Genomic DNA, 107,757 nt, shown 5'->3' on the forward strand with positions numbered 1-107,757 from the left:
CCTGCTTTGATGCAAATAAAGCTTGATTAATGTATAATGAAGACTTCTGCAGCTTTCTAATATACTTTTATTTTATTACCTACCTATTTTTAAGAACTCTGATGCCAGTGATTGTGGGGGTTATTTAGCATTTCATCTTGGTTCCCAAAAATCTACGTAGTCAATGTAAAGGTACCAGCTTGTTGTAAAATGTAGCTTTATTAATTGTACTATAACTGCCATAATGATTTCTGTCTCGCCCAATAGACCCACTTTGCTTAATGGAGAGCTATTTAGCTCATAAAGCCACCCTCCTTTGTGTGATATGGATCTTGAATAAGGGTGGGGATGAGATGGGAAACGTGGTCCGTGCGTACAGTGGCAACACACAAATTCTATGTTGTATCATATTAAATCAGCAGAAATAGAAAAGTGCAGAATTGTGCAGATATGTTGCTAGCATTATAAAAGATCCAGGTGCAGTGCACATGCACTTAATTGTAAGTAGTGGACCCCTACATATACCCTAACACAAATGTGTTTGCACCAAAAATTGTACTGATCATATACAGCTGCAAAAATCGCAGGAAAGATCCATACTAAGGCTTATTCACACAACCATAATGGGGGAAAGGGTGATCTAATTGCACAATTTGCTGTCAGATCACGGCCCCCATTGAGGCCTATGGCAGGTCTATGGTCTATGTCAGTGGTGGCGAACCTATGGCGTGGGTGCCAGAGGTGGCACTCGGAGCACTCACTGTGGGCACCCAGACCATCACCCCAGCACAGAGTTTGCAAGGTCTCAAAACCTCCTCCTGCAGTCTCTGGCCACCCAGGATGTCCTGTGATCAGGGCTATTTTGAAGCTACACATCCTTAGCTGCCTGGGACTACAGGAGGATCAAGGAGGTGCAGACAAGGCTGCGTTATTATTGGAGCTCCTGCTCTGGGCCCTACAATTCTTCCTGTGCAGGGGCCCCTGGAAGGAAGCCACAATGATAATCAGAATTTTTCCTATTTCGTTCAACTGTATTGGTGTCCTTAGGACACAGATACAATTAAAAGCTGTCATATTGGCACTTTTCATTTAAATAAGTGGGTTTGGTTGTAATTTGGGCACTCGGTCTCTAAAAGGTTCATCATCACTGGTCTATGTTATGCGACTGGTAACCAGCACCCACTGTTTCACATTTAAACTATGCAAAACAATGGGTTCTCATTACCCATCACATTCATTTCTTTGTGAACGCATATTCAATTTTATTTCAAAATGCAATTAATCCGAGGGACCACCTTGATCACAAATACCTCCTAAACACTGTAGTTGTGCTCAAGAAAAAGGCCTGGATGTTGCCCAGGACGATAACTAGGATCAAATCAATTGATTTTTCTATCCTTGCTATTGCAATAAAATACATTTATTATATGTTTCAAACATTGTTCATCAATATAGTCATAAAAAGTAATTTCATTAACTTTTATAAAATCAATTAATTAGAAATGTACAATTTGAAACCATGAACTAAGCCAGCTGTATGTGCAATGTCGTGTACTTCATATGAGACTCGTTTAGCTAAAATACATATACAAAATGCCACATTACTTGCTCTGTTATAAAGTGTGAATATGGCTATATAGAACTACTTACATCACCCACAGACACTGCTGACTTGTTACAAACAAGCCTAAAGGTTAGCTAGGGAGGAATTAAAATGCAAATCAAATGAGTGTACCACACAACTCTTGTTGAATACAGTAATTGGAAGTGAAGTATATAGACAATATATACACTCACCGGCCACTTTATTAGGTACACCATGCTAGTAACGGGTTGGACCCCCTTTTGCCTTCAGAACTGCCTCAATTCTTCGTGGCATAGATTCAACAAGGTGCTGGAAGCATTCCTCAGAGATTTTGGTCCATATTGACATGATGGCATCACACAGTTGCCGCAGATTTGTCGGCTGCACATCCATGATGCGAATCTCCCGTTCCACCACATCCCAAAGATGCTCTATTGGATTGAGATCTGCTGACTGTGGAGGCCATTTGAGTACAGGGAACTCATTGTCATGTTCAAGAAACCAGTCTGAGATGATTCCAGCTTTATGACATGGCGCATTATCCTGCTGAAAGTAGCCATCAGATGTTGGGTACATTGTGGTCATAAAGGGATGGACATGGTCAGCAACAATACTCAGGTAGGCTGTGGCTTTGCAACGATGCTCAATTGGTACCAAGGGACCCAAAGAGTGCCAAGAAAATATTCCCCACACCATGACACCACCACCAGCCTGAACCGTTGATACAAGGCAGGATGGATCCATGCTTTCATGTTGTTGACGACAAATTCTGACCCTACCATCCGAATGTCGCAGCAGAAATCGAGACTCATCAGACCAGGCAACGTTTTTCCAATCTTCTACTGTCCTATTTCGATGAGCTTGTGCAAATTGTAGCCTCAGTTTCCTGTTCTTAGCTGAAAGGAGGACCCGGTGTGGTCTTCTGCTGCTGTAGCCCATCTGCCTCAAAGTTCGATGTACTTCTGCCTACCTTGGTTGTAACGGGTGGCGATTTGAGTCACTGTTGCCTTTCTATCAGCTCGAACCAGTCTGCCCATTCTCCTCTGACCTCTGGCATCAACAAGGCATTTCCGCCCACAGAACTGCCGCTCACTGGATGTTTTTTCTTTTTCGGACCATTCTCTGTAAACCCTAGAGATGGTTGTGCGTGAAAATCCCAGTAGATCAGCAGTTTCTGAAATACTCAGACCAGCCCTTCTGGCACCAACAACCATGCCACGTTCAAAGGCACTCAAATCACCTTTCTTCCCCATACTGATGCTCGGTTTGAACTGCAGGAGATTGTCTTGACCATGTCTACATGCCTAAATGCACTGAGTTGCCAGTGTCCATAAGTGTATGCACTTGCTATAATGTATTTAAACTGATAGAAATTGATTTTTTTTACATGTAATCATGGGCCCTTTGTAAATTTACAATTACCATGTATTTGTATACTATGATATGTATGTTTTTCTTTTTCTCTATGCTTTTACATGTATCCTGTAAGTTGCATCCAACGGCCGCCACAATACTATATTATGCATTCATGGTTTCTTGATCAGCAGAGTTGCATCCAACGGCCGCCACAATACTATATTATGCATTCATGGTTTCTTGATCAGCAGAGAAATAGGAGTACACAATATATATTGCTTTGTAATTACTTAACCCCTTATGGACCAGGCCCTTTTTCCTATTTGTGTTTTCATTTTTCACTCCTCACTTTCAAAAATCCATATAGTTTTTATATTTCCTCGTAAAGAGCTGTATAAAGGCTTGTTTTCTGCGTAACAAATTGCACTTTTTAGTGACCGTATTTAATATTCCATGTCATGTACTGGGAAGCTGGAAAAAGGGAATGAAGGGAAATTGGGAAAAAATGCACTTGTGCTTTTTTTGTTGTGGGCTTGAATTCTACAGCTTTCACTGTGCACCCTAAATGACATGCCCAATTTATATAGGTTTTATAATGTTTTCATACATTTACAAAAATTAAAACCTCCTGTACAAAATAAAAATTCTCAATTTTGCCATCTTATGGCGCTAATAACTTTTTCATACTTAAGTGTATGGAGCTGTGTGTGATGTCATTTTTTGCGACTTTTGATGACATTTTAAATGCTATCATTTTGAGGACTGTACAGCCTTTTGATCACTTTTTATAGATTTTTTTTATATTTTTGGGACATGGTGATACTGAACATGTTTATGATTCTTACTGTTTATTTACTTTTATATGTGATCTAGGGAAAGGAGGGTGAACTTTTACTTTTTTTGACAATTTTTTAAATATTTTTTTTTTAATTAAAAAAACTATTGTTTTATTTCAGACGTTCTGGGGTACTTTAACCCTGCAGAGTCTGATCACTAATACTACATACTGCAATACTACTGTATTGCAGTATATAGCAATATTACTGATGATCGGACAATGTGGTTAGATTATCAGGGTACAGGGTTTATATACAATTTCATCTGGCTTCTGAACATTTTAATAGTATTTGACACATAGAAAGAGACATTAGACAGATCAGAGATGATGAGATCCATATAACATTCTTAGCTATGCTACATCTCCGCTATATACACACGGTTAGATCTGATGTGCATCCCTCTTCCTTCCCCCAGATAAGGAACTTATCTGCCTATAGATTGTAGCTCTACTCATGATGTGATGTGTAGTTTGCGGGCAGGAAGTCAATTCCAGGGTGAGCTCGTCCTGGAATACAGGTGGGAAGGAGGTAGAGGCAGAGAGCAGCTCAGCTCCACAGCATCAGACAAAAAGCAAGATGGCTGCCGACACAACAAGGCAGGGGCGTTGCTAGGGTTGTAAAAGATCCGGGGCACAGGCCCCAAAGCATATGTAGCGCTCTTTTAGTAATGCCCCCTCCTGTACATAACCCCTCACATAACAACTTTACTGACAGTGTATACAGCTACAGAAACACCAGAGAAATCCCTACTTTTTCCCTCCAGTGACTGCAGGTGACGTCTCCTCCATCTTCTCCATTAGACATCACCACATCTTATGTTCCCCATTGTCCCTACATCATGTTCCCTGGCAGTGTGATCCTGCTGCCGCCCCTAACAATCTCCCCCAAATACTGTAAGGCTGCGCTCACACATTTGTCTTGCATTTAAACAAAACCAGGTGCGTGTTACCCATCACGCCCCAACAGTAAGTAATGTGCCTCACACAGCCCCCCACTAAGTAATGTGCCTCACACAGCCCCCCACTAAGTAATGTGCCTCACACAGCCCCCCACTAAGTAATGTGCCTCACACAGCCCCCCACTAAGTAATGTGCCTCACACAGCCCCCCAGTAAGTAATGTGCCTCACACAGCCCCCCAGTAAGTAATGTGCCTCACACACAGCCCCCCAGTAAGTAATGTGCCCCACACACCCCAACAGTAAGTAATGTGCCACACACAGCCCCCCACTAAGTAATGTGCCTCACACACCCCAACAGTAAGTAATGTGCCCCACACAGCCCCCCACTAAGTAATGTGCCTCACACAGCCCCCCAGTAAGTAATGTGCCTCACACAGCCCTCCACTAAGTAATGTGCCTCACACAGCCCCCCACTAAGTAATGTGCCTCACACAGCCCCCCACTAAGTAATGTGCCTCACACAGCCCCCCACTAAGTAATGTGCCTCACACAGCCCCCCACTAAGTAATGTGCCTCACACAGCCCCCCACTAAGTAATGTGCCTCACACAGCCCCCCACTAAGTAATGTGCCTCACACAGCCCCCCAGTAAGTAATGTGCCTCACACAGCCCTCCACTAAGTAATGTGCCTCACACAGCCCCCCACTAAGTAATGTGCCTCACACAGCCCTCCACTAAGTAATGTGCCTCACACAGCCCCCCACTAAGTAATGTGCCTCACACAGCCCCCACTAAGTAATGTGCCTCACACAGCCCTCCACTAAGTAATGTGCCTCACACAGCCCCCCACTAAGTAATATGCCTCACACAGCCCCCCACTAAGTAATGTGCCTCACACAGCCCCCCACTAAGTAATGTGCCTCACACACAGCCCCCCACTAAGTAATGTGCCTCACACAGCCCCCCACTAAGTAATGTGCCTCACACACAGCCCCCCCCCAGTAAGTAATGTGCCTCACACAGCCCCCCAGTAAGTAATGTGCCTCACACAGCCCCCCAGTAAGTAATGTGCCCACACAGCCCCACAGTAAGTTATGTCCTCACACAGCCCCCCACTAAGTAATGTGCCTCACACAGCCCCCCAGTAAGTAATGTGCTCACACAGTCCCCCCAGTAAATAATGTGCCTCACACAGCCCCCCACTAAGTAATGTGCCTCACACAGCCCCCCACTAAGTAATGTGCCTCACACAGCCCCCCACTAAGTAATGTGCCTCACACAGCCCCCCACTAAGTAATGTGCCTCACACAGCCCCCCAGTAAGTAATGTGCCTCACACAGCCCCCCAGTAAGTAATGTGCCCACACAGCCCCACAGTAAGTTATGTCCTCACACAGCCCCCCACTAAGTAATGTGCTCACACAGTCCCCCCAGTAAATAATGTGCCTCACACAGCCCCCCACTAAGTAATGTGCCTCACACACAGCCCCCCACTAAGTAATGTGCCTCACACAGCCCCCCACTAAGTAATGTGCCTCACACACAGCCCCCCCCAGTAAGTAATGTGCCTCACACAGCCCCCCAGTAAGTAATGTGCCTCACACAGCCCCCCAGTAAGTAATGTGCCTCACACAGCCCCCCAGTAAGTAATGTGCCCACACAGCCCCACAGTAAGTTATGTCCTCACACAGCCCCCCACTAAGTAATGTGCCTCACACAGCCCCCCAGTAAGTAATGTGCTCACACAGTCCCCCCAGTAAATAATGTGCCTCACACAGCCCCCCACTAAGTAATGTGCCTCACACAGCCCCCCACTAAGTAATGTGCCTCACACAGCCCCCCACTAAGTAATGTGCCTCACACAGCCCCCCACTAAGTAATGTGCCTCACACAGCCCCCCAGTAAGTAATGTGCCTCACACAGCCCCCCAGTAAGTAATGTGCCCACACAGCCCCACAGTAAGTTATGTCCTCACACAGCCCCCCACTAAGTAATGTGCCTCACACAGCCCCCCAGTAAGTAATGTGCTCACACAGTCCCCCCAGTAAATAATGTGCCTCACACAGCCCCCCACTAAGTAATGTGCCTCACACAGCCCCCCACTAAGTAATGTGCCTCACACAGCCCCCCACTAAGTAATGTGCCTCACACAGCCCCCCACTAAGTAATGTGCCTCACACAGCCCCCCAGTAAGTAATGTGCCTCACACAGCCCCCCAGTAAGTAATGTGCCCACACAGCCCCACAGTAAGTTATGTCCTCACACAGCCCCCCACTAAGTAATGTGCCTCACACAGCCCCCCAGTAAGTAATGTGCTCACACAGTCCCCCCAGTAAATAATGTGCCTCACACAGCCCCCCACTAAGTAATGTGCCTCACACACAGCCCCCCACTAAGTAATGTGCCTCACACAGCCCCCCACTAAGTAATGTGCCTCACACACAGCCCCCCCCAGTAAGTAATGTGCCTCACACAGCCCCCCAGTAAGTAATGTGCCTCACACAGCCCCCCAGTAAGTAATGTGCCTCACACAGCCCCCCAGTAAGTAATGTGCCCACACAGCCCCACAGTAAGTTATGTCCTCACACAGCCCCCCACTAAGTAATGTGCCTCACACAGCCCCCCAGTAAGTAATGTGCTCACACAGTCCCCCCAGTAAATAATGTGCCTCACACAGCCCCCCACTAAGTAATGTGCCTCACACAGCCCCCCACTAAGTAATGTGCCTCACACAGCCCCCCACTAAGTAATGTGCCTCACACAGCCCCCCACTAAGTAATGTGCCTCACACAGCCCCCCAGTAAGTAATGTGCCTCACACAGCCCCCCAGTAAGTAATGTGCCCACACAGCCCCACAGTAAGTTATGTCCTCACACAGCCCCCCACTAAGTAATGTGCCTCACACAGCCCCCCACTAAGTAATGTGCTCACACAGTCCCCCCAGTAAATAATGTGCCTCACACAGCCCCCCACTAAGTAATGTGCCTCACACAGCCCCCCACTAAGTAATGTGCCTCACACAGCCCCCCACTAAGTAATGTGCCTCACACAGCCCCCCACTAAGTAATGTGCCTCACACAGCCCCCCAGTAAATAATGTGCCTCACACAGTCCCCCCAGTAAGTAATGTGCCTCACACAGCCCCCCACTAAGTAATGTGCCTCACACAGTCCCCCTAGTAATTAATGTGCCTCACACAGCCCCCCACTAAGTAATGTGCCTCACACAGCCCCCCACTAAGTAATGTGCCTCAAACAGCCCCCCACTGAGTAATGTGCCTCACACAGCCCCCCACTAAGTAATGTGCCTCACACACAGCCCCCCACTAAGTAATGTGCCTCACACAGCCCCCCACTAAGTAATGTGCCTCACACACAGCCCCCCCAGTAAGTAATGTGCCTCACACAGCCCCCCAGTAAGTAATGTGCCTCACACAGCCCCACAGTAAGTTATGTCCTCACACAGTCCCCCTAGTAAGTAATGTGCCTCACACAGCCCCCCACTAAGTAATGTGCCTCACACAGCCCCCCACTAAGTAATGTGCCTCACACAGCCCCCCACTAAGTAATGTGCCCCACACACAGCCCCCCACTAAGTAATGTGCCTCACAGCCCCCTACTAAGTAATGTGCCTCACACAGCCCCCCCACTAAATAATGTGCCTCACACACAGCCCCCCAGTAAGTAATGTGCCTCACACAGCCCCCCAGTAAGTAATGTGCCTCACACAGCCCCCCAGTAAGTAATGTGCCTCACACAGCCCCCCAGTAAGTAATGTGCCTCACACAGTCCCCCTACTAAGTAATGTGCCTCACACACAGCCCCCCACTAAGTAATGTGCCTCACACACAGCCCCCTACTAAGTAATGTGCCTCACACACAGCCCCCCACTAAGTAATGTGCCTCACACACAGCCCCCTACTAAGTAATGTGCCTCACACAGCCCCCCAGTAAGTAATGTGCTCACACAGCCCCCCAGTAAGTAATGTGCTCACACAGCCCCCCTTATTCTCCCCCTTCCCTATCATGTCTCCCCCCTTACCTCACAGATGCAGCTCTCTCTCTCTTTCTCTGTGTGTGCACTGCTTTCCCCGGCAGGTCATGTGACCATGGCATCATCACAGGTCCTTCAGACTCTGTGACTATTATTCACCGGAGGCTGAGCTGCTGGGGAAAGCAGTGACAGCAAACGTTCTCATCACGATCCGTGCAGGACACGGATCGTGTTGAGAGAGGGTAGGATGCCTGGGGAGATCCGGGGCACAGGCCAAAAGATCCGGGGCACGAGCCCCGGATCTTTTGACCTAGCGACGCCCCTGCAACAAGGTATAATCATTTATATATTTGTATAGATCGGATACCAACGCCTTGACAATACTATTCTTTGATGTAGTATTTAAACAGTTGCCCGTTACAACAGTGTTTCATAGCAGATGGGATTGGCTGCATTGAGAGAAGTGACCTAATTCAACAGTGTGCCAAGATGCTTCAAGTTTAGCTACAATCCTGGAATATACAGCAGTTGAAATAAGTATTGAACACATCTCCGATAGTCTAAGTAAATATGTTTCTATAGATTCTTTTGAGAATAAATCTGCATAAGATGGCAATAACAACCCATCCAATTTACACTGGCAAAGAATTAAAAACCACAGATGTCCGTACATTTACTTTGTATAATAAAACTACTTGTGTAACAATGATAAATTACACTGTGAGAAAAGTATTGAACACTTAGAAATCAATCTTAAAACTTATTGAAAAATAATATCAGCTGCCTCAACTAATGACAGATAAAAAGGTGTTTTCTTTTCCAAGGTGCCACACCAGTAATCGCAAGATGGGTAAAACAAGCATGCTGTCTCAACACCTTATATTTGCAAAATATAGCATTTGTTACAGAAGAATTTTTAAGCTACTGAACGTTTCAGTGAGAAACGTGAAAGCCATATACCAAAAGTGGATAGAGCATAATTTTGTGATAAACCCGCTTCTCCCCACAAGATTTCAATCAAAAGAGTAAAAAGAATTGAAGGAAGAGTTGTCCAAGAGCCAAAGGCCAGGATTCATTAGGTTTCAAAGAAAGCAATAAGTAATACACTCAACCTCCATGGGCTATATGCACACTCAACATGCAAGTCTCAATAACATTTCGACAAACTTTGAACCCAAAGCACTATACCAACAGTGAAGTTTAAAACATCATAGTGGGGGTCTATTTTTCAGCATAAGGCACAGGTAAACTTAATAACTGAAGTTAGGATAGATGGACAAATGTACCAAAATTTGAAGCTGACATCAACAACAAAGTCATTGGGGGTCATTTACTAAGGGCCCGATTCGCAGTTTCCCGACCTGTTACCCAAATATTTCCGATTTGCGCCAATTTTCCCTGAATTGCCCCCGGTGTCGGCATGCACGCAACGGAAATCGGGGGGGGGGGGGGAGGGGTGCATGGCCGAACGAAAACCCGACAGATTCGGAGAAACTGCCGCATTTAAAAAAAAAAATGTCTCTGGACAAGCGCTTACCTTCACCAAGTATAAGATCGTGAACTCCGGCGGGCCTCGGCGGACTTCAGCGCAGCAGCGACACCTGGTGAATGTCGGAGGAACTACCTCCATGAACGCGCCACTGGATCGCGAATGGACCGGTTAAGTAAATCTTGCAATTTTCTCTTGCTTCCTGCTGAAGTCTGCAGCAACTTCTTTTGATGTCAGTGCAGTTTCTTATGCTCCTGCCCTATAAAAAACATTGCAATATTTTCTCCATTTGCCTTGGACTATACAGGTTATATATGAAAACTACCAAAACAAAATATGGAATTAACTTCTAATGTTCATTTTGAGTTAGTTTTAAATGTAACAGCTGGTAGCTGTGTTTGTCCTGCCTTCCTTCTCCCCTGGCCACATCTGCGCAGAAGGACTCTGCTGGTCAGTTCACATCTCTGACTGCAGATTCCTCCGCTGCCTCACACTGAAGGATGTCAGCTGACAGGGTGCAGCCAATCAGAAGTGAGAGGGGGGCAGAATGAGCTGTGTAGCCGTTTGCAGGCTGTTATCTGCACTACATGTCTCAGTGCTAACACCAGACTTCTCCAGTGCAAACAGGGGCACATTATGGGTAAATATATCCATGAATGAAGAGGGTCTCTCCAGAGCACAGTCTACCCCTGTAGTTCTATCACATTGCAGTGTAGCAGTCCTTCCCTACCCCATGTATCCAAAACAAGTAAAGGAGCTGAGCTCTGACCTCTCCTCATCTCACACATGTCCTGCAGGCCTCCTCCTGTAACTACTGAGTATCCCTCTCTACTACCCTGCTGACCTACAGCCCTCCTCCTATAACTACTGAGTATCCCTCTCTACTACCATGCTGACCTACAGCCCTCCTCCTGTAACTACAGAGTATCCCTTTCTACTACCCTGCTGACCTACAGCCCTCCTCCTATAACTACAGAGTATCCCTCTCTACTACCCTGCTGACCTGCAATGGGCCCCTGTCTCTGACTACCAGGAAACCATTGATAGAGATATTTATCTAGGGCTTAAACCGCCCTTATCAGTTGTAAAGGTGACTTTCAGGTTAACTCTTTCATGGCTGCCCGGTACCGGGAGGAGAGAACAAACCCAAGACACAGACACCGTAGTCGTGTATATAAAAACAGAAAAAGCTTGCAGAGGACGTGAAAAAGGATATAAGGTGCTTAGATGCTATAGGCTTAATTTAAATGCACTACAACCTCCCCTCTACAACATTCTAACAAAAGGTTAATAAATTGTGCTCGGCTCTCAGGGACCTTGTTCACAGTTAACAGTATTGTTTATATTATCCCATCTACAAAATGTACAGAATATGGCTCCAAACGCTAACCAAAACAAGATAAAAGAAAGCATACAACTATTTCTATTAAAATGTCAAGGAGAAATTAGTAGGCAAGCAACAGGTTACATAAAAATGAAGTTTGAATCATGACATAAAATGTCCGCTTTATTTTCAAAATGGCTTCTGTTTGGTTCTCTTAACACCATTCAGAGGTCATCAACATGTGAGTGTTCATCTAGCTATCTATTATCTAGTCATATCTAATCTATCTAACTATCTATCTATCTACTGTCAACTATTTTATATTTACTCATTATCTGACTCCTATATTATTATCTCATATCTATCTATTACCTACATATTTTTTCCATTATCTATCTTATTTCTAACATCTATCTATATTTATCATGTCATTATCAAGTAAGCAGCACCCCAAAGCAATTGTGGTAAAGAATTATGGCCCTCTTTTTTTCCAAAATAAGTGACTGTGTAAAGATCGACCAAAAAATCCTGCATAATAACCCAGGGCAATTTACGTATAGATCCAGGCACCGTGCATCAGAGTATTTGTTTTCCATATGGAAGGGGTGGGGATTGTAGTGTAACAATTTCCTCCGGTGATAACCCTTTAGGACTGCCAAGGCAACATATACCGAATTTTCAAAACTGTCCTAAGACAGAAAAAAAGCCTTATTGGTCAGGCCTAAAACTTAACTTTTATTAAATTATGAAATAATCACACTGAACTGTTTTAAAAATGTCACATGTTGGGCTGCTATTTTTCGTATGTAAGTATCACAGGCTTAGTAGCTACTCAATCCTAGTGGCTGGAATAGTGGATCTCTGCAGCGACCCTACTCATTAACAGCCACAACTGTGATTCTCTAAAACCAAACACAAGCCCCACCGACATGTTTCGCCGGAGCACCGGCGTCATCAGGGGATCGGGGCTACTGTTTTGTGGGAGGAGCTAAGATAAGTATTTATAACCTCTGGGTGGGACTAACCCTGTCCATCCATTGCGAGCACCAATAATCTGAGACTTCTCTTATTGTTGCCTAGCACCCATATATTGACCTGTATAATGTCCAATGGGTGTACGGAACAAGCATCCCAGGTTATTCTGGGAATTCAGGAAATGACCTCATAAAATGGTGACCATATTCCGAATGGTCCAAACTTCTTATTGACCTGTATGATGTCCAATGGGTGTATGGAACAAACATTCTAGGTTATTCTGGGAATTCAGGAAATGACCTCATAAGGTGGTGACCATGTTCCGATTGGTCCAAACTTTTTATTGTTGCCTAGCACCCGTAAATTGACCTGTATGATGTCCAATGGGTGTACGGAACAGACATCCCAGGTTATTCTGGGAACTCAGGAAATGACCTCATGAGGTGATGACCATGTTCCGATTGGTCCAAACTTCTTATTGTTGGCTAGCACTGGTATATTGACCTGTGTGGTGTCCAATGGGTGTACGGAACAGACATCCCAGGTTATTCTGGGAATTCAGGAAATGACCTCATAAGGTGGTGACCATGTTCTGATTGGTCCAAACTTCTTATTGTTGCCTAGCAATCGTATATTGACCTGTGTGGTGTCCAATGGGTGTACGGAACAGACATCCCAGGTTATTCTGGGAATCCAGGAAATGACCTCATAAGGTGGTGATCCAAACTTCTTATTGACCTGTATAATGTCCAATGGGTGTATGGAACAAACATTCTATGTTATTCTGGGAATACAGGAAATGACCTCATAAGGTGGCGACCATATTCCGATTGATCCAAACTTCTTATTGACCTGTATGATGTCTAATAGGTGTATGGAACAAACATTCTATGTTATTCTGGGAATACAGGAAATGACTTCATAAGGTGGTGACCATGTTCCGATTGGTCCAAACTTCTTATTGTTGCCTAGCAATCGAATATTGACCTATGTGGTGTCCAATGGGTGTACGGAACAGACATCCCAGGTTATTCTGGGAATTCAGGAAATGACCTCATAAGGTGGTGACCATATTCCGATTAATCCAAACTTCTTATTGACCTGTATGATGTCCAATGGGTTTATGGAACAAACATTCTATGTTATTCTGGGATGCAGGAAATGACCTCATAAGGTGGTGACCATGATCCGATTGGTCCAAACTTCGTATTGTTGCCTAGCACTCGTATATTGACCTATATGATGTCCAATGGGTGCACGGGATAAACATTTTAGGTTATTCTGGGAATTCAGGAAATGACCTCATTAGGTGGTGACCATGTTCCGATTGGTCCAGACTTCTTATTAACCCATTTATCTTCCATTGTTTATCTTACCCAATTAATTCAATACACAGTTATGCTACTAACCTTTGTGTATCCTTAATGATGTCCCCACTCGGGATCAGGATGTTGTTGGTCCCGAGTGTCCAATCATCCGCGGGATTGTAGTGTAACAACCTATGAATCTGCGGCACGGAGGAGCCATGGTAACACCCCATAGAACTCTTCTGGCTCATTAACAATATTTTAAAAGTTGATTTTAGAAGGAAGGAAGCAATGGATAGCAAGAAGATTACTATAGTCCGGGGCCTGGATCTATGAGTAACTGCCCCTGGTTTATCAGGATGGATTTAGATGGTAGATTTCCTATAAAAGATTGTTGCTTTAGTTCCAGCTTGCAATGCCGGCTTGTCCGCACATGCGGTTGCTGACTTGTTTACACATGCACATAATTATCCACACAGGGCTAGTGTTCCAGATGTGAGAACTGAGATTCCCTTAGACACCCCTGTTGGAATCTCCTATCTTCTATTATTACCTATTCTGATTTCCTATTCACGCACGTTCGTTATCATTATACCAATGCTGGCACTCTCTACCTTCAAAATCCATATTTTTTTTTCTTTTTTCCGTGTACAGAGCTTTGTGAGAGCTTACTTTCTGCTGTACAAATTTTACTTCTCAGTGATGTTATTTATTATTCCATGCCATGGACTGCAAAGCTGGAAAAAATTCCAAATGCGGTGAAATTGGCCAAAAAAAGTGTCACTTTCTTGAGGGCTCAGTTTTTATGACTTTCACAGAGCGCTCCATATAACACCTCTCCTTTAATGTTTGTATCGTTACGATCACTGTTATTTATATAGGTTTAATTGCATTTTCAAAATTAAACAAATGTGTATGATTAACATTATTCCTAGATGGTCTGATCGTTCCTACCATACACTGCAATACTACTGTATTGCAGTATATGGTATTTTTACACAGTATTCCTTACAATGAGCCAGAAAAGCAGACAGCCTTGGGTCTCGCAAGGACACAAGGCTGTCATGATACCTGATCGCTGCCCCCCGATGATGTTTGGGGGAGCCACGATCGAACCAAGATGGTGGCACCCACACGCTGCCGTCTCTTAAATGCCACCAGCAACTAACCCCACCTCTGTATGAAGAGGGCTCAGCAATATTTATAGTTCCAGGTAACCATTATGAATAGGTTTTTGAAATATTTTAACCTCTTTGGGAGCTTTTTGAAGTAATTAGTTTTGTGGCATAACTGCTTTAAAAGGGTTTTCCCATGAAGACAAGTTTCCTATTTGTACTCAGGATAACAAGATAACACATTCTCTAATACAATGTTATTAACAAAAATACAGCACTTCACAGATATAATTCCAACCTGTCGCTATCAGTCCTGGTGTGCACAATTTTGGTTGCCCTATACCCAACCCTGTATCTGCTGACTTTAGGGTCGGGACGCCATCTTGCCTGACGCTGGAAAGATTCTTCTGCCTCTAGGAGGCCCTCCCCTTGCATTTTAGGACATGCTCTCATACACTGACAGATACTGACTTCCTGCCAGCAGCGTGAGGAGAGTAAAGCTCTCAATAGCGGCTCCGATCCGGGCCGCACCCTGCAAAAAGATAGAGCATGCTCTATCTTTCGGCATGTGTGTGGCCGTGCACCGCTATTCTCTATGGAGGGAGGAGGGGTGAATGGACCCTATGTTCTTTATACATGGCAGAGGGAAGGAGGTATATCGTAGAGCTGACAGTATGTTTGTGTAGCTGAGATGTAGAAGTGCTGAGAATGTTATATGCAGTCATGGATCTCATAATTTCATCTCTGATCTGTCTCATCTCTCTTTCTATGTTTCAGATACTAGTGAATGTTCAGAACCTAAATGAAAGTGTATATAAACCTGGATCCTGATAATCTAAGCACATTGTCAGCACACAGAACTACATGGATCATAATGTGTCTACTTAGAGAGTCCCCGCCTCCACACACTGGAATCTCACAATGATCAACACTGAGTGATGGAAGCTAGAACAGAAATAAAACTGAGTAAAAGTAAGGAGTTAAAAATGATCTGTATTGAGTGAACATCAATAGGGGATTGAAATTTGAGAATTTTCTTTCTTGGGCAAACCAATTTTAAGCCTTTTCATGTCATTAAGGGGTTAATACAAAGTATTCCCGATAACTTAATTTATAGACATCTTTAGTTTTAGTTTATAATTCTGGTTAATTTTGGTTTGATTTCTTTGTCAGTGTGGATTTGATGTGTTGTTAATGACATCTGGTGAAAACTTCATGACAATAGAACCTATAAAAAGATATTAACTTCGAAAATTGGTGACTTCATGAATACTTGTTTCACATTTTTAACAGCCCTGCTGCTACTAAGAGCACACACAAAGGTATGGTTACTTAGATCCCCAAGGCTACTACATAACACCGTCTACAGCTGTTTATGGTCATAATTGCTGAAAGATTAATTTGAAGTCGTAAACATAAAAAATCCAATAACCTGAAGATGTGGGCACGTTTATATGGCATAGTGTATATTTTATGAGCACAAACCAAAGTGTTTGGGCTTGGAACTCAGAACTTATCAGATATAGATGCTATAGGGTACTTCATTTATCTAGACAAATTTAATCTAAATAGTAAAAATATGTATATTTATGGGCAGGGTTAGGTGCTTGACCACCCCTCCTTGATCATCTCTCCTCTGTGATATTTTGTATGTATATAAAAGTTACACTCTATAAAAATACATTGGGACTACTACTAAGGGTCCGTGGATCGCATTTCCGTTGGGTTTTCCGACGTTTTCGGTGATCACGCCTCTTGGACAGGTATTTACAAGGTGATTGTGTCGCACACGATCGGATTTTGGTGCAATTGTGCTGGCTGTCATGCAACTAAAAATGGGGGGCGGGCCATCGAACGATCCGATGGATTCGGACGAACCACTGGATTTCATTTAAAAATTCTGTCGCAAGACATACACTTGCATACACCAGGAGGAAGATGGTGAACTCTGGCGGACCTGAGCGGGGATGCGGCACATGCAGGAAATCCGGCGCACAATCTATGGGAATCACGTCAGAAAGATTTATTGTCAGACAACGCACAGTGGGGATCATGACAGGAACAGGTAAGTAAATGTGCCCCATTGACTTTCATCAAGCATTTATTTGCCAAACCATAATGGTACAAAAATATTTGCTTTTACATGTGTATAGATAAATGTGTCAAATGTGTAAACTCAGGTTCAGCAAAGAAAAAACTTCTACATGTCTGCCGTCTGCTTTTACCTGGACTCGGAAGGTTTTCTGCTTTTATTTATTTTTTAAAAAACCATAAGTGACAGAATGGGGCGACACATAATGAACAATTGACCACCGAGGCTGTAATTTTGCTCAGCAGTCATGTGAACAATAAATGTGGCAGTTCCACATATGTCTGGAGTCGGCACTGGAAATTATTTTCCAAATCTGCCACAAAGGGTTTCTTATTCAATGGCAGAAAGATAATTTAACCCTTTTCAACAAATAATATTATCATAATTTAGTTTAAAACCTCTTAGGACAAAGACCGATTTTTCAAATCTGCCACATGGGACGCTTTATCTTATTAAGTTTATGTTCAGATTTTACATTAATGCTAAATTATAGTTGACATTTTTTGCACTTATTTATGAATTTGGTCACCCATTTAGGTTTCTAACTACCATTAACCATATGTTTGCTTAATGTTGACATAACTTTTAACATGTTATTTTATAAGGACTTTAGGAAGCTTACAGTTTGAACAGCATTTTCCCAAATTTTTAAGTAAATTTCAGATTCAATTATTTTAGAGGACAATCCATTTTTATAAGAGTTTAATAAGTTCTATTTATTAGAAACTGCCCACAAATCGCCCTATTTTAAAACTGCAACCCTCAAACTATTCAATACATCCTTTGTTAAGCATGTTAATCCATTAAATATCTCAAAAGAATTTAAACAAAATGGAGGTTCTATTTGGAACTTCTAAATTTTCACAAAAAAAATTATTATTTAGCCCTAAATGTACATGTTCATGCAGGATAAAATGAGAAAACACACCCAAGATTTTGTTGTGCAGTTTCTTATGAGTAGAGCAATACCCCACATGTGAATGAATGTAAACTACTTTAGTGGCGCACAGCAGAGCACAGAACGGAAGGAGCACCATTGAGCTATTGTAGAGCAGATTTTCATCTGTTTTTTTCAGGTGCCATTCTGCATTTGAAAAGTTACCAGACCAGTGAATTTCCCCCACAAAGGATCCTATTTTGGAAACTACACCACTCAGAGAATTTATCAATAGTTATATTGAGCTTTTTGCCACCACAGATGTTTTATAGAAAGTATTAATATTGGCTTGTATAATTTTGGCCCCCTAAATTTTTTTTTTGGAAGAGGTTAAAGAAGTAAAAGCACCCCATAGTTTATTACCCAGTTTCTGTAGAATATAGCAATATCCCACACATGGTCACAAAGTGCTGTATGGGCTCACTGGGGATCGGAGCGTCTATTGGCTTTTGGAGGGAAGATTTTGCTAGAACAGATTCAGGTGCTGTGTCCCAATCCCTGGATTTTTGCATTGCCGTCTACTAAGTGGCATAATGTTTTTTTATTATTTTATTTGATTGAGCTGTTTTAGGGCTTATTTTTTTTGCAGGACAAGTGGTACTTTTTATTGGTATCATGCAAAAGAATTGTGACTTTTTGATCACTTTTCATTGTGTTTTTTGTTTGGTTGGATGCGCAAAAACTTAACTTTTTGCAGTTTTTTTTAAGGCTTTCACCATACTTGTTCAGTAATAATTTTATTATATTGTACGTGTCATGGGTGCCCCTGTGACCCATATCCCGGGTAGCAGGTGCAACCGTGTGCCTTTCTGTGCCCGTGGAACCTGTCTGCACATTGACTCACCTCTCCCGGCTCCAGCGGCGGTCTCCTTGCTCCCCGCGGTCTGGCGTGCGCGGTCCCTTACAAAGACGTGCGCGTCTTTGTAAGATATAAAGGGCCAGTAAGCCGATAATTGGCGCTGGCTGGCTGCCTGCCAAGATAAATTCCTGCCCCTTCCTGTTGTCCCCTACCGGATCTTTGTGCTTTTATGCCTAAGAGAAAGCTTTGTTTCTTGCCCTTTGCAATTATCCAGATTTCCCGCTGTGACCTTGATTCCATTCCTGACTCCGATTCCATGCTGCCTGTCCTGACCTACCGCTACTTCCCCAATTCTGATCCTGTGCTGCCTGTCTCGACCTCCTGCCTGTCCCTGACCACAAGTTTGTCTGACAATTCTGTACTACACCTTGGCCGCCACCACTGACAAACTGCTAAGGAAATCAGCGCCCCTGTACCTGGCGCGAGGGTGGTGATCACCAGATGGAGAGATGGGTAAGCCCTTCAGTTGCTTTGGTCATCTTTGCTCACGGCGCCTAGAGGGTTAAAGAGTTGTTCATGCAGAGACTCGGCTGTCACATACAGCTGACCTCCTGCACTGATCAAACGGGCTCTGCTTCTGAGCGCTTCTGATCTCCATGTCATAGTGAATACAAACTCTATCCCAATATCCTGTTTGGGTCCGGTTCAGGTCAGCTCAACACTAATTCTGTCTTTGCGGTTTGGGTCTTCTCAACACCACTTATGATTCTGCTGAGACTGTATGCAAATTAAATAGAGGCCACCCCCAAGAAAAGAGGGATTATCTTTTTTTAAACAATTATTTCTAGTTTACTCCAACCTTCTAGGAGTTTTTAAAAGAACCCTTTGCATTTGACACATACTTTAGAAATATAAAACACTGACATAGCCATGCGTAGAAATAAATACATAAAGCAGTTTTGAGTGATGTTAGATACACAGAATTAATACCACCACTTGAAGGACCGTAAATCCTTACAAACAACTTGTGAGATGTTTTGGTTGGACTTTACATTTAATCATACAAATAATATTAGGAGGAGCTATAATAAAAACATAATGTAGGTCAGTGCCAAAGGGTCCAGACAATGAATAATTCTTTCATGAACAATAATTTTCATAAACAGGAAAGTGTTTGTACAGTTCTTACAGTTAAGAAACAATAGGTGAGCTGTATGATTGTAACCCAATAAAACACTAGCACATGTAACACAACAGATATTCTAGATAGAAGATTAGTGTGTATAAAAGGAATTGTTATTCCTGTAGAAAATTGTGCTATATTGAAGTGGTACAGTATGTATGGCTTTTAACACTATGTACAAATTCATTTGATTTGTTTTTGAAACTTTCAGTTGCATTATAGTAAAAGTGACATGAACAGCGCCCATCTGAATTCTGCATAAAAAAAATGTTCAGCACAAAGCAACTGGTGCTGTGGGTTTTAGGCTAAATGCACACAGTCAGGACTACGCTTTTTGTGTGAAATTTATGCAAAGTTTCCTTAGCATAGTAATGTACAGTTAAAGTCTATGGGGCTTATTTACTAAGGGTCCCGCTGCTGCATTTCCGTCAGATTTTCCCTCATTTTCAGGGATTGCGCCGCTGGGACAGGTATTTAGTAGGTGACTGTGTCGCAAACGATCGGATTTAGTCACAATCGCGCCAGCTTACATGCAACACAAATTGGGGACAGGCCCTCGGATGATCCGGATTCGGACACACCGCGGGATTTGACTTAAAAACTGTGTTGCAAGCCATGCACTTACATGCACCGGGAGGAAGATGGTAAACTCAGGCGGACTTGAGCGGGTAAGCACCACATGCAGGATATCGGGTGCACATTCTTCTTGAATTGCGGCACAGTGCATTGTAGTCAGACAATGCACTTTCGGGATCTCTTCCGGACCGAGTAAGTAAATGTAGACATATTTTAAAATCTGCTGCATGTTCATTTTCTATTCAGGTAAATTGAAGTTGAGCAGAGCTCAATAAAAACTTGGTCAAAGTATGTAAACAAATGTGTTAGGGCTTACTCAGATTGGCGTTGCATGGATGGCATAACTATCGACGCTATTCGCATATATGTTTTTTTTAATGGACCCAAATAGGGGATATTTATTATTCACTTTGCACCAGTGTCTTGATGATTGCATCTTTCAGTTGTTACGCCTTGTGTGCCATATTTATTATATAAAATCCAAATGGTTCTTTAATGATTATCCATTAAAAAAACCACAATTTGTGTGCATGGACGGTGCCGGTACAACACCTACACGTTTCAGCTTAATGCAAAGCCTTAGTCATGGTATGTAAGAAAATGAATTTAAAACAAACGAATAGATGTGAACAATTACGATCAAGAGACATTTTTTTTATTAACGATCAAGAGGAGATTCTATCTTCTCCATCTCTTCCAGTGCAAGTGATACAGAATGAATTTACTGATCTCATGTTTTATGAACAGAATGCATTGCTGGATATGCATGAGCTCAGTGAATTTAAAAGTATGCCAATAATTGATACATCTAATGTAAAGTCTACCATGACTAATAGTGATTTCTACCCTCTAAAACCATGGTACCGAGACTTGATGCTTTTCAGACATTAGTGAAAAAGAGCTACATATACTTAATAATGCAATTAATATAACTAAAAAAACGCAACCTCAGTGATGCACAATTTAAAGCTATGCGTAGGCTCAAAGACAATACTCACCTTATTGTTCGAAAGTCGGATAAGGGAGGGTCAGTTGTTGTAATGGACTCCGGTTTATATGTGCGGCGTGCATGCGATATTCTCTATGATCCGAGTACTTATCTCAAATTAACATCCCATCCTACATCCTCTGCAAGATACACATTGAACCAACCTATTAATGATCGGTTATCATTGGGGTGCTTGATGAAAAAAATTGCTAGGTATCTGGTCATAGATAACCCGAGTATGCCCATATTTCATGGACTTCCCAAAACCCACAAAGACACCTTTCCTCCTCCCCTCCGTCCTATCATCTCTGGCATTAGGTCCCACAATGAGCAACTCAGTGCCTGGCTTGATTAACACCTACAACCTTTGGTTCTTAGAAGACCAGGTTTTCTTAGAGGGTTTTCTTAGAGACGGTTCAGATGTTCTCAGGGGGCTTGACAAGTTCAAGTGGGACAAATCTTTGTCACATTTTATGTCATAAATCTATATTCTTGTATACCCCATGACACAGCCATTAATGCCATCCAATATCATTTAGACAGATACAGTTGTTTTGATTTGGTTCTAAAGATTTTTCTAATATCAGCTACTGAATATCTATTGAAAAACAATTTTTGATGTTCAATGGTGAATATTTTTAAAGCTTTGTGGTGCCCCAATGGGCTCAAAAATTTTCCCAACACTTCTGTTTGTAGCTTGGTGGGAAGAGAATTAAATATTTTCTATCCACAATCCCTTTTTGCATAATATTGTTTTTTATGGTAGACATGTGGATGACATTTGATGGTGTGGCAGGGGGAGTTAAAGGATATAACAAATTACATAACATATATCAATGACAACAGGATTAATCTCAAATTTACATCTGAGAGACCCTTATCCAGCACACAGTTTCTTGATATAAAATTTGCAGCTTCACCTGATAAAGAGAATTTAACTACGGTACTACTATGTTTTCCAAACCTCTGGCAGGCAACTCCATCCTAGCGGCGTCCAGTTATCATTCCTCTCATACTGTTTGCGCAATTCCGTACGGGGAGTTTTTGCCAGACGCATTTGTTCTAATGATAATGAGTTCTATGAGCAGTCACACAAAATAGAGAACAAACTGAGAAAACTAAGTTATTCTCATTATTCATTAATAAGTGTGAAAGAAAAAGCAAAAACAATAGACAGAAAAAAGCCTTTTAAAAAGAAAAGATATGTCAACGCCCGAAACATTAACCAATAATATACCAACTTTCAGTACCCCATACAGTTCTCAATTTAATGCCATTAAAAATATTGTCCACAAGTATATTCCCATTTTAAATCAGGACGAGATCATGAAGGGTGGTCATAGATGTGTAGCAAAACGTGGTAGAACTTTAGGCAATATCCTATCTCCAAGTACCTTGAGCACTAAAACCAACACTGGAACATGGCTATCAGTAAAAGGTTTTTTCAAATGTGGAGGACAAAGATGCAATGTGTGTGTATTTGCCGCTAATAGAACGGAGTTTAACAATGATACTAAGACCAGAACATTTAAAACTTTTATAAATTGCGACACACAGTATGTCGTATGCATTATTTATTGTACTTGTTGTCTCACTATTTATGTTGGATGCACAATACAGAAGCTAAAAACAAGAATTGCCCAACACATAACCAGTATAAGAAATGGTGACTCCAATGCATCAGGAGCAGCCAAACACTTTGTGGATATACACAATAAGGACCTTTCTTGTTTAAAGTTCTTTAACAGGTTTGCGCTCACCTGACTGGATGTGATGTATCTGAAGGCTAATTGATCAGGTGGACAATCGGTGCTTTGTTTTTAATTCATTTCCTGGCATACCATGACTAAGGCTTTGCATTAAGCTGAAACGCGTAGGTCTTGTACCTGCACTGTCCATGCCCACAAATTGTGCATCATTTTTAATGGATAATCAATAAAGAACCATCTGGATTTAATTTGGATGTGTCCGGCTCGTTTTCGTTTTCCTTCATGGTTGCTCTACATGCCAGACACCGTGGAAACTCTCACATGGAAGGCTCCACCACACCGACAAGCCAGGGTACGTGAGTTTTATTTCGTTCTACTTTTTGCATATTAATTATATGTTTGCGCCATTTAGCTTCTTTTCTGACGCTCACAACATTTTTTGTCACTTAATTAGGGCGCATTATTAGACCAACAAAATGTAAGTTTACAAACGTCTGAATCCCTTCATGAAGGTGGATTGACAAAGCGCCAAAAATTAAATGCCCCCTCGGCCTGCTGGAATATTACAACATGCACAATTTTTTTTCTAATTGAAGAACCATGGAGTTCCATAGCAGCTGCAAAAGAATTACATCTGTCTGCAGTCCACTTCTTTCTATATGGTTTTGCTATCTGCTTTTTTTTTTAGGGGGGGTAAAGGATCAACGGATGCCATACAGGTATGTAATACAACTGCTGTGGAATAGAATTATATTTCATACAACAAAGATGGTGCAGATTTGGTTATGGATTTTGATTTAGAAAATCCTGACTGTGTGAATTTGCCCTTAATCTGTAACCTGTCAGTTAACACAAATGAATTGATAGTGGATTTCAAGATTGAAGGGGTGCAGAGAATTTCCAAACCATTTCCAGCAGTCTTTACTGCAAGTATTCTGCAGTTTTTACTTTTTATGTATGGCTGACCTTATATATATATATATATACTTCCAATAACATATCAACTCTCACATTTGAGTAGAATCTAGAGTAATATCCACATGGCTTCTCTAGTCTTGCTGGAAAAAACCCTACTATAAAGGATTGTAAATTGAGCAGTAAAAGGTTAAGTATATCATCATATATTACATGAGAAGGTATACTTTTAATTGGAAGATGAGTTGTATTGTCAGTATATATATATATATACTTAATAATAAAGCAATTGTTATTATTATCTTCTATTAATAACTTTATAGTGGTCTCCCCAAATCTAGAAGAACATGACTCTTAACTTCTATGTTATCATCCCCATTTCATGATTTCTCAAATATTCTGTGATATCTAAAATGTTTGTCTTGTTAGATTTTAGCGCAATTTAAGGCAACTTGTACAGCATTCAGAAATTTTGGTGCTGTATTAATGGAATTTTACTGTACATTGGCATAAACTCTTATAGCACAGTTTTCTCACATTGACCACAAGTTATACAGACAATTTTCACATAATTTCTCAGTGTTATTCCAAGCTTTCCGTATGTTGAAAATATTTTTTCACAATATTTCCTTTGTTTGCCATATGAAAGTACATCTTGAAACACAAACAGAGCATTACATTTTCCATTGCGTTCTCACTTCCTGAGCAGTTTCTAGCAGAGGAAAGTGTTTCCCGAGGTGCTAGAGCGAGTATTAAACAATGAGAGAGTGTTCCTGTGAATGCTTTAAGAATGTTTTATACATTGTTTTTAGTATCCTGTTGAATACAAAAAAATCCAATCATTTCAATGTTTTGTACAAATTAGAAAGGCAACTGAACTACATCACTACTAGAATTATTTTGTAAGAAGTCACTTCCAATATAAAAGAAACATTTGTTGTAAATTTTCAAGACTTCTTTACTGAAATAATTTTCATGCTTATTGGGCAGTGATATGCTGCAGCTTTCTATGCTGTCACTTCAAACATGCTGTTATATTTACATTTTTATCTCATCCTTGTAATGTAATCATTCTTTGAACCTCTGGTTCTGAAGCTTCCTATAGAAAGGCTCCTCTACTTCTTCACTTCCCTGCCTCTCAACTTCTTGGGGTTTTCTCCTTAGACTAGCTTCCCGACTTGCAGAAATGCCGATAGTCTCAGCCACTAGAGGAGTTGGAACACCTCCAGCAACATTGACAGTTGGTCCGGAACGTGGTTCTGAATCAGGCTCCAGGTCACTTATTGAGGAACCCGGTGAGACACCTGCACCTTTTGGTGTTCTGTACCCACGATAGTCCTTATTCATGTCATAGGTGGCAATTTCCTGGGTCTCAGCAGGCTTTTGTGCAGCTTTCCACTCCCATGGACCATTTCCTGAGGAGAGATGAACTACTGGATGGTGAGGTGCATGGGCATCAATTGTGACAATACTTGAACTATCCCTCTCAGAGGGTGAGCGGTATTGTGATGAATCAGAGCTACTTGTGGTAGAAGATGAAGAGGTTTCAGAATGTTTAGGTGTGCTAGACACCAATGATGTTCCCTGTTGTTGTTGCTGTTTTGACATTGCTATCACTTGCATGAGCCTTGGAGCATTTGTAGAAGCTCGAGGTGCTCCTCCTTTTTCTGCCATCATCATCCACTTAGCCCTTATAGCAGAACTGCTCTTAGGTGAACCAGCTTGATTTTCTTCAGGTATGTGTAGGAGTGGGGGAGCTGCTGGTCTTGGTTGAATAAGAACCCGTGGCCCTGCTGTCCTAGCTTGCACTGTGGGATAAAGTGATGGTGGTGCTCTATCAGGATCTGGCTCATCAAGAACAATACCAGAAGTTTCAGATGCTGCCCGTCGATGAGCCTGTGCTAATGCCACTTCCTCTCCAAGTGTTAGTGCACGTCCCTCTAAAGGCTTTGGTTTCCACTCAGTTCCCGGTGCTCGTGGAGGACGGGACCCTTCAGCAGGCACATGTATGGTCATGTGTCGGCGAGCAGTGTCCTCCATAGATGGAGTGCTTACTCTTGGTAAAGTGTTACTAAAGGTGACCATATTTTCTTTTCCCATTGGACTTCTGGGGGCCAGTAAGTCAACGTCGACACTAGCGCGTTTGAGGCTACCAAGAGAATTCTTCTCACGCTGAACCTGCCAAGGACATAAAAAATATTGTGTAAGTGCATACAATAAAAGTTTCAAAAATATATTTAGTGCGTCGGTTACTTAAAGTGGCTTCCCAATATGAAATATCAACATATTTTGTCAATTCTGCCTGACAGATTTGTAAAGTACTGCAGTATATGATGCTATATAAATAAAAATCCAGCTATCAATAAAATTTGGTGGTTGCTGCAGATGTGCGGAGCTCTCTCCATTATAGTAAATATAGTCATTATACTCATTGTATAAAGTATGCAATAAATCCCACAAACGTAGCATTTAGATTTACATTCATCCTACAGCCAGATGACTAGCGCTAGTCACCAGCGGGTGGTTTTGTTATCCAGAGAAGTCTATTGTGGGAACTGTATCTATAAAACTTTCATTTCATCCTTTTGGAGACTGGACACATGGGATAGAATCAATTCAGCTAACACATCCAATTCATGTGTCCCTGGCCTTAATAGGCCAGTCTAGCACAACTAAGCCTGAGAAGCTATTTTTTTTAATTGCAAAAGTGGATTGTGCAGTTAACAGTAGTAAACATTGCAATATACATAATTCAGGAAAAAGTATTGTCCCCTTCTATAGAACAGTGAAAATTCCAGTCCGTACTGAAGCTTACAGTTCTTTGGGACCCTATAGCACTCGTTCTGGGCTTACCACCTGGTGGACTAGTTAAGCAAAGAGCTCAGGTAGAAGGTTTTAGCCTCCACCATAAAAAAGGTGGATGAGGGTCTTAGCTGCAGAGATTAAAGGGGTTGTACAGATAAACAGCCTTGGGGAGGGGATAGGGGGGGGGATGTAAAAACCAAAATAAATTTATGCTTACCTCCTACGTTTCCCCATTGTTTAAAGAGGCAGGGGCTCTCCTGTCCAACATTAAATTCAGTGTTGTACCAAGCTCTTGGGACTGGATGGGTGGGTGTGCCCTGCCTCTGTAAACAAACCGGGGCACTACACTGACTGGTGGTGGCGCAGGACAGCAGGAGCAACGGAGGAGGTAAGCATAATTTTTTTATTTATTCAGCCCTGCCCCCAGGCCGTTTATCTAGATCTTGCTAAGCCTGGACAACCACTTTGATCTATTCAGCTCTGACCCTCATCTACCTTTTTTGGCAAAGGATAGCACCACGTCATGCTCACAACCTTTTCTCTTATATAAAGGACATGGGGAGTATGAAATATATGTTGGCCACCTTACATGGACGTGTAACTTACGTGTAACATACAAGATAGGGTCTGTAGGTTTGTTCTTAAGTTGAATTTGTATGTAAGTCGGAAATGTATATTTTATCATTGTAATCCCAGCCAGAACTTTTTTGGTCTCTGTGACAACTGGATTTTAAAAATGTTGGGTTGTCATAAGAATCAGGATTAACAATAAATCTTCATTGCAGACGCCTCTGATAACTGTTACAGCTGATTATTGTAGCCTAAGGCTTAAGTACAGTAAGTTACCAATATCCAGTGGTCCGTTTGTAACTAGGGGTCGTATGTAAGTCAAGTGTTCTTAAGTAGGGGACCGCCTGTAGTTTACTGCACTCCCTTTAGATTACCTGTGTCTGGTCCTGTACACTCATGGGACATCCTTCTCCCCATTCCTTGATCTGTAAAGTGCTACGGAATATGATGGTGCCATATAAATAAAGGTTATTATTATTACTCCTTCTCCCTCTTAAAAGTGTTTATTTGGTGGTTTTAGGACGTATGAGCAGATGTTATGAAGATAAATCTTCATTTATTTCTCAGGCCATCATATATTGTCGACTCCCCATCTTAGACTATCGGCGCTTGGATCTGTTTGTATTTGTTGAACTCATATATGATCTTACATACTTTGAGTTGCAGCCTGCATGGCACTCTACTACCAAGTGGGGTGTTTCCCCCGTATTTACTGTTTGTGCTACTATATTGAATCCTGCACTGAAGAAAAAAATGTATCAGCATCTTATCTATGAGCTGTCAGTTTGAGCATGACAGGAAAAACTAATTTAGACACATTGTTGAATGCAAAAAAAGGGAGGAAAAAAAAACAAATTAATGATATTATTATTATCATTAGACTTGTCTCTGTGTCACTGGAATTGAAGTTAACCTGTCACTATATTTCACCCCACTCACTTCTCACTTCTTTACCAATAAAACAATCTCCTCCAAAGTCATGTGAAAATAAGCAGAGAAGAGTCATATTTGCCTGAGATGAGTCAAGTTTAGAGGCCGTAGGGTTAGTTTCGCTTTACTGTCATAGTAAAGATAAGAATCCCATCTTTAATATCGCATGATTATGGTTCTAGTAGCTACAGAACCAGACATACTTACAGTTAAAAAACAGGCATGTACTGCAGCATGTTTATATGTACTAAAGGACTAATGATAGGGGTATCTGAGTGACATTACACCTGCAGCCTCTAAATTTGATGCATCTGAGGGGAAATATGACTCTTCACTATTCATAGAGGAGATTTCACATAAAAGAGGAAATTCTTGAAAACACATTTTATACCCTAACTGAGGTGGCAAGTAATTTGATGGGGTGCAATCTGGTGACGCGTTCTCTTTAAAAGTAATGATTTCAAGTTTCAGCATTGTAGTTGGGAGTCAAACAAATCTCATCCACATGAAGGTTTACTTCTTTGCCACTCTGGGTCCACTGAGGAATAACTGTAATCCCAGGTCTTCCCAGTTACACCTCCTGTGCTCGCAATCTAAAGAAGAATTACAGCCAAATTTCAGATATTTTTTCTGTCAATATACAGGTAGTCCCCGGGTTACATACAAGATAGTGTCCATAAGTTTGTTCTTAAGTTGAATTTGTATGTAAGTTGAAACTGTATTCCCATCTGGGCATTTACATTTACTTTAATTCATTTTCCATATGTAAACATTTCTTCAATTGGAAGTTATTAAAAAAAAATGTTCCTGTGTGAAGATAATTTCTCATAAATGTAGTCATGTTGTCCCTTAGAAACGAGATAGCTTCCTCGAATACGACCACCTCACAATTTCACAGCAGTGGCCAGAAATGCGCTATTGAGTCCTGCCTGAACTCCTGGATTCAGAAATCAGTACCACAAGATGGCTGTAAGATCTGTAACTCCCAGACATTTCATATACAAAAACCTTTTGTGTCTTTGTGCAATGCCTCCAGCAGAGGTGGCCGTATCCAAGGAGTCAGTCTTGTTTCTAATGTATGATTACATTTATGAGAAATTATATTCACACAAGTAAATTTTTTTAATAACATCTAATTGAAGAAATGTTTATATATGGCAGATTAATGAAACGAAATGTGAATGCCCAGATAAGAATACCCCTTTAAGTAGGGGATCGCCTGTAAGGGAAAACATATATTTCACGCTTATTTACATTGTCCTCTGTTACAAGTGTTTAACTAACCTGACGCTGAGTAGCTTGGGTCCGAGGACGAGGAGTGAGTTCATCGGTGCTTGAAGATTTAGTTTGATGATACACAGACTCGTGTCCTCGATGAGCTAACGCACGGAGAGGATCTTTATTAGAAGCTTTTGGAGAAGTGTCATCTGAGGATGCCTGAAAATTGCCAACAGCATGATAAGCCTGTAAAATACATAATATAGTATGCATTAGAAGAATCAAATAAATATAATTGTTTTTTATACCCAGGTTACTACCCCCACATTCAATGAACTTTTCCTTTTGTTGATAACATATGTAATAGAGCAACACAAAGTATTTATGAAGTGTAAAGATAATGATACATACATTTGCAAATTAAAAAAGGATCTGTGCATATGTATGCAAATCCCTGTACTCTAGGACCCTTAAAGGGGTTTTCCCACGAAAGAAAATTCTCACAACTCAATCCCCTATTGTTATTGTTACACAATAAATATAATTTTAACCCCTTACTTTACAATTTTACTCCGTGTTATTGCTGTTTTAGCTCCTATGGTGCTCAGTGTAAAATCCCAGGGTGTGGACGGAGCCTTTCTAAGCAGACACATTACTGTATTATCCATCTAGTTTTGTGGGGTGACAATGTGGTTACATTATCAGGGTACATGTGTATGTACACTTTCATCTGGCTTCTGAAATTGTACTAACACACTGACACATAGACAGAGAGATGAGACAGATCAGAGATGCATGAGATCCATTAGCTGCCTATAACAGAGTCAGCTCTACTACATCTCTGTTCTCAGTCTCACGGACATGTGCCTGCATTCCCCTTCCCCCAGATCACTTATCTCCTTGTAGTTTGCAGCTTGTCTCTGCCAGGATGTGAATCAGTGTATGTGTCTATGAGCTCCGTTCTAGGACTGCTGGGGGTGTGACTACAGGCACAAGACACCGAAATATCATCTGCACAATCTCACACAAAAATCAAGATTGTGTCCAACCCTAAGTCTGAAGTTACAGAGTCGGATCTAGGGGAAAATGAAATTGTGTACACCAGGACTTTTAGAGACAGGTTGGACTTATATCTGTGAAATGCTGCATTTTTGTTAATAACAGTGAATTATAGAATGTGTTATTTTGATGTGCTGAGTACATATAAGAAACTTACCTTTGTGGGAATACTACTAAAATTCAGTGTGAGGGAATGGGCAGAACGAGATCCAAGATGCAGATGTGTTGCTACAGCTCTGTGTCAAGGCCTCCTAAAGCGGTACCCAAAGCAACACCCAAACCTCTTGCTACCTGAAAAACCCATCCCTGCACCCCAGGATGCTTACTAGAAGAAAGGCTGCAATCTTTTACTGCATAGGACAGTAAAAGATAAAAGGGTTCCTGCCGGGATGGAAGCTACGGAGCCACACCACATCTGCCAGCTTGTGCGGATCATCTCCCTCCAGCAGTAAAGGGGTCCCTCCTCCATCCCCCTCTAGGCTCACCTGCAAGCCACAGGTACACAGCCCTCTCCAATGCTCCCTAGAACCTATTCGCAGGCTCGGTCGAAAGGTGGGGATGGAGCCTCTGCGGACTCTCCCAGGCACACCAGATTCAAGATGGCGCCGGCCATGTGTGATCCCACACTCTCTTCAGCTTCTCCCTCTGCCGGCTCAGCAAAGCAGAGGCCCTGTCTATCATCCACAGCAGTAGCAATTTCAGAACTACCCTCACTCTAGATCACAGAAGATCCCCGTTCTGCAATTCCAACCACTAAGCAGGCAGCCTTAGAAGATTTCATCAAGGAAATGATAGTGACCTTGCCTATAAGAAATTGGGTAACAATGTGGAAGAACTTGGGGCAGAGTGGATCAGCTGGAGCACAAAATGGGTGAGCTGACTGTGTCACATAATGACTTAATTGATGCACATTACTCCTTAGCCAATGATGTCACAGCTATTAAAGAGATATTAGCTGACATAAGAGACAGAAGCTGCAGGAAATATGTCAAATTCAAGGGCATCTATAAATCTATTGCTCCAGCTGACTTACAAGAATACCTTACATCTCTAATTAAAGGCTTGCTTCTGTATATTCCAGACTCAGAAATAGTAATAGATATAGCTCATAGGCTCCCAAGACCAAAACCTCTTCCTGACAATGTCCCCAGAGACACTATTTCTAGAATACATTTCTTCCATGTAAAAGAGGCCCTGATGTACAGGGCACGTAAGGAGAAAACTCTTTGAGCTCCATATGGAGATATCCAACTCCATACACACCTATCTCAAGTCACCCTTCAAGCCAGAAGGGACTTTGCGCCTCTCACGGCTCTTCTAAGAAATTCAGGAATCTCGTACAGACCTCTATAAGGATGCAAAGACTCTTGCACTCAGACGATGATTGCACTTTCCCCCACCAGGATCACACCTCAACAAACTCTTTAAGCCAAAATGCACACAAATTTTTCACAGAAAAATTTCGCAGCATCTGCACTGCAAATACCACAAAAAATGCAGGTTTTTGCATAGCCATCAAAGATTCCCTATCCATTAAATAAATAGAGGTCCACCTAAACCCCAAAGGGAGATATATTATTCTGTTTTGCGAAATAGATAATGTTTTGCTGACATTGGTAAACTTATACGCTTACAGCTCATCAGACTCTTACGGAAACTATTGAGAAAAATATGAAAGGTCCAAAACGGCTATTTCGTTATATGTGCAGACTTTAACATTCTTCCAGATAACATGATTGACTCCACTTCAGGCAGGAAAAGATTACCTCCCCCTCTAGGTAACTGATTACATAAAATACATCTATTTGACATTTTCAGGTACCTCAACGCATCCTCAACAGAATACACCTATTACTCACCCAGACATAGATCCTTCTCTAGTATTGACCTACACTCACCGGCCACTTTATTAGGTACACCTGTCCAACTGCTCGTTAACACTTAATTTCTAATCAGCCAGTCACATGGCATGTAAACATGGTCAAGACAATCTCCTGCAGTTCAAACCGAGCATCAGTATGGGGAAGAAAGGTGATTTGAGTGCCTTTGAACATGGCATGGTTGTTGGTGCCAGAAGGGCTGGTCTGAGTATTTCAGAAACTGCTGATCTACTGGGATTTTCACGCACAACCATCTCTAGGGTTTACAGAGAATGGTCCGAAAAAGAAAAAAACATCCAGTGAGCGGCAGTTCTGAGGGCGGAAATGCCTTGTTGATGCCAGAGGTCAGAGAAGAATGGGCAGACTGGTTCGAACTGATAGAAAGGCAACAGTGACTCAAATTGCCACCCGTTACAACCAAGGTAGGCAGAAGAGCATCTCTGAATGCACAATACGTTGAACTTTGAGGCAGATGGGCTACAGCAGCAGAAGACCACACCGGGTGCCACTACTTTCAGCTAAGAACAGGAAACTGCGGCTACAATTTGCACAAGCTCATCGAAATTGGACAGTAGAAGATTGGAAAAATGTTGCCTGGTCTGATGAGTCTCGATTTCTGCTGCGACATTCGGATGGTAGGGTCAGAATTTGGCGTCAACAACATGAAAGCATGGATCCATCTTGCCTTGTATCAACGGTTCAGGCTGGTGGTGGCGGTGTCATGGTGTGGGGAATATTTTCTTGGCACTCTTTGGGCCCCTTGGTACCAATTGAGCATCGTTGCAACGCCACAGCCTACCTGAGTATTGTTGCTGACCATGTCCATCCCTTTATGGCCACAATGTACCCAACATCTGATGGCTACTTTCAGCAGGATAATGCGCCATGTCATAAAGCTGGAATCAGCTCAGACTGGTTTCTTGAACATGACAATGAGTTCACTGTACTCAAATGGCCTCCACAGTCACCAGATCTCAATCCAATAGAGCATCTTTGGGATGTGGTGGAACAGGAGAGTGGCATCATGGATGTGCAGCCGACAAATCTGCGGCAACTGTGTGATGCCATCATGTCAATATGGACCAAAATCTCTGCGCAATGCTTCCAGCACCTTGTTGAATCTATGCCACGAAGAATTGAGGCAGTTCTGAAGGCAAAAGGGGGTCCAACCCGTTAGCATGGTGTACCTAATAAAGTGGTCGGAGAGTGTATTTCTGGTCAAGAGAGCAACACTACCAATTACAATCTCTGCCACAATAGGAAATACATAATGGTCAGACCATGCCCTGATATTTCTTGATCTTCGCTTATACCCTCGCTCCTCTACTCTACTCCCGTGGGGAAACACATTTTTAATGAACCTCCCTTCTAAACAAAAATGATTGAATCTGCTTTATTAGAGGGATTTACACTAAATAACACACCTGATATAGACCCCTTTAGACTCTGGTCTGACATTAAAATTTTCATTAGAGGCCACTTAATCCGTTACAGATCCGTTACAACAAACAAAAATATACAAAATCAAAATGCACTCTTTCATCCATTGCCACAACTGAGGGACTTTTACAGAATGCCCCTAACCCCTACAACAAACATAGCCAATTAATGTCCAGAAAGGTTAAAAAGCAGCATGGTAAATCCTGTATACCTTAAACAACCTCCCCAGATAAGCCAAATATCAAAACCACTGACCTTAATGAAATTGCAAATTGTTTTAGTAATTTCTTTTCTAAACCTTACAACTTGAAAGAAGACCCCAATACCCCAAAACCTCCACGGAAGCAATAAACCAATTCATAGAAAGGATACATCTTCCTTCCCCCAACAGAATCACAAATCAACTGTCTCAATTCTCTATTTACCGACAAAGAGTTCCTACAACTTATTTGTTTAACCAAAGAACAAAAACCCTGGACCTAACAGGTTTTCCAATGAATACTGCTAAATCTTTCACAAATCCTTAATTCCTCAATTTTTCCATAAAAAAATTAAAGATAATCCACCACTAGCAGGTAGACATATTATTATACAAATACTTACCTATGCTCGTCTTGATGTTGATCCTGGCAGTGTCCTTCTCCTAGAAAAGAAACTTACAATTAGCAGCCCGGAGCATGGGGACAAGATGTCTGGCACACCAGGCTGCTAATTATGCACCTCATAAATATCTAGCAGTTGGTTCTATCTAGCAGTTGGATCAGCCACTATTATCACTATTATCACTGGTATACTGGTTGTGTGTGAATCACAGAAAAGAAATCAATTCCCTCATTCCCCCCTCCCTCGTGTTCTAGACACAGCTGTGGAAAAGACTTATAAATATGCAAGACTCAGCACTGAGGATATGGGTGCACTTAGGTTCCAGACTAAGAACTCCTCCCAAACTTTAGCCACGCATTTGTCAAAGCATAACTAAGGACAAATTAAAGCCCCTCAACCAATGACCTACAGTAGCAGGCCTGAAGATGGGATTGCAATCAATCCCAGCCACACGCTTCACATAAAACCTGCAAATTGGATGGTGTTGTGGAAAGTAAATATGCGGCGTATGAATTTAAGCTGCAGAATTACTTGCAAATTTCATAATTCGGAATGCTTGTCCTCATTGTAACTATGCAAAATGCTTTTCATAATAATATAATAAAAAAAACATTAAATGTGTCAAACAGCATAAATTGAAAATATGAGCCTGCATTGCAGTACACATTTGGGCACAAGAGAACTGTATGTTATACATAAATATAATCTATGTAATTACAATGTACCATATTCTCTAAACTGTAGTTGGCAGAGCAGATATTCTATCCCAAGATACACTGTGCCAGACCTGGGTTAGGGTTGATATTCTAAGCTGCAATTTTGGACATAAATTCAAAAACTGCTATCCAGAAGAGGTTAACTCTATTATGTTCCTATAGGAACCTGTTTCTCCACATCCTCTCCAGCACATTAGGGAGTAGGAAGGAATAATTTTTGCTAGCTAAATAGGAGAGAAGTACCATTGGAGAGGTATTTTATATGCCGTCTCCCAGTGAGCAGCACTGTATGAGACCCTTTTAGTGCTAGAAACCGATCTTTAAGCAAGATGGTGGTGTGTAAATCTATTTCCCATTTTAATAAGTAAGCAGGTTTAACGTCACTAGATGAGAGAGACGTGGAGGAGTAGATCTGCCTGGTACATGATTTAAAACACTGAAAAAATTACTCCCACCTTACCATTGCAGAATTATGCAATAATGTACAACTCACTGTAACTCTGGAAAAAATCCATTTCTCCAAAAATATTAGGCTCCCTAAACTCCTGAAAATCTGGTCAAAAAGGCTCAAGCTCTTCCCTCCTGGCCCTACTTGATCTACTCTTATTTTGAATGTCTCAAACCTTTCCTAGACATCACAGATCTAAGCACAAGAAATACTAGACATAATCTATTGTATTCTAAAGTTACATATTTTAAAGGGAACCTGTCACCAGGAGAGCCATTTTTAGCACTCCCCCAGTCCCCACAGAGCATAGTACATACACTGCCAAAGTGTTTTTGTATAAAAAAAATTGGTTTTACAGAAAAAAAGATATGTTATATTGTACCTTTCATTAGCATCTGCTGTGTGACTAGGCAGTTGCCTTTTGGGAGGGGCTGGAAAGGAGCAGTTCCCCCCCCCACCCTTGGGAAACATGTGACCTTTTCAAATATATGTTACCAAAAGATAAGACAGATCAGCGTGGGCCACTTCGCTGTCTGTCAAGTGCATAACACCAAAATATTTGAACAAAGCACACAAACGGTATGTGGCTATCAAAAATTATCAACTTTATTTAAATATAACATGTAGAGTAATGGATAAAATACAGTGATTCGACAGTACAGATTAAATATAGACAATACAATGTGTGAGCCACACAGAGGAATACTACATTAAAAACGTGTGGGTACCCAGGTAACGCCACTGAAGGCTAAGGGTAGGTTGCAACAGTCACAAGTACAAACAGTAGCTATGCAGCAGGGTGCTGTTTAAACCAAATGAGGGGTACAAAGACCAGGAGACAGATACCATACCAAAGGATTGGGACCACACACGTGAGACCCCGACACGTGTTTCGCCGTCGCGCTTCTTCTAGAAATATATGAATAACTCCCCTCACTCGGGATTGGCTGTAGAGGAGCAGGGGGCGTCGCCAAGCCCAGTGATGGGTGTTTTCATATATTTGAAAAGGTCACATGGAAAAGCTGAATCCCAAGGGTGGGGGGGAATTGCTCCTTCCCACCTCCTCCCAAATGTCAACCGCCTAGTCACACAGCAGATGCTAATGAAAGGTACAATATAACATATCTTTTTTTCTGTAAAACCAATTTTTAATACAAAAACACTTTGGCAGTGTATGTACTATGCTCTGTGGGGACTGGGGGAGTGCTAAAAATGGGTCTCCTGGTGACAGGTTCCCTTTAAAGTCCTGATAATCTGTTATTTTCTTCACTGGTTACCAAATAAACTGTTGTTCCATTATTTCTACATAAAGGGGCAGATTTACTTACCCGGTCCTGTTGCGATCCTGTGGTGCGTTGTCCGTCGAGGATTCGGGTTTGCCACAATTCACTAAGATCGTGCGCCCGAGTTCCTGCATTTGTTGCTTCTGCCCTGAGGTCCGCCGGAGTTCACCTGCTTATTCCTGGTGCATGTGAGTGCTTGATCTTGCGACACATTTCCTTTTTTAAATTCCGTGGTTTGTCTAAATCCGTTGTGTTGTTAGACGGCCAGGCCCCCCGATTTCTGTTGCATGCAAGCCGGCGCCGATGCGCCACAATCCGATTGTGTGCGCCAAAAACGGAATTAATCGTGAAACCCGACTAAAGTGCGGCATTCGGACCCTTAGTAAATGAACCCCAATGTTACATGTTAGGTTGTACTAAGTCAAACAGCTTGTAGGTTCACACCTTTGCTATTAAAACTTCATAAAACTGCTAAACGTGCGGCCACTACACTGTAAAATGACAATGTCTGACTACTATTTTTGTATTTTCCTTTCTTTGTTAAAATGAAAAAAAATTTATAAAAAGTCTCTTATATAAGAAAAAATATTCTCTCAAACTGTGTTTGACTATATCTGACTATATCTGATATCTATATATCAGTATAAATAATAATAGCAACACGTACCAGATAGGCTGCTATTCCTGCTCCGATGAGAAATCCTGCATATACATCCACTGGGTGACTACGATATTGGGTGATTTGGGTTAAGCCACATACTCCAGCAGCAATGGAAAAGGAGAAAACCAGCAGTGGTTTCAGAAGCTTTGTACTGTCGGATATGATGGAGTTAAAGTACATCTAAAAGAAAATAATACAGAATGAATTATATCTTTCATCTTTTTATGAAAGATAAAACCAGGAATAACCAGGAATACTACAATTCTCTTACATAGGTTTTGGCCCATATCGGCGAACAGATACTTACAGAGACATAGACAGCCGCAAAGGCTGAAAGAGTGGCATGTTGTGATGGAAACGTCTTCCTGGGAACAGATAGATTAAGGATATTAATATCTAAATCCTGTCAGCAGGATCATCAGTTATAACCTCATATATAGCACTGTAGCCACTGCATTGGGTCTTATTTTGCTTATCCATTGTGCCATACACAAACATCTAACATATTTAGTACCGTAATGTCACCAGACTATGTTTAGTACAGTCCTTTGTGAAACAGCCAGAATAAAGAATGGGACTTCTCTAAGAGGTAGCAGACTTGTGCCTGTGTTGCAGCAGATCCCTTAACATGGGTAAATTCCTATGGTACACTTAGAAAATGTTTTTTGGTTTAGCCCACAGCCAAACCAGTCAGATTGCATAGTGGAACCATAAGATGCTGCTCATTGTACCTGCCTGGTTACAGATCTACTGAACTCACAGAACCACTGATATTCAGTTCAGGTCAGTAGACCAGTAGTTGTACTGAGACAGTTCTCTTTATTACAGGCACAAACATATTCCCACATATTTCCACAAAAGACATTTATGGCATATTCACAGGGTCCTACCAGGGACCCACCCATGACATAGATTTGCCAGGGGGTGTGGGGGAACCTTTTTAAAATATTTTTTTTCCATCAAGAAAAAAATTAATCTTGAACCCCATATTTAATTAAACCCTAAGTCTGGGTCTACACTGGATATACTAGCTGAGGATAGGTGACGACTATTACACTTCCTGCACATGAAAGTGCCAATTCTCAGCCATGAGATCTTTTCTTCAATTTTTCATTTGCATCAGGTTTGCATCCATTTTTAATGGTTCCTCACAAACTATCAGGGGCATAACTACCAGGGTAGCAGCCATAGCAGCTGTAACGGGGCCTGCAGTGTCAGGGTGCCTGGGCACCAAACCAGCTCTACTAAAGAATTGAGATTGTACAACATTATATACATATTTTGCTGCACAATGCACAGCATAATGTAATATATGAAGCGTATATAAGTGTATATGTGTGTATGTCAGCAAAAGGAATCGGCATCACCGCACTTGCAATTACCAAAGTTTGCACTGCCGCTCTCTGGGACTCAGAGAATGTCATAGACTAGTTTTTGAGCCAAAATCCCCCCCCCCCTCCCGCGCCGTGATTGGTTGCTATTTTGCCACAGGTCATTAATATGAGCTCTGAGCCTTGATTGGTTACTATAGGCAATGAGTATCATCAGCTTGTGTGAGCTAATATGGATAGGGTTACAATGATAAGGGGAGAATTATCAGAAATGTTTTAGTTAAAACTGTTCCAGTTGCCCATGGAAACAAATCAGAGATCAGCTGTAATTTTATAAACAGCTGTGGGAAAATGAAACTTGAGCTCTTGTCATGGGCACTTCTGATAAATCTCCCCATAGACAAAGTGACATAGACATAAGATAAATATATCATATAGATATATCAGTGCAATAGTACGTGCATATGAGTGTAGCACTGCATGTGTGTGTATATAAGTATGTCCCAAACGAACAAAAAGATCCACCTCTCTTGCTTCTAAAGTTATTGGTCTTTATTCATATTTAATCCAGGACATCACATGAGTTACACCTATATAAGTATATAAATGTGTGTGATTGTATAAACATGTGCAAGTATGTATATATGTACAGATATGTACATGTTTTTGTAAGGGTAAAGAGAACCCCATTGAAAAGTCTGCTATGAGGATCAGTCTCTCCTACTTACGCCCCTGCAATTTATAGTCTGTGAGTGATCCATGGAAAACGGTTCTAACTAGGAGATGCTCTACTTTTAAAAGGATCAGTAGTGCAGTCCATAAAAATAAGAGCCAGGGATACTGATACATTGAAAAGTATTGCATTTAGTGTGCCCATGTTTTTGAACAGACAACAAATAGTCATGTTTCACTCTAACCATCTGCTGCAATTCACAAAAGTGGTGAAATGGATAAGATTGAATAAACCTGATGAAAATTGGACAAATTTCATCACACGCTTAAATAAAACTGCAGCACAAAGTTACCTCAAGGTTTTCAAGCTTCAGCATGTTAAGCTGTCACCCATATTGTACTCAAATCCATTTTAGGTTAACCTAAAACTTACTGATACATATAAGGGCTGTATAACTGGATATATTTCCCACTTTTACCCACTAGTGTGAAATGTAATTTTCTGTTGCTAAGCTGGTTGCTAACGTAGTGCACGTAAAAGTATTTACTCTTGGATGCAATATAAATATTATTTTGCAAACTAATAGTAATTTATATATACATATATATACCGTATATACTCAAGTATTAGCCAACCCGAGTATAAGCCGAGACCCCTAATTTTGACACAAAAAACTGGAAAAAAACCTATTGACTCCAGTATAAGCCGAGGGTGGGAAATGCATTGGTCACGCCCCCCTCCCAGTATATAACCTGCCAGCCCCCTGGAGTATATAGCCAGCCAGCCCCCTTGAATATATAGCCAGCCCCTGTAGTATATAGCCAGCCAGCCCCATCAAGTATATAGCCTGCCTGCCCCTTAAGTATATAGCCTGCCAGCCCCCTCAAGTATATAGCCTGCCAGCCCCCTGGAGTATATAGGCTGCCTGTCTTCCCCCTCAAGTATATAGCCTGCCAGCGTGCCCCTTCGAGTATATAGCCTGCCTCCCTGCCCCATCAAGTATATAGCCTGCCTGTCTGCCCCCTCGAGTATATAGCCTGCCAGCCCCTCCCGGTCCGTCCGACGTAAGCCGCAAGCTGACATCATAGTGTGTGCCAATGCGGCTGACGTCACGAAGACTGTGAGTCCCAATGTCGGAGCCGTGACGGATGCTGGGGAGCTGAGTTCACTTTTTGTTTTTTCCTTGACTCGAGTATAAGCCAAGTTAGGGTTTTTCAGCACATTTTTTTGTGCTGAAAAACTAGGCTTATACTTAGTATACTCGAGTATATATGCAATAACATACAAACATCTCTGCTTGTTTTGCTAAATTTCACATTTCTCACCTGGCAGACAAAATTGCATGAAGGTCATTACCAGTGCAGATGTCCTGTGTGATATAAGGATTTGTAGCACAAGAAGTACCAAGGCGTGTGTAGTTAGGTTTACAGACAGTGAGGAAGAAAGGAGCATGGTAACCTGTTGCTAGCTGAATGACATCAGTGACCAGTGCCGTGGCGCACAGTCCAAAGACATGAACACCTATGTAGAAGCATAAATCTCATTAAAGTATACACAAAACTAACTAGATAAATGCAGCACCAGTGAAAAGCTTGGTATAACCCTCTTATTCCACCGTTTTTCTTTTTTTTTTTAAATTATATTGTAATTGAAGACATCACATATGGAATTAGCCAGTAAACGGACAATAAAATAGATTAAATTTTAGATTCTGTATTGATGATCATTCCCTTTTGGCACTCTGAAACCCTCATGATATAGTCACCTTGTCAGGCACAGAGGTAGTGGATCCTCTTAACCACCGCGGATGATGACACAAGCCACTATCTGGGACTGGAGTCTAAGTTTTCACCAGAGCCCACCGCAAAGTGGGTTGGACTTGCTGAGGCGTGGTGCCATCAGGTCGTCGGGGACTTAGCAATTGGTCAGGGCAGGTGACAGAGGAGCGTGGTCAGGAACGGAACCGGGGTCACAACGGGAAATGTCAATAACAGCGCAGGGCATCAGACACAGCTTTCTCTAAGGCACGAGGCACGAAGAACCGGTGGGGAATGCTGGGAGAGGCTTGCTTAAATCAGTTTCCTGGAAATGACCAGCACCAATTATTGGTGCGCTGGGCCTTTAAATCCTAGAGTGCCGGCCCGCATAAGCCCTAGGAAGGGAGGACGCACGTCGCCGCCTGCAGGAACATGGGCAAGTAATGTATTGATGGGAGATGGTGGCCACGGAGAGGCACGGGTGTGCCTGCGGCCCGGGATGTCAGTCGAATTTTGAGTAGTTCAACAATAAGGGCCTGCTTACGTGAGGAACAATGAAAGTAGTACACAATACCCAGTCTTGTTCTTTTGGCCACAATTTAGGTCTATCAAGACAAACAAATAACCTTATAGCCTGGGTTTATGAGGGATTGGTCCTGTCAGACTAATTTGATCAGGTTCTATAAGGTGGTAAATTCCAGACTGGACATGGGGGAGGCTGTGGATGTTGTGGCTTACTTATGAAAATCAGAGGGTTGCCATTATTGGCACATTCTCAGATTGAGTTGAAGTTTCCAGTGAGGTGTCACAGGAGTGCTAAATTAAATTTTTTCCTAATTTTGGGAAATGTTTTTTTGGCCTTCTTCTGGGACAACACTCTATGACCAATAGGTTTAACTTGATGGACTTGAAATGTATAATGCAATAAAAAAAAAGTACAAATATTCTTTAGACTAAATAGCACAAGTTCTAACACAATAAAACCGCTTAAGGAATGGATGGGCTATTTAACTGTTATAGCTGTGATAATCCACATACCTTTGTCTCTATCGGGACAGATTTACTTACCCGGTCCATTCGCGATCCAGTGGCTCGTTCTCTGCGCTGGATTCTGGTCTGGCCGGGATTCATTAAGGTAGTTCCTCCGCCGTCCACCAGGTGGCGCTGCTGTGCTGAAAAGCATCGGAACGCACTGGAGTTCACCGAGCCGGGCTGAGTGAAGGTAAGTGCAAGCTCCGCAACAGATTTTTTGTTTTAAATGCGGCGTTTTTTCCGAATCCGTCGGGTTTTCGTTCGGCCACTCCACCGATTTCCGTCGCGTGCATGTCAGCGCCGGTCCATTCGCGATCCAGTGGCTCGTTCTCTGCGCTGGATTCTGGTCTGGCCGGGATTCATTAAGGTAGTTCCTCCGCCGTCCACCAGGTGGCGCTGCTGTGCTGAAAAGCATCGGAACGCACTGGAGTTCACCGAGCCGGGCTGAGTGAAGGTAAGTGCAAGCTCCGCAACAGATTTTTTGTTTTAAATGCGGCCTTTTTTTCCGAATCCGTCGGGTTTTCGTTCGGCCACTCCCCCCGATTTCCGTCGCGTGCATGTCAGCGCCGATGCACCACAATCCGATCGCGTGCGCCAAAATCCCGGGGCAATTCAGGGGAAATCGGCGCAAATCGGAAATATTTGGGTAACATGTCGGGAAAACGCGAATCGGGCCCTTAGTAAATGACCCCCATCGTGTGTGTTTGTATATAATTTGTTTGTGTATTGTAGGTATACATATTGATACATTTGTTTATTGACTTTTACTTACCCACAAAGCGCACTGTCCTCCGTAGGAAGGAGTTGAAGTTGCAACCACCTGCATTAATGCTGCCTTCAGAGCTTCCTTGCCCCTTCAATTTTGACTGTATACAATACAGGACTCCCTCTCCAACCATAATCTGATGTAGGACATAAAAGAACCTTATGTTACCAAGGGTTAAATAAGTTGGTAAATCTTTTCCATTTACAAAGTGCATTTACTTACGGAGGCTGCAGGGGCAGCAAATGCAAGACTTAGCAACATAAGAAGTGGAATGAGTTCTTCATTGGTTTCAACATAGGGCATGGAAAGTGACCGGTCATGACACTGGAATCCACCCTGCGCTGGCCGGAATATGTCTGTCAGCTCCAGGAAATACAAAGAAACTATGGAGGAGGCCACAATGGGAAGCTAAAGGATATAAAAAAGTGTGAATTAGAATTGGTCGGTTTAATGGGTCATTTGCAGTGTTAAGGCATTCTGCATTGACAATCCATTGAAATAGTTGGCTCAGTCTTAACAAGTACCCACTGTATATGGCTATAGTGTATATGGTGTACGAGTCCAGGGGTTGTCAGCACAGGCAGAGGAAGGAGTTGCTTCAGCACTGAGATAATCTGGGGGGTGTAGCAAAGGAACTGGTGGATATAGGTAACAAAGATAAAAGGCAAGGTTGTTCTATGTCGCAAGAGCTATTGATTTGCAGAAAAAAAACTTTACAGTTGTTTGTAAACAAAATAGTTTGCTTTCCCCCAGAAAGCCCAGAGGTAGAATGAGAGCTGAAAAGGTTTTTCCAGGAAAGCTGAAAGATACACTAGGGAATTAAAGGAAACCTACCAGTTAGAATGGTAGGGGTAAGCTGTAAATCTCGAGCAACAGTTCAGGGTGAGCTGGTGCCGGTGCTTACGTTCGTTAGTGTTAATAACCGCTGTATCGCGGTTTTAACACTTACAGCAAAAGAGGCTTTGGCGCATGGTCGTGTGCATGCCGCGCCGAAGCAGCTTCGGCTATAAACTTTAAAAAGTGTTTAAACCGCAATACAGTGGTTAATAACACTAACAAACGTAAGTACCGGCACCAGCTCACCCTGAGCTGGTGCTCGGTATTTACAGCTTACCCCTACCATTCTAACTGGTAGGTTTCCTTTAAGGAATGGGTAACAAAAAATGTGTACTTACCTTTCTCCGGTTCCTGGAATGGCTATAGAATTTACGGAACATTTTCTTTGCAGCGTTTGTATGGAATTTGAATATTCGAATTTAAATATTACATTACACTGTTACTGATACTATTAAAGTTACTGTTACACTGTTACTGCATTTTGCAGTGGATTTTCCACATGCAAAATGTGTGCATAATGTGGATTATGTGTGTGACCTTCAATTTTTGCTTGCTACCGCAAACCTAAGGGATTTTTGTAGCATTCGAGGAAAACACTTCTAAAGCCACTTTTAAAAAAAAATTGAAAGTAGAGGCATAGCAAATACATTTATAATAGGTGGAAGGCTCTCCCTGTTTGTCAGCCACTGCAGGCAGGCAGTGTAGAATTGTAGACTATGTAACGCAAAATATTATATGGTCACAGCCATGGCTGCCCAGGTCCAGTGCAATTTTTAATGATTTTGTCTGGGTTATGTGGGGGGTCCAATGCAGCTACCTTCTAAGGCAGTGGTTCTCAACCTTTCTAATGCTGTGACCCCGCAATATAGTTGCTCATGTTGTGGTGACCCCAAACCATGCGATTTGCAGTAAAAACGCTATAAAATTGCAGCTCTGATGGCTTTAGGTGACCCCCGTTTTTGGTTGTTTGACCCCCGCTGGGGTCGCGACAGGTTGAGAACCACTGTTCTAAGGGGTCTTCTTCTCTTCTGTTTGTTCCAGTAAGTACATTAGTCATTACTAGAGATGAGCGAACACTAAAATGCTCGGGTACTCGTTATTCGAGACGAACTTTTCCCGATGCTCGAGTGCTCGTCTCGAATAACGAACCCCATTGAAGTCAATGGGAGACTCGAGCATTTTTCAAGGGGACCAAGGCTCTGCACAGGGAAGCTTGGCCAAACACCTGGGAACCTCAGAAAAGGATGGAAACACCACGGAAATGGACAGGAAACAGCAGGGGCAGCATGCATGGATGCCTCTGAGGCTGCTTAATCGCACCATTATGCCGAAATTATGGGCAACAGCATGGCCATGACAGAGTGACAGAATGAAGCTAGATAGCATGTAAAACATCCAATAATTGACCCTGACACTATAGGGGACGGCATGCAGAGGCAGAGGCAGCGGCAGCAGGCTAGAGAGTGGCATGGCGACATACCCTAATTGGACTCAGGCTTCAAACCAATGGGTGTCAGAGAGGAACCAAAGGAGGTGAGCAAGAAGCGCTCAAATAATATCGGTACATGATAAAAGTTTGCCAGTATATTTTGTGGATTACACAGCAGGGTGGCGACAAAGTTAACATGGAAGCCATGAAAACAACCCAAAATTCTGCCTGACACAGCTCGTTTGATAAGGGGACCATGTATGCTTACAGTTCATGCCAGTCGCTGCACTGGCTGCCAGTCTCCTTTCGAATACAGTTTAAAATAATAATAACCCTCATCCATAAAGCTCTGTATAATGCTGCACCCCCCTACCTCTCCTCTCTTATCTCAGTCTATCGCCCAACCCGTGCTCTTAGATCCGCCAGTGATCTTAGATTAACCTCTACCCTAGTGCGGACCTCCCACTCGCGTCTCCAAGACTTCTCTAGAGCTGCACCAATTCTATGGAATGCTCTGCCCTGGACTATCAGACTAATACCTAACCTCCAAAGTTTCAAACGTGCTCTTAAAACCCATTTCTTTAGGCAAGCCTATAACACTCATTAACTGCATGAAGTTTTAACTCTTCTACTAACCCGTCCTGTGTCGTCCTCCCATCTGTTATCCAGCAACCAACAGGCACCAGACTTCTCTGCAGTCCCATTCACCCTGGACCTGGTATATAAGATGACGGCTGAGTGGTTCAAGCGACAGCAATTCCATTTATTATATTTTGTTCTATTCCCTAAGAAGAATGGCTTGACCGTTAAATATTCTTTTACCTCGTGTTACCCCATCATCTTCATAAACCGTAAGCTCTGGCGAGCAGGGACCTCACTCCTGTTGTTCCATACAAATGTTGTGCTCTGTTACAATACATTTGTATTTGTTTCCTATGATTTGTAAAGCGCTACGGAATATGATGGCGCTATATAAATAAAGATTATTATTATTATTATTATGGAGGCAGTGAACTAGTAGTAGATTAAAGGTGCTGCAACTATGTTAGTTGGATCTAGGGATGGAGCTGGCGCTCTGCAGCCAGGCGAGCTTTTGCCAATCCAAGCCCCTGTCTCTAGGCTACTCCCCAAACAGCACTTCTAAGAACCTTTTGTATAAGATCAAGTGTAGTAGCGTTCTTATAAGTTTAGGATATGGCGGGTGAGGGGAATGTAAACAGATGCGCAAGAAGCGCTGAAATAATATCCCTAAATGGTAAAAGTTTGCAAGTATATTTTGTGGATTACACAGCAGGGTGGCGACAAAGTTAACAACTTTGATGTGGAATGCCCTGTAATAGCTCTTGGGCGGTGTGCCTTTTATCGCCTAGGCTCAGCAGTTTCAGCACCGCCTGCTGTCGCTTAGCGACGGCACTGCTGCTGTGCCTAGAGCTACCGACTGATGGCGCCATGCCCACGGATGGTAATTCGGAGGAGGAGGAGGTGGAGGAGGGGTGGGAGGAGGTATAGTAGGCCTTTGAGACCTGGACCGAGGTAGGCCCCGCAATTCTCTGCGTCGGCAGTATATGACCAGCCCCAGGGTCAGACTCGGTCCCAGCCTGCACCAAGTTAAGTGTAGTAGCGTTCTTATAAGTTTGGGATATGGCGGGTGAGGGGAATGTAAACAGATGCGCAAGAAGCGCATGATGCGCATGGAGCTGGCGCTCCGCTGCCAGGCGAGCTTTCGCCAATTCAAGCCCCTGTCTCTAGGCTACTCCCCAAACAGCACTTCTAAGAACCTTTTGTATAAGATCAAGTGTAGTAGCGTTCTTATAAGTTTAGGATATGCCGGGTGAGGGGAATGTAAACAGATGCGCAAGAAGCGCTGAAATAATATCCCTAAATGGTAAAAGTTTGCCAGTATATTTTGTGGATAACACAGCAGGGTGGCGACAAAGTTAACAACTTTGATGTGGAATCCATGAAAACAACCCAAATTTCTGCCTGACACACCTCGTTTGATAAAGGGACGATGTATGGAGGCAGCTATATGGACGACTTTTGGAGGTAGCAATGGAGACAACGTGTGGAGGCTGCTATGGAGACAATTTAATTTGGATAGTGCCTGTATGTGGCAGTCCCAAACATTTTTCAAACCAGAGGAGCAGGTAGGTGGCCCTCCAGTAAAATGGAATAGATTGAGTGCCTGTATGTGGCAGTCCCAAAAATGTTTCAAACCAGAGGAGCAGGTAGGTGGCCCTGCAGTAAAATGGAATAGATTGAGTGCCTGTATGTGGCAGTCCCAAAAATTTTTCAAACCAGAGGAGCAGGTAGGTGGCCCTCCAGTAAAATGGAATAGATTGAGTGCCTGTATGTGGCAGTCCCAAAAATGTTTCAAACCAGAGGAGCAGGTAGGTGGCCCTGCAGTAAAATGGAATAGATTGAGTGCCTGTATGTGGCAGTCCCAAAAATTTTTCAAACCAGAGGAGCAGGTAGGTGGCCCTCCAGTAAAATGGAATAGATTGAGTGCCTGTATGTGGCAGTCCCAAAAATGTTTCAAACCAGAGGAGCAGGTAGGTGGCCCTGCAGTAAAATGGAATAGATTGAGTGCCTGTATGTGGCACTCACAAAAATTGTTTCAAACAGAGGACCGGGTAGGTGGCCCTCCAGAAAAATTAAATGCATGAAGTACTATAGCAAGAGCCAGTGGGCCCTGTCAAAAAATAGCCATTTTCCTCTGCTTTACTGTACAAAGAGGAGGAGAAGGAGGAAAATGAGGAGGAGGAGGAGTGGATCAATTATTCAGGTTGAGCTTCCTTCACCTGGTGGAGATTGGAAATTCTGAGAAATCCAGCCTTTATTCATTTTAATAAGCGTCAGCCTGTCAGCGCTGTCAGTCGACAGGCGTGTACGCTTATCGGTGATGATGCCACCAGCTGCACTGAAAACCCGCTCGGACAAGACGCTAGCGGCAGGGCAGGCAAGAACCTCCAAGGCGTACAGCGCCAGTTCGTGCCACATGTCCAGCTTTGAAACCCAGTAGTTGTAGGGAGCTGTGTGATCATTTAGGACGATGGTATGGTCAGCTACGTACTCCCTCACCATCTTTCTGTAAAGATCAGCCCTACTCTGCCGAGACTGGGGACAGGTGACAGTGTCTTGCTGGGGTGACATAAAGCTGGCAAAAGCCTTGTAAAGCGTACCCTTGCCAGTGCTGGACAAGCTGCCTGCTCGCCTACTCTCCCTCGCTACTTGTCCCGCAGAACTACGCACTCTGCCGCTAGCGCTGTCAGAAGGGAAATACTGTTTCAGCTTGTGCACCAGGGCCTGCTGGTATTCATGCATTCTCACACTCCTTTCCTCTGCAGGGATGAGAGTGGAAAGATTTTGCTTGTACCGTGGGTCCAGGAGAGTGAACACCCAGTAATCGGTGCTGGAATAAATTCTTTGAACGCGAGGGTCACGGGATAGGCAGCCTAGCATGAAATCTGCCATATGCGCCAGAGTACCAACGCGTAAGAATTCACTCCCCTCACTGGCCTGACTGTCCATTTCCTCCTCCTCCAACTCCTCCAACTCCTCTTCTTCTGCCCATACACGCTGAACAGTAAAGGACTCAACAATGGTCCCCTCTTGTGTCTCACCAACATTCTCCTCCTCTTCCTCCTCATCCTCCTCCACCTCCACCTCCTCCGATATGCGCTGAGAAACAGACCTGAGGGTGCTTTGGCTATCAACAAGGGAATATTCTTCCCCTGTCTCTTGTGACGAGCGCAAAGCTTCCGACTTCATGCTGACCAGAGAGTTTTTCAACAGGCCAAGCAGCGGGATGGTGAGGCTGATGATGGCGGCATCGCCACTGACCATCTGTGTTGACTCCTCAAAGTTACTCAGCACCTGACAGATATCAGACATCCACGTCCACTCCTCATTGTAGACTTGAGGAAGCTGACTGACCTGACTACCAGTTCTGGTGGAAGTTGACATCTGGCAGTCTACAATCGCTCTGCGCTGCTGGTAAACTCTGGATAACATGGTCAGTGTTGAATTCCACCTCGTGGGCACGTCGCACAACAGTCGGTGAGCGGGCAGTTGGAGGCGGCGCTGCGCTGCCCTGAGAGTGGCAGCATCTGGGCTGGACTTCCTGAAATGCGCACAGATGCGGCGCACCTTCGTGAGCAAATCAGACAGATTGGGGTATGTCTTGAGGAAACGCTGAACTATCAGATTTAACACATGGGCCAGGCATGGCACATGTGTCAGTCTGCCGAGTTGCAGAGCCGCCACCAGGTTACGGCCGTTGTCACACACAACCATTCCCGGCTTGAGGTTCAGCGGTGCCAGCCACAGATCAGTCTGCGCCGTGATGCCCTGTAATAGCTCTTGGGCGGTGTGCCTTTTGTCGCCTAGGCTCAGCAGTTTGAGCACCGCCTGCTGTCGCTTAGCGACGGCACTGCTGCTGTGCCTAGAGCTACCGACTGATGGCGCCGTGCCCACGGATGGTAGTTCGGAGGAGGAGGTGGAGGAGGGGTGGGAGGAGGAGGAGGCATAGTAGGCCTGAAACACCTGGACCGAGGTAGGCCCCGCAATCCTCGGCGTCGGCAGTATATGAGCAGCCCCAGTGTCAGACTCGGTCCCAGCCTCCACCAAGTTAACCCAATGTGCCGTCAGCGATATATAGTGGCCCTGCCCGGCAGCACTCGTCCACGTGTCCGTGGTCAGGTGGACCTTGTCAGAAACGGCGTTGGTCAGGGCACGGATGATGTTGTCTGACACGTGCTGGTGCAGGGCTGGGACGGCACATCGGGAAAAGTAGTGGCGGCTGGGGACCGAATACCGAGGGGCGGCCGCCGCCATGAGGTTGCGAAAGGCCTCGGTCTCTACTAGCCTATAGGGCAGCATCTCCAGGCTAAGCAATCTGGAGATGTGCACATTAAGGGCTTGGGCGTGCGGGTGGGTTGCACTATATTTGCGTTTCCGCTCCAGCGTCTGGGGTATGGAGAGCTGAACGCTGGTGGATGCTGTGGAGGATCGTGGAGGCGACGATGGGGTTTTTGTGGCAGGGTCCTGGGCAGGGGGCTGACTAGCAGCTGACACAGGGGAAGGAGCAGTGGTGTGCACGGCCGGAGGTGAACGGGCTTGTTGCCACTGAGTGGGGTGTTTAGCATTCATATGCCTGCGCATACTGGTGGTAGTTAAGCTAGTAGTGGTGGAACCCCTGCTGAGCCTGGTTTGGCAAATGTTGCACACCACAGTCCGTCGGTCATCCGGTGTTTCCTTAAAGAACCTCCAGACTTCTGAAGATCTAGCCCTCGCCGCAGGAGCCCTCGCCACGGGAGCTTCACTAGTTGACACATTTGGCGCTGATGCACCAGCTCTGGCCCTGCCTCTCCGTCTGGCCCCACCACTGCCTCTTCCAACCTGTTCTGGTCGAGGACTCTCCTCCGTCTCAGAAGCACTGTGTTCACCCGGCCTCTCAACCCAGCTTGGGTCTGTCACCTCATCATCCTCCGATCCCTCAGTCTGCTCCCCCCTCGGACTTCCTGCCCTGACAACAACTTCCCCACTGTCTGACAACCGTGTCTCCTCATCGTCGGACACCTCTTTACACACTTCCACTACGTCAAGAAGGTCATCATCACCCACAGACTGTGACTGTTGGAAAACCTGGGCATCGGAAAATTGCTCAGCAGCAACCGGACAAGTGGTTTGTGACTGTGGGAAGGGTCCAGAAAACAGTTCCTCAGAGTATGCCGGTTCAAATGCCAAATTTTCCTGGGAGGGGGCAGACTGGGGGGGAGGAGGCTGAGGTGCAGGAGCTGGAGGAGTGGCGATTTCGGTGACATGGGTGGACTGCGTGGAAGACTGACTGGTGGTGGACAAATTGCTCGAAGCATTGTCAGCAATCCACGACATCACCTGTTCGCACTGTTCTGGCCTCAACAGTGCTCTACCACGAGTCCCAGTAACTTCAGACATGAACCTAGGGAGTGTAGCTCTGCGGCGTTCCCCTGCTCCCTCATCAGCAGGTGGTGTCTCACCCCGCCCAGGACCACGGCCTCTGACCCCTGCAGTAGTTGGACGCCCACGTCCCCGCCCTCGTCCTCTACCCCTAGCCCTCGGGTTAAACATTTTTAAAATGAGAGTTATAACTTTATTTTTTTTTTTACTTTTTTTTGTTTTTTTTTGTGTTTTTTTTTTTTTTTTGTGTTTTTTGTTTTTTTTTGAGTTTTTAAAACCAAACAATGCTATCCTATTGCTATGGCTATTTTCTAGCCAAGTATCAAAGCACACTACTATGCCAGATGAGATGACACTGAGTTAGTGCCTAATTGAAATCCAACCCCTACTAAATTTTCCCACTTCGGTCTTTGCTATGGATATGTGCGTCACTAAGCGCAGAACACAGCGGTCGCAAGTCTCACTACAAATTGCTCAGAATTGGCTAGTACATGCACTGCAGAAAGTACAGCCACCAGCAGATCAACCAGAAATCAAATATATAGAACGCTACTGTATGCGTAAGTAAGCTCTTTGTATTCTCCTATGGCTATTTTCTAGCCAAGTATCAAAGCACACTACTATGCCAGATGAGATGACACTGAGTTAGTGCCTAATTGAAATCCAACCCCTACTAAATTTTCCCACTTCGGTCTTTGCTATGGATATGTGCGTCACTAAGCGCAGAACACAGCGGTCGCAAGTCTCACTACAAATTGCTCAGAATTGGCTAGTACATGCACTGCAGAAAGTACAGCCACCAGCAGATCAACCAGAAATCAAATATATAGAACGCTACTGTATGCGTAAGTAAGCTCTTTGTATTCTCCTATGGCTATTTTCTAGCCAAGTATCAAAGCACACTACTATGCCAGATGAGATGACACTGAGTTAGTGCCTAATTGAAATCCAACCCCTACTAAATTTTCCCACTTCGGTCTTTGCTATGGATATGTGTGCCACTAAGAGCTAAACACAACGGTAGCAAGTCCCCCTGCTAATTCCTCACAAAATGGTACTAGATGCAAATTAAAATAAAAAAAGTAGAACGTTATTGTAGCCCTAAGAAGGGCTGTTGGGTTCTTTGAGAATCACTCCTGCCTAACAGTAAGCTAATAGAACACCCTAACGCTTTCCCTGACCAGCAGCAGCTCTCTCCCTAGCGGCATCCAGACACAGAATGATCCGAGCAGCGCGGGCAGCGGCTAGTCTATCCCAGGGTCACCTGATCTGGCCAGCCAACCACTGCTATCGACGTGTAAGGGTACCACGTCATGCTGGGTGGAGTGCAGAGTCTCCTGGCTTGTGATTGGCTCTGTTTCTGGCCGCCAAAAAGCAAAACGGCGGGAGCTGCCATTTTCTCGAGCGGGCGAAGTATTCGTCCGAGCAACGAGCAGTTTCGAGTACCCTAATGCTCGACCGAGCATCAAGCTCGGACGAGCATGTTCGCTCATCTCTAGTCATTACAAATTCAGTACAATCGGAATGATCACATTAGGTTGCCAGTGGCCCACTTAATATCCACAATGCCCTCATGACATAGGGCCATTTCCCTTGGCAATTTTTTTCTTCAAATCAGCACAATCAATGGTAAATATGCAGGATAAAATAAACGGAAGCAAAGCATACTGTATAGGTGAATGCACCCTAAATAGATATATTCTCATTTCCCACTTTCACTTGTTATCACCTACTAGACTCACTCATTAAAGTCCATTGGTGGGGCATTAATAGGCCCCCATACACATAAGAAAGTTGGTTTGCTAGAGGCCTTATGTTTTCTAGCCCTTGCCATGGGATACCCTGAAATAAACCATCCATATAAAGAAAATAAATCTGAGCAAATAAGATGATGAAAGGAAAGTAAAAAAAGGAAAGATTTTTTTAAAAAAACTAAAACATTGTAGAAGAAATAGTAACTATTGTGATTTACTTGATGTTTATGTTGGTTGAGCTAAAGGGAACCTGTCACCACATTTTTTACAAATACAGCTAGTGACAGGTTCCCATATAGTCCTTTTAAATAAATACCACCATTCTTTTAGCTAAAAATAGTTTCTCTCACATCCCCATAAAATCAACTTTGTTATCTTGCCTGGAGTCAGAACGAGAGTGCTCTCCTTGGCCAAATCCAGCACTATCTTCTAAGGTCCTTTACCCAGTAACATTTGCAAAATCTACCCCATGCATGTATAACATAACTTGTGATCACATCCCATGAAATGACCTCACCCTGGCAACATGACATGAAGTGCTGAATGGTGATATAGGGCATGGGAGGAGCCGTTGGATTTGGCCGAGGAAGACACTCCCCCTCTGACTTGCTGCTGATGCCAGGTAAGATAACAAAGTTAATTGTTGTGATAGATGTGAGGGAACATTTTTTTAGCTAAAAGAAAAGTGCCACTTAATTAATAGGACTCTATCTGTATTTGTGTCACTAGCTGTATTTGTGAAAAAAATGTGGTAACAGTTTCCTTTAATGGACACTTTCTATATTTTGCAAAAAACTTTCTACAGTAAATGCTAAATCAAAAATTTAAATGACATTATATGATGAATATTTGGTTACAAAATGCTTCATAGGCTTCACAGCTAAAGGGCACATTGGGAATATTATTTACCATGAGGCCAATGTCAGCCATGAAAAAAAACTTACATAATACAAAGTACAAAGCATGGTGCATATTTTAAAGTGGACCTGCCATCAACTACATGTCCTCTTTAAATAATTCTGCACTTTTTTTTTTGAAGATCTCCACAGGATAGGACCCACCTTGCTGATCGGTAGGAGTCTCAGTGATGGGACACAGCAGATCACAAGAACAAAGGGTCCCATGTCGTACTTAAGATAAGCAGAGCAGCAGGACATGCATGGGGTCCGACTAGGGTACATCAGACCCCCCGTTCTTGTGAATTGTGGTGGTCTCCTCACTGAGACCCTCACCGAAAATTTTTTTATATCAAAATGTCTTTTTTAGTACACAGGGTGTTTTCATGTACAGCACAAAATTGTGCCACTGTCTACTTTTTCTGAATGGAACTTGCTATGTACATACTGCAGAAACAACCTTTACAACCCCAATCTGCACAAATCTGAATGGGGCCATTTAATTACGATGGTTGTGATGATTGATCACTACCCACTTCTCTGGCCATCTACATGAAGTGATTTACTGACATATTTTACAATATGTAGCTGGCAGTGATACCGTTTGCATCAGTAATACATTAATAACTGTGTGCTGTGCTAGAATGTAAAGAAAACATATGTCTGTGATTCAACTCACCTCCACAAAATAAAAGCAAGGTAGCAGAGTCATACTGTCCTTGGGAGGTCGAACTTTGCTCTTCTCCTTAGGGGATATCATTGCACCCAGTGGGGTGACAGGTAAGCTGGAAGGGCCCGTAGGACACCTGCTAACATAAAATGCAAATATGATTGTGTGATACATTAGGGGATGTATTAAGCCAAAATTCCCAGACTTCTGATGTAATTTGCCCCACAAAATCATTTTCTGTCACATTTATCAAGGCTTATAGACCTGTTTTCAATACTTTTCTGGATTGTCCGACCAAAGGCCATGTGAAAAGCAAGCGTGGTCTTTTGAAAAGGGGCGTGGTCCAAGCGCCAAATATCTTTAGACTTTGTGCCACATTGTGGTGCACAAGTTAAAACAACTCTATGAAGGTGGAATGTTAAATACAACAGTTTTAAACAGTGGCAGAATTTAAAATCACAGTAATAAATGTGGCGCAGCAAAAAAATAGTATTGTCTGTATTTGCAGTGGCGGAGCCTGCGCCATATTGTTACATCTCCCCCATTGTCTTGTTTTGTTAAAAGGCCCCAAATTTTATGAACAGTCACATTCAGTAAGAGGCTCCCTTTAGTCCGATGCGTAGTTTGCAGCCCTGCAGCTGTGGTGACTTACGGTTTCTGGTTAGCCTCATAGGGCTATTTGTAATGGTAATACTGTATAAATGTAAATAAACAGCTCACCTAACTGGAGTAGATACATTTATACAGTACTCAAATTAAATTAATTTAAGGCAACCCCGAAGCCAATGTGACCTCCAGCAAAAATGAGTTTGACACCACTGGTGTAGAGGCTGTACTGGCTCATTGTACACATAATTCATAGATGATAGCAATACCTGAAACTAACTTATTGGAGTCAGAACTACATGCCTTGATCAACAGCCCATCCCAGGAATCTATGTCCCATAGTACATGATAGTTTAGTTTTGAAGAAAGGTCTCCTGCTCCTATTAATGGAGTTTTCAGGAATCTGGAAAAGCTCTAGGGGGACAGGACCAGGATGAAAAAAAAAACGAAATCATAGTTCCTGCATCGCTAGTGTCACTTTCACTTTATAGTCAATTACTTGTTCTCGTCCTGCTTGTGTAATGTCGTTCCTGAATTTTGAAATTTGAATTTCTGAAAACTTTGGCAGCAGGTAATAAGGGGCATCTATTATTTTTAGCGCTTTTTGTTCTTTTTTTGGTGCCCAATTTTAGCAGTGTTTAGCAGAGTGATATTATCTTGTGGCGCACGGCCTCAATGTATTTTGTGCACTGTTAGATGAATAAATGAGTGTCAAAAATGTCAAACCACTTTCATGAAGGGGTTTAGAAGCTGGTAGACTTGCTTTCTGTTGGTCTTATGTGCCTAAAACTGCATCAAAAAAGTGTATGGAAACTAGAAGTGCAGGAAAAGTGTGGGGATTGAAGAGCTGCGCCCAAATTCAGCAACAAAAAATAAAGGTATGAGTATCAGAGAAAGAGATAAATTGTGGCGCCAACACATCATAAATATGGTGCACAAGGCACAGCAAAAAAAAAAGAAATAAAAACTGCAAAGCAAATGATAAATGTCCCCCAATGTTCTTTTCCATTTACCTTATGCACAAATATGCACAAATACACTGGGCAGCTATGAGGGCGCAGGTAAACTCAACCTAGGTTGGGAGAAGGCCTCTGCATATTGTGTGCTAAGCCCAAAATGGGAAAGCTGCTGGGGGATTTACTAGTTTAGGATGGAAGTGGTGACAGGAATAGGAGCTTCATATACCAGAAAAAATATGACATCACATGGAAACTCCCAGACCATATTAAAATAAAGGTGTTCTGTTTTTCCTTTGGAAACTTCCAAGATGATTGAAGACACTCATGGGTTCGTCAATGTACAAGGTGCACTTCAAATGAACCAGATTATAGAGCTGCTATCCAATAGGTGGCAGGAGAGAGCAAGCTTTCTTCCACTTAGATGAATGCTAATATGCATAAACTGTGCATTGATTAAAGTGGACCTTTTCATATTCCTCATGAAACCATGAACTCTGAACGCACACTCTCATATTCTCTTGGAATCGTATGAATAAACTGTTCAATACCTTTCTTCTTGTCAACTTTCAACTATTAACATCCATTTGTGCATTTATTTGGGGGATAATATAAGAACAGTACATCTCAAATTAGAAATAAACCTATTAATTAACATACAAAATAAAATACTGGTAATTTTATGAAAATATACACAAACTCATTTACAATGTTACAACAGTTTTTATTTATAAGCTGCAGCTAGTTTGGTTGCTCACAACAAGACCTTTGCTTGCAGTTTTTTCTTCAAATTCTGCACATTCCAAATACATTTTTAGCCATTACAAGAAGTGTAGTACTAAATCTCCACATTTTGAGACTGGGGATGCCAACTTTTAGCTTTAACTAAGGGAAATCAATTCCCCTAATCTCTAGAAGTGGCTGAAGGTTTGTGAATCAATTCATGAACTTTAAATCATGAGGTTGACTGATTGATTTCACCATTCATTGCATTGATGCCACATATTAGGAATGGTACATACTGGCATTGTTTTATTACACTACCAGAAATTCTAATTGGTTCAGTTAACGGTAATGAGAATAATAATTTTTTTTTTGCTCTTTCAAAACCATGAACAGTAAAATTCTTTGTATGACAAGCATCACTACAAGTCCTCAGATAAGATGCACTTGTCACATTGTCTTACTATGCAGAACACTGTGACACAGAAATCAGCATACCTTAAGTGTTTCATATTGTTACCATTCAATGTCATACACAGCCATCCAATATACTATGTTATTCCATACAATAACTGTTAGACACTTTCCTCTGGCTATCTGATCATTAGTGCATAAGGTACAAACACCCTTAAAGACAACGTTCAAATAACTGGCATCCGAACCCAACAAATACTAATGTATCAGGCAAATAGCAATAGGCAGATCAATATAATATCCTGCCTCGAGATAGTAAATTGCCATACTGGTATTGTTATATTGTTACAGATATTCCCATCTCACCATGGACTGAATACATACAGAATGTTAGGTAATGTGGATAACTGCAGTCCAGTCTTGCATTGCCTGAATAACCACAGTTTTTCTAGTAAACCTCATCAAAATCTCACCAAAATGCTATTTACCTGTCAGAAGATGAGGATGCAGGACAAAGAGGGAAGAAGCATCAAAGCATCTGAGACAGAAGAGCAGGAACAAAGAAGGAAAAAGCTGGGCTGAGCAGGATGGAGGTAGAGTAGTACAGAGCTCAGGAGGCTATGAATGAATAGACTGCACGGGGGAGGGTCTGCAAATCTCTGGGTATATACCCCTGGTACAAAATCAAAAGCCTGCCCTGAGCAAGGGTTCCCCTGGGCCACCTGTATACACCTAACCTTTGGGTGGGGTAGATCTGGAGAATTGTCCTACTAGAGGACTAACTCCAGCGTGGCAGACACCCAGGCTGCTACCACCTGCAAGGGGCAGGGAAGGAGGAAGAATGGTACAGAGGGTGATGGAGGGGAGGATGGGAGTAGACAGAAGGGAGTGCTGGAGGGGAAGACAGAGGAGGAGACAGAGGAGAAGAGGCAGAGTCTGCTGTTCACACAAAAGGCATCAGGATGATGGAGTGTGTGCTGAGCAGTCTGTACACTCCAGCATGCCTGTCTGGCTACAGCAACTCTAGTGGGTGTGTGACACAAATATTTTAAATATATTAAAATGATAAAAATCAAGATTTTGTTATGAAAAACCTCATTATCCGAAAGCTAGATTATACTGTAGTGTATATTAAACCTTATTATTACGCCACACTAGAACTAATGGAAATCAATTTAATCATAATCGTAATAGAAATATTCTTTGTGAATGTGGCAAAGCATTAATGATTCCATACATGGAAAAAATCTATTGGATCTGCTAAGAAATAAATGGATTCTATCATAAAAACAAAAAAAAATGGTTTAAATATTTTTTATGTGTGCCTTACGGATGCTAATGCTTTAATGTAGGCTTTCATTCTATTCTATGTTCTGCCCTATGCAGCGTGGAACTGCATAGACTATAAAGTCTGCATACATGTGTTCAGCTGCTACACTGGTTACCATGGAGAATTCCCAGAACTCCAGAGGAACAAAAGAAAAATGGAAGAGAAAGCTTCTGCTGTTGAACAAATGAGTCGTGCAACTAGATGACCAATGCTGAGAGTTTCGCTATTACTGACAGCCAAGAAGAGGTTAAAAAGGTGGCGTACATCTTATAAAAAAACATTGATGCTCATGAAAATGTACCAGTGGAAGCTGGCAAGAGTCAGTTACCTAGCAACAAGAAGTCGTGTTTGCTGCTTAGTGTGTACCTGCCTTCCTACCCGCACTTACCTCCCAGAGGTATTGTAATTGCGGATGAAAATGGAATAAAAAAAGGGACACAGCATTTTGTGGAGCCTTTATGTTGTTTAAAATAGATGACATTTGTAATAATTAAAGTGGATCTTGCACCTGGATCTGCTGCCTTGTAATAGACAAGCATTTTATGGGACAGGCTGGCTCTCCTAAGTCTGAATGGTAAAAATAATGGATAATATAGATTCTCCCAGTGTTAGACTGGAGTGGCTGGTGCACTTTGTACCTGATACTATGGCAGAAAAGTGGGCCAAAATTCTGTTGGGTTAGCATTATTTTTGGTGCACAGTTTTATTGCCACAAAGCCATGCCCCTTTTCATAGGCTAAAACTAATATAAAAGAAAAAATCAGCTCACCCAACCATCATAGCATACATAGGTACAACGATATCCAAGCAAAGAGCATCTTCGGTTCAGAAGCAGGATACATAATTACAAGAGAGATGTCTAGCTGGGAAGTAGTTGGTTGTAGTAAAACAATTTCCTTTATTTTTAGAACTCTAAAAGCATGGATACAACATGTATACAACAGTCAGGTATATAAGAACGTAGATTTCAGGCTATGCGTTTTCATATGCCACTCCCTTTGTTGTCCTAGTCATAGAAGGGCAAACTGAAAACTGTCTAAATGCTTGATACATGTGGTGCTGACAGTTATTTAATGCAAATTAGAACCTAATTCTGTCCTAAATAGACTCTGACTGTTTCTCTTCTGGAGCCCCAGTCATTAGCCTGCTGCCTAGCCCTTGCCTCTGATGGTTTTTCTTATGTGGTCCCAATCATTAGCCTGCTGCCTAGCGCTTGCCTCTGATGGTTTTTCTTATGTGGTCCTGGTCATTAGCCTGCTGCCTAGCACTTGCCTCTCATGGTTTTTCTTATGTGGTCCTGGTCATTAGCCTGCTGCCTAGCACTTGCCTCTCATGGTTTTTCTTATGTGGTCCCAATTTTTAGCTTGCTGCCTAGCCCTTGCCTCTGACGGTTTTTAATGTGGTCCCGGTCATTAACCTGCTGCCTAGCTCTTGCCTCTGACGGTTTTTAATGTGGTCCCGGTCATTAACCTGCTGCCTAGCTCTTGCCTCCGATGGTTTCCCTTATGGGGTTCTGGTCATTAGCTTGCTGCTTAGCCCCTGCCACTTACTGTTTATCTTATTGGGCTCCCGATCATTAGCTTGCTGCCTAGCCCTTACTTCTGACGTTTTTCTTATGGGGTACCAATCACTAGCCTGTTGCCTAGCCCTTGCCTCTAACGGTTTTTCTTAGGTGTTTTGTCCAGTGTCCATTTTAGGATATGGTCAGAAGTCAGAGTCATAGATCATATAATGGCATATTTGATAACTAACACTAACACCTGAGTCAGAAATTCCTGAACTAGAAATTCCTATAAGTTTGTTCAATGCACATAACAGTTGTATTTTTCGGACTATAAGGCGCACCATCAATAAATTCCTGCTAAAACATCTAGGTTCATATATTAGACGCACCTGATTATAAAGATGAATGACCAGCAGGTGGCAGACATGTGCACAGTTCAAGGCAGCTGTTGTCTGTAAGTCAGTTCATATATAAGGCGCACTGGACTATAAGGCGCACCTTTGATTTCTGAGAGATTTTTTGTGCGCCTTATTGTCCGAAAAATACAGTATGTATTATACATATGTAAAAAAGTACAGATTTAGTTTATAAAGTGGAATTTTTATGTTACATTCTGCACAGAATATATGTGTGCAAATGTCTATACCTAGAAAGTCATCTATTTAGACAGCTCGTTCTTTAAAGAAGCATAATAAGTTCCTGTATGTTGAACTGAGTTGTACTGTACTGTAGAACCTTGTAGTGTAGTGTTTTATACAAAATCATGCAGTTCAATGCAATGTATGAGTAATCTCACAGGTAGGTTTATCTTTGAGGTCTGTGGGGTATGGACTGTGTGGTGATAAGATTTCACTGGTCCAATATTTACCCAGAAAAATATTCCAAACATTATTGTTATATGCATGATGCAGGGAGTCCCTGTGCTGTTGTGCTGCCCGTCTCTACCACGTCTTTGTTAGTCTATAGTGGCTGGCGCTGCCCTGTTGGTCTCTGTTAGTATATACAGGTCTGGCACTGCCCTGTTGGTCTCTGTTATTATATACAGGATAGAAATTATGGAACTCCAGTCACACTGTTAAGTAATCTTTGAATTTATTTTAACACAAACTCCAATTGTGACGTTTCGGTCTGTATTAGACCTTCATCAGACTCAGTTTGTCTTATGGAAATGGGGATCAAGGTGGTGGCATGTAGCTCTGGAGCACCGAGAAGCAGGAATAGCGGTCGTAGCCGCTCTGGGATTACTTAACAGTGTGACTGGAGTTCCATAATTTCTATACGATACGGGGTTGGGACCCTCTCCAGAGCACCTGAACCCTCCATTCCTAAACAGTGTGCAGCTGAAATCAGAATCTCACATTATATACAGGATGACGCTGCCCTGTTTTCATAACAACTGATTGCTGCCTCCTCCTGAGTTCATCGGTAAAAGGTGATCTAATCCAATATACTGCCAGCAATGTCCAAAGTATCAGTGCTGTATTAAAACACTTACATGGTTCTTTAGTGATTTGTATTACCCCTTGGTCTGTTCTCTAAAAGAGTCAAATGATTGGCAAAGTGACTACATTATCAACAATGGATCTTACCAAATGCAGGCGATTCGGGCGGTCGCATGATCGCCCGAATCACCAACAGTCTATTTGGCCCCGGGCGGCGGCCCGAATGCCCACTGCTGTCTTTACTTTAGTCTATGGCAGAGCGAGGGAACAATAAGTTCCCTGCTCGTCCATAGACGATCGGATTTTAGCAAAGATGGCGGCGTCCTGTCGCTGCGGCGCATAGTGTGACGTGGCAGCGACATCATGGCGCCGCCTGTAGCAGGGCGCCGCCAACTTTGTTTGCATCCACCCTGACACCGCGAGGGAGGATGAGGACATCGCGCATCGGGGGAACGATGGAAGGTGAGAACTCACCGGCCACTTTATTAGGTACACCTGTCCAACTGCTCGTTAACACTTAATTTCTAATCAGCCAATCACATGGCGGCAACTCAGTGCATTTAGGCATGTAGACATGGTCAAGACAATCTCCTGCAGTTCAAACCGAGCATCAGTATGGGGAAGAAAGGTGATTTGAGGCCTTTGAACGTGGCATGGTTGTTGGTGCCAGAAGGGCTGGTCTGAGTATTTCAGAAACTGCTGATCTACTGGGATTTTCACGCACAACCATCTCTAGGGTTTACAGAGAATTGTCCGAAAAAGAAATAACATCCAGTGAGCGGCAGTTCTGAGGGCGGAAATGCCTTGTTGATGCCAGAGGTCAGAGGAGAATGGGCAGACTGGTTCGAGCTGATAGAAAGGCAACAGTGACTTAAATCACCACCCGTTACAACCAAGGTAGGCAGAAGAGCATCTCTGAACGCACAGTACGTCGAACATTGAGGCAGATGGGCTACAGCAGCAGAAGACCACACCGGGTGCTACTCCTTTCAGGTAAGAACAGGAAACTGAGGCTACAATTTGCACAAGCTCATTGAAATTGGACAGTAGAAGATTGGAAAAACGTTGCCTGGTCTGATGAGTCTCGATTTCTGCTGCGACATTCGGATGGTAGGGTCATAATTTGGCATCAACAACATGAAAGCATGGATCCATCCTGCCTTGTATCAACGGTTCAGGCTGGTGGTGGTGTCATGGTGTGGGGAATATTTTCTTGGCACTCTTTGGGCCCCTTGGTACCAATTGAGCATCGTTGCAACGCCACAGCCTACCTGAGTATTGTTGCTGACCATGTCCATCCCTTTATGACCACAATGTACCCAACATCTGATGGCTACTTTCAGCAGGATAATGCGCCATGTCATAAAGCTGGAATCATCTCAGACTGGTTTCTTGAACATGACAATGAGTTCACTGTACTCAAATGGCCTCCACAGTCACCAGATCTCAATCCAATAGAGCATCTTTGGGATGTGGTGGAACGGGAGATTCGCATCATGGATGTGCAGCCAACAAATCTGCGGCAACTGTGTGATGCCATCATGTCAATATGGATCCAAATCTCTGAGGAATGCTTCCAGCACCTTGTTGAATCTATGCCACAAAGAATTGAGGCAGTTCTGAAGGCAAAAGGGGGTCCAACCCGTTACTAGCATGGTGTACCTAATAAAGTGGCCGATGAGTGTATACATAGGACTATAAATATAGTTATTTATTATATAGGGCTGTATGCAGTCATAGGGGGGCTATATGCAGTCATAGGGGGGTGTATGCAGTCATAGGGAGGCTATATGCAGTCATAGGGGGGGGTGTATGCAGTCATAGGGGGGCTGTATGCAGTCATAGGGGGGGGGTGTATGCAGTCATAGGGTGGCTGTATGCAGTCATAGGGGGGGCTGTATGCAGTCATAGGGGGGCTATATGCAATCATAGGGGGGCTGTATGCAGTCATAGGGGGGCTGTATGCAGTCATAGGGGGCTGTATGCAGTCATAGGGGGGTGTATGCAGTCATAGGGGGCTGTATGCAGTCATAGGGGGCTATATGCAGTCATAGGGGGGCTGTATGCAGTTATAGGGGGGCTGTATGCAGTTATAGGGGGCTGTATGCAGTCATAGGGGGGCTGTATGTAGTCATGGGGGCTGTATGCAGTCATGGGGGGCTGTATGCAGTCATAGGGGGCTGTATATATTTATTATAGGAGTTTCTATACAGTTATAATAGGGGTATGTATATAGTTATAGGGTGTGTGTATAGTTATAGGGGGACTATATATAATTGTTATCGGGGGTGTGTGTATAGTTATAGGGGGACTGTATATAGTTATTATAGGGGGACTCTATATAGTTTATTAAATGGGGACTCTATATAGTTTATTATATGGGGACTGTATATACTTATTAAAAGGGGACGTATGTAGTTATAGGGGGCTGTATGCATTTATAGGGGGCTGTTTGTAGTTATAGAGGGATTGTATAGTTATTATAGGGGAGCTGTATATATTAATTACTGGGGGAGCAGTATACAGTGATTGATGGGGGAGCTGTATATAGTGATTGCTGGGGGGAGCTGTATATAGTGGTTGCTGCGGGAGCTGTATATAGTGATTGCTGGGGGAGCTGTATACAGTGATTGCTGGGGGAGCTGTATACAGTGATTGCTGGGGGAGCTGTATACAGTGATTGTGGGGGGAGCTGTATACAGTGATTGCGGGGGGAGCTGTATATAGTGATTGCTGGGGGAGCTGTATACAGTGGTTGCTGGGGGAGCTGTATACAGTGATAGCTGGGGGGCGGTATATAGCGATTGCTGTTCCCTGTCTGGACTACATTTAATGAGGGCCCCCACCATATTTTGCGCCCAGGGGCCCCCACCAACCTTAATCCGGCCCTGGGGATGATCCCCTGAACACTATGCAGACTCCTAGAGCAGGACCTCCAACCTGTCTCCTGACAGATGGTGAGCGAAATCTAGACCAAGCCCAGTCTCCAGAAAGCAACGAAGACCCAGAAAGCAAGGAAGACCCAGAACTTCAGCCGGGGCTTATATTCAGTCTGAGGTTACTCAACAACATCCAATGACAGACCCTGAAAATCTTAGGATGAAACATTTGTTGCTAACATAGCGTAAATATAAAATGTTAACCCATACAAGTCACACAGCAGTACATATGCATACATAAGGAACAATGCTGGTTTCTGCCACTTTGTAGTGTTGCATAACTTTTGGTTACATATCAAATAATGCAGTAAGATGGGGAATAGGATAAAGCACTGCAGCTTGGCTAAGGAAGGATTAATACCTGAGTTGCTGGGACCCATGGGGTGATCAGTCTCAACTGAGTCCACACAGCATGAACACCAAGTCAATTTAGTAACAGCCTAACTCCAGGACATTAAACACTCATGGCAATAAATGTAGAAACCTCCTTCCAGTTTACGCTCCAAAAGCATTTAATTTCTGCTTTAAGAAGTAAATTTCTGTCGGAGATCAGGCAAAGGAGGACTACGGTCATTAAAGGGCATACAGGAATACATGGGGGTGTAACCTTACAAAATAGCTTTGCAACATGATATTGTTTTATTTCACAATCTAAAACACGTGTGCCTTTTGATGTATTGATCTCTGCTCAAAATCAAATCATTATAAAGTTATGCATGCAAAAAGTCACCCCGGAGCCATATGCAAAGGGGCATGACTTTGGCAGTTAGGACACAGCTTGGAGGAGAAGATTGCCAGTGTACATGAAGAACCAGAGGAAAAAAACTGAGATAAGGGTAACCCTGCCATTGACCCTGACTCCAAGCCTTTGGCCAACGTACCAGCCTTCTGAGAAAGAGAGGGAAAGCTAGTCTAGGCACCTGAGTTTGTTCAGTAAAAAGGGTAACTGTTTACTGCAGACCATGACTCTCTGGACTTATTTCCCATTGGGGTGCACCCTGCCTTACCAGCCCTTCTGGAGACCAGCAACATGTGGTGACACCTCGATGGTGCCTGGCAAACCCAGCATAGCATTGCAATGTCAGTAGAATAGAAGTATGCATGGGCCTCTACCAGGTGCCTGGTACAGAATGTACTCTTCTTTGAGGTCACTCCTGAAGTCAGTTTGGGGGGGGGGGTAGATGTACTTCAGATGCCATCTTGAATAGCTTCAGGATAGAGCTAAAAATATAGCACTGTCATGTCCATAACATTGTAATGCACAGCTCTCCACAGGTTAAATCCTAATAATTGTCATATGTCATAATTGTATTTGTCTTAAAGCAACTGGCAATTGCACAGTCACTTTGGTGTTCACATTTTCTTAATTCCCAATTTCCTTTTCTTTGTCCTGTACAGTTATTTCTTTCTCAATGTAGTTTAGTAACACAACTCCCTTGTGTAACCTGAACCGTTGACAGACAATTATAAATGCACACAACTTAAGAGGATGATCGATTTGAAACTCATCACTAACATGGATCATCTCTTCACCATAATAGTAGCCCTTGGCATATTTCAGGTGGATGGAGGTGAGTATTATTATGCAAAAAGCTGGTTTAGTTAGTAGTAAAATTACTGACATTATGCACTTGGAAGCCTATTAGATTCAATTTATTTCTGTTCAATATTCTGTGATACACAATGATATAAACAATAGATGATACAGGTTAGTGGAAAATCAGAACTGGTAATAATAGGGATCTAATTCTAGAGTTCTAGGTTGTTTTTCTCTTTGGGCATCAAAAATCCTTATTTTTTTCATTACATTCTAAGAGTCAGTTGTATTTTATATTGGCACATTACTGGGATGTGTAAGTTTATTAATAGGTTTGGGGAAATAAAAAAACATCAATTCTGCCTTTTTTCTTTTATCTGTTTACGTTTTTAATCTCTGTATAACAATGCCAAATATGCATTTTTTCATACTTGCACAACAATCCTTTTTCACTACTTTCCAAGAAGTTTTCCATAAATCTTTCCTTTTTTGTCACATTTTAGGGTATGTATAACTTACTGCATTATTTTTATAAATGGGTAAAAAATATGCAATAGTTATTTTTATAAATCGATAAAAAAATGCAATAGTTTTTTTTACCATGCAGCATAAATGATTTATATTGAATATATATCATTTTTAATATTTTTTTTAATCTAAACTTTGTTAAATGTTTTTCACTTTTTAAAAGACTCTAAGGGGGACTTAAAGAGAACCATAACCATATTTTACCCCATTATGCTACTAGCACTCTCAGGTAGGGTATGAAATGTCCTTTCTAGAAATCCCTATTTTATGTGAAATGTCTCTCATTTACCTATAAACATCTCCCCCAAAGTCAGGCAAATATGACTCTTCCGATCCTATGTTCATGTGAGGTGAGTCAAGTTTAGTGGTTGCGGAGTACTGTTAGTCCAGAAACCCCTATTTTCTGTTCTATAGTACCTAGAAACATGCTTGTTATGTTACATTAAAGATAACAATCTCATCTTTCGGATCAGGGTTATGGTTCCTGTAAGTCCAGTTTTGTAGCTCACAGAACCATACACCTTATGTAATCTTAAAGATGAGATTCTTGTCTGTAGGTGCTGTAGAACAGAAGTTTTTGAAGTGATACTTCCCCTGCAACCACTAAACTTGACTCATCTAATGTGAAAATGGCATGAGAAACGTCATATTTGCCTGAATTTAAGAGGTATTTTTTTCTTGTAAACAGGAGGGAGATTTCAAATAAAAGAGGGAATTCTAGAAAGGACATTTCATCCCCTCCCTGATGGGGTCGGCAGTTTAGTGGAGTAAAACCTGGTGTCCCTTTAAAGCCCCAATCATTGCATAGATGATTCTTTGGAATAGTTAGGAATCTATGCAGTAATGACAATTATTATGCCACACAAGTAGCATGGCCTGCAAATAAAAAACTATTTAGGACCCTTGTATGCCCTCCGGCCACCATGGTAACCCACTATGGGATTGGTTACAGGACTATTTTATTTATAATGTAAAGTTGTAGAAGTAAGGTAGTCAATTTTCTTTTTCAACACTATAATTGTCTGAGGAAAATAAAAGTTAATGCTTTATATTTTTGAGGAAGGGCTTGAAGTGTAAATTGAGTTCTTAATGCTTTTCAAACTATCTATCATTTACTGTATATGATGTCTGTAATTTTAACAAACTGATTGTCTTAGGAAATTTTCATACTGAAATTGTTGGAGGGAGGGAAGCTGTTCCTAACTCTCATCCCTACATTGCGTCTCTTCAAATAAGACGGCAGCATTTCTGTGGGGGATCCCTCATTGCTCGGCAATTTATAATGACAGCTGCACACTGTCTGTCAGACACGTAAGTAATTTAACAAATAATGGCCTTTCATACTGGGGCTTTGGATTCATAGGGACAGATCCAGGCAATGTGTCACTTGCTTTGGGTATGCAATGCCCTGCTGAACCCCATGAACCATCTTTTCACTACATTGCTAAAAACACTTCCCCTTCTGTATTTTTTTTCTGTAAGTTGTTCCATGAAATTTGCTTGGCAACGAAATGCTGAATTTTCCAGTAATGGCTACAGCCTACCATCCCCAAACCACATTACATTATGGTACAATATAAATATCTAATGCATCTTGATTACTTGTCACATTGGGAGTGGATGTAGCTAATTGTGCTCTTCACTCCGACCCAATGGTATCTCATAGAAAACTTTAGGGATACTGTCACAATAGGGGTGAAAAAGTGGGATTCCTGAGCCTCCCACAACCTCTGTACCTGCCTACTCCCACAGCCTTGCACTAAACCACAGGTGGCAACTGGGCAGCAGTATCTAAGTGCACAGCAACAGAACTGAAGACAAACACATAAAACTTAAAGGCAAAGTCAAACTAACTAGGTCAGAAGTAAGATGGTTACACGGTACAGAGTCAGCAAGCAAAAGAATGAAACAAGCAAAAGTAAGGGTATCAAGAATAAGGCACTTAATGATCAGACAGGTGAATATAAATGAAGGGCCTGTACACCACCCCTGCATATGATTGCTCCAGCCACCTGTCGCTCCAATTGACACTTGTGACACCCCCCCTGCTCAGTGAGGAGCTTGACTGTCAATACAGCCTCAAGCAGATCGTAGACCCAGGTGTGGTCACAGAAACACTGCAGAAAAAAATCAATTAAGGGAGTTCTGACTGGTACACTTGGTACCCCTGCTGTCTTCCCCTGCCCCCCCCCCCTCCTTGTCTTTGCTGGCTTGATTATTACCATTCTTAGTTTTTTGCTTTATATAACATGTTTTGCACCTAATGTTTTCCCTTATAAGGGGTTTCTTATCTGGTTCTTGTTTTGTCAAAAAATTATAAAAAATAATAAAAGCTGAATAGTATTTTTTCTTTTAACACTTAGAAACCCAAACCAAGTTACAGTGGTATTGGGGGCTCATTCTCTCCGTAGCAGCGAGGCTTCCAGACAAACATTTAGAATTGCTAGAGTTTTCGAAAGTGGCTTTAATCCACAGACCCTTGAAAATGATATAATTATTTTACAGGTGAGAGAGAAGCAATACTTCTATTTACAGGAGACAACATTATTTAATAGGCTAACGCTTTAAGCAATAATTGACTAATGAATGTGTGTTTTTGTTTTCTCTTCTTCACGAAGCTTGATCGGAGAGTAACTTTGAACTCAAGAGTTAATTTGATTGCATTACCTCGGGTCAATGAGACAGTCCCTGCTGGAACCCAATGTATCACTTCAGGATGGGGGCGATTGGGGACCCAGGCAAGGATTCCAGACCGTCTTCAGGAGCTCAACGTCACAGTGACCGGAAGCGATTTATGTCGTCGCAACAACATATGCACCGGAGTATTCATGCGACAGGCTGGAATATGTTTTGTAAGTAACAAAAGGAAACTTAACTAAGATTCCCTCTGACCACTGGAATTGGAAATCAAAAACTTATCAACATTTTTACGTATTGCTGTTGATATGATTACAAGTATGACACATCAATTCGACTATTTAGCATATTTATTGGGTCCTAACTACAAATGGTGCAGAAATTGTACACAGACATGGTCCTCCATGTCTGACTTGAACTAGTATGCGGTGAGTGTACTTAATATGACGCCCATATTTTAAGGATATGGACACATTTGTATCACATTTTAGTTTTATTGAAGAGCATCTATAGTCCAATCAAGCTAATTTTGTTATCAGTTCTAATCAAACATTCTCCACTGTTTGTTTTCATATCTGTATGCATGCACATGCATTCACTTTCACAATATCCATCAGACGGACAAAAGCATCACTGCCTAAGTTTAAATCTTTACAACCAAATGAAATAAAACTAACAAAAACTAAAAGTGAATCTTTAATCAGACATTACTACTGAGTAGGGAGTGAGCAGTCTGCACTGCATGAAAAAAAATGCAAACTCTGTAAGACAAATGGTTGAGAATTTTTAACTGAAAGAAATAGTGATAAATTAAATTCAATAAAAAAAAGATCTTTGATCCAAAAGCATCAAATTCATATTTAATTCATTGAGAACACATTAATAGGTCAGTGCCCAAATATTTACTTCCCTTCTCTATACAGTGCTGATTTCGGTTCCCACATTATTACATATTGCATCCATATTTAATGCCCTACTACTGTGTCCTAAAGATAGTGTCTCTATGTGTAGTGTACAGCAATAGGAAAGCCTTGATTATTGGCATCCTGACAAGTGCCATATTATATTAGAAAAAGTTTGAACTTTTTATGAAACATTGCTTTGCTTATATTGCACTGACCAGACAACACACTGTTCTAGAGGTGACACCCTCTGCTCATATCTACTTAGGATGCATGGTACCATATACAAAGAAAGGGTGGTGCAAAAAAGGTCTTATCCCATACTATTTTCTACATAATTGAATGGTGTTGTTAATGGTAACATATCACCATAGAAATGTAGGTATATCTGGCAGTATGTGATAGAGCAGATGGGTCTGAGTAGATTGTAGAAAGTGTCCTATCTGCAGGCAGTATGTTATCAGAAAGCACATTAATATACTGATACTTTCATTATATCAGTGTGCATACAAAGACAGCTGTCAATTGCTGCCTGCAATAGTTATATGAATGTGAAATTACTTGGTTTTAATGCACACTTTATTTTTCAGGGTGACTCGGGGGGACCTCTGGTGTGCAATGGGGTCATTCAAGGCATATCTTCTTTCATAATCGGAAGCTGTGGAAATGGGGTTGCACCTGATTTCTTCTCTCGAGTCGCTCTCTTTCGAGACTTCATAGATCGCTCCATAAGTGGCTGACAAGTTCAGAAAGCTCCTTTCTGCCCCACTAGAAAATTCAACAATTAAACCATGAACCCCCATTATGGGGCATTACATAGTTTATATCATTTGACCTCATCATAACAAGATGTGTATTTCAGACTTGTTTCCTCAATAAATACTTTGTTATCATGTTATGTCTGTTTCCATTTTCTTAACTACCTTCAATAAAAAAATGGTATGGAATCCAGCAATTTGCAGCAATCCTAAAATGTCTAACTCTTGTTAATTGTTCAATATATCACTGTAGAGTGTACAACTAGGGGAATAATGTTAAAACATAGCTTTTATTCAATAATAAATTGAAAAGGAGATTTATCAAGGCTGGAATGTCATAGTCCCAATTCTCGATGCAATGCAATTAATTGCAACTATTTCCCTCACTACACCACCTCCAAGGAAAGGTAGCGTAGAGTGGTGTCTAATGGGCCTTGCCGGGTCACAGAGTGGGTCCGTGCCAGTACACTAGCTATAGCCTACGCCAGATCCTAGCGCAGTTCAAAATATGAGTTCAAAATATGCAGATAAAAATGATACCTCCCAAGTAGCTTTGAGGTATGTTTTTAACTGCACATTTTGAAATCTAGATTTTACCCTTTTATTTATAGGTGGTCACCTACTTAAGGACTCCCGAATTACAGATGACCCCCTCTGCCCACTGTGACCTCTGGTGAAGCTCTCTGGATGTTACTATAGTCCCAGATTGCAATGATCAGCTGTAAGGTGTCTGTAATGAAGCTTTATTGATAATCCTTGGTCCAATTACAGCAAAAAATTTTAAAACTCCAATTGTGACTGTGACAATTTTTTTTTTTGTCTGGATCTACCATATAAAATATACAGTTTCGACTTAAGAACAAACCTATTTTGTATGTAACCCAGGGACTGCCTGTATTATTACATAAAAGCAATGTTGTGACATAGTTTGTTATTCTCCTACTCATAGACCCTACAGTGATATATTTCAGTTCATTCTGTAAATGTGACAAACCAGTGCTCCCAATTCAGGAATAGCCCTAAACATGTGTCTACCTCACCTGGACCTCCTCCTGCCTCCCATGATGCCCCCATGTTCCTTCTCCATGGGAAAACCAAAGAAAGCTGAATACAGTTCTCAGCTATTTCCAGGACAACCACAGACAGGAAATCGAACAGCAATGTACCTGCTTTCCTAAACTTAGTTCTAGCAGTCTGACTGCCACCATTCACTATGCAGATAGTATTAAATGTATCAAAAGCTTCAGATTTTGCTGAATAAAGGAATAAAAGACATTTAGGACAAAAAGTGAGTAAATGAATCCAGTGTGATCAGCCGAATATTGCATAAAAACACCAACTTTATTTGGGATACAATGTCCATTTCATAAAAAAACCATAATGTAAAAAAATGCCATGACATAAGATTATCAGAATAAAATGTGCAGCAATTGCCGGCCAACGTGTTTCCAACACTCTTACTCATGGCTGAGTAATTTATGGACATTGTACCCATAATACGCTGCGCACGCTGGATTTATTTACTCACTATTTGTTGAATCGCATTGGTCTGTTCAGGATCCGAGACATGGACAAGCTGGACTCTACATCGGCTGAGCTGCAACAATCTACTGCAGGCTACTTCTCATTTAAGACAAAAACTCTGTACACACGACCGATGTCCGCCCAGGAAAAACAGACGGGGGAGATGTATCAATCTGTCTATGCCAGGATACTGGAGTAATGCTCCACATTAGCTGAGGGTCTTAGCCCATTTTAACATTAGTTTTCTGAAACGGGGGTTTGGCCTCAGTAAAATGTTGGTTGGCTTCGACAGACAATAACCCATGTACCACAAAATTCAGTCTGTGCACCATAAAATTCAATATAACGGCACAGGAAACTAGACCAACTAATCTGAGGTGAAAAGTATGACTCACCAGTCTTAGGAATCTTTCACACTGGTATTGTTTTCATATTGGCTTTTTCCGCTGTCCGTGGCAGAAGTATTGTCGTTGTTTATCACTGATGCGGATTGCGGAATGCAATAAAAGTCTATGGCTCCGCAAAAAAAAATAAACTAATGACAGGTCCATTGTTTTAATGATGAGGCTGGGAAACCAGTTGTTATGTTTTCTAACCAATGGAAAAAAAAGTTGTTGTTTTTTTTTCATAAGCAAAGACAAATAAGAAGCAAAACAGATTATATTGCACCAGATTGATCATCCAACAGCCAATATATTGGCCAAGATTTACTGAGCCAGTTTTCTGTCAGACTTTGCACGTTCTTTTATGTGCAAACTGCTTGCAAATATAGTTAAGAAGTGTCCACACCACATATGTGTCACACACAACTCATTTATGTCGTGGCTGCACTATTCCCGATGCGACACAAATTGTTGCAATGAAAGGGCCTTTTCGTTGCACAGTCAGATCGTGCACCACATTTAACATGCAAAGTCCGACAGAAGTGTGTTGCACCACCTATGTTAAAGGTGCATCAAAAAACAGTTGGTGCAGCCTGTTGGAGGAGTGCAGGGAGTGCCAGATTGATCCCACAAATCGCACCCTGCATACTTCACAGGTAAACTGCCCATTTTGCACTGTTTTTAGTAAATGTGGCCTATTGTTTAATCTGGCTCAGCAGAGAACTATCTAGTTCTACTCTGCACTAGTCTAAAAACTGACATATTAATACATCTCCCCTTAACTGTGTACTGGCTGGATATCACAGACTGAGCAGAGTGCAGGGGATGGGGCTCAGTGCATCACAGAGATATATGATGCAAGGAATCCCTTCTTCCCTGCAAAATAGCAGTGCTGAATTGTAACAACGACAGAAGATTTTCGCAGACTACAAACGGTTGTGCCGGCCTTAGTACTGAGTGTGAAAATAGAAGCAGAGTTCTTTTTAGGAGGCATGTCTTTAGGTGGACCTTACAAAATAATGCAGCACCACAACTCTACACAGTACCTCAATTACACATTAATCATATGGTACTGCTACATACTGTGATTACTGACAGTTCTGATGAAAAGCTCTTTAATTAACAGCAGCAGAGTATAACAATATATTGTGTTAAAGGATCCACTATTTGCATCACTTAAATTGTAACAGTTGGAATAGGCATGGTTAACATGGTATTATTATGCATGGTATTGTTTATCCATTGTTTATAGGGGTAAATGAGTGTATATATTCCTGGACGTCTTTGATTGCCGCAGACGCTGAATCCAGAAGACACTATAGCTGTGGCCACTCCCTCACATATCAATGGTCCGCCACTGTCACCCTGATAAATAGAAAAATGTAAAATAGTATATATCATTTATACTTATGGCATAATATAAGGCATAAACAAAAAGTAAAGAGTGTATGGAGGGGCACTATTAATAGTCCGCATTCACAGGTTATATGTGCAATCTGAGTATAAACAGCCTTTCTCGCAGGAATGACAAGATTTGTATTTAATGTGGTGCACTAACTGATAAGGATAGTCCGTGTACAGTTATCTTCTAAGATTAGCAAAGTAGAAGAGAAGAAAAGTTGGCACTCACCAATTCTGTAAAAAATTCTTCTTTATCCATTCATCTTTAAAATCTCTGCTTACACAACAGGATAAAGAGTTGATGGTAGGGATGCGTTTACAGGGACGAGTTGTTTCGAGCTAGTCCTAGCACTTCATCTTGCCTTCAGGTTCTTGCCTTTAGGTTAAGGCAAGATGAAGTGCTAGGACTAGTGCAAAACGAAACACATCCCTACCATCAACTCTCTCTCTTGTTTCCTAGGCCAATTTTTAAGATGAATAAAGAAGATTTGGTGAGTGCCAACTTTCCTTCTTTTCAACTTTGATAATATTTGGCATTCTTTGTTGATCACAGTCTTAACATTTATTTATATAGGGCATAGGCCCTATAAAGTGAAAAATATTTTTTCCATTTCTCTATCATCCCATTAGGTTCATAGTCTTTCAGTATAAGTTTATGGACATGTTTATGGAAGATTTCCTATTGTACACACTAAAAGGGGCATTTATTTTTTTTGGCACAGGGCCCGTGTTATTTTTTTTCAGTGGGATATAAGTTTGTGGAGCAAGAAACTAATGAATTAGTGCTTGGACTAAAAGGTTTAGTGCTCCCTGGACCAGCTTTGAGCTTCTATCTTTTTGCGCCACAAGCTGTGCCAAAAAAATGTGTTGGAAATATAGAAGCACCGGAAAACTGGTGGATTCACAAGCGGCGCCAAAATTTTGCGTCCAAAAATAGAACAGGTTGAGAATGTCAGAAAACACTAATATGTGGCACCAGTTTTCCATGATAAAGGCCATAATTTATGACCCCCTAAATGCGTGCCAAAATTGAGATGTGACCAAGCCTAAAATATACAACATATTGCATAAAAAAAGGTCAAACACAAAAGTTTCAATGTGACACATTTCTAGTTAAGCTCACCTCACATGAATCCCGTTTGCTGTCCCCCGCACATATCATGTTGGTGGTGATATCTCCATAATAGTAGTCCCGACGGTTGCATGTCTGTCGGCTGATCACTGGGACCAATACTTCATGTAACGTGTCTGGTTTCTTTCCAGTGCGCTTGATTTTTCCCCAGCCAGCGACCAGACAAGGTGTTTTTTCTTCTATCTCAATATCTTCCATTTGGTAATGTAAAGGACTTACTGATTTGCTGAGTGGAACCTTGACAGGTAGCTTTGTAGAAAAAGAATAAGCATAAATGTATATATTTCATATCTGTGTAGTTTTTTAAACTAGGGTAAACTTGAGTGACTGTTGTATCTCCAAGTTACCATACCCAAGGTGTAACCATGCAAATTTCAGACCATCAGGTGGTCTACACTGCCAAATATGCTATTTGGCGAAGTGTATTTGACGGTTATGTTAAATAACATAAATAATTTTAGTAATGTTTTTAGAATTCTATTATTTATCATTAGAGTAATGGAGAGATTTATGCGTACCGTACATGTCCTAAACCTGGACCTTATTTCCAAGGCACTGTAAAAGAGAACATAGGGGGGCACTGCACTTAGACGGACATTTGCAGGTTTCTGGCAAAAGATTGCGCTTTGCACAAAGGGGAAAGAGTGTGTTGCAGGGGTCTTGTCCGTATGAATGCTGGGGTGGTGCTCTAGCTTGGGTAAAGCAATAGTGGCATCAAAACAAGTGTTCATAAGAAGAGAAAAAAAGCTGGCACTCACCCAGTTAAAACTTCAAGGCTTTATTTCTTCAAGATAAAAGAGACATCGTTGCGGGAGGGAAGAAGTATGTACAGCAGGAGCCCACAAAAAAGGCGACGGTCCGTTTCGCGCTGTAACAGCGCTTAATCCTGTTACAGCGCGAAACGGACCGTCGCCTTTTTTGTGGGCTCCTGCTGTACATACTTCTTCCCTCCCGCAACGATGTCTCTTTTATCTTGAAGAAATAAAGCCTTGAAGTTTTAACTGGGTGAGTGCCAGCTTCTTTTCTCTTCTTATGAACACTTATTTCCAAGGCAATCACAAAATCATACATGAAAACTCTTAAAATATTCCATCAGATGCCATATCAGGAATATATCACTCTATACGAGTACATTTTCTAATGGTCATGCTTAAAGGGAACCTGTCACCAGGACTTCATTTTCACTAAAGACAGATTATAAAAGCCCATAACACCTGCAGTGCAAATATGCCTCTCTGCCTTTTTTAATTATTTGCATTACAATATAATTGTGTTTTATAACTTACTCTTGCATCCTGACAAAATCCTGGGGTAGTCACAGAGGCTGGGCTTTGGTTTGGATGCATTTCAAAAAACAACATGTGACTTTTCTGAGCTGCATGCTGCCTCCATCTTTGTGCTCCTCTACAGCTTGTCCCTCCTCCAATGATGTCCTCTCACCAGGCTGTGACCTCTGAGAAGGAGCAGGAGGGAGGAGCTGTACAGGAGCACAACGGTGGGGGCTAAGACCTGAGGAGGGAGTAACAAAGACAAGGCACATGTTGTTTTTTGAAATTCATCCAAACCAAAGTCCAGCCCCTGTGACTACCCCAGGATTTTTTCAGGGTGCAAGGTAAGTTAAAAAACACAATTATATTGTAATACAAATGCTTAGAAAAGGCAGAAAGACATATTTGCACTGCAGGTGTAATGGGCTTCTGCAACCTGTCTTTAGTGAAAATGAGGTCCCTGGTCACAGGTTCCCTTTAAGGTATGGATAACTTTATAGTAAGTACTGGCCTTACCTTCAGAAGAAGTAAATCATGGTGCTTGGTAGTACGGTTATACTGAGGATGTATAATCTGGATGTCAATATCATAAACTAACTTTTTAGGGTCAGACAGAGAAATAGCTCCCAGGACAGCTTGCAGAGTTTTATTATCACTGGAAAAGAGAGGTTGGCTTGTTATTTTATCTTTACTGACATTTTCTTAATATAATTTATAGTCATTTGATAATTTATAGGCATTACCAGAGCCTACCCATGCTGTAACTTTGCAAGCTGTTACACAGTTTAAGCTGTGCAAGGAGCACTTCCCACTCCCACTGTGTGCTGAATCTGCTGTAGTGAGATTACATCAGGTAAAGCAAGGGGAGAAGTGCTGGAAGAGCATGGGGGAGGGTGGGGAAGTGTAGAAACCTGTAAATCTAAAGCATGGGGGGGCTTTGTAAATTTGCTTATGTAAAAAGTAAGGAGGCCATGGATAACAAATATAATAAGATTACCACAGTGACAGTGCCTGGGTATATGAGTAAGTGTCTCTGGTTTATCATGCTTCTTTTTCGATGCAAGATTTACATGTGGAAAAACTTTATAACAATGAAAAATGTGAACAGCTCTCCAACCGACTCCATAATCAGCTGAACTTCAATAAAGGATTCACTATGCCACAGGACTATGACTGCCTGGACTGCATTTAAAAAGGAAGAAAATCCTGACATTGTGGCTAAATCTTCTTTGTGTATCGATTCATATTGATAATTGGCATGTATGTGTCACCACTGATGCATTTCGGGAAAGATACAAATTAAGTGCCCTTAATCTTAAAATGATGCGGCTTAATATGTGTTAGAGATTTTTATCTGGGGCTCAAACACCCTCCCTCCCCCCATTTCATGGTGACGAACAACTTCTGCCGCGTGGTCTGCAGTTCCCGCTGGAGATCTGCTGTCTCCGGTAGCGGGGACCTATGTAAGTATGGTCCGCTGCCCTCCTCCACCTCCCCTTCCCCGCTCACCTTCCCCGCGTTCCCCGTCGCGTCTCGGCGTCGCGTCCCGTCGGGTCTCCCCCGGACCTCCGCCACGCCCCCGGACCCCGCGCCTTATAGTCCGATGCGCCTTATATATGGAATTATTACATATATAAGGCGCATCGGACTAATGCGCCTTATAGTCCGGTGCGCCGTATAGGGCGAAAAATACGGTACATAAAATGAAGTTTGAAGCATGACATTAACTGGACAGTGCTTGACCCCCGGCGTGACCCCTGGCTAATACTTAAAATGACGGACAGTAGTTAAGATGGTGTCCGAATCCAGTGCGATCTCCTTAACAATATGTATCTTGCCCTTGTCCTGCTTTGTTCACTGGATGGAGAGGGGTGTACAGGCATTACAGAATACAGGGGTTTCATCTATTAACATCAAAAAATAATCTTGCAATCTCTTTGTGTTTTTCTGCTTGTGAGTTTGGTATTATTACAACACATTTTATCTACACTTCAGGGTAAAGTCTAAATGATCACAACCATTATCAGAAGATAAGCACAAGTGTTTACCTGTCTGGTTTACAATGTGCAGCGCTCAGTACCCACTCATCAGAGATTAGTAGTCCACCGCATAAGTGGCTTCCATCCAATTGCAATGACACCATATACGGTCTAGAGTATATGGCGGACTCACTTCCCCCAAGGATGCGACCACGTGGGGCACACTCTAACAGGAAAGAAAACAAGGGATTATTTACAAATATGGTATTTAAATATATGGTATTTAAAAGTGTGGTATTTAATTGAAGTTATTACACTATTATGCTTTTGAGGTTGTGTCTTGAAATACCTTGTTATTTTTATATACTTTTTCCTCTGTGTTTTGGTGAGTTGGCTTTCCTACCCCCTTTCAAACCTCAGAGCTATTGCTCATTTAGTCAAACAATTCTTCCGACTTTTTACATTATGGAATCCTATATATGTTCTCATGCCTTTGTGCGAGCTGTGCTTCCTAACAACCTGTCGCTATAGTATGTCAATTCAACTTTACATAAAGAAAAGTAACAGCACCTAGTAATATAAACATAACAAACTGCAATCACAATGTAACACAGCAAAAGACTTAAATGTTCACTAGTATGGAGACTGCTACACCACATACGGTTCAAAACAGAATTTTTTTTTATCAGTAATACATAGACACAATGACATATGATATATATAGATAGATAGATAGATAGATAGATAGACTTACCATAACATGTACTACACAGGAGGACTACCAAAGCAGACAGAAGTTTGGGCACAGCCATGACGTATTGCAGGTGTAACTCTCTCTGACTATTCCAGATAATCTTCCCAGTATATATAATGCTGTGGTATCTCCCCTGCCTTATCACACCTTCCTTTGCTGACAGTATTATTCTCTATGTAAACAGGAAACTATGAACAATGGTAGAAACTGTGGATGATGTTTTAAAGAAGCTTATTTCACAGAATCTGCATAGGAAATCTCCAGTAAATTAGGAATTTCATCTGAGGATGTATATGTATACAAAATGATATTTCCTGCTTTTGGACATTAAATTTCCAGGAGCTTGGACATATGGGAGGAATTCATTAATGTGTCACCGGCTCTGACAGTGCAGAGTTGGACAACACTAGTCATTGTGATGATGAATTCTGGTAAAGTTTAATGTTGTCAAGTTCTATGTTAGACTTGGTCTAAAAGCCTTGATAAATGTGTTCAAAAGCATTTAGACTGTTTTGTGGCGCAAATCCACCAGAAATCTGGAGCAGGTGCATTTATGAATTCTCCAATAAAGTTTATCACTGACCATAATAGTTTGACTCTGTTCAGAAATCCATTGTAAACACAGCACACACCACTCTGTAGCAGATATTGAAAAAGGTCTTTTAGGCCAAAATGTCTGTAAAAGTATTATACCCTAATGTCTGATATGAAAATGTATGTGTTTTATTACCATGCTATAAAAAATAAAAATTAAAAAAGTAAAAAAATTATATTAAAAAACCTAAAAATTCAAATAATTTCCTAGAAGTCATATAAATATAAGTAAACAGTAAAATCATAAACACATTAGGTATTGTCGCATCCGAAAATGCCCGATCTATCAAAATATAATAACTGTTTATCACTGCGTTTATCCCTGTAACCGAAAATAGTGCCCAAAGTTGTAAATGGCACTTTTTTGCCATTTTGAAAAATATAAAAAAATTAATCAAAAGGGATCAAAAGGTTGCACAGTCCTAAAAATAGAAGCATTGAAAACGTCATCAAAAGTTTCAAAAAAATTACACCACCCACAGCTCTGAAAATATGAAAAGTTATTAGCACCAGAAGACGGCAAAATGAAGAATTTTATTTTTGTACAGGAGTTTTTAATTTTTGTACATGTATGAAAACATTATAAAACCTATACAAATTTGTTATCACAGTGATCGTACTGACCCAATGAATGAAGTAGACATGTCATTTGGGGCGCGCAGCGAAAGCTGTAAAATCCAAACCCACAAGAAATGGTGCAAATGTGTTTTTTGATCATTTTCACTATGAAGTGCAATTTATTATGCGGAAAACAAGCCCATACACAGCTCTTTACATGGAAAAATAAAAAAGTAATAGATTTGAAAAATAAAGACACAAAAATGAAAAAGGGCCTAATCCTTAAGTTGTCAGCCCTGGCCTCCATTTTCCTTAACTCCCTCTTTAATGTTATACTGCCCTCCTCTGTATTCATTACTTTACAGAGCTTAGTATCATCCGCAAATATTGAAAATCTACTTTGTAAACCCTCTAAGAAGTCATTAATAAAAATATTTTTTAAAAATTGGCCCTAATACTGACCCCTGTGGCACCCCACTGGTAACGGCAATCCAATCTGACTATGCGTATTAATGAAGACTCTTTGTTTTCTATTACTAGGCTTACCCAAATTACCCACAGATTTTGCCCTAGTCCCAGTCTCATTTTATGTACCAACCTTTCATACTGCATTGTATTAAATGCTTTTGAAAAGTCCAGATACACAACATCCACAGCCTCCCCCAGGCCCAATCTAGAACTTACCTCCTCATAGAAGCTTATCAGATTAGTCTGACAGGACTGGTCCCTAATAAACCCATACTGATGCTGGGTTATAAGGTTATGTACAGTTAGATACTTTCTCCAGAACAGAAGTTACACTCACAGGTCTTTTGTTTCCTGTTTCACTCTTTGACCTTTTATTAAATATTGGCACCACTTTTGCTGTGCGCCACTCCTGTGGAAGAGAATCTGTCCTTAATGAAACTTCACATTTTAGAAATAATGGTCTGTTTATCACAGTACATAACTTATGCAGTACCGAGGGCGTTATGCCATATGGGCCCGACGAATTGTCCACTTTAGTTACAGATCTTTGAATGTGGGGAGTAAAAACAGAAACAGAAAAAGGGCTTCAGCAGGAAGGGGTTAAAAAATGCTGCAGTAATATAGAATATGGGGGTTATGGTGGTTTGTCTCAAATATGCTCTGTTGTAGCCGGTCTGAGTGAGTAGGCCTTTACTTTAATGGTTTGTTTTATAATTAAAAAACTGCGGTCCCGCGGCCACATATTTGTTGGGTTTCCCGACTTTTCCGGGATAGCGCCGGGGATTGTGTTGCACACGATCAGATTGTGTCGCAATTGCGCTGGCTTTCATGTGACACAAATTGGAGGGTGGGCCGTTGGACGGTCCGACGGAGTCGGATTAAGCGCGGGATTTAACATTTAAATTTGTGTCGCAAGCCCTATCACTTACATGCACTGAGAAGAAGGTGGTGAACTCCGGCGGACCTGAGCGGGGAGCGACACATGTGGGATATCGGGCGCAGGATCTACATGCATCGCGACACAATGCATCATCTTCGGGGAACGCACCTCGGGGATCGCTACTCAGATGGGTAAGTAAATGTGCCCCACTGTTTTAGGTACAAGTCTGGGACCTAAAAGATAACAGAAAAAGCCTGTACATGAAGGGGGAGATGCGGCGGCATGTGATAGAGGTCACATTCACCCCTGTCCAGCCAGATACATCAAGAAGCTTTGGTAAAGCTACGCACAAAAAATTGCAATTATTTCTAAAACTACTCCAAAAACTGGCACAGAAGCCAATCTCCCCTTACATTTTTATAATATCATCATTACTGGGTTTTCTCTTATCCCCCTGCAGAAAAAGGGTCTTCAGCTACTACAAACATCTGAAAACTATAATCACTGCAGTTATCATAGATGTGTGTTTGTCATTTGGGAACGATGTATGCATGCCTCAGTTGAGAAAGCCCCTTTGAATCAGAGGTATGCCTTTACCTTTAATAGAATCAGCATAATGCAGACTTAGTTCTTATCACAGAAATAACACATTTCATGAGTAATCCCTTCTTCAGATAATGAGATAGTGAGAACAGATCTCATTATCAGAACTGGGAACAAAATATTCCGTGCAACTACCTTTATCTATCAGTTCTCTATTACATACATTTTGCTATATAAAAGCTTCTCCGCTTTTTTAATTCATTTAGGTCTGTGGAGAGTTTTCTAGGCAGATAGAAGGTGTAAATCAGCAGTGACATCATCTATTAAAGGTAATGATGGTATTTTCTATAGAGAGGGGAGACGTTGGCGCAAAGTCGGGGGTCTATATGAATAAATGGTATGGCATAGGTGTCGCTGCTGGTATAATATGAGCCGCCCGAGCTCATAAAAGTGTACAACACAATAGAAGACAAAATAACAATAAACCTGCGCTGACTGTGACTACTGATGCAAACAATGATATATGAAGTGAAGGGCTGTATTGGCTGAATGGGTAACGGACCTGATTAAAACAGTCTTCAATTGAGGAGGTGGTGATGATCAGGAAGTTACTCCGCAGTGTGAATAGTCCCACAAGGATAGTAGGTATCCAATGTAGTAGATGCCTTTTTCTGTGAGCCAAGTTTGAAGTCAGTCCAAGAGCAGAGCGATTCAGTGTGGGAGCCCTGGCCGGTGGCTCGACCATACAATGAGTCGGAAGTCAATAGTGACGTCACTCTAAGTTACAGTGGGACATAGGTGAACACGCACCGAACGCGTTTTCAAGAGCTACGTATCTCTTCCTCAGGGTTCAACCTTCTCTGCCACTGCCAATGGTGTTTTTTTATAAACTATAGACAGTAACATGAAAAATGTCCTAAAATCACCAAAATAACCTTAAAAATATGCTTAACCAATTTTTAAGATGACATAGGAGTTTTCAGTTTTCATTCAAAAACTGGTGACATAATATATTATATGAATTTCTAACAATTACTGGGCACAAGAGTGTGAGCATTGGGGCACATTTACTAAGGGTCCACAGCCGCGAATCCGTCTGGTTTTTCCCGAATATTTCCGCTTTGCGCTGTATTTCACGGGATTGTGGCGCACGCGATCGATTTTTGGCCCAGTCGGGGGCGTGGCCATCGGCCAACCCGAAGGATTCGGAAAAATTGCGGAATTTAAAAAGCCATTTGTGTTGCAAAATCAAGCACTCACATACACCAGAAAAAAGCAGGTGAACTCCAGCGGACCTCGGCGCAGCAGCGACACCTGGTGAATATCGGCGCACGGACCTTAGTGAATCCCGGCAGAACCCGAATCAGCGCCGGAGAACCCGCCGCTGGATCGCGACTGGACCGGGTAAGTAAATGTGCCCCATTGTGTTTATCTCAATCCTGAGCGCCCACTTTTGATGCTTGGTGGTGCAGGTCTCGAGTCTGCAGCGAATCCCGCAGTGACTGATCACAAGAGCAAGACCGGATCTCCAGCTCTCAGACCCTAAGGAGAGAGCAAAAGCTTTTTTTACATATGAAAATTTGCTAAAAATGACTGTGATTAAAGTCTTTTCAGGATTAGTCACAAAAGAGTAAACATAGGCAGAAGGCCACAGACAATGATGTGGGAAAAAACACTACATTTACCAGAACTATTTACTGTAACAGTAATGGAGGTTTTCTAGGGCAGTTTATGGGTTCTTTAATTCTATGGATGACCTGAAGCCACACAATATACTTGCCCACACTTATCAAAAACAGTGCAAACTGCACTATGTGCAATTTGCCTGTGTATAAGTGCAGAGTGCGTCAGATTCAGGAAATGTGAATCTGGCGACCCCTGCTCCGACAGAGTGAACAGGGTCCAGCGCCAGTACTGGGCATACCTGAGTAAGTGCTGGGGCCCAGGGCTGCTAGGGGGTCCACATAAGGCTGTACATAAGGAATCCATGGGGGATCCAAAGGGTCTGTATCCAATAAATCCATAGGGGATGAGGGTCTGTATATAAAATAACCATTAGGGGGTTGTTTGGGTTGATAAACTAGGGAATATTTTAGGGAACAGGAGATGACTGCGCACCGGAACGCACCTTTCGTTGCATGGTTTCGTGTTGTGATATTGTGATGGGTATATAAATACATGTGCAACCAGTTTGCACTGAAAATGTGAAAAATCATACAAGAAAACAGGTGCAGGGGCTTTAATAAATGTGGGCCACTGTGTTTGTTATACATTTTCTTTGTATAAGCTAGGAGAGAAATATTTGTAAGCAATGCACACACAATGCTTTTATTTGGTATCTGGTATTCTATAGTACATGAGTGATTTTTGAAATATGTTATTTGTTACACGTACATGAATATTGTTTGTGTCCATGTGATATTCATTGAATTAATTGATAGCACAGAGACAAATTGACTTCAATGGGCTGATATACAGAGATGTGGTTTCCATAGGCACTGTTCATTGTGGTCAGTTGTTTGAGACCTGTATTTCCTCAGCATATTAGGCCGGCGGCACATGTGGCGTTTTGAACCCGTTTTTGGGCCATTTTTAAGCAGTCCGTTAAAAAAACGGATGCGTTTTCCAAAAACGGATGCGTTTTTGGAAAACGCATCGGTTTTTGACCCATTTTAATTAAGATAATTGGTAAAACAGGTCAAAAACTGATGTGTATTTTAAAGGACTGTTTAAAAATGGCCCAAAAACAGGTTCAAAACGCCACATGTGCCGCTGGCCTAAGAGTTTGCTCACATGCAGATGACACAATCAATAGATCACAGATATGTTGTTTGCTGCCCAAGAAAATGCACGTATGTGTGGTTAAAGTAGAATTCAAAAAAATTAGAAATATTTTATTTTATAGTTTAATAAGGGAAAATTCACTTACCCGGTCCTGTCGTGATCCAGCGGCACGTTCTCTGTGGAGGATCCGGGTCTTCCGGCGATTCACTAAGGTAGTGCGCCCGATGTCCACCAGGTGCCGCTGCTGTGCTGAAGTCCGTTGGAGTTCACTGGAGTTCACGATCCGTTGATGGGTGCAGGTAAGCACGTGTCAAGTGACACTTTTTTTTTTTTAAAAATGGCTTTTTTTCCGAATCCGTCGGGTTTTATGACGCCCATGCCACCCGATTTCCGTCACGTGCATGCTGGCGCTGATGCTCCACAATCCGATCGCGTGCGGCAAAAACCCAGGGCAATTCAGGGAAAATCGGCGTAAAATGGTAATATTCGGGTAACCCAACGGAAAAACGCGATTCGGGCCCTTAGTAAATGACCCCCAATGTGTTTGATGTGATTACTAATATGTTATTTGATAAACTCAGGTAATAACAGTCACAAAAGCAACAGTATTGTCATGTGTAAGACGGATAGAATGAAGAACAGCTTTGTCCCATCTTCTATTAGATTGTATAGTGATGGTAAACCTGTATCCAGTAATTGTTTGATGCATATTAGTGTATTAATTTATGATGTTTAGGTCAATTTTATTTATTTATTTTATCAGGATGTGTGTATCTGTATTAATGTTATGTCAATCATTGTATTGTTCTTTTTATGGAGTAGAGTGCAACAACTGTATTTCCTCTTTGAGGATAATAAAGTGATTATTCTTATTGTTCATACTAGGTATTACATTTGATATCACCATGCTTGATTTTGTTACACATCTGCGCTAGAACAACGTGGGTGGAGCTGCTGTTAAATTATTGTTGGAGAGAGATAGCAGCTATGTAATTAGCAGTCTAACAATAATCACTTGTCTCTAATTATGTGTCCTACTTGGCCCGCTGATTCGGGAGATGTGCATTTTGTAATCTGCTGTCTTTTTAGCTGAATAATAATACACGTTTTTTGCAGAAGTTGTGCAATTGTAGTTTCTGTTGAAGTCAGATTTTGACATACTTGTACACTATTCCAAAATCTCCTAGTTCAAAATTTCCCCTTCTTGAGAGTGGAGACAGACAGAAGTTATAAAAGCTCCTTTTGAGGATGACCAGAACGAAGTTTAAGCTGTGTTGGACCGTATAGATCAAGTATAGATATAGATCCTAGTCTCTTAATAACACCTCCAACATAGCTCTAAGATATAAATAAATAAATGTTATTGAGTAGGTCCAGATTTCTATACCATCCACTCAATCTTGAATTTTTTTCTTCGGACTACGTCGCCAGAATTTTATGGGTCAGAAAATCATCAGACATAAATGCTGTCTGACAACCTTCTTTTAGCTAAAAGTATCCAAGGATGTCTATAGCAAATTGAGGTGGGCATGGCCTTCTCGGCTGAATCCAGCAGCTCCTACCCATGCTTTCTCTTCATGCAGCAATAATGTCATGTGACCAGGGTGACATCATTGCAGGTTCTTTAGCCTTCTAACATTAGCAAACTGTACACTAAGCATATCATATCACAGCTTATCATATCACATGAAATCACAGCAGCATGCATGAAGAGGAGTAGAAGTCCATGCAGGCTGCTGTTTTCTATAAAATCAGATATGTGAATGGTCTTCAAGAGGTTGAAGGACCTGTGATGATGTCACCCTGGTCACATGACATTAGGTCCCTACTCTCAACTAGATCCCTAGATACCAGGCAAGTTTATTATTCTGATTTTAGAGGGATCTGAGGGAAACAATTTATAGCTAAAAGAAGGGGGGCAAATAGTTACTAGGGCTCTTTCAGAACCTACCATTAGCTGAATTTGTGAAAAATATGGTTCTCTTTAAGAACACTTACAGGCAACTCCTACAGACAGACCTCTCAGCCCACTGTGACCTCTGGTAAACCTCTCTTGATGCTGATAATTGCCCATTCTCTAGGATGAAAAAACAATGATCATATCTAAAAGTAATTAAAGGTGTCTACAGTAAAGCTTCATTGTTGATCCTTGCTTCCATGACAACTCAAAATACTGACAGTGTGACAATATTTTTTTGTCAGGAGTTACACTTACAAAACAAATCCTATATTATACGTAAACCATGGACTCCCTGTACTTTGTAGTTTTTCATGGATGGTGCCATGGCTTTCCATGGCTTTATGCACCATTTCATTTGTTTAATTTCTCTATTACACATAAATTGATTTATGAACATCTATGGCTTGATTTCTTTGGCAGGTTGGATTGGATGGGTTGTTACCAACATCTGCTGAGAATTTCATGTCAATAGCAACTTAAGAAACATACTTACCCATACTTATAATGCTGGAACAATAATAAATCTTTATTCCACAGTACTGTACAGATCATACCGCTGAGTGTATAAATATCAATAAAACAACGAAAAATAAAAATGAAATGCCTGTGTCCTTAAAGCAAACCTAAATTTAAATAGAAAAACGACTCCTACCAATCCAAGCAGACATAAAAGATCGTAAAAGGGATAAATATATACGAGATAAACAAGACTTCGACAATGGAAAAGTCTTTGACTGGGGTACCCAGCGACAAAAAAAGATGAAGAGACAATTCGAAAAAAGAAAACAAAAAGATTATTGGACAACAGACTCCGAATCCAGTGCATCAGAAGAGCCCCCCTCCCAAACCTGCAACAAGACGGACAATATCAAGAGAGATATCCCTTTAGGAGGACCATCAGGAGAGGTAGAAAGAAGAACAAACATAGAGAAAAAAAGGAAACAAGTCTCTTGGAGACGATAACTGAAGAAAAAGAAGAATTGACCGTCATAAACCTTACAGAACACACTCTCAGTGACGATTGTCTGTCAGTGCTATCAAAAGGCCTAAATTACGGCCTTAAACAAAACTTTGACCAGGCCAATTTTGAAATTGACCTCTTCAAAGGAGTAAGAAAAATGAATTTAAAAAAATGGTTTTCTAATTTGAACATACGCAAAGAGAAAAATAAAGAAAAAGGAGAACTTCCAGTTAATATAGGCCCCTTAGGCTTTTTCGTACATAATCCCCCCGATGAGACAGAATCTGAATGTTTACTAGCTCTCACAGAGGGAGATAATACAGAGCACTCAGAAATAGAACCATTTAAAGGAGGCAATCCATCCACCTTTAACCCCCCCCATTGCACCAGGCAGCTCCATTGACTTATTTCAACAAAAAGTAATACAAGACATTAAATCACTAGTGACAGAGAAAGATAGTGACAATATCTCTGACAAAGAGAGGAAGGCACTTAAATGGTTAAAAGACAACAAACAATTGGTCATAAAAAGGGCACACCGTAATAATGACCCGTGAAAATTATATTAAAGAGGCAGAAAGACAATTAAAAGACCCTCAAAATTACGAACAGTTAAACCACAACCCTATTCCCAAAACCAAAAGCAAGTTAGAATCCCTATTAAGAACTTATGTCATAAAAGGTGTAATCTCCCGGACTACGGCGGAGAAACTTATACCCCCTCACCCCAACAAACCAGGATGGTACTTTCTACCAAAAATTCATAAGTCCAGAACAAACCCGCCAGGACGCCCGATTGTAGCCGGCATCGGCTCAATCACAGAACCATTATCCAAATACATAGATTGGATGCTCCGACCACTATTACAAAAAATTCCATCTTATTTGAAAGACACAAACGACTTCTTAAAAGCAATAAGAAACAGCACATGGCAAGGTGAGGCATATTTAGCAACAGTAGACGTAGAAAGCCTATACAGCAGAATCCCGCACTCAATTGGCATAGAAGCCATTAGAAATATACTTACAAATGCAAAAAAAGATAGCGATGTAACTTCCTTCATCTGCGAGGCTATGTACTTCATACTGTCTAACAATACATTCCAATTTGCAGACACATGGTTTAAACAACTTGTAGGTACTGCCATGGGTACACCCGAGGCATGTACATACGCTAACATCTTTCTGGGCTACCTTGAAGACAAATATGTCTATACACTCAGTAATCCATTTCTCAAAAATATTATAACATATTATCGTTATGTAGACGATATCTTTATTGTTTGGTCAGGTAACATCAACGAATTTACAGAATTTATGTCCTACTTAAACCAAAACTCAATGAACATGGCATTTACCCACAAAATAGATCCTCAGAAAATTGAATTTCTTGACGTTGAAGTGCACATAGAAAATAACAGTATTACAACAACTATGTACAGAAAACCAACATCCACTAACTCCTATTTACATTACTCCAGCTACCACCCGAATTATGTAAAAAAAGCGATTCCATACGGTCAATTCATTCGTCTTAGACGCATCAACAGTAACGACAACCAGTTCCAGATTCAGGCAAAAGAACTAACGGACCGCCTACTAAAACGAGGATATCCACAACATCTTCTGAAACAAGCATTCAAAAAAGCTTCAAAAATGACTCCAGAACAACTATTAGACAAGACCCAAAAATCAAAAAAATCCGAAAATTTTATATTTTCATTTGAATATAATGCTTTAGCCCCAAAAATAAAGAATGCTATCAAAAAGAACTGGTATATGATAAAATCTGATCCCATACTCAAAACTGTAGCAGAGAATGGACCACTAGTTACATTTCGTAGGAGTAACACGATCAAGGATCATCTAGTCCGCAGCAGACTTCCAAAGTCGTCAAGAGAAGAGAACTGGTTAAACACAAGCACCCCAATCGGAAATTATAAATGTGGTAGCTGTAATCACTGTACACAAATGTTAACAGGAAATCTGCTCAAAATAGGAGGAATTGAACACCGAGTTAAACAATTTATAACCTGTAGAACATGCTATGTTGTCTACGTCATTTTCTGCCCATGCAACCGATTCTACATAGGTCAAACTACTAGAGCCATGTTCACAAGATTCAGGGAACATAAACACTCAATCACAAGCGGCAAAGGAGCACCACGCCTGATCGAGCATATACAATCAGTACACAAAGGGAACGTTAATCTACTTACATTTGCAGGTTTAGAACAAGTTCCCACACCTACATACGGAGGAGATCGACATAAGCTGTTATTGAGAAAGGAAGCCCAATGGATTATGAAAACAGAGGCGCTAGGCCTCTTAGGCTTAAACGACAAAAATGACATGGGAGTGTTCTTATAGAAATATAAAGAACGCTAAAACCAACTGCCATTATATGTCTATACGTGTATCCTTTGACTTCACCACCTTGCCCACTATACATGTTCAAAGTATAAGTATGTCGTCTTCAAACGAATGTCATAAAACGCAATATCTAGATAGTGTTTAAACAAGGTTTAAAATGTGATAGATGATTAAGTTATGTTTTACAATAGAACTGCAAAATATCGTGATAGATGATCATGCTATGTTTTACAATAGGACTGCAAAATACTGTTATGTAAAACGTGAACCCAATATGGATGTAATGAGAACTAGCTCACCTTAGACATGTGCATTATGTAACTTCACCTCCCCCTCACGTATGTAAGACGATAAAAATGTATGAAAACGTCCTCCTAGAATGTATCGCGACTTAGCCCAGCCTCCCTTCGGTCCCTCCCCTAATTCGATCAGTAACGCCCATACCTCGTGACGTTAGCAAGTATTGTTTCCTCTCAGGTCTGCCCTCGCTATCCAGCGAAGCCCCTCCTACCCGCTAGCAGTACTCCGATCCAATTGGCTGCGAGCAGCGCAGCAGTTCTCACTCAGGTCCGACAACGCAGCTTGCTAGACTAAAAGGGCGGAGTTGACGTGATATCACCCCGCCCACTCTGTTTTTAACCAATCACATATCTATTAAGGTGAAGGTGTGTCTAAGCTACCCTGGGCGGCCCGATTTAAAAATCAGGCGCGAACGCCAAGGGCTTCAGGCAAGATGAAGCGTTGACAGTAACGCGAAACGACTCGTCCCTGGAACGCTCCATAGCATGTTATCCTCCCTTCCCTGTGTGTGCCAATTTTTAAAGATGTCTGAATAAAAGAAGAATTTTTTAAGAAAACGTGGTGAGTGCCTACCTTTCTTCTCTTCTATATCTCATACGGACAACTTACTGTATATCTATTGCTGTCACGGGTATGAGCACAACCACATAAAATACATGTTGTCAGCCCTCCAACAGAAAAGGCTCAGAGAAACTAAGAAGGAGGTGTACCTTTCTCATAAAGACTGTCATCGGGAGTGCCCCTTCTCTCTATCTGTATCGATTTTTATCTGGTGACAGGTTCCAATAAACTATGATGAATTTAAAATTCCTCTTGTCAGTACTCTGAATAATTTCAGTACTTTATAAAACTTTTTCACATTACCTGGCTCCCTGCCAGCAGGGTGTGTTGAGTCAAGAAAGGGGTTGAGGGGCAGCTGCAGTAATCTGTGTCTCATTCTCCTCATACGGTCTTCTCCTACTCCACACCATCCCACTCCTTCAACTGCCTGTTCAATACACATGACAAGAATGCATAAGAAACTGAGACACAGACTGCTGCTCCCACTTCCCCAGGTCTAACCGCATGCTTCTGGCAGGGAGTTTTAGAAGTTTTATAAAACTACTGAAATGATTCAGAATTCTAACAAAGGAATTTTTAAAATCAGCATAGCATAGGCTATTAGAACCTATCACCAGCTAAAAATGACATTTCTGGTGACAGGTTCACTTTAAGCTTTGGCCATGCCTTTAATAGGTTAAGTATTATACCTCTGCAAGACATATCCCGCACAATGAAAGCTTGATTCCTTGATGAAGGACATTTTATTTTGCTCCACAGTATTGGATTTTAATTCCTTTCATTTTTCAGCTGTAGAGCTGTATGAGGGCTTGTATTCTGCAAAACAAATTGTAATTCATAGTGACAGTATTTAATATTCCATGCCATGTACTGGGAAGTGGGCAAAAAAATTCTGAATGCAGTGAAAATGATGAAAAAACGCATTTGCGCCATTTTTTTGTGGGCTTGGTTGTTATGGCTTTCACTGAGCACCCCAAATGACATGTCTACTTCATTCTTTGGGTCAGTACAATCACAGAGATAAATAGCATATTTGTATAGGTATTATAATGTTTTCATACATTTACAAAAATTAAAACCTCCTTTCCAAAATAAAATCTTCATTTTGGCGTTGTTAAGGAGATCACACTGGTTTCGGATGCCATCTTGCCTACTGTCAGCCATTTTTAGATACAGCGGAGATGTTCGCTGACCATTGTCAAGCTAATGTCATGATTCAGCCATTTTTGTATAACCTGCCTGTAAAAGTTTTTCCTTGGCACATGTGAGAGATGATTGACCTTCAGTATGTTCTCCTTCTTATCATAAATGTTTGGGTGAATATGAAGAGGGCTCAGATACTGCGCCTGCTTCATACTCCCCCCTATTCTACAGGACATTCAGGATAATATAGGGGATAATATAGGCGGTTTAGGCGGTAGCCCGGGCCCCAGCCTTATAGGGGGCCCAAGGCCACCCAGACCACCCACCAAATTTTATACTCCGGTCCTTCACACATGAAATGTTCCTCCTCTCAATACACATATACATAAGAGCCATTTCATGACCCTTCATACTGCCAATGGCAGTTTTAATACGTTTTTTAAAGTGTATGATTTTTCGTCTGCATGCTCTTTTTTTCCTTATTTACACTAACATGTGCTTCCAGAGTTTATCACAGATGGTACACACATCCATTGAATTTACTAATTCTAGATAGATTTTTTTCACTTATTGTGGGTAAAGTCTTTCACAGATCCAACACAATTCAAAGTTGGTTTAAAAAAAGACAGACCTGTTTTTCACATACATTTTGTGAAGAGTGGGTCTAATTTCTGAGTAATAAGCTGCTTTTCCTTATATGCTATTGGTGGAAACTCGGTACATGACTACATGAGTGGTTTTGACTTACTTTCATCTAATGTATATAGTCAGATTAATACAAGAAAATACACAAGTGAAAGGTAATACATTATTGACTTAGCCCAGTGGGTTGTGACATTGCAAATATCACTCTATGACAGCTTGGATTATCAGACCTGATGAAGGTCATTCAACTTATAACAATCACTTATCTTTAAACTATTATTTGTTGTGCTCAAAGAGATTATTTGCATACCACTTTGTATATAATTTAAAATGAAAATATATGTCATGCTCTATTTGCATGACACCCTTAGGTCAGGGCTACATGAGTCGGAATCCCAGCACTTCAGTTGCACCAAAATTGCCAGTTAGCTGTGGTTAATAAGCCACTGCAATTAAGAGTAGCAGTTTAGTGGATGCAATATTATTTTAAAAAAATCTGTAACATACACTATAACACACACTATAGAAAAATCTTGCAGCAGGTTTGTCCCTGGCCTTTTGGAGTATTTCTCCCCTCAAACCAAGCAATTATTTAACTATAAAAACTATTTTAATTAGTGATACACAAACCAATTCTTTCACATGTTTTCAGTGTCTCTATACGTTGCAATCTATATTCTCCATTGCTCATAACAAACGAGGAAGAGAAATCCAAGTGGCATTGACCTGTCAGAAGAAAAATATCAGCAGGAAACAGCTTTCAAGGATTAAAAAGAGAGGCTAGAGGTTATGCATTGTGTTTCTGCTGATAATATTTGTACATCAGGATGAGGTGTTATGTGTGCACATGTTAAGGACAATGATAATAAGGCCAGATCCAAAGCTAACAAAAGGTCATTATTGTTCAATGCATTGTTAAACTTTCGAGCTGCAGGTGGCTCATAAAGTATATGTCAACCTCTATATATCACTGTCCAGTAAAGAGCCTGACACAAACTGGTCTTTGGTGGTTTCCACCAATGGTGGAGCAAAAATAGCAATACAGGGAGTGTCAACTTCAACACTCTTTCTGTACCAGACCCCCTAACTATAAACTATTGTTTATAGCATTGGAATCTTCATGTGTGTACACATTACAAGAATACATGGTCTCTCATGATGACATTATAGGCACAGAATAATAAGCATCTAATCCAAAACAGGTAGAACCCCTGATAATACACAATGGTTACTAATGTAGAAGAAATGAAACTATATACGGTAGTTATAAACCAAAAACAAAAAACACAGGTGGGGTGATGATGTCATTATGCAGACTGTGTTTTTTAGCTCTGGCCAGAAGAGCAAGACAGCTGTGGGTAAGTCCCTTTGTTATCTTCTATTTGGTCAATATATAAAATAATTAGCAATACAGTAAGCAACTCATGTAAGGAGGTCTGTTTTATATAATATTGGGTGGCACCGTTGTCATATAATTAATTCAGGAGGTGGAAGTCTACTGTATATAACTGGGGGGGGGGGGCAAAGTATTCAATGTAATCAATTAAGTAGGCGGTCCGTTGTATATAATATGACTTATCAGGTGGCATAGTTTGTAATCAAATTAAATAATATAGATTTTTTTTATTTTTCTATGTACCAGTGCCAATAGCATTCTACTCTTCAGCTTTTTCTTGTGCAATAGTTCCATCATATTATTTTGTCTACTTGTGCAGGGTCACAGGCTTCACTGCCTATAGGCCTAGACCTAGGCCTTTGACCTGTAATTCTTTTACCCCTGCCCAGAAGGACATTATAATATAATTGAGAAGAGATTATTATTGTCTACTGGGGCACTGTTGCTAGAGGCTACTGTGGGGGAATTGTGCCTACTGTCTTTTATGGGTATTAGAGTATGGGCTATTGGGTGGAACTGTGACTATTTACAATGTGGGGACCCTGGGATGATTGGCTACTGTTGGGGAACTGTGACTATTGGCTATGGGTGCACTGTTACTATTGGCTTTTGTGGGGGCACTGTGACTTTGCTTCTGTGGGGCACTGTGATTATGTGCTACCTTAGTATTTTTGACTTTTGCTTACAATGTGGACACTGTGACTATTTCCTACTGTGGGGGCAATGGGCTGTGTGGCACTATGACTATGGGCTACTGTGGGACATTGTGGTTATGTGTTACTGTAGAACGCTGTGCATTTTGGCTAATGTGGTAACACTGTAAATATTTGCTCTTTTGGGGGCACTATGACTTGACTAGTGTGGAGCACTGTGGCGGAACTGTGACTATGGGCTACTATTGGGGCTCTGTGATTATTTGATACTTTTAGGAACTGTTATTATGGGCTATTGAGCTGGCATTGTGACTATAATAATAATAATTCTTTATTTATATAGTGCCTACAGATTATGCAGCACTGCACAAAGCATGACAAATTGTTCCCTGTCCCCATGGGGCTCACAATCTAAACAACCTACAAATATGTTTTGGAGTGTGGGAGGAAACCAGAGGACCCGAAGTAACCCACACAAACATGGAGAGAATATACAAACTCTCAACAGATGTTGACCTGGGACTAGAACCCAGGAACCCAGTGCTGCAAGGCAGAAGTGCTACCCACTGAGCAACAGTTAGCTAATGTGGAAGCGTATACTCAATAGTTAAAATTAATCAGTAGCACTACAAAAGTCTCTTGTATCCCATGAGTGTGCTTACTTCCCCTACGATAGATAAAAACTTTGTAGTTCAATAATAAATTATAGAATTATCTTATTGGGTGTCTGTGTGATTCTATGTGTGCACATGTCAGAGGAGAATTTATGATATCCTCTTTTAGTGTGCGTCAGTCGTGTGTTTCAAATCAGTTAAAAGCATGTGTGCACATTGCAAGGAATGACTTCTGCTGATTCAAGTCTCACTCATGCTACCACCTTGGGCAAATCAGCACTGCACAAGTTTTATTTGTTCTATCAGTCTATACAGAAAAGTAGAAAAAAAGTATAAAAGCAGAGTTTTCTGCTGTCTCACGCTCACGTCACCATATGGAATTCTTGGAATTCCTCAGCTTTGAAGTTTTAGGTGCGGTCCAAGATGCCGGCGACATCTTAAGTTCATTTTCTATTTCAGTACTTTTTAGGAAAATAAGACAAGTAGAAATGTCAGGATTTGATCTGTCAGCTAGGTTTACCTTAACACACACACTACAAAATGTATTTATATTTACAAATGACAGAATAACGAGAGAGAAGTTCAAGGTATATTTACTACTTTTTGAAAAGTACAAATTTTACATTTATTCATTAGTATTTGATACCATTGCCTTAAACTGTATGTTTTGGGTTGAACATTATGAACAACCTTCCATAAACATCTCACAATAGTTTGTAGGAATTTGGGTCCATTTCCTTGGACCGAAATGGTGTAACTGAACCATGTTTGTAGGCCGCTATGCTCTCATCTGCCTTTCCAGCTTTCCCCTTAAATGTTAAAAGGAAAGTAAAGAGTTAAGACTTATAATGTCCGAGTTAGATTAATCATAACATCAGCATGTAGACTGATGTGTAAATATAAGGTTTCCTATTGGGGGTATTTTGTAATTAGCAAAATACAGATGTTGGACATTTATAGATTAATTAATTACCGTAATAGTGATCACTCAGAAAATGAACAGGAACAATCTCATGATGTGCCCACAGTGTAAGTGGATGTTATATCTGGCTATATCAGGGGACTGTGGGCACGTCAGTATATTGTTTTATTGTTTTTTCATATTAGTCCTGAGGATATATTCTGAGGTATGCCTGAGATACTCAGGCCCACAGCTGGAGGGATATTCCCAGTTTTATTTGCAGAAGTTGAACTAAAACTAGAACATCCATTGCCCCAAAAAGAAAGAGTATCCATTAAATATTGCACAATTAGATGTTATTAAAGGCATTACAGGCAGTTCCTGGGTTACATACAAGATAGGTTCTGTAGGTTTGTTTTTAAGTTGAGTTTGTATGTAAGTCGGAACTGTATACTTTATAATTGTAACCCCAGACAAAAATTTTTTGGTCTCTGTGACAATTTGATTTTAAAAATGTTGGATTGTCATAAGAACCAGGATTAACAATAAAGCTTAATTGCAGACACCTGTGATAACTGTTTAAGCTGATTATGGTAGCCAAATTACCAAAATCCAGAGGTCCGTTTGTAACTAGGGGTCGTATGTAAGTCAGGTGTTCCTAAGTAGGGGACCGCCTGTATTCAGTAGTTATAAGACTAGTACTCTTGAAGAGTAGCATATAGGAGTAAATGTTGTTCTTATATGTTAATTACCTTTTTCCTCGGTTTTCAATGAAGGGCCAGTGTATTAAACTTTTATTTATAGGGTGGTCTTTGGGGAGGATTTGATTGAATGACACAACACATACCAACATGGCTCAATAATAGGCAGAACCATCAAGGCAATCCTAGATGTTTGTCACTTCAGGGGATTGAACTGGTAAAACCTTCACGAGAGGTGTTGACTGGGACAGAAGGATCCACAGAAAAGAGGCCCAGTGAACTTTTACTCTACTCTGGACACAGTGAATCTGAATAACATTAACGATTTTGTGTCATATGCATGTTTCATAGATCAATAAATATACTTGTCATCCTTTCCCTTAATCCTGGATTAGAAATTAACACCATTGGAGGATCTATGATGTGCATATGATTTATTCTATATAAAAGATATTAAATGATTACGTGGTCCACCTTCTTTATAGCAACTTGTCAAAATGCCTTGATGTACTAATTACTTGGAACTGAGACCAGCTCATGTTGGATCAAACACATAGGGGAACATTTACTAAGGGGAAGCAGCCGCGAATCCGTCGGGTTTTTCCCGAATATTTCTGCTTTGCGCTGTATTTCACGGGATTGTGGCGCACGCGATCGATTTTTGGGGCCGACTTTCACGCGACAGAAATCGGGGGCGTGGCCACCGGACAACCCGAAGGATTCGGAAAAAACGCGGAATTTAAGAAGCCATTTGTGTCGCAAGATCAAGCACTCACATACACCAGAAAAAAGCAGGTGAACTTCGACGGACCTCGGCGCAGCAGCGAAACCTGGTGAATATCGGCGCACGGACCTTAGTGAATCCCGGCAGAACCCGAATCAGCGTCGGAGAACCCGCCGCTGGATCGCGACTGGACCGGGTAAGCAAATGTGCCCCATAGCCTATAAATATGTGTTTGAGATGCCAAGGCATGCGATAAGGGTGGTGGAAGCATCACTGTTCCTATAGCTACGGATGAATACATCTCAATTTTGTGATACCCAGAAGGAGGTCCGTTTACTAGAGGGTGTATTCCTGTAATTGGCTGGCTGGAACCTCGGAGGCTCCGCCTCCTCTGCTGTGTCCTCCCGATTGCTCAGGGAAGGCTTTTATGGGGGATGAAGGGGGGCAGCTATGGATTTACAGGTAACAATCCCACTAATGACGTGTTGTATTTGTATTTGGGCCACAATAAGGGATCTGACATCACATGAAGGTGATTTCAGCACCATAAATATGGGCTGGCTGGGGACATGCCATGGCTATAACATTAGACAGATGGCATGCCTACACAATGGGGCCACGTTGCTATATGTATGACTAAAGCTAACCCTTTAAACTAAACATTAATCAATGATGAACTCTTTGTTGGAGTAAAATATTTTTAATTATTAGGAGTCAGGATACTATGCTATAATGAAATTGCTATGCTTTGAATATAAATATATATATGTCACTACACTAGCCCTGTTCTTTAAGTGTTTGTGTGTACGTGTAATCGTTTAAATCTTAGATAGCTTATTTTAATATTGGGTTAATAAAAGCTAAGTTTTAGCATTTTTGTAGAGTGCCTCAAAATAGATATCAGTGAATTGAACCCAGTATCTGGAGACACAAAATGATTTGACGTATAAATTAACAGAGCTGTATGAGCACTAACAGAGAGCCTGTATGACTTCAAGATCAAAGTCGTTATTTTTGTTGTATAATGCTGCATTCACACTGCTGCAAGGGGGGCGTATATACGGGCGACGTATATACGTCCGATATACGACCCCCATAGACGGCAATGGGCACCGTACCGCTTCGTATCCCGTAGAAAGATAGGAGCAATGCGCTCACCTCCTCTCCCGGCGCGCCACCGTTGCCCGCCGTGCTACGGTAAGGCGGGCAACAGCCGTCTGAATGTAGCCTAACTGTGATCATTCTATACCATTTTATTTTGCAGAGTACTCTATATTTTACATAAGAGAGGGTTTGGATAATCCAAAAGATTTCTGTACCTCAAATTCACAAGTGCCCTTAGTCAAGGAAAGGAAAAGGAAAGAGAAAAACAGCTCACTACTGAGATGCGTGGCGCAATGTCCCTCCCTGTCTCTCCCTGTCCCGCGGTGGCAGCGACAAGATGGGGTGAGATGAGATTTTTTTTCTATTGGGGGGGGTGGGGGTGCTAATGTGTATGGGGGTGGTAATGGTTATGGGGGGGCGGGCGGTTGGGTGTGCTAATGTGTATGGGGGGCTGTGTTAATGTGTATGGGGGTTCGGTAATTTGTATGGGGGGTCGGTAATGTGTATGGGGGAGGTGGTAATGTGTATGGGGGGCGGTGGGTGGTTGTGCTAATGTATATGGGGGGGCTGGCTGGCTATATACTACCGGGGGGCATGCTGGCTATATACTACAGGGGGCTGGCTATATACTACAGGGGCTGGCTGGTTATGTTCTACAGGGGGCTGGCTATATACTACAGGGGCTGGCTGGCTATATACTACAGGGGGCTGGCTGGCTATATACTACAGGGGGCTGGCTATATACTACAGGGGGCTGCCTGGCTGGCAGAATATTCTGCAACCAGATTTTATGTCGATTTTGGATGTGAAGGAGAAGACAAGTCACCTGTGAGGTACTAGATCCTACTTCTTCCTGTGTCAGATCTGTATTGTATTCACTGACTAACCTTCTAGTGTGAGACAGCTCTCAGCTTATGTACTGTTATATCTATAGAGTCAGAGAGCCTGGTGTGACTTGTCTATGTGGTGCGGGATGCCAGAGTAGGGCTATTGTCATCAGTTCTTATAAAGGTTTTCAGAATTAACTTATTGGAAGGTTGGTGCAGTGCGAACACTTACATCCCTAACCACAGCCCAGTCACCAGCAGAAAGCCCGGGAAACCAGGGGTAACTCTTATACTATTCCTAGCATTAATGCCCTGAGATAACGTCACCACTGCAGCCCCTGTACACAAACCAAGAGCCGAGCACTAGCAGAGAGGGAGGGAGAAAGGGCTTAGCTTATACTTTATTTCGCTGCCCCCGCTAGTGCTTAGAAATTCCCTCATCCGAGAATATTTCTATGTAGTAGTAGGTGGGCCCCCAAAATCAATTTCACTGCTGGGCCCCTGGTACCCCAGTCCGATACTGGTCAGAGCCCTGACCTAAACCCATTTGAGCATCTCTGGAGAGACTTGAAAATGGCTGTCCGCAAACGTTTCCCATTCAACCTGAGGGAACTGGAGAGAATCTGCAGTTAAGAATGACAGAGGATCCCCAAATCCAGGAAGAAGAAACAAATTCCCAAGAAGACTCATGGCTGTACTAGCATGGCTGGCTGTACTGTATTGAAGCAGCTCACAAGGATCCATCCCAGCCTTTATCTAGTCAATTCATACATTAATCATTATAAAATCATCTTTTCTTTATTATGTAAATGAGGCTAGTCACATGGTCAGAGGCAGTGATGTCACCCCTGTTACCCCTCCCCTCTCCTCCCCCTGCTCATGTCTGTGTGTAATGTATAGTAAAGCATTGCTAGTGTGTGCTGCATCTGCTGACATGTTGCAACCTGGAGCTGTTGCATCTTTCACATAGACACACAGGCTGCAGGGGGCGTGGCCACCAGCAAGCACACGGAGCAGCCATTACATGGAGCAGCTGTCAGTCAAGCACTGGGGGTGTGACTGCACCTCGCACTCATTAATAAGCTGGACAGCTTGAATATGCTAATGACTCATTGGACATCTCACAGGTCACTTGCATACAGCTTTAGGACCTCATTGCTTAAGTTTACAGGCATGTAGAGGGACAATGAAGGGATAGAGGCAATGCTCTCTAATGGCAGTTTATGAAAATATATTTAGTTTAGGGGGGTAATTTTGCATGACGGGTTCTCTTTAAATGTGTTGGCAGAGATGGTAGGGTCCTTAAGAGGTAGTCTTTTATAGGTTGAGGCTGCCAGCTCTTGTGTCATGTTGACTAAAGGGGGAAGTGATGGGAGGTAAGTAATGAGTTTATTAATTTTTTTTCAATATGACAAGGGGTGGAAATGCTGCTGCATATGTCATTATCAAGAGGAGGCTACTGCAGATTTCACGAAGGTGGGGAGGTTTCTGCATATGCCATGATTTAAGAGAGCCTGCAGGACATTTCATTAGTGAGGGGAGGCTGCTGGATATTCCATTAGTGAGGGAAAGCTGTTGGGCATTTCATTAGTGAGGGGAGACTTCTGGATATTTCATAAATGATGTGGGGCTGCTGGATATTACATGAATGAAAGGAGGCTGCTGGATATTTCATGAGCGGTCGCTGCTGGCCAGTATCTTAATAAGGGAGGTAGCTGATATATGAAGTAAATGGTATATGATTATGGGGCTGTGAGTAAATGTCTGTGAAGCATAAATGTGTATTCTCAAGTGCAATGTGCGGGATGGCGGTAGCAGCGAGAGTTTAGGTAAGGGGCCAATCCAAACTTTGATCTGGTGCCCACTGGTTTCTCCCGCCACTGACCTTGATGTTAGTAGTAAAGACCAGGGAACAGGAAAACCTCTGGCTCAATGTACTTACATTTTTAGCATCATATGTAGCATAATTCATTTACTTGCTTTTTAGGCCCCAAGCCATTCCAATAGTGACACATTAGCAATTGAGGCCGCAATATATGCCACAATTAGAATGTCCAAAGAAAATCCTCCAACTCCACACTCAAGTATTCTCACAATGTACAGTACCCATTTTAATGGCCCATGCACTGCATAATGCCCCCCACATGAAATCATACTCTTTCCTCTGACAAACCCACCCAGCATAATGTTCCCTTTTCTGTGGCCCATTCACACTGTATAGTACCTACTTCTCGTGGCCCCACCATGCAATCCCTCTTGTAGTGCGATCACCCCCAAACTATAGTACCATTTATCCCATCTATAATAACCCATAACACCCATCCTTAGTGTAACCCCCTCAAATGTAGTCCGTACTTAAACGCCTCCCCTTTCTGTAGTCTCTCACTGCTGTCCCCTTTTCTGTAGCGTCCTTCCACTCATAATCTCTCCCTTTTAATGCTCTTTTTGCTAATGGTCACAAAAAATGCCCCCTTTTTTACTTCCCCTCCCTCAACTTATAATGCCCTCCCCCTTTCTGTATACATCCCCAACAAACACATATTGTTCAGCTCTTTTCCTTATATCCTGTACATTTAGAATTTCAAAAATCACATTATTACCATTCCCCCCTCACCTGTAGCAGGGTAAACATAGGGGGGATGGTAAACATAGGTAAGTATGTATAAGTTTAAAAATTCCCTTTTCTCTCTCCTTCTGTGAACTCTTTAGTGTTTTGCCCTTTGTACTCTATGGAAGGATGCTGTACCTGTTTGTATAGTGAGTCCCTTGCACCTCCTGTAATACATACACTCAATAAATGTTCACATTACATACGGTACTTACAGTGTCTTTTTTGCAGAGTTTATAGAAAAACGTGGACAAAATAATTTAGTTGGCATATGTGCAATCCCATTATTGCAGGGAGAGCCGCTAATTTATTTAGTCTCAGCAGGTTTGGGCATATTCAAAAAGGAGGCAGACAGTGGAGTCAATTGAAACTGATGGGCCCCAGTGCAAAGTCTGTGCCAGGCTATAAAATGGGGCTCATTTTGCCGGGTTTCCAGAATTTTTCCGTTTTGCAACGAATTCCGCCGGGATTTTGGCACACGCGATCGGATTACAGCGCAATCACGCCAGCTTTCACGCGACAGAAATTGGGGGGCGTTCCCGCCGGACAACCCGACGGAATCGGAAAAACTATATGGTTTATAGTATTAAGTCTACTCATATGGGAAAGGGACCCCTTAGCCTCTTGAGCCCAGTTGCAACTGCACCCTTTGCCTCCCCTCAAGTTACACCCCAAGTGTGTTCAAATCAGCAAGCTTGTCATGATTCAGTGAGGAACTCAATGGCCCACATTTATCAAAAGTATGCGCAATTTGCCTGATTTGGGTTCTGCCGGGATTCACTAAGGTCGTGCACCCGATGTCCACTAGGTATCGCTGTTGCGCTGAAGTCCGCCGGAATTCACCTCCTCCGTCTCTGTGTATGTGAGTGCAATTTTTTGGGTTTTCCGATGGCCACGCCCCCCGATTTCTGTTGCGTGAAAACCAGCGCTGATGCACCACAATCCAATCGCGTGCGCCAAAATCCCAGGGCAATTTGGCGCAAATCAGAAAATTTGGGAAACCCAGTGGAAAAACGCGATTCGGACCCTTAGTAAATGTGCCCCACAGTGCACGACCCAATTCTGTCAGACACCACATTGTAAATGTGTCGCACGGTCTGACTACGCCACTATCAGTGCAGAATTTTATGTTGTTTTGGGTATATTGCAGCCGTGACATAAATGTGTTGCGAACACTTTATAAATGCATGTGCAGACAAAAAACTGGTGCTGGGGCTTTATTAAATGTGGGCCAATAGCTTGATCTACAAAAAAAATTGCAACATTCCAGAGGGGATCAGAAAACAATACAGAATAAAATGGATATACCGAATCACATTACAGAAAGTATACAGCTGTTTCCAAAAATATCAGTAACAAAAATATGATGACAGTGGCAACATGCACATGTCATTTGCTGTAGTCATAGAAACTAGAATAGCTAGAATGAAATTGTTTACATTGCTGGCTACGTTCAAGGAAAATGGAAAATGGGGCAATGAAACTATATTGTTAAAATCCCTTTGGAATACTGACTAAGCAGCTTTTATTTAAAAGGTTTAGAACCTCCTTAAGCAATTATATATATATACACATATATAATATACACACACATGCATATATTATATATATTTCTAAATCATCTGACCAATATTTTCAGATATTCCAGGAAATAACTAGTTTCTGGTATAATATGTAGTGAGAAATAATGCTGTATTAAAAAGGTAGAATTTCTTTGTACATCAGTATTAAACACATGCATATACACAACAAACCACAAATCATTGCAGCAGACATTAAATAAATGAATAATTAATATTAAAATAATCAAGTAGTCTAGTTTTACAATTACATATTAAATAGTGAAATATTGCAAAAATTGCAGCTGAAAAACATTTCATGGGGTATTTCCACATTCTGCAATTGTGACATAGGATACACAAGAGTCTGCTGAATTCTTTCCCATGGTCAGGCTGGTCTTGGCAGTTTTCTGGGGATGTGCAGCCATTCTCCATTCATGTCCCTATTCATACTACATGTTGCTATCTTGCAACATGGGTGCTCCTGCGACCTATCTCCTGGGTCGTAGGCGCACCCGTGCCCCTCTCCGCTGCTGTCTTGTCCCCGGCGAGTCACTCACCTCGTTGCGTTCCCACCTCCTAAGGTATGAGGGTGCCGCCTTCAGTGAATTTAAAGGGCCAGTGCGCCATTAATTGCCGCCGGCCATTTTCAGCAAAATTTTTTAAACCTGCCTCTTTCTGCACTCCCTGCCGGATCTTTGTGCTTCACAGCCTGAGAGAAAGCTCCCTAGCGATTATCCGGCATTCCTGTGCCTCCTGCTTTCCTGTGTGTTCCCGTGTATCCTGTGTTCCTGCTCCTGTGTGTTCCTGATCCTGATTTCCCGTGTTCCTGTGTTCCTATGTTACAGAGTTCCTCCGCGTTGCTGTGTTCCTGTGTCCCCCGTGCTTTTGTTCCTGTTCCCATCTGCCTCCTGTTGCTGACAACGGATTGGACTTGACATTGCATCTCTGCTGCCTGCCCTGACCCTGCGCCTGGACCTGATCACGAGACTGTTTTCCGCTAAGGTACCTCGACCTCGGCTGCCACTGCGGGCTAGTCGCACCTGTGGAACGACCTTGTGGTACACTGCTGCAGCAAGTCCATCCCGCTTTGCGGCGGGCTCTGTTGAAGACCAGGTGCCATGTAGACTCCGGTCCCAGGTGTTGGCTAGTACCACCTCCCGCGGTGGTCCACGCATCCCGAATCCTGACATTAAGATCCGGCCATGGATCCCGCAGAGTTTCCGCCTCCTAGTCGGCTTGTTCTTGCCACCAACGTGGTCCACCAATCCTGGAAGTTTGCCATACAGCACGAGCAGCTGGAGCAAGTCACCCCCATGCTGCAACAGCTGCTAGCTACCCAGCAACAGAGACAGGTTCCCAAGACTGCTCCTGCAGAGTCTCCTGCTACCCCGGCCTGTCTTCCTGCCGCTGAACCCAGGCTACGTCTGTCAATGCCCCACAAATATGATGGGGACCCCAAGCAGTGCAAGGGCTTTATTACTCAGTGCTCCCTGCACATTGAACTCTTGCCATCTCAGTTCTTCACGGAGCGATCAAAGGTGGCATTTATCATCAGCCACCTCTCCGGGAAGGCCCTGGCCTGGGCTATTCCTCTTAGGAACAACCACTCGTGACCTGCAGTCTACCCTGAGTGGTCTCATCACCTTGGCCACGCGGATTGACGTGCGGTTTAGGGAGCGGTTTAGGGAGCGTACCGAGGAGTTACATCACAAGCAACCCCAAGTCCATCCACGACGTCTACCTCGCTTGGCTCCTGCTTTCCAAAGGCCGCTCCAGCCTTCGGCCGTACCGTCTGAAGAGGAGCCTATGCAGGTGAACCGAGCTTGGCTGTCTTCCCAGGAACGATCTAGGCGACATCAGGAGAACCTCTGTCTCTACTATGCCAGCCCGTAGTACTTCCTTCGGACCTGTCCACTCCATCTTTAGCATCCGGGAAACACACACACCTAGGGTTCTTGGGAGAAGCGTTCCTAGGTGAGAACAAAGCTTCTCCATGTCTGAACATACATGTCTTACTCAGCTCAGGTACGGGTGACCCGTTTTCTGCCTCTGCCTTCCTGGATTCTGGCTTGGCAGGAAACTATGTGGATGTTGCCTTGATCCCTCAGTACCATCTTCCTGTGGTCCATCTTGAGAAGCCGCTGGTCAGTTGGGCAGCTTCTCCAGGACCCAATCCAGTACCGCACTGAACACCTGTGACTACAAGTAGGGGCCTTGCATGAGGGCTTTCTTTTTATGTGTTAACCCGGTGCATGTCTTCAGTCCTTCTGGGTTTTCCGTGGTTGCAGAGCCACACATCGGTGCTCGACTGACAGAGGGGTGAAGATCTCCGCTGGGGACCGGAGTGTCACTCACGTTGTCTGGGACTTTGTCCCACTTCAGCCGTATCACTTCCGGAGTCCTCCAAGTCGTTGCTGGGTCTGCCTACTCCATAGGCAGACTTTGCAGATGTTTTTTTCGGAAAAGCAAGCAAAGACTCTGCCGCCACACCGACCCTATGACTGGTTCCGGGGGCATCTCCTCCATGGGGTTCAGTGTACCCTCTATCTGTTCCTAAAACCACGACCCTGCCGGCCCACATAAAGGAGAACCTGCAGAAGGGCTTTATACGCAAGTCTTCGTCTCCTGCTGGCGCAGGATTCTTCTTTGTGTCCGAGAAGGATGGTTCTCTCCGTCTGTGCATCGATTACCGCTGCCTCAATAAAGTCATGGTGAAAAACCGCTACCCACTTTCCCTGATCACTGAACTTTTTGATCGTCTACGTGGTGCCAAGGTTTTCACCAAGTTGGACTTGCGAGGGCCATATAACCTCATTCGAATACGAGAAGGTGAGTACCTTGTTATGCCCTTTGGTCTCTGTAATGCACCGGCGGTACATTAATGCAGTACTTTACTGGCTGGCGTCCAGTGGGACTACGAGCTATCCAGAGATCCCTGGGATTCGCCAATTACTACCGACAGTTCCTCCGACATTTTTCCTCCCTGGTATCTCCTATTGTGGTGCTGACTAAGAAGAACGCCAACCCTGGGCAGCGGCTGAAGACGCTTTCACAAAGCTTATATCTGCCTTTTCATCTGCTCCCCTTCTCACCCAGGCTGAACCCTCACCTGTGGGTTCTTCTCCAAGAACTACTTTATTGGTGATCGGGAGCTTCTGGCTATTAAACTTGCTTTGGAAGAATGGTGGTATCTTCTGGAGGGTGCTTGTCATCCAGTCAGTAAATATACTGATCATAAAAACCTGCTGTACCTCCAGACTGCCCAGTGTCTCAATCCTAGACAGGCTTGTTGGTCTCTCTTCTTCTCCTGTTTCGACTTTCTGATACATTTCCGTCCTGCAGAGAAGAATGTGAGGACTTATGCTCTCTCTCGTGCATCGCATGTTGTTGGGGAGGATCCTGCTCCTAGACATATTGGGGCAT

The 107,757-nt window shown here is 42.2% G+C and overlaps 3 protein-coding genes across 4 annotated transcripts; 1 reads left to right on the plus strand and 2 right to left on the minus strand.

Moving 5' to 3' along the window:
• Window positions 1-20,768: 20,768 nt before the first annotated feature.
• PLPPR3 (phospholipid phosphatase related 3) lies at window positions 20,769-58,386 on the minus strand. Of its 2 annotated transcripts, none has more exons than XM_072111261.1 (9): window positions 57,945-58,386; window positions 54,767-54,893; window positions 43,454-43,639; window positions 43,238-43,367; window positions 41,002-41,197; window positions 37,980-38,037; window positions 37,679-37,852; window positions 29,649-29,828; window positions 20,769-26,237 (listed from the first exon to the last, which is right to left on the minus strand). In XM_072111261.1, the coding sequence occupies exons 2-9, from the start codon at window positions 54,845-54,847 to the stop codon at window positions 25,128-25,130; spliced, it is 2,115 nt and encodes a 704-aa protein (XP_071967362.1). In that variant the 5' UTR covers window positions 54,848-54,893; window positions 57,945-58,386; the 3' UTR covers window positions 20,769-25,127. The 2 variants fall into 2 exon arrangements, with proteins under 2 accessions (XP_071967362.1, XP_071967352.1); XM_072111251.1 differs by having other exon boundaries at window positions 54,767-54,896.
• A 7,727-nt stretch (window positions 58,387-66,113) lies between these two features.
• On the plus strand, window positions 66,114-71,173 carry LOC140064410 (myeloblastin-like). The gene is made up of 5 exons (XM_072111286.1): window positions 66,114-66,242; window positions 67,894-68,047; window positions 69,100-69,241; window positions 69,355-69,588; window positions 70,866-71,173. The coding sequence occupies exons 1-5, from the start codon at window positions 66,161-66,163 to the stop codon at window positions 71,013-71,015; spliced, it is 762 nt and encodes a 253-aa protein (XP_071967387.1). The 5' UTR covers window positions 66,114-66,160; the 3' UTR covers window positions 71,016-71,173.
• Window positions 70,866-79,623, minus strand: LOC140064403 (serine protease ami-like). Its single transcript, XM_072111275.1, has 5 exons — window positions 79,475-79,623; window positions 78,790-78,946; window positions 77,258-77,396; window positions 75,465-75,722; window positions 70,866-74,305 (listed from the first exon to the last, which is right to left on the minus strand). The coding sequence occupies exons 1-5, from the start codon at window positions 79,530-79,532 to the stop codon at window positions 74,117-74,119; spliced, it is 801 nt and encodes a 266-aa protein (XP_071967376.1). The 5' UTR covers window positions 79,533-79,623; the 3' UTR covers window positions 70,866-74,116.
• Between the last annotated feature and the right edge of the window lie 28,134 nt (window positions 79,624-107,757).

The sequence above is a fragment of the Engystomops pustulosus genome, chromosome 1 (genome assembly GCF_040894005.1).
Source record: "Engystomops pustulosus chromosome 1, aEngPut4.maternal, whole genome shotgun sequence".
In the NCBI taxonomy this organism is placed as follows: Eukaryota; Metazoa; Chordata; class Amphibia; order Anura; family Leptodactylidae; genus Engystomops; species Engystomops pustulosus.

Coding starts and splice junctions, on each gene's coding strand:
- LOC140064410 (XM_072111286.1), top strand. CDS start 66,161: ATGATCGATTTGAAACTCATCACTAACATGGATCATCTCTTCACCATA. Junction 69,242..69,354: donor ATGATATAATTATTTTACAG/GTGAGAGAGAAG, acceptor TTCTTCACGAAG/CTTGATCGGAGAGTAACTTT. Junction 69,589..70,865: donor GACAGGCTGGAATATGTTTT/GTAAGTAACAAA, acceptor TTTATTTTTCAG/GGTGACTCGGGGGGACCTCT.
- PLPPR3 (XM_072111261.1), bottom strand. CDS start 54,847: ATGATATCCCCTAAGGAGAAGAGCAAAGTTCGACCTCCCAAGGACAGT. Junction 37,853..37,979: donor TTGCGGCTGTCTATGTCTCT/GTAAGTATCTGT, acceptor ATTTTCTTTTAG/ATGTACTTTAACTCCATCAT. Junction 26,238..29,648: donor CCCAAGCTACTCAGCGTCAG/GTTAGTTAAACA, acceptor TGTCCTTGGCAG/GTTCAGCGTGAGAAGAATTC.
- LOC140064403 (XM_072111275.1), bottom strand. CDS start 79,532: ATGGCTGTGCCCAAACTTCTGTCTGCTTTGGTAGTCCTCCTGTGTAGT. Junction 77,397..78,789: donor GCACATTGTAAACCAGACAG/GTAAACACTTGT, acceptor TCTCTTTTCCAG/TGATAATAAAACTCTGCAAG. Junction 75,723..77,257: donor ATGATTTACTTCTTCTGAAG/GTAAGGCCAGTA, acceptor TTTTCTACAAAG/CTACCTGTCAAGGTTCCACT.